The following is a 121,896-nucleotide window of genomic DNA, read 5'->3' as shown; positions in this document are numbered from 1 at the left end:
CTGATAATCTGTAGTAGTGGTTTCAGCTCCTCTTTAAATAAGACTGCTACTCCTCTTGAACCCCGGCTACCCTGTAGAGATCTCTTGTCTGGTCAACCAGCTGTTTCCCATAAATAACCCTTCACATGTGGCATACGCTGTCCCGGTATTTGGTGTGTCTCTGAGTAGAAAACTATGTCTCTGTCCCTAAAGCTGTCTTCAAAGGCACATCTAGCCTATATGATCCATTACAATTCCACGCCGCTATCTGGAGCGTCGCCCCATAGGTCTCGCACCGTCATGCTGAGAGCTTTTCCAGAACCACTACTTTCCCTCCTCTATAAAAGGCGATTTTCCGCTTTTCTCTTGCTGCCCTGTGCTCTGGCATCAACTCTTGCCTGTGTGCCACTTGTGCCAATGTAAGGTCATCTCCCAGGAAAATACCGGTTTTCTTAAGAGTTGGCCTCTTCTTTAGAAATTCTTTCCTTATTTCTATATTCGGGAAGCGGAGAATAAGTGCGCTATCCTTTACGTTTCCCTTCTCATCGATTCCTTTCTTGCCCACTCTCCATGCACTTGTGTGAGTAGGCTCTGTGATGCCCATGCGTTGTAGCAGTTCCTTCACTTCTTCATCTACATTCTCTTTGTCTTTGACTCCTGTGACCCGCACATGCAGAGCCCGATTCTTTCTTTTTTGCTCTTCCTCAATGGTCATATTAATAATGGTAGCAGTAGGTGTGGTCTCGAGCATCTGGGCCTTCCCTTTCTTCGCATCCTCAATCCATTTCTCTCCTTCATCAACCTTTTCTTGTGTCTTAAAAAGACGTCCGCCCATGAAGACGCAGTTTTTGATTTCTGTTCATCTCCTTCCTGTAGAGCTTTCATTTGATCCTTCATGTCCTCGAGCTCCTTCAGCACCGAAGGTTGGTCGTCTCCCTTCTCCTTAGTTGCAGATTTGCAAGCCGCAAGTTCTCCTTTTAGCTCCTCGATTATTGCATCTTTTTCCGCCATGTGCTTTTCCATATTTGTTCTCCATGCTTCAAAACTTGCTACTGCCTCATCGAGTTTCTTTTGCATAACTCATTCTGTTACATTTACTTCGGCCTTGATTAGGTTTCGTAATTCCGTTTTCAAGATTTGAATCTCCTTATTCTGTATCCCCCGGATCTCTCTCCTTAGTTCTCTCATCATATATCCATACATGGAGTTTCCTGTAGCTCTTAGCGCTCGCGTGCATTTCCTTCCTGATGTCATCTCTCATGTAGTTTAGCTCTGATTTGAGCATCATTTGGACCTTCTCCATCATTAGTTCATCATGTAGAGAGAGAGAGAGAGAGAGAGAGAGAGAGAGAGAGAGAGAGAGAGAGAGAGAGAGAGCTTTCTACTCTTACAATAGAGACAATGTTTACTTGCCGCAGCAACGCGCGGGTCACATACTAGTTGTTTTAGAATGCTAAAGTGAAGATTCACCTTGCATAATTTTAGTAAATTTTAAACACACACACACACACATGTTTTTTTTTGCGTTCTAGTGTTTTAGAATGCTAAAGTGAAGCTTCATCTTGCATAATTCTAATAAATTCTATACACATACACATATATTAATTAGTTCTTTTATTTCACTTTTCATTTCACAACTTCACATGGCTTTACATTTCTTGCATTTTATAGCTTGATTCGAGTCAGTGTCAACGTTCAAGAAAGTCTCTTTTATTAAGCGGCTGTTGATCGAGTTTCCTCTTCTCAAAGAAGAAAACCGGAAATACTAGTAGAAATTTTGAGATTTGCAGAATTTTTGGACGACTTTCCCACATATTTCATCGGGTTTTCTTCCGTTTACCATGGTTTGCAGCTAGCTAGTCTCAATTTCAATCGGCTCAAGACTAAGCTGAGGCAATTCTTTCCCAAACACTGATACCAATTTAATTCAACCTAACAATTTTATCACTTTCTTATTGTTTTTGAAAGCCGCCGTGACCCTTTCACTTGTTTTCAATGTTTTCATAGGAGAAGGTAGGTCTAATTAAAAGGGACCCATTGCCAAATTAAAACAAAAGAAAACTTTAACATTTTCAAAGGAAAAGGTAGATCTAATAGGCATAGGATTTGATAAAATTAAAAAAATTGGTAATTCTAATAATTTGTGAAAATGCTATATGTAATAAAAACAATAAAATAAAAAAGATACATTAAAAATTTAAACAAAAGAATATTTTAATGTTTTAATGAAAGAAGATAGATTTAACAATCACAAAAAATAATAAAACAATTTAGTGAGATGAATCTTTTTGAAGTCCTTAAATGAAAGGACCCTTTAACAATGCCTCACATCATGGGATCAAACTCCCTCTTTCTACTCTTATTAGATCGAATCTTCCTAGATCCCATTTCCACTTAGCAATTCAACTCGACTCGTCTCAAATCAGTACCACGCAATGAGCGACCTCGCCCTCACCAAGCGAGAGAGAAATCTTCAGGTTGAGTCACTCCATGTGCAAGCTATTCGTTGCACATAATGCAAGCACAAATATATTTATATAAAAAAAACAATCTTCTTCTCCTAGCTCTGTGACATAGCCTCTCCCACCAACCCTCAAGTCTTTCTCCCATCTCCAACTAGCTGGTTGCCCACCATTTTCGACCTCCCTCTGACTTTGCTTGTTATATCTTCCCTTCGACAAAGCGACGTCTCACTTATATTCTTACTAAAAGAATCAACCCAAAATCCTATGCACATATCCTTGCATGCCCAAAAATTGAATGTAGGCTTTAGAGAATAGCATTTGAAAGGCTAAGACTTTTAATGCTATAATGGACACTTGTCAAGCAAAACGATTCGAATGATCTTCACCCTTGGGGTACTATAGCCTTTAGGGTAAAGGGGCCAATAAAAAACCGGCCCCCTTTAATGGGACCCTGGACTCCCCAAGTTTAAAATTGTAAAGGTCCAATGTAGGGACACAAGCGGCCTTGTGGTGATGTGGTTAGCTCAACTCAACTTTAAATCACTGCCGTTGGATCTAGGTTCAAGCCTTGTTGGCTGCCATGTCCCATGATAACCCCCTCGTGTGGCTTTCCACTCACGTCCATTTTTGTTACATAGAAAATCTTCGACGACGTTGCGCGTCACTATAAAAGCATCGTTCGTGGGCGAGATTTTTATTGTAGGTAGGCGTTGATGAGCTCTTCCAATTGTGCTCATCCAACCTGAAAACGATGGAGTATGTTGGCTGCAATTTGCGAAGCCCCTTAGGTGGCCTTAAGTTGGGGGTTTTACCCTAGAAGGCTAAAAGAAAAAAGAACCTCTCTTCCTCGTCCTCTCTCTCTTCTTCTCTAGTGTGTGTGTGTGTTAATGAAAAGAGAAAAATGGTATAACCTTTCTATCACCCAAGTGTGGTAGATTGGTTATGCCATTTCCCTCTTGAATAAAAAGTCTTAAGTTCAACTCTCATCGGATAGATCTAGGGTAAAACCCCTAGTACCGGGACATGTAGTCCAATAGACATTCAATTGAGCTTGGGTAGTTGGTAGCTTCACTGACTCGAAGTGCTGAGGTGACCGTTTGATCAGAGATCAAGCCTTGCTGGGAAATTGTCCCGAATTACCCCTGTAGTATGTCTCGGTTCACCCATGCCATTTTTTTACACTGCAGTTCAAAAAACGTGCACGTGTTCCTCTCATGCTTCGTCAGAGTGAGCTGCACCATTCCTGTTGATTGCCGAAGTCCCAATTCTCTATCGCGCCCCTCAACACATGAAAAGTGCCATCATTGGCTTTGATGAGAGGGCCCTAACTTTCTTGTCCTTGGTTTTACCCTGTGAGGTCTCGTGGGATAGTTTCCCACGACGTTAAAAATTCTCTCCTCCTCTCTCTCTCATGCGTCATACTGGGGAAAAAATTTGCCGCGCGCTCTCTCTCTCTCTCCTTTTGTTTACACTGAACGAAAGCAAGCTTGCGCCGTCGTTAGCCCTGTGAGCATGAGCTTCCTCGAGATCATACCAAGCTCACCATGCTGGAAACGCAAGAGGATTACACATTTGAAAATGAGCAAGGGATGCTTCAGTTGCCCTGTAGCCCCCAGCTTCCACTTGCCATGCAGAAAATGAATGAACGCATGCTCTCAAAATGGGCAATTTTAACAGTGCCGTACATACAATTGAGAGACTTGGGTAAAGGTAAGCTTCGTTTCTCATTCATGTGCATTTACACATTCAACATGGGTAAAGGTACATGTTTGAGAGGCCAAGAATGCATATACAAAGAGAAGGCTTACATTTTGAGAGTTTTCAACCATTGACATACTTGTTTTTTTTCTTGGGCAGTCACGATATAGCTATGCCTTACTCTTGTGTTCAAGAAACATGGCGTAATACTTGCCGCTGTGAGTTATTAAGGTCAGTTGAAAAGATATCATGTTTTTGCAAAAGAGCAAAGCTTGAGGGCTTGCTGTAATTTAGACCATCTTTGTTTGGGATCATTCTTTCATGTATTCCCTTGTGTGTCATCCCATGTGTCATCAAGTAAGAGAATCCCAAGCATAGAGTTGCAAGTATTTTAGCAAGGATTGCTTTGAGCCTTTTGCCAGCTTTTAGACCCTTCTCTTTTGGGGGAGCACAACTGAAAACTTGATGTTTCCATTATTCAGGGGCCCAAATGAAATTGTCCATTATTATTTATTATCCTATCTAAAATGCGGATTGATGAGGATCTTTTGAATATGGAAGCCTTGCTGGTATCAAATTCCTTTGATAATTTATGCTCTCCCTTGGTGTTCTCTTTCTTTTAAGGAACAAGAGTTGTTCTTCCTCTTATGCAGTCATTTGCCATTCAAGAGAGAGATGAATCGTTCATAAGATGGAAAGGGAATCAGGAGAGTGATGGGACCATAGAGATTCTTGAATGCTGAAGGAAGCTTACCAAGGAGTGTGGGTGGAGAAATTCTCGAATGATGAACTTACCAAGGAGCTGCAACGTGTAAGTGTTTGATGAGCTTGCTGCTGCTGGTGCTGAACCCACGTCCGCCCGCCCGCCCAACCAACCCTTCCTCCCCGGCTCGCGTTGCCCCTACCCCGCCCGCGCTGCCCTCACCCTAAGGACTATAATGACGTCGTCAGAATTGCCTTAGCACAGGAAATGAAGCACAACAAAGGCAAGCTGAAGGGGGGTTCTTGAGGTTCTTTGGTTCTTGAGGTTCTTGAGTTCCTTAGCTTGCAATCTATGTTTGAGAAGGCTTTTCTCTTACCCGAGCTTGACTCTTTCCTGCGGGCGCACCCCTTGGCGACCTTGCGCTCACACCAAAGTTTCTTTTCCCCACCTCATGACGAGTGGCTGGCCGCTTAGTGCACGCTCCGCTCTCAATGAGTGAAAAGAGGAACAAGGGGAGGTTGGACAAGCCCTTCTTTCTTGGGTTACCTGTCACTCTTCAAAAACACGATTAGGATTCGACACACCCAAGTGGACTTGGGTTACGTGCGACCGCAACAAGCAAAAAATTTCGTGTGGTTCTTTTCTTGAGTGATACAGAACACTACCAAAGCTCTGATACCAATGTAAGGTGCAGTGGAAGTGAATGTTGATCTTGCTCAAGATAAGTGCTCCGAACTGAGCTCAAGGGTTTCTTTTACTTACGGAAGGGAGAGCCTTTTGTTCCTTTAGTGAGAGAGTGCAATGATCACAAACAAAGTGAATGCTACTATGAATGAAGGTGCTGAGAGAGAGAGAGAGAGAGAGAGAGAGAGAGAGAGAGAGAGAGAGAGAGAGAGAGAGAGAGAGAAGAAGAAGAAGAAGAAGAATACGACACTAGACGGTTCTCAAACCTTCCTCCAAGGGTCCCTCTCTCTATGGCGAGAGAGGTCTATGCTATTGATTACACAAATCTGGTACCATGGTCTAGATGCAATGGACTTGCCGACGATGTCCACGACAACGACGACGCTACGAGGACGGATTGAAATATAAAAATGCTAGGGTTGAACTGTTGAAATCCGCAAAAACATTGACTTTTTGTTGATCTCTGACATTGTGTCGGCGAGAATAGCGATGGCGACGACTATGCGCTTAAAATGCAAAGGCTGAAATCTACGCACAGCGGGGTGAATCTGAAAACGATGGCTGACTCGACGGTAGGGTGAGGATCTGTTGTGGGTAGGTGAGATCTACGAGGCTAATGGCTAAATCTGCGGTGTCCAAGTGCTGAAAACTGAAAACGCTGATATGTTGGACTGATCTGATGCCGCAATCTGCAAACGCTAGGCTGAATATGCAAACTGAAAACGCCAGGCTGACCTGTAGCAAAAACGCTAGGCTTGATCTGTAGCCAAAAATGCCATCTGTTGTGTTGGCTGGAAACGCTAGGTCTCTTGCTGGTCTTGTTGAGAAGGTGCACTGCAAGTTGCTGGAACTTCTTCTGCTTCTTCTGCCAGAAAGTGCTAGCGCTAGGTTTCTTATATAGTGACTTAGCAAATTTGCCCTACTCACTTTTCCAACAAAGTCACTTATTAAATAACAAGTGAAAAATGACTCGCATAGCAGCTAAAATACGCGTATTTTATTTAGAATACACGACGTCCCGTATTGAAACGTACAATACGTCTTATAACGTTTTCTATTCTAACGTTTTTTTGCTCAAAACGTATGTCTTTTCTTAGTTGATCAATTGTGTTTTAGAGCTTCATGGTGCTTGTCTATGTATGCTATGGTTAATTATTGAAGAGTCATTGAGGAGGTCCATGAACCGCTTCATTTGTCCTTATTAAAGTATCATATCTAATAAAGTTGACGTATTTTATTTTTGATTCTCAAAAATATGTCTAGCATGCTGTCACGTGACACATCCAGCCCTATGTGTCTGTGGACAAGCTACAGCATGATCAGGGTTCAGTCAGTCCAGTCAGTCTAGATTAGAAGTGATCTGGCACTTTTTGTGAGTCTATTCGTAGACCGTGCATGCCGAGTCACTTAGCATAGATGCATATCCTCTGGTTGCACACAGCATGATCATCAGTATTCCCTTCAGAATCCATCGGATTCAGTCAGGGAAATTTTCCAGGTGCATTTAGCCTATTTTTCCTATTTTTGACATTTTTCACTTATTATTTTTAAGTGACTTTCCAACAAAAGTAGGTAGGGCAATTTTGCTAAGTTTGTATATAAGCAAACCCAAGTTAGCACTAAATGGCAGAAGAGGCAATAGGAGCTCCTGCTCAACAGGCACCTCTCAGCAAAAACCCCATCAGAACCCTTGCGTTTTGGTTTTCCCTCATCGCTTACACCCTCATTTGCCTAGCATTTTCTGTCCCTAGCAGATCTCCACCGCAAGCCGACATCAAGCCTAGCGTTTTGCTTCGTGGGCATCACCCCTAGTCCCGGCGTGTCAGTCCCTTCATCGCCAGCACCCCTAGGGAGGCCAGGGTTTTCCTAACGCTACAACAGTCCCCAGCGTTTTTGGTTTTCAGCCCTTGTTGCAACAGATGCAGCAGCGTTTTCAGCTCTGAAGACGATAGCAGATCCAACCCTAGCCACATGCAGAACATCCCCATTTTCAGCCCACAAAAACGCAGCCAAAACAGTCATTTTCGGCCACCGAAAACAGTCCCAAATTTTTAGCCATAGTGTGTTTTTGGACAGCAGATAAAAGACCACAGATTTCAGCCCTAAAGTCGTCGCCGTCGTCCCCGTCGTCGTCATCGGCATAGTCCCAAGTTGCATCAATCCATTGCATCCGCATTGTACCACTTTGTGCAATCAATAAGTAGACCACTCTCGCCGACGAGAGTGGGGCCTTTGGAGGAGGGTTTTACAACGTCTCTGGTGTCGTATTTCTCTTCTCTCGCTATCCCTCAGTCTCATGCACTTCCATTCACAGTGTCCATTCACTTTGTTTGTGTCCATTGCACTCTCTCACTAAAGAACCTTGAGCACAATTCGGAGCACTCATCTTGAGCAAAGTTCAAGCATTCATTCGGCTGCACCTAACATATGCGTATTGTACACCGCATATTAAATGTCCCGTCCCGTATTGTAGCTGCTATGAAAATAAGTAAATAGGGAAAATGGGTCCTATGCACTGTAAAATGCTCATGTTGGGTACTGAATGTCATGCTGATGATCATGCTGTGTGCAACCAGAGGATATGCAACTACTCTCCAAGTGCCTGGACATGCACGGCCTGCGCGCAAGCTCACAAAGGTGCCATAACACTTTCTAAGCTGACCTTAACCCTAGACCTGAAGTAGCTTGTCCACATGCACATAGGGTTAGATGTACACGTGATAGCCCATTATGACTGACTGCTTTTTAAGACGAGATTTTTTGGAAGCTTCATGTTGCTGCTTTTGTTTCTGATGATTCCAATAAGAAGTTGGTTGTTTAGATGTCACCTAACACATCCAACCCTATGTGTCCGTGGACAAGCTACAGCATGATTAGGGTTCAGTCAGTCCAGTCAGTCTAGATTAAAAGTGATCTGGTACTTTTGTGAGTCTATTCGTAGACCGTGCATGCCCAGTCACTTAGAGTAGATGCATATCCTATGGTTGCACACAGCATGATCATAAGCATTCCCATCAGAATCCATCAGAATCCTTCAGGGGAATTTTTCAGTGCATTTAGCCTATTTTACCTATTTTTGACATTTTTCACTTATTATTTTTAAGTGACTTTTGTTGGAAAGTAGGTAGGGCAAATTGAGTAAGTTTGTACATAAGCAAACCTAGACTAGCACTAATTGGCAGAAGAGGCAGCAGGAGCTCCATCGCTCAACAGGCAACTTCTCAAGCAAGACCCCCTTGGTGGTTCGCCCTCCAAGCAAGAAGCACCATCCCCCATTGGCGTTTTCTCCAGCAAGTAGTCATCGTTATCCAGTCCTTGCCCTAGCGTTTTGTATCAGCAACCCATCGGCAAACTTCAGGCCTAGCGTTTTGATCCTTGCCATCGCTAGCAGATTCTCAAGCCTAGCGTTTTCAACAGATAAGAATAGACATTTTCAGCCCGAAAGGACCAACAGTTTCAACGCTTAGGAACCTCAGTTTTCAGCCCTAAAACCTGCAGATTTTCAGCGACAAAGATCAACAGAATCAGCCCCAAAACCAGCGTTTTTGGATTTGCAGCAGATTTCAGCCCATAGCGTTTTTTGTCACGTGACACATCCAACCCTATGTGTCCGTGGACAAGCTACAGCATGATCAGGGTTCAGTGAGTCCAGTCAGTCTAGATTAGAAGTGATCTGGCACTTTTGTGAGTCTATTCGTAGACCGTGCATGCCCAGTCACTTAGTGTAGATGCATATCCTCTGGTTGCACACAACATGATCATAAGCATTCCCATCAGGATCCATCAGAATCCTTCAGGGAGATTTTCCAGTGCATTTAGCCTATTTTCCCTATTTTTGACATTTTTCACTTATTATTTTTAAGTGACTTTTGTTGGAAAGTAGGTAGGGCAAATTGAGTAAGTTTGTATATAAGTAAACCTAGACTAGCACTAATTGGCAGAAGAGGCAGTAGGAGCACCAATGCTCAACATGCAACTTCTCAAGCAAGAACCCCTTGGTGGCGATTTTCCCTCCAAGCAAGAAGATCCACTTCCTTAGCGTTTTTGGAGAGCGCTAGTAGATCCCAGCCTCTAGCGTTTTCCAGATTTGCAAGCCTAGCGTTTTTGGAGAGCTCTAGTGTTTTCCAGATCTGCAGCCTTAGCGTTTTCAGCATGTCAGAATCGCTCTCAACCATGGCGAAAAGAAAACCTCAAGAACCTCAAGAACCTCAAGACCCTCAAGAACCCAAGAACCCAATACCCTCAAGAACCCCAGTTCCTCGTGAACTTAAGAACCAAAGATCATAGTGCATGGTCATCACCCGAAGCGGAATGGATACTTCGCATACAGGCGATGAACATGAGAGTGGCGACGAAGAATTTTCCCCACCAAGAGTTTTTTCCGACCCTCCCCCTTCGCCATCTACGCCACGAGTTGTACCAACTTCCATGGAGGCGATGGTCAAGTCGATGTTGGACATGATGGCCCAACAACAAGAAGCGAATCGCGTGCGCGAAGAAACGAAAGAATTGCAATACAACAAGAAGCGAATCGCATTGCCTTGGAACGCGAGCGCGATGAACGAGAAGAAAGAAAAGCACAAAGACAAGAGGAAGCTGAAGCAAGACGAGCGGCCTTAGAGGCCAATTGGAAGGCTCAAAGAGAAGCAAGACGAGCGGCCTTGGAGGCCGAGCGTGAGGCTCAACGAGACCTCCGCACTCAAGAATTGGTTCGACAAGTACTTGCCTCGAAGTCCGAACCAGCCAAAGATCGTGGGAGTTCCTCAAGTGGCGCAAGCCATGAGGTGGATTTCAACAATCCAGTCACAGAGAAGTTGATTTTCAGTAAGTATGATGGTAAGATGGATGCTACGGTTATTCATTCTTGGCTGCATCAATTTAATGCTTATTTTGCGACAACTAAGAAGACAGGGAATAGCAAGGTTTTGATGGCAGCTATGTACCTTGCCGGTGATGCCATGAATTGGTACCACGCATGGCAAGACACACAGTTAGCCGCGCACCTAGAGGAAGCCGACGAACTCACGCCCCTTTCCTTCAATTGCTCTGATTTCCAAGACAGGCTCAAGGCGCGGTTTATGCCGCCTCAGTACCTCGCACGATTGAAGGACGGTTGGCACGCTCTTAAGCAAAATGGTATGCCGGTTATGTCTTTTTCTAATCGTGTTTTGCAGCTAGGTACCCAATTACGCAAGTCGGATGATGAACGCAAAGAGGCATTCCTTTATGGATTGGACGAGTATATCAAGTACGATGTCAAGGTGCTCGATCCAATCGATCTCAACAAGGCGGTAGCGATTGCTCTCGCACAGGAGATGAAGCACAACAAGGGAAAGCCTAAGGAGAACAAGACTTCCACAAGTACCTCGCAGACTTGTTAGAACCCTTAGAACGGTACGAACGGTAACTCTTCTAACCAGTCTTCCAATAGTCTCTCAGAAAAGAATTTTTCCAATGAACCTAAGGGTAAGGCTAACGGAATTGCTAAACCTAAGCTCATTCCAGATGAAAAGGTAGCACAAGGAATTTTAGGAGGATACATCACGTCGGAAGAGCAAAGCACTTATTCTAAGGAAGGTTGTTGTTTTCATTGTCGTATTAAGGGTCACATAAAAAGAACATGTCCTAAGCTTGAATCGAATGAATCTAAAGAATCCACAGAACCCACTTCCTCTGTCAATGCAATTACTGATAACACGAGTGTGCCCCAAGTTTCTCTTGACCCTCCCATTGATGATTCTCTCATTAAATGTTATGGTCATATGTCGGGGCACCGTTTTGTCATATTGTTTGACCCAGGTAGTACGCATGATGTGATCGGTCTCTCTCTTGTTGAGAGAGCCTGCCTAGAAGTTAGTCAGAAATCTCCTCTCGAGGTCTCTGGCTTTCTTCTTGGTATGGACTCTCTCATCACGCAAGAGTGTCTTGATGTGTTATTTTCAATCCAACAAGCTACTTTCCGTAGATGATTTTTTGTCTCTCCTCTCTCAAGATGTGATATGATTTTGGGCATTCTATGGTTTCGTGATCTTAACCCTCTCATTGATTAGGAGGCTAACACTTTCACTTTCAATGCCAAAAGTGACTCTCACATTGTCATTCGTGGAGAGAACATTGTTCATTCTCCCTCTCTCATTGCTAATATGCAGGACAAAATTGAAAGGATTCAGGAGAAGGAGACTCTCTCAGTCTCTTCTTCTCCAAAGCATGACACACAGGATTTGCATGATTATGAGAAGCATGATGATGATTTGAATGACAATGATAAGCATGATGATTTGGATGATAATGATGAGCATGATGATTTGCATGATCAAGATGTGATTTCTCACAAGCATGATGATTTGCATGATCAAGATGTGATTTCTCACAAGCATGATGATTTGCATGAAGATGACGTGATTGTTCACAAGGATGATGTGTTAGTTGATGCTTTTTCTAGCGAAGCTAACATCGTTGCAAATTCGATCAATCACGAAGAATCGATCTTGGCTCTCGAGCCTAGGTCCAAAGCACCCCTTCAGGAAGAACCGATCTTGGCTCTCGAGCCTAGGTCCAAAGAGCCCTCATAGGAAGTAATATGTGTTCGCATGATTGATACGCACGAATTGTTCGAGTGTTTCATTCGTGATCGTTTCCTGTATTCTAGTCAGCGTTTTTATGTGATCCCGTTTCCTAGGCATGACATATTGTACGTTGAGCACGTTTCAGTCATGAATGAGCACGAATGTATGCGGATTGTTCATGAAAAGCTGAAAAGTATGGGCTCAAGGAAGTCACATTTCATGTCTCTTCGCATGACACATGCGTAGAACGAGCACATGAAAGTATGAGCACCAAGCATGGGCATTTCCGTTGTGAATTGCCAGAGTTGATTTCTCTAGGTCATAAGAGAAAGATTCGATCTCATTGTTTGCGTGTGTGTGGTGAACGGTTTGGCACTCCGTCTATTTGTTCATCTACATTGCATGCACAGTCTTTGAGGAAGACAAGATCTTTTCTACTACTTTACAGGGAATAGGTATGTTCATGGTTTTGTGTTGGAAATGGTTTCATGAATTTTCAGCTATGGAGATTCTTGAAGAAGAAAGAAGCATAACTCTAGACGAAGTTGAAGCATCGAAGGAGCCACAGGAGACTTTGTGTCGCTTTCGGCGCGGCCCAAAGAAGCAAGCGTTGCAGACCTTTATGAAGTTCAAGTACCGCACGACCCACACATCAGAGTGGGCCAGCGAAGAGTCACTTCCAGGATTCCGGATGCTATTGGCAATCTCCCTCAATGCCATACAGTTCGGTACCAATACCTCACTTTGAAAAGGAGGGGACATCCAACCCTTTGTGTCGGTGGACAAGCTATAGCATGATCAGGGTTCAGTCAGTCCAGTTAGTCTAGACTAGGAGTGATCTGTTACTTCTCTGAGTCTTTTCGTAGACCGTGCATGCCCAGTCACTTAGTGTAGATACATATCCTCTGGTTAGACACATCATGATCATAAGGATTCCCATCAGAATCCACCAGAATCCTTCAGGAGAATTTTCCAGTGCATTTAGCTTATTTTACCTATTTTTGATATTTTTCACTTATTATTTTTAAGTGACTTTTGTTGGAAAGTAGGTAGGGCAAATTGAGTAAGTTTGTACATAAGCAAATCTAAACTAGCACTAATTGGCAGAAGAGGCAGCAGGAGCTCCACCGCTCAACATGCAACTTCTCAAGCAAGACCCCCTTGGTGGTTCCCCCTCCAAGCAAGAACCATCCCCCATTGGCGTTTTCTCCGGCAAGTAGTCATCGCCATCCAGTCCTTGCCCTAGCGTTTTGCATCAGCAACCCATCGGCAAACTTGAGGCCTAGCGTTTTGATCCTTGCCATCGCTAGCAGATTCTCAAGCCTAGCGTTTTCAGCAGAGTCTCAAGCCTAGTGTTTTCAGCAGATAATAACAGACATTTTCAGCCCGAAAGGACCAGCAGTTTCAGCTCTTAGGAACCTCAGTTTTCAGCCCTAAAACGTGCAGATTTTCAGCGACAAAGATCAGCAGAATCAGCCCCAAAACCAGTGTTTTTGGATTTGCAGCAAATTTCAGCCCATAGCGTTTTTGGACAGCAAATAAAAGATTGCAAATTTCAACCCTTAGGTCGGTGTCGTCATCCCCGTCGTCATCGCCGACATATCCTAGACTTGCATCAGTCTCATGCATACAATTTGTACCAGTTTGTGCAATCATAAGCAGACCACTCTCGCCGACGAGAGTGGGGCCTTCGGAGGAGGGTTTTACGTCTCTGGTGTCGTATCTCTCTTCTCTCTCTATCTCTCAGTCTCATACACTTGCACGCACAGTGTCCATTCACTTTGTTTGTGATCATAGCACTCTCTCATTAAGAACGGAAGGCTCTACCTTCCATAAGAACAAAAAGGAACCTTGAGCACAAGTCGGAGCACTCATCTTGAGCAAAGCGCAAACATTCATTTAACATTAGAACTGTAACTTTTCCAAGAATATTTATGCGGAGACTTTTGCTGCTCGTGCGAAGGTACTTTGTCTAGTTGTCTCTGAGAAACCACGCTCTGGGTGAGAAAATTTGAGCTTCGAAGCCTTTGGTTTGAGTGGTTCTTCCTGGTTGACCAGAGAAGCTTCAAAAGAAGATGGCGGAGAAGCAACATTAGTCGTCTGAGAAGTTGTAGGAGGATTCTGAGAAGTGTTTTGCGTCTGCATCTGCTCTAAGCGAGTGTTGATGGAAGCAAGACTTGTTGTGAAAGTCTATTGTAAAGCTTCCATTTGGGCTTTGAGAAGTGTAAGCATTTGCGCCTGCTGATTATCTTCTTCTTGGATTGTCGACATGGCTCTTCCTCAGAGAGAGGGCCGAGGAGAAGCTTATGGGAAATAATCGGGGAAAGCCGATGCCGAAGACTCGTCGAGCTCTGCTAGTTAGTCGGAATCCAGGTCCGATGCCTCGAGATCCTCGAAAGGTGTGTAATCCGGGATGAGGATCTCGCTGTGAACTCGCGCCGGGGGCTGGTGTGAAATAATATTGTTGATGACGTCGACCCAGCACTTAGTAAGGGAATAAGCTAGGTGAGGTAGCAGCCCAAAATGAACTCGAAGTGCGGCAATTGAATGGGCTCGCAAGTCAGGTATATGTGTCACACCACCCAAGTCTAGAACTGTCTCGCATGGCGATGGGTGACGTAGAGCAAGTACTCCTGCGGGGCCGGCACAACCTGCAGGAATATGGGCCGGTTCTGGAACAGGTACAATGGCTGGGAAATGTATCGCGTGTAGGAGATGCACATCAGGGCAACGTTGGATGATGGGGTAGGAGCAGCTTGCAAAAACTTAGATCGCTGGCTGGGTTGCTTCTTTTACATAATGGGGATAACTCAATAAAAGGTGAGTTCACATGGGAATTTTTTTTTTTTTTTTTGGCAATGTAACCATTAAAATTGGAGTCATTCAATAGCGTGAAAACTCATACGCTGCTGGCTGGTAACGTAAGAAAACAACACCAATGAAAGGTTTTTGCTAACGAAGGGGCAGCCAGGGTGAATGTTTCCATAGACAGCGCTTGGGAAAAGGCACAACAGTCTCTCGGCACGAGGGGGTACTGCCAAGGTGAAGGGGTGTTGCTGGGCGGATTTGATAACTGTTTGCGCGAAGTGGTGCGACCCAATGCACGATGTTAAGTATGGAGCCTGATTTACCCCTTACAATTTTTTGTGTTAAAAACGCACATTTGTAAGGTCCCCATTATGAGGAGAAGCCATCGTGCGTGAAGAAAAATAACTCGCCGGAAAATAAAATCACTCGCCGGAAATCAAAATTTTAACGCCCAGTCTCATCGGAATATTCATTTTTGCCGGAATATTATGGTCGGATGGTGGCCGAAAAGTGGTCGGAAAACGATCGGTCGGTTGGCCGATAGTCAATGGCCGGTGGTCGGAAGTCAATGGCCGATGGCCGGTGGCCGAATTCAAAAGCGGATTTGTCTTCTCAAGGGCGGCTACACATGGGCGGATTGGAGGGTCCGATTTGGACTTATCTACACAAGGGCGGCTACACATGGCTGCCTCTCACGAGAGAGGGCAGCCCTTTTGGTCTATAAAGAGGCCATTTCTACACACATTATATAGTGTGAAGTTGATGCAACACGGTGGGTGTGAGGTGGTGAGAGTGAAGCAAGGCGGGAGCTTCAAAAGGGTATAATCCCTTTGTAACCTACTTCTTGTTTTGAAGTACTAAAGCCATTGAGTGGCTGCTTTCCCGTGGACGCAGCCCACATTGGGTGAACCACGTATAGCGTGTGTGCTCTCTTTCTCTCTCTCTCTCTCTCTCTCTCTCTCTACTCTATAATCTCTTGTGTGTGAAAATTATTTCTCTCCATTAAGTAATCTATTCAATTATCTACTAAGCTACGTCCTATTTCCTAACACACGAAAAGGCACAACCCGACGAAGAGGTACTCGAAGAGCTACCAACAAAAAATCTCTACACTCTTACCGGTTACACCACACACATCTGGCTCTGGTACGCCTTCATTCACTTTGCTGACTCCATAATCTCTTATCTGCTCTATATATGTATTACATATAGTGTAGGGTAAGAGTTACCTCATATTCGTTTGCGTGTGTGTACCACCTTTTGTCACGTCACACATCCAACCCTATGTGTACGTGGACAAGCTACAGCATGATCAGGGTTGAGTCAGTCAAGTCAGTCTAGGTTAGAAGTGATCTGGCACTTTTGTGAGTATTCGTAGACCTTGCATGCCCGGTCACTTAGCATAGATGCATATCAGCATGATCATAAGCATTCCCATCAGAATCCATCAGAATCAGTCATGGGGATTTTCCAATGATTTTAGCCTATTTTCCCTATTTTTGACATTTTTCACTTATTAATTTAAGTGACTTTCCAACAAAAGTAGGTAGGGCAATTTGGGTAAGAAAATATATAAGCAAACCAAAGCTAGCACTCTTTGGCAGATGAGCAAGGAGCACAACAGGCCTTTGGCAACAGGTACTCCCCTCTCTCAGCAAGAACCCCTCAAGCACCTATCGCCTTGGCGTTTCCACCAACCACCAGCCCTAGCGTTTTTCACCATTGTTAGCACCTCCATCGCCTGTCATTTTCAGCAAGTTCTTGGACCGCGTTGCTTCCCCAACACCTAGCGTTTTTCACCATCGCTACAGGATGCTAACTACCAGCGTTTTCAGCCCTAACGACAGCAGATACAACAGCATTTTCAGCATAAGATACTCAGCGTTTTCAGCCCCAAAAACAGCAGACCAATCAGCGTTTTTCAGCCCCCAAAAACAGCAGCCAAATCTGCGTTTTCAGCAGCCCCAAACAGTCCCAGATTTTCAGCAGATAGCGTTTTTGGACAGCCGTTAAAAGCTTGCAGATTTCAGCCCTTAGGTCATTGTCGCCATCCCCGTCGTCGTCACCGACATAGCCCCGAGTTGCATCGGTTTCCATGCATCATCATTGTACCACTTCATGCAATCAATAGTAGACCACTCTCGCCGACGAGAGTGGGGCCTTCGGAGGAGGGTTTTACAACGTCTCTAGTGTCGTATCTCTCTTCTCTCTATCTCTCAGTCTCATACACTTGCACGCACAATATCCACTCACTTTGTTCGTGATCACAACATTCTCCATTAAGAACGGAAGGCTCTCCCTTCCATAAGAACTAAAAGGAACCTTGAGCAAATATGGATTACTCATCTTGAGAAAATACAACATTCATTCCACTGCACCTAACACCTTTCTTCTGCTTCCATACAACTCTGGGAAGGAGGGGAGAGGGTAGCGGCGAAGGTGAGAGGCTCACAACCTTCGGACTCGGGAAAAAAATTTGCTATGATACCATTGTAAGGATTCTAGTTACTAATCTTTAATTAAGTACTTAAACTCATGTTTAAGACTTAAGAAACTTGAACTTGACTCAGAGACAAGACTCAGAAGAGTGTGTGTTTGATTTATTGAGTGCTTTATTGAAACGTGTTACAAGGGCATTCTTATATAGAAACTGAAGAGACGATGAAAAGACATGACCATAGGTCAAGAGACATGACTCTAGGCCAATAGTCATGTCCCTTTGTTGTAGAGTCGTGACCTGTCGGCGTAAAGTTTCAACCGTTCGCTGAAGAGGCATGGCTATTCGCCGAACAAGTGCGACTCTTGGGCGAAGGGACGCATCCTTTGGGGAATTGGGGGTCTCGGATGTGGTACGTCTTCGTATCCGCAAAAGAATCAAGCAGGAAGGTAATACCAAGACAGAGAATACGTCACAATCGTGACAGTGCATGTCCAGGCACTTAAGAGTAGCTGCATACCCTCTGATTGCACAACCGAGGATCATTAGCATCATGACCTAATACCCAGCATGAGCATGTCCCACCGCACGAACCTAGTTTTGCTACAGCATGTGAGCCACCTCTAATAAGTCATTTATTTTATAATTGACTTATTTTATTTGTCAGAATCATGAGGGCTAGAAGGAGCTTGCTCGACCCAACACTTTTTCGCTATATAAGCAGGGCAGGGGATGCTAGTTGAAGACAGAAGAGCCAGAGACACAAGGAGGCAAGCACCCAACAGACTGGCAGCACCTCATTTCTCTCTAGCGTTTTCTCCAGAAAGAAGACTAGCGTTTTCAACATTGAAGACCAGCGTTTTCAGTTTTCAGCCCTTAGCCTCGCAAGAATCATGAGGGTTGGAAGGAGCTTGCTCGACCCAACACTTTTTGGCTATATAAGCAGGGCAGGGGACGCTAGTTGAAGACAGAAGAGCCAGAGACACAAGGAGGCAGGCACCCAACAGACTGGCAGCACCTCAGGCCTCTCTAGCGTTTTCTCCAGAAAGAAGACCAGCGTTTTCAACATTGAAGACCAGCGTTTTCAGTTTTCAGCCCTTAGCCTCGCAAGAACCCGCATCGTTTATTGCAGATGCTCGCCGTCACGACTCTAGATCCCATTTCAATCAGCCTGGCATTCTCTATTTTCAGCAGACACCGGCAAGCGTTTTGCAGATTCAGCCCAGATCAGCCAGCATTTCTGTTTTGAGCCACACAGTTAGCGTTTTTGCATTTCTTAGCCCTTGCAGGCCTTGGCGATAGCAGACCAGCCCTAGCCTCGTAGCAGTAGTAGATCCACATCATCGGATCTTAGCATTTTAAATTTCAGCCTTGACATTGTCGTCATCTTCGACATCATCGTAGTCAAGTACCACAACATCTAGAAGCATTGTACCAGAGTTTGTGCAATCTAAAGCAAATACCTCTCTAGCAATAGAGAGGGGGGGGGGTCCTTGGAGGGGGGTTTGGGACCCCATCTGGTGTCGTCTTTTCTCTCTCTCCCTCTCTCTCTCTCTCTCTCTCTCTCTATAGCACTCTCACTCACAGTTTGCATTTCACTCTCTTGTTTTGGTCGTTGTACATTCTCTCATTAAGTCAAGGAAGGCTCTCCCTTCCTGTCAGTAAAAGGAACCTTGAGCATCACTGACCCTAGAGAAAGGACCGAAACCCTCTCTGAATAAGCAGTGGAAACGGCCCCATATCTCACAGTACATTGTGCAATGACATATGTAATGTAGCTCTGTCTCTAGCTCTAGCTCTAGCTAGCATAAGCAGCATATCCTGCTATGTGCTGGTATCCCTGTGAATCTACCAGTCTCAATCTCCAGCTGATGTGAGGATGTGCGTATGTGACCAATGGCACACCGCAAACCATGAGACATATGTGTGTCCATGTAGTTGGGTCGAATCACAAACCCATCTCCTATGAGGTGGAGAAGATGCTCTCTATAGAAAGCCATCTTCGTGCCCAGCTCGTGTGGCGGCTCTACCCATGTCCTCCTGGTCTCCAGCTGGATCAGGCCTTGACGAATGAGCCTAGTAGCCTCCACCCGAGTAAGAGACATCGAGGGTGCCTGAAGAGAGTATTGGAAAGGGGGCAGCCTGTCCATGGTGAAGCCATGCGTCTGAAACCATGATGTCACTGTGCATACTAGCATGAAGCGTCCCCCTGAAAAGCTAACTATCTGGAAGACTCAAGGGCGAGTCTAGCATATCTGTCTCTAGTAGTATCCCACAAGGTGTGCACAAAGCAGAGTGATCTGGTAAGCGCCTCAATCTCCATAAGAGGGGCAGCTAGCTCTGCTCGAATGATAGCGTGGGGTACAAAGGCCTTGGCTTTGATCAGTCGAGAGATCATAGATACCAAGGGCCTCTCCATACTTCTCCAACCATCCTGGCCTACAGAAGGTCCCCATATTTGCACCCCATACAACATAGCTGAGGCTACTAAAGTATCAAAGAGAGCGAGGAGGGGCGGGAGATGATGATGATGATGTTGTATTTACGTCCTCGGGGGGCCAAAATGACCCATGGGACCACAAAAAAATCTACAAGAGGCTCCCCTCATGTGTGTAGAGGGGGTAGTGGGCTAGTAGCTTTCTTGTGTGTCAGTGTTGTGTGATGATCCAATACTTTGGCAAAGTAGATGCCTAAAGCTACTGGGGAGGGGTGTGTCCGAGAGAGAAGCTCCTCAAAGGTGACATCCCCTTGCAATAGCAGTGGAAAATCAGCACGGATGTGCGCGTATGCTGGGCACTCGATGGTGACATGGGCCTCGCTTTCCAATTTGTTTAAATTGCATTGTGTGCATGTCCTTCTATTTTCCTTAATATTCAGCCACCCTCCCGTTTCAATCCTGAGCATGTGTGATCGCGTCCGCATCAAAGTAATGGCCCGTCTTGCCCGGTGGGACATAGGTGTCGTGATATGCATCTGGGTGTCCCCAGTCTTGTAGGTCTCCCAATATCGTGTATTGATGTGTTTGCCGTAGTATTCAAATTTGGACCTGTGTACTGCTGTACTCCATCTAGTGTGTAGGGCTTCAAATATGCTTCTGTCAAAATTCAGCCCATGCTCATGTTCAATGCCTTCCTCTATGTGCATGTCCACATGGTCTCCTACATTCCATCTAGAGAACCATTTCCGTATGTCTTCTACGAGACTGGATGTGAGAAATTTACTCTTGTAATTCTTTTGCGGTTTACATCCGGCTTGCCATGCCATGTGGGGTAGACGGCTCTCCGGCATCATCTTAACTTTCATGAGGTATCTGTGTACCCTCTGTAAGGCTTGCATTTCCAAGGGTCTCTTGCCTGTCTCCAAAAGCATCACTGAGTATGGGGTGGTAGTTTTGATCCCCATGTGTCTACATAGGAATTTTTTCAGTATCTTTTCAATGTCATTCTAAGTGCTAGCGGGGATACTCCCCCCCCATACCTCTACACCGTAAATTGTTTGGACCACGCATACATCAAATGCCAGAGACTTGATTTCCCATCGCTTTGTGACACTTTGCTTGCATATGTTCTCAAATTCATAGTATTTCGCTTGTCCTGCATCAATTCTGTTTTGCGCGCAACTTCCCCATGCATGGTTTGAGGGTACAGAGATGCCCAAGTACTTGAACCTCTCAACCGCTTGGAGTGTTTGCCCGTCATACGTGATGATGGGCTGATTCTCATTTCTACATGTGTGGACTGACATAACCTTTGTTTTGGCTACATTGATTGACAAGCCCGTTGCATTGCAAAATGCATATACTGCATCCAAAAGTTTCTGTAGAAGGAGGGCTTTGTAGGCAAAGAGAACCACATCATCGGCATATATGAGGAGAAGAAGCGTGAAAGTACCAATGCTAGGGTGATCTCCCCCCTCTCCCATAGCCTTGTTAATGAAATCATCAAGCTCATCTATGCATAGTCCAAAAAGTGTAGGTGACAAAGGGCATCCTTGTTTAACTCCCATAGTGCTCCTGAACTCTTGTGAGAAGCCTGTGTTTGTCTTGAGTTTACATCTGACCTCTTGGTAGGGGCGTCCCACTGCTGCCCTGAGATGCATAGGAACTCCCAGAGTTTCCATACGTGACCATAGCCCTTGAAGGGGTATTGTGTCAAACGCTTTCTTGAAGTTCACAAACAACAATACAGGGTTTTGCCTCTTAGCGTGGCTTCATCCATCAAGACCCGGAGTGTGATAAGGTGATCTATCGTGCTGTGACGGGCTCTAAATCCTGCTTGTCCAATGGCACGTTTCCCGTTATTTTCAGTCCATGTGCTAAGATCTTTCTCAATAATGCTTCCAAAAAGTTTTGCCATACATGAACTCACCATGATGGTGCGATAATTAGTGAGAAAATTGCGGTCACCTCCTTTAAAGAGCGCTTTCACCCAGTTTTCTTGCCAATCTTGGGGTAAGTATTGGTTGATTGCTTGATTCATCATATGGTGTATCCATTTCTTAGCCTCAATACTTGACCATTTCAGCATTTCAGAGGTAAGATGTAATGTGTCAGCTGCTTTCCCATTCGCCAGGCTTTTGAGGCCTTTAATGACTGCCTGGAAGGTGATGGGCTTTGGATGTTCGGCCTAAGCCCTTGTGTATATCGCCTCTTGAGTCCCCACCGGGGCTTACAAAGTTTTGTACATAAGCATACATTTCGTTTAGGCTGAAATCTCCCATCACATCCCCTTTCTTCTCCTTCATGTTACGCCAAGCCTTCTTTGGCTCTTTCTTGAACCTGCTCAAGTCTAGTTGTTCTTTTGAGAGTTCATACATGTGTCTCTTTTTCCTCTTGAGTGTATTGTATTCTCTAGCAGCCCATTCCCATTCATTTGAGTGTTGTGCTAAGCCTCTCATCTTACGTTTGGCCTCCTTGCATTCTGAATCAAACCAAGGATTATGAGGTAAACCCTTCCTAGTCTGTTTACCACTTTGATACTTGCCCATAATAATTTTTGCCGCTTCCTCCATTGCATGTCGGAAGATCTTCCACGTAAGGCATGTTCCGGTCAAACAGTAAGCTATCTAAGAGACTAGCATAGTCCTCTTTCTTCGTGAGTTGCATTTTGTATGACCAATTCGGTGTATTCATTCTGTTGACAATAGGCATATTGGGCATGTGTAGGCATATATGGATTGGTGTATGGTCTGAGGTTGGTAGCCTGCTACCCACTTCAAAACTATGGACCAAGTCCAATGCATCGTATCTCACCAAGGCATAATCATTTGTACTCCTCCCATGATTTGCCGTGTAGCAAGTGTATGATCCAGAGTGTACGAACTTATCCTCACCATTCATGGCTACAAGCTGCATTGAGTTCATCATGCTTATCATGGTTGACCCCTGTGCATTCCTGATGTTATCACTTGAACATCTATCCCACATAGAACCAAGTATAAGTTCCCCATTCTTATCCGTAGGGTGCAATGAATGGTCTGTCAATTGTACCTATGTGTTTCCAATCCGGGCATTCAAATCCCCAAGAAGGACAACTGCTCCCTCTTGTGCATACATTGCAATGTCTGTACATAGGTCAGCAAAGGGGTCATTTTTGGATAGCTGGTTTGTGTCATAAAAAGGCGACTCTCGATGCGGGATATAGCATCCTGCAACAAAGATCAATCCTTTTGATGAGCAAACCTTAACCCATATATAGCGCTTGTGGTCATCAATCTTGCATACCTCAACCATCTTTTGAAGCTCTTCCTTATATATTACAGCTACACCTCCTTGTCCTCGCATTTTGGTACCATTCCACCATACGGAGTGCTTGATATATCCACTAATGTCCGGCAGCCTGCATGTGTTTTGTTCCCATGTTTCCAATAGGAAGAGTATGTCAGCTTGTGGTAGAATATCCACCAGCCCTTCTCCCTTATACCATGGGAAACCTCTACAATTCCAACTTGTAACCTGTATGGTCGTGATCCCATGGGTCGCGTGCCCCTATGCATTTTTAGGCGGTGATGCCGGTTTTTTCTCCTTGAGACGTTCCTCATATGCTTTCCTTCTTGCTGCCTGTTGTGTCGGTGTTCTATCTTCACTTACATAGTACTGAGTGCCTTTCAAGTAGAAGCGTGCAGTTTCCAAAATTATGGTCCTTTTGCGAGCATCCAACATTGTGCATACAACTACCCTATGAGCATCGATCTTCTTCTGACCCACTCTATGTGCCCCATATACCCCTGCATCTTGCATATCAAGCTTTTCTGCTAACAAGGTGGTAACATCTATGTTCAATGACATGACTGTTTTCCACTCAGGTTCTGGCATGCCTCGTATCACAATGTTTTGGGATCTTTTCTCCCTTTCCTTGTATTCGGTAGAATCCTCATGCGTATACATACTCTCGTACGTATACATCTCTGGAAAATTAAAAGCTTTGGAAAAATAAAGCAGAAAGGGCTTTTCTCTCTCAAGCTCTCTTGAGCCCCTAAATAAAGCAAAAGTTGGCTCTCTCTGTAACAAACTGCTGACGTGTCAAAGCACTGAAGAAGGGGGCCAACTTGTAGATGTCGGCCGAGGGGCCTAAACTCTAAGAAGAACAAGTAACAGAAGAAGAAGTCCTACCAACTTATGGGGACCCCGTTCGATGGGGCCCCAAGTGACATAAAGGATTAAAATAAAGCAGGACCCGCACGCACGCAAAAATTGATGACGTGGCAGATTTCCGAAAATTGCGTTGGTAGGATGACACAGCAAGCTGTATGGAATTCCGCATTTTGCTATGGCTGATGACGTGGCAGGCTGTACGGATTTCCGTAAATTACGTTGGCAACTTTTTGGCTTTGCTTTTGGACCCGATGCTTTTGAGTTTGAAGGCTTTTAACTCTAATTGCTTTTTAGGCCAAGGGCCTTTAAATATGAGGTTAGGGCTCATTCTCTGCTTCCTGGAGAAGGTGTAGAGTTGGGAGTACAGGCTTGTATTGTGTTGATGCAATATAAAGAAATACCGAAAAGGGCGCCAAGGTTTGGGGCCAATACTCTCTAGGGTGGAATTCCGCCACTCCGTGTCGCGTGTCGTCTCTCTCTCTCTCAGTACTGTTTTTATTGAAGTGCTAAACGTCTGTTCAGTCTATTCTTTTCTATTGGCACGTGATGCCCGTCTTGTGATAGTGGTATCACAGCATCAAGCGTGTGCTTTTCTGAAAGCATACCGGTCCCACAAAAGAGCGGACAGAGCTTTATTTGAGGTATCTTCGGCCTCCAATCCGGACTTATTAGCCACTCCCATCCTTACTTCATCGCGCATCGGGCGCGCTCCCGTCTTCATCGCTGTGTCTTACAGGGCATAAGCCATAAAGAACCCAAGACTTGGAATTCATGGATTCAGCAGAATATTTGCAGTTTTTGCTTAACGAGCTTCACGACATTCTTTCGCGACATCCTCAACAGAATCTTCTGATGCTGCAAAGTTTTCAACAATTTTTGAGCTACATGTTATCCCCTCTGATGCCCCAAGTGGTAGCTCCTCCTCCTCACCAGAAAGTACGAGAGCTTCCAATTGGCAACCTTCTCAGCCATCTGTTCCGATCGGGAGTCTTCAGGAATATGGTGCAGCCATCTGACCCTGATCCAGTGCAACCGCCTTTGCCACCGCCATTACCCCCACCTCCACCACCACCTCCACCAGGCTACAATGTTTGGAGCCCATATAGATACCCTTATTATCCATACCCGGGACATGCGCCTAACCAACCCAAAGATTTCAAAGATGGTGGCACGATAGTCAAATTTTTCACTTTTTCCGGGGTGAAAGATCGCAAGAAAGCATTGCAGTTCCTACAGCAATTCGACAACATCTATGCTTTGGGGAACTAACTATACACAAGAATCCAAGATTTCTCGAGGAGCGGGATTTCTTCGGGATTTTTTAAAGATAATGCTATGCAATGGTGGAGTTCAATCGTGACACAACTGCATGCTCCAAGGACCTGGCAAGCTTTCAAGACAGTTTTTGCACATAGTTACATGACTTCGATGTTTGAAGTCCGGATTTTGGCAGAGTGGGGCAACTTGAAAATGCTTGCCACCGAAACCATGGACGACTATAACCAAAGGTTTCTCGAGGTGTACCTTCCGGTGTCCTTTAAGTTCATTCCCTTGGAGGACCAGTGCGAGCGCTACACCATTGGACTACCATCACCATTGCAGGAATATTGTCTCTCCAAGCAAGTCTCTACCATGCAAGAGCTTATGGACCATGCCGCGGTCGGCTACAAGCTCATGAAAGGAAAGTTGGAGTTTACCACGGAAGAACCTCCGGCCACTAACCAGAACTCCCGGCAACAACGAACAAATTCTCGGGAATCCCGTGAAAACCAACCTCAACGGCCTTGTCTGACACAATGTCAACGAGACGCCTTGTTACAAGAAGGCTGATGCTTCGAATGTTTCCAAACAAGGCATATGTTCAATACATGTCCTGAGCGAGCCTCGACGTCCTCAGTGCAACCTTCTGCTCCCACGACAGACAGATCTCCGGGGCCACCTCCGGCCAAGAAGGCTAGACTTGCTATTGGACTAGTATCCGATATTTATGGTATACACCTCGAGAGTTTTAATGAATTATGCAGAGCTTATGGAAAAGTCAACGGCTTGAAAGCCCTTATTTTCTTTGACCCCGGAGCTATGGAGAACTTCATCCATTCAGAATTCTTGAAGCAGATGCACTTTGATTATGATGCAGAGGGTGGAGAAATGGAAGCTGAGCTAGCCACGAGGCAAACTCAGAAAGTGGTACCGCTCATTGGTGCACTTCCAGTGACTATACAAGATTATCATGGAAAAGCCGATTTCCACATTATGAAGTTGGGCAATTGCGACGTTCTCTTGGGCATGCCCTGGCACGACAAGAATGATGCAACTCTCCATGTCCGGAACCGAACCATCACCGTGATGCAGAAGGGCAAGCCTGTTGTCCTCAAAGTTCGGTTGTCCGAACAAAACCCTGAATGACCTCTCTAGTTGTTTTCTAGTTAAATACTTTTGAACATTGTTTGAGAAAGTATTGTTTGAAATTTGTTTGAAATGGATGCTATCTGTTTTAAACCTGTCTTGGTGCCGATTTAAATTGTTTTGACTCTTGTTTTGAATACTGGTTTCAATGATTGGTGATTTTACTCCCGGGTGGAGAAGTATATTGAATGATTGGTGATTTTACTCCCGGGTGGAGAAGTATATTGTTTTGGTATTGTTTGCCGATTTGAATTGTTTTGACTCTTGTTTTGAATACTGGTTTCAATGATTGGTGATTTTACTCCCGGGTGGAGAAGTGAGAAATATTGTTTTGGTATTGTTTGAAAACCTCGGAACGACGCAGGTCGATGCCTGGGGAGCGTTTCGTTGTATGCTAGAAAACCTCTGAACGACGTAGGCCGATGCCTAGGGAGTGTGGTTGTACAATCCTTTGAGCTCATGGCCCGGACCTTTTTAGGTTATTTGCGGGGGGAGTGACGAGGTAGTCGTTGAGTAGCTTCTTACCGCAGACCGTTTGTCTCGGGGGAGTGCTCAGCGGCACTGTTTGTTGTGTCTTGTAACATGCATATGTAAGCATTTGTGTTGCATTGTGATGTGCCAATTACTGAATGTTTCTAATTGGATGAGATTGCCTGTGTATGTAATTTTAGTGCATTAAGACACCCGTGGAAGATTAGTATGGTATGGGTGTGATGACTAATTTTACTACGCCGGAATATCAAGAGTTCCGATCTGTACGAAAGGAGAATCTAACTCCTTGATCAAAAGAGCAAAAAGGAGAAGCTAACTCCTTGATCAAAACAACCGAAAGGAGAAGCTAACTCCTTGATCAAAAGAGCTGAAAGGAGAAGCTAACTCCTTTAAAAAAAAAAAGAGCAAACTGAATGTCCCATGGAAATTTTTGAGCTAACTTGAGTTGTTTTGCAGATATGGTGTAATCACGGACGATTACTCTCTTTCAAGGAGGGGAGATGTAACAAACTGCTGACGTGTCAAAGCATTGAAGAAGGGGGCCAACTTGCAGATGTCGGCCGAGGGACCTAAACCCTAAGAAGAACAAGTAACAGAAGAAGTCCTACCAACTTATGGGGACCCCGTCCGATGGGGCCCCAAGTGACATAAAGGATTAAAATAAAGTAGGACCCGCACACACGCAAAAAGACGATGTGGCAGATTTTCGAAAATTGCGCTGGCAAGATGACGTGGCAAGCTGTACGGAATTCCGCATTTTGCGCTGGCTGATGACGTGGCAGGCTGTACGGATTTCCGTAAATTACGTTGGCAAGTTTTTGGCTTTGCTTTTGGACCAGATGCTTTTGAGTTTGAAGGCTTTTCTTTGTAATTGCTTTTTAGGTTAAGGGCCTTTAAATATGAGGTTAGGGCTCATTCTCTGGCATGCTTCCTGGAGAAGGTGCAGAGTTTGGAATACAGGCTTGTACTGTGTTGATGCAATATAAAGAAATACCGAAAGGGGCGCCAAGGTTTGGGGCCAATACTCTCTGGGGTGGAATTTTGCCACTCCATGTCGCGTGTTGTCTGTCTCTCTCTCAATACTGTTTTTATTGAAGTGCTAAACGTCTGTTCAGTCTGTTCTTTTCTATTGGCACGTGGTGCTCGTCTTGTGACACTCTCTCTGTCACAAAGTGATGACATGGCGGACAGCAGAAACCCTAATTTCTGCCAGAAACCCTAAATTCCTGCAAACCCTAATTTTTGCCAAAAACCCTAAATTCCGGAAATCGCGGAGGCGGATTATTATTATTATTATTATTTTCTTTTTGGAAAATGATGAGCGAGGTGAATTTTGCTTTTGCTTTTTAAAAAAAAAAAAAAAGAGAAAAGACCCTCTAAGAGAGAGAGAGAACTGATGCTTTTGATTTTAAAAGCTTTTGGGGCTCTGCTTTTGGGCATCCCTTGTAACCTTTAAATTAGTGGTGAGGGCCTCACTTCTCAGAGCATCTGGACTCAGAGTCTGAGAGTGAAACCCTAACCGCTCTCTTGTACTTTGATGATTGATTAATACAAAAAGAAATACCGAAAGGGGCGCCAGTCTTTGGGGCCAATATCTCTAGGCACGGAACTCCGCCGGGCCAGTGCAAATCTATTGTGATATGTGAATTGTTTTGAAGTGGTTATTTGGTGCTGTCGCGGTTGATTCTTGACTTGGAGTGTCCAAGTTTGTTACAGTGGTATCAGAGCACGGCCGATTTCTCTTCTACGGGAAATCCGATCTCCGAATTTTTTTTCCGCGGCACCTATGGCTTCAGGCAATGATCAGTCGACTCCCTCTGCATCTGGAGATGCGGGCTGGGATCACAACGAAGATTCAGGCAGAGAGTATGGCCCGCCTTGGCCTACTTAGGCGGAGCGGCGAGAGATAGAGCGTCGCCAGTTGATCAGCGAGGCAACAATGATGATGCTCAATTTTGCCAAGGACCCGAAGATGGCAAAATATATGAACCAGACCTCTTTGGAAGAGGTACAGATGGAGTGACAGAGAACCACAACACCACTCCCAAAACCCGCTCTCAAGAAACCTTCTGCCTCCAAGAAATATACGGAGAAGAAACTGGAGAACGTGGTTGATGCACGGATTGCTCAGCTTTTCGACGTGCAAAAGAAAGGCAAAAAGCACGGCAAAAAGCAGAACAAAGGTACTGACTTCCCGGGATATTTGGGTCGTCAGTCGACATTCGACAAAGCAAAGAAACGGAAGAAGCGTGTTCGATTTGAAGGAGTACCCAGTTCTTCTTCTTCTTCTTCTGACAGTTCTTCTAGCTCCTCGGATTAGAGCGAAGAAGACAGAAAAAGAAGCAAAAAGCGAAGCAAGACACAAAGCTTCGGAACGGGCAAGAAAAAGGCAAAGAAGGCTACATCTCGCCCAGAGACTGACAGTTCTACTGAGGACTCGTCTACAGACAGCTCAGATTCCGATGACGGAAAGTTTTATGCGAACAAGAAGAATTTTTACAAAGCCAACCAGTATGACTTTCTCGAAGATAACAGCAAGAAAGTCCGAGAGTTTAAGGAAGGTGGCCACTCGATCAAGTTTGATACTTTTTCAGGATACTCAGATGCTTCGAAGGCTTTGTCTTTTATACAGCAGTTTGACATCGCTTTCGCGGGAGGACGCTATTCAGAGCACTCCAAGATTCGGAGAGTTGCCTCTTACTCTGAGGGGAATGCTCGTACTTGGTGGTCCACGCTTCTATTAAGCAAGACTGTGCCAGTTACATGGCTGAAATTCAAGAGGCTTTTTATTTCTTCTTGGTTGACTCAAGAGTTTGAGCGAGATATACGAGCTGCTTGGAACCATCTCCGGATGACCAAGAGCGATACAGTGAATTCTTATTGTGAAAGATTCTGGAGCTCTTTTCTACCCGCCTCTTCATTCAAGAAGATCTCGTTCAGAGAACAGATTGAGCGGTTTACCTTGGGTCTACCTACAGAGATCCGAGATCACTGCTTGGAACAGAAGTCAGCTTCTATTCAGGAGTTGATGAGTCATGCGAAGCGGGGCTTTGCCATTCACTCTGGCAGTCTGACCTACCCCACAGATGAGGCCATGACACAACGAGCCGAACAGACTTCTGGGAATGAAAGTAGAATGAAAAAGAGTAACCCAGAGAAAAAAAAAAAAGGATGCACGACCCAAGCTTACTCCTGAGGAGAGAGCTCGCTTCATCAGAGAGGGGAAGTGCTTTGGATGCGGGGAACATGGACATATTTCCGCAAAGTGCCCTGATAAGGCACAGAAAGAACAGAATGATAAAGACGACGACAGGTCTGAGAGTTCGAGAGCAGCTGAGGAATGTGGCAGAAAAGGCAGATAGAAAAGCAGAACTGGTACCACATGGCGTGGGACCTGCACCGAATCTAATGAATGAAAGTACAAACTTTGCCGCTTTCGGGGCAAAGCGAAGGATCAGGAAGCTCTTTTGAAGGAGCCAAGGCCAACTTCTTTACACTTGGAATTGGCGGCTCGATTTGGAACTACGCCCGACAGACTGACGCCACAGGCGGAGGTAGTTCGACTGGCACCCGGATGGGATGTTGCCATTACACCGAGCATTGGCAAACTTCGTTTGCAATGACAGGGGTGTTCAGGGCACGTGAGTGACGTTCTACTCGGGATCCCTTGGTACCACAAGAACTACGCCGTGGTTGACTACCGGGCCGAGAAAGCGACTTTGATAAATGAAGGGCTTAGAGATTGTACTTGATGAACTTCAGTTTTCTTACTCATTCTTTTGGGAGAACTGAACAATGGATAAAAGTTGAATATGTTTTGACCTGAAGAAAAGAATGCCAAGATTTTTTTCTCCACGCTCATGCCGATTGCTTTTGAGAGGGCCTGAAGATCATACCATTGATCTGATATCTAGAAGCACGCCTCTGAATCGGCCACCTTATCGTGTGAGCCGAGTACAGAATGAAAAGATTATGAACTCAGTGAAAGACCTCTTGGAAAAGGGTCTTGTCCAGCCTAGTACTTCACCGTATTGCTCTCCAGTGTTGTTGGTTTTGAAGAAAGACGGATCTTGGAGAATGTGTATCGATTATAGCACTCTCAACGAAATCACCATCAAGAACAGATTTCCGATTCCTAGGATCGATGATATACTCGACAGGTTACAGGGATCCTCGTGCTTTAGCAGGATTGACTTGAACAGTAGATATCATCAGATCAAGATAGCACCAGGAGATGTCTACAAGACAGCTTTTCGGACGACTTTTGGGTTATTTGAGTTTTTGGTGATGCCTTTTGGCTTAACCAATGCTCCTGCGACATTTAACCGGATGATGGACAGGATTTTTCGAGAGTACAGGCTATTTGTTGACACTTTCTTTGACGACATCATTGTTTTCTCCAAGAATGAGGCAGAACACAGAGATCATCTGCTTCAAGTCTTTCAGGCATTACGAGATCACACGTTAGTGATTAATGCAAAGAAAAGTGAATTTTTCCTACTAGAGATACACTTTTTGGGACACATTGTGTCAGCAGCAGGAGTGCGAATGGACCCGGCCAAGATAGAGACTATCCGTGATTGGCCCGATTTGAGGAATGTCCATGAAGTTAGAAGCTTCTTGGGACTGTGTTCGTACCACAGGCGGTTCATACGAAAGTTTGCAGAGGTTGCTTCCCCTTTGCATATCTTGACACAGAAAGGAGTACCTTTTTCGTGGGGACCCACAGAGGTGACTGCCTTTTAGACATTGAAAGAGAAATTCACTACAGGACCAGATTTGACTTTGCCGGACTTGCAGAAGTCATTTGAAGTATTTTGTGATGCTTGTGGTCGTAGTCTGGGTGCGGTCTTGATGCAAGAAGGCCATGTCATAGCTTACGAGAGCCGTTTGTTCTCTAGGCCGCAAATGACAGCAGAGATCTATGGGAAAGAGCTTTTGGCGGTTATCCATGCTCTTACTCAGTGGCGGCATTACCTACTCGGAGCGGATTTTACTGTCTTTACAGACCATCAGAGTTTGCGCTACTTCTTGTCACAGAAGCAGCTTTCGGAAAAGTAGATGCGGTGGGTGAACATCTTGTCACAGTTCCACTTCCAGATTGTCCATGTGCAGGGACAAAAGAATGTGGTGGCAGATGCTTTGTCTCGAAAACCGTTGGTTCTGGCTATTTCTGCGATACATCATAGGAGCTTCGAGGATATGGTCGATCAATGTGCCACAGATACAGATTTTGCAGATATTTTCACACAGATACGGGATGGGGAGACAGTAGCTGGATACTCCCTTCAGGAAGGCTACTTGATGAAAAAGACTATGTTGTGCGTTACACAGCCGTTGAGGAAAAAGGTTATGACTGATTGCCACTGTCCACCTTTTACGGGTCACTGCGGCATTGCTACCACCATGAAAGGGGTAGAGAGAGATTTCTTTTGGCGGAGACTGAAGAAGGATGTGGAAGAGTTTGTGCGCAGTTGCTTGGTATGCCAGAAGGTCAAGTTTGACAGGCATAAGGCACAGGGATTGTTACAGCCTTTACCCATACCCACCCGCCCTTGGGAAAATATTGAAATGGATTTCATTTTTTTATCTCCCGAGAATACAGAATGATCACGATGATTTTCCGATTACATGGCACGCCTGAGACGATTGTCTCCGATAGAGACCCCAGATTTATGAGTTTGTTTTGGAAGGCAATTTGGGAGAACATTGGCACGTGGTTGCAGTTCTCGTCATCGTTCCACTTGCAGACTGACGGGCAATTTAAGATTGCCAATTCAGTGATTTTAGATTTATTGAAGTCTTGTATCTCGGATCAGAAGACTCAATGGGAAAAGAACTTACCTTTGGTGGAATTTGCCTACAATAACACGATACACTCTTCGACGGGGAAGATGCCATGTGAGATTGTTGAAACTGCTGCGAAGGTTCCATCCTTCCTGAGCACGAAAAATTAGAAATTTGAAGCGGATGAATATTCGCGAGATTTGGATACGGCTTTTGCCATGGTTCGCGAGACTTTGCAGGAGTCTCAAGAACGACAGAAAAAAGGCAGCGGATCGCCATCGTCGCGACTGGAAACTGAAGGAGGATGATTGGGTGCTCTTACTTTTGAGAAGGCACGCCTAAGAAAGAAACAGGGAAAGGAGAGGCTTTTTCGAAAGCTTAGTATGTGATACTACGGACCTTTCCAGATTACTGACAAGATAAATGATGTCTCCTTCCGATTGAAACTGCCAGATACTTGGAGGATTCACAATGCATTGCATGTGAGTCTCTTGAACCCTGTTAAGGGTGATGTGCCTGATGATGGGGAGCCTGATGAGCAACCCAAAGTGGAAGAAAACAAGGAGATCCTTGTTCCTAAACAGATTTTGGCACATAATGATACGAAGAAGGGTAAAGTCCGAAGGCGGTTCTTGGTTAAGTTAAAGAATTTTCCTGCATTTGATGCGAAGTGGATGGAGGAGGAGGACCTAGCAGATACTCCTCGGATTGTGAAACTTTACCTCGATGTTTTGGTTTAGCATAGTCTACTCCAAACGGAACCCAGAACTCAGCTTGGCCGAAGATCTGGTGCAGTGGGATGCACAAGAGGGGAGTCACTCCACTCCTTTGTCAACAGATGCCTCGATTTTGATACTAAAGTCACTGATGTCTCTTTGAGCTTCAGGGATACTGAGAGCTGACAGTATTCTGCTTGATGACTTTATGAAATGGAATTCCTGATTATGATACTGATTTGTTCTTGACTTCTTGTGAGTGCAGGAACTGATAGCCGAAATGACTGCAGCATTTTGGTCTGATTGATCTCGAATAGACATGGTTGCAATAGGGGTTAGTCAATCGGACATCGATGAGGTCCCGATTGGACCTAGATGTGATTGCTAGCTACATTGCCGATAAATCATGGTCTAAGATCCGAATGAATGTTGAATGTCCTGTGATGTCCTGTGATGTCGTGTGATGTGACTGTCGATTCTGTACATGTGCTAGATGTGCGTTCCTAGTACGTAGGTACTAACAGTCAGTGTCTGCTAAGACGGTTTAGGCTTTTGTTGGTTTTGCAGGCGTAATCGCGGTCGATTACAATGCTTTCAAGAGGGGGGTATGTCACAAAGTGATGACGTGGCGGACAACAGAAACCCTAATTTCTGCCAGAAACCCTAAAATTCCTGCAAACCATAATTTTTGCCAAAAACCCTAAATTCCGGAAATCGCGGAGGCGGATTATTATTATTATTATTATTATTTTTTTTTTGGAAAATGATGAGCGACGCGAATTTTGCTTTTGCTTTTTTTTTTATAAAAAAAAAAGAGAAAAGACTCTCTAAGAGAGAGACAGAACTGATGCTTTTGATTTTAAAAGCTTTTGGGGCTCTGCTTTTGGGCATCCCTTGTAACCTTTAAATTAGTGGTGAGGGCCTCACTTCTCAGAGCATCTGGACGCAGAGTCTGAGAGTGAAACCCTAACCGCTCTCTTGTACTTTGATGATTGATTAATACAAAAAGAAATACCGAAAGGGGCGCCAGTCTTTGGGGCCAATATCTCTAGGCACGGAACTCCGCCGGGCCAGTGCAAATCTATTGTGATCTGTGAATTGTTTTGAAGTGGTTATTTGGTGCTGTCGCGGTTGATTCTTGACTTGGAGTGTCCAAGTTTGTTACACTCTCTCTCTTGCAATTGCGTAGAAAAGCAGTCCCTAAATCTGCTGCAAGACTGTCCACTCAAAAGCTGCCACATCAGCAGTGTGTCCGTACTGCAGGCCACGTCATCACTTCAGCGGGAATTTTGGAAATCCTGCCACGTGTCACTGCTGCTTTTTCTAGGGCCTGTCCGTACTCTGCGTTGCCATGTGTCACTGCTGCAGTTGGCAATTCAGCCAGCAGCCCTAGCCAGAGTGTGTGTACCATGGGCAGCCACGTCACCGGTTTGTGACATGCACACTCTGATAGGCAATGGGCAGTGGTGGTAGGAGTGCTAGCACCACCAACCATCAATGGTGGGCTAGGGTGGTGGTGGCGATGGGTGGTGCTAAGGGGCGGCAATAGGAGGTAGTAATGGGGAATGAAAAAAAAAAGCTTGCTCCATTGAGCTCGCTTTGTAACCGCCCCTCACCCAATGCCGGGCATGCTCAGACACTGATGCTTATGTTAGCTTTTATTTAACGTCATTTTATTTTATACCCAGACATTGTAATAGACCCACCAAGATTGTATCAGTTTGTAAGGTGTAGCGGAAGTGAATGTTGAACTTTGCTCAAGATGAGTGCTCCAAATTGTGCTCAAGGGTTCCTTTTACTTATGGAAGGGAGAGCCTTCCGTTCCTTTAGTGAGAGAGTGCAAATAATCACAAACAAAGTGGGTAAACACTGTGCATGAAGGTACTGAGACTGAGAGATAGAGAGAGAAGAATACGACACCAGAATGTTGTCAAACCCTCCGCCAAGGGCCCCACTCTCTATGGCGAGAGGGGTCTATGCTATTGATTGCACAAATCTCGTACAATGGTCTAAATGCAATGGACTTGCCGATGATGTCGACGACGACGAGACGGGCTGAAATCTGAAAACGCTAAGGGCTGAAATCTGCAAATCTTGTATCTTCTGAATTCCGACTCTATGTTGGTGACGACGACGATGATGACGATGCGACGACGATGCGCTGAAAATGCAGATGTTGAAATCTGCGAATAGCGGCCTGAATCTGCAAACTCTGGCTGACCTTACCGTGCGGCGAGGATCTGCTACGAGAAGGTGAGATCTGCGAGGTTTGGGGGCTGCGGTACGGAATTTAAATGTTGAAAACTGAAAACGCTGATGCAATCATGGGTTCTGTTGTCGGGAATCTACAAACGCTAGAGGTAGTCTGCAATTGCAAAATCGTTGGGCTGATCCGCTGTTTGATGCAAAAATGCTAGGGGAGTCTGCTGTGATCTGCTGTCGTCAGGCATCATCTGCACTGCAAAACGCTGGGCTGATCTGTAAATGCTGAAAACACTGGCTGGTCTTTGGTGGCTGAAAACGCTAGGTTGCCTGCTGGGGGGTTCTGTAACAAACTTGGACACTCCAAGTCAAGAATCAACCGCGACAGCACCAAATAACCACTTCAAAACAATTCACAGATCACAATAGATTTGCACTGGCCCGGCGGAGTTCCGTGCCTAGAGATATTGGCCCCAAAGACTGGCGCCCCTTTCGGTATTTCTTTTTGTATTAAACAATCATCAAAGTACAAGAGAGCGGTTAGGGTTTCACTCTCAGACTCTGCGTCTAGATGCTCTGAGAAGTGAGGCCCTCACCACTAATTTAAAGGTTACAAGGGATGCCCAAAAGCAGAACCCCAAAAGCTTTTAAAATCAAAAGCATCAGTTCTCTCTCTCTCTTAGAGAGTCTTTTCTCTTTTTTTTTAAAAAAAAAAAGCAAAAGCAAAATTCGCGTCGCTCATCATTTTCCAAAAAAAAAAAAAGATTTTTTTTTTTTTTTAATAATCCGCCTCCGCGATTTCCGGAATTTAGGGTTTTTGGCAAAAATTAGGGTTTGCAGGAATTTTAGGGTTTCTGACAGAAATTAGGGTTTCTGCTGTCCGCCACGTCATCACTTTGTGACATATCCCCCTCTTGAAAGCATTGTAATCGACCGCGATTACGCCTGCAAAACCAACAAAAGCCATAAATCGTCTTAGCAGACATTGACTGTTAGTACCTACGTACTAGGAATGCACATCTAGCACATGTACAAAATCGACAGTCACATCACACGACATCACAGAACATCACCAGACATCACAGGACATCACATGACATTCAACATTCATTCGGATCTTAGACCATGATTTATCGGCAATGTAGCTAGCAATCACATCTAGGTCCACTCGGGACCTCATCGATGTCCGATTGACTAACCCCTATTGCAACCATGTCTATTCGAGATCAATCAGACCAAAATGCTGCAGTCATTTCGGCATAAGTTCCTGCACTCACAAGAAGTCAAGAACAAATCAGTATCATAATTAGGAATTCCATTTCATAAAGTCATCCAGCAGAATACTGTCAGCTCTCAGTATCCCTGAAGCTCAAAGAGACATCAGTGACTTTAGTATCAAAATCGAGGCATCTGTTGACAAAGGAGTGGAGTGACTCCCCTCTTGTGCATCCCACTGCACCAGATCTTCGGCCAAGCTGAGTTCTGGGTTCCGTTTGGAGTAGACTATGCTAAACCAAAACATCGAGGTAAAGTTTCACAATCCGAGGAGTATCTGCTAGGTCCTCCTCCTCCATCCACTTCGCATCAAATGCAGGAAAGTTCTTGAACTTAACCAAGAACCGCCTTCGGACTTTACCCTTATTCTTCGTATCATTATGTGCCAAAATCTGTTCAGGAACAAGGATCTCCTCGTTTTCTTCCACTTTGGGTTGCTCATCAGGCTCCCCATCATCAGGCACATCACCCTTAACAGGTTTCAAGAGACTCACATGCAATGCATTGTGAATCCTCCAAGTATCTGGCAGTTTCAATCGGAAGGAGACATCATTTATCTTGTCAGTAATCTGGAAAGGTCCGTAGTATCACATACTAAGCTTTGGAAAAAGCCTCTCCTTTCCCTTTTTCTTTCTTAGACGTGCCTTCTCAAAAGTAAGAGCACCCAATCATCCTTCTTCACTTTCAAGTCGCGACGATGGCGATCCGCTGCCTTTTTCTGTCGTTCTTGAGACTCCTGCAAAGTCTCGCGAACCTTGGCAAAAGCTGTATCCAAATCTCGCGAATATACATCCGCTTCAAAATTTCTAATCTTTCGTGCTCAGGAAGGATGGAACCTTCGCAGCAGTTTCAACAATCTCACATGGCATCTTCCCCGTCGAAGAGTGTATCGTGTTATTGTAGGCAAATTCCACCAAAGGTAAGTTCTTTTCCCATTGAGTCTTCTGATGCGAGATACAAGACTTCAATAAATCGAAAATCACTGAATTGGCAATCTCAGATTGCCCGTCAGTCTGCAAGTGGAACGATGACGAGAACTGCAACCGCGTGCCAATGTTCTCCCAAATTGCCTTCCAAAACCAACTCATAAATCTGGGGTCTCTGTCGGAGAGAATCGTCTCAGACGTGCCATGTAATCGGAAAATCATCGTGATCATTCTGTATTCTCGGGAGATCAAAAAAATGAAATCCATTTCAATATTTTCCGAGGGGCGGGTGGGTATGGGTAAAGGCTGTAACAATCCCTTTGCCTTATGCCTGTCAAACTTGACCTCTGGCATACCAAGCAACTGCGCACAAACTCTTCCACATCCTTCTTGAGTCTCCGCCAAAAGAAATATCTCTCTACCCCTTTCATGGTGGTAGCAATGCCGCGGTGACCCGTAAAAGGTGGACAGTGGCAATCAGTCATAACCTTTTCCCTCAACGGCTGTGTAACGCACAACATAGTCTTTTTCATCAAGTAGCCTTCCCGAAGGGAGTATCCAGCTACTGTCTCCCCATCCCGTATCCGTGTGAAAATATCTGCAAAACCTGTATCTGTGGCATATTGATCGACCATATCCTCGAAGCTCCTATGATGTATCGCGGAAATAGCCAGAACCAACGGTTTCCGAGACAAAGCATTTGCCACTACATTCTTCTGTCCCTGCACATGGACAATCTGGAAGTGGAACTGTGACAAGATGTTCACCCACCGCATCTGCTTTTCCGAAAGCTGCTTCTGTGACAAGAAGTAGCGCAAACTCTGATGGTCTGTAAAGACAATGAAATCCGCTCCGAGTAGGTAATGCCGCCACTGAGTAAGAGCGTGGATAACCGCCAAAAGCTCTTTCCCATAGATCTGTGCTGTCATCTCCGGCCTAGAGAACAAACGGCTCTCGTAAGCTATGACATGGCCTTCTTGCATCAAGACCGCACCCAAACTACGACCACAAGCATAACAATATACTTCAAAGGACTTCTGCAAGTCCGGCAAAGTCAAATCTGGTCCCGTAGTCAATTTCTCTTTCAATGTCCGAAAGGCAGTCACCTCTGTGGGTCCCCACGGAAAAGGTACTCCTTTCTGTGTCAAGGTATGCAAAGGGGAAGCAACCTCTGCAAACTTTCGTATGAACCGCCTGTAGTACGAACACAGTCCCAAGAAGCTTCTAACTTCATGGACATTCCTCAAATCGGGCCAATCACGGATAGTCTCTATCTTGGCCGGGTTCATTTGCACTCCTGCTGCCAAAAAATGTATCTCTGGTAGGAAAAGTTCACTTTTCGTAGCATTAATCACTAATGTGTGATCTCGTAATGCCTGAAAGACTTGAAGCAGATGATCTCTGTGTTCTGCCTCATTCTTGGAGAAAACAATGATGTCGTCAAAGAAAGTGTCAACAAATAGCCTGTACTCTCGAAAAATCCTATCCATCATCCCGTTAAATGTCGCAGGAGCATTGGTTAAGCCAAAAGGCATCACCAAAAAATAACCCAAAAGTCGTCCGAAAAGTTGTCTTGTAGACATCTCCTGGTGCTATCCTGATCTGATGATATCCACTCTTCAAGTCAATCCTGCTAAAGCACGAGGATCCCTGTAACCTGTCGAGTATATCATCGATCCTAGGAATCGGAAATCTGTTCTTGATGGTGATTTCGTTGAGAGTGCTATAATCGATGCACATTCTCCAAGATCTGTCTTTCTTCAAAACCAACAACACTGGAGAGCAATACGGTGAAGTACTAGGCTGGACAAGACCCTTTTCCAAGAGGTCTTTCACTGAGTTCATAATCTTTTCATTCTGTACTCGGCTCACACGATAAGGTGGCCGATTCGGTGGCGTGTTTCCAGATATCAGATCAATGGTATGATCTTCAGGCCCTCTCAAAAGCAATCGGCATGAGCGTGGAGAAAAAAAATCTTGGCGTTCTTTTCTTCAGGTCAAAACATATTCAACTTTTATCCATCGTTCAGTTCTCCCAAAAGAATGAGTAAGAAAACTGAAGTTCATCAAGTACAATCTCTAAGCCCTTCATTTATCAAAGTCGCTTTCTCGGCCCGGTAGTCAACCACGGCGTAGTTCTTGTGGTACCAAGGGATCCCGAGTAGAACGTCACTCGCGTGCCCTGAACACCCCTGTCATTGCAAACAAAGTTTGCCAATGCTCGGTGTAATGGCAACATCCCATCTGGGTGCCAGTGGAACTACCTCCGCCTGTGGCGTCAGTCTGTCGGGCGTAGTTCCAAATCGAGCCGCCAATTCCAAGTGAAAATCGGGCGTAGTTCCAAATCGAGCCGCCAATTCCAAGTGAAAAGAAGTTGGCCTTGGCTCCTTCAAAAGAGCTTCCTGATCCTTCGCTTTGCCCCGAAAGCGGCAAAGTTTGTACTTTCATTCATTAGATTCGGTGCAGGTCCCACACCATGTGGTACCAGTTCTGCTTTTCTATCTGCCTTTTCTGCCACGTTCCTCAGCTGCTCTCGAACTCTCAGACCTGTCGTCGTTTTCATCATGCTGTTCTTTCTGTGCCGTATCAGGGCACTTCGCGGAAATATGTCCATGTTCCCTGCATCCAAAGCACTTCCCCTCTCTGATGAAGCGAGCTCTCTCCTCAGGAGTAAGCTTGGGTCGTGCATCCTTTTTTTTTTTCTCTGGGTTGCTCTTTTTCATTCTACTTTCATTCCCAGAAGTCTATGCGGCTCGTTGTGTCATGGCCTCATCTGTGGGGTAGGTCAAACTGCCAGAGTGAATGGCAAAGCCCCGCTTCGCATGACTCATCAACTCCTGAATAGAAGCTGACTTCTGTTCCAAGCAGTGATCTCGGATCTCTGTAGGTAGACCCAAGGTAAACTGCTCAATCTGCTCTCTGAATGAGATCTTCTTGAATGAAGAGGCGGGTAGAAAAGAGCTCCAGAATCTTTCACAATAAGAATTCACTGTATCGCTCTTGGTCATCCGGAGATGGTTCCAAGCAGCTCGTATATCTTGCTCAAACTCTTGAGTCAACCAAGAAGAAATAAAAAGCCTCTTGAATTTCAGCCATGTAACTGGCACAGTCTTGCTTAATAGAAGCGTGGACCACCAAGTACGGGCATTCCCCTTAAAGTAAGAGGCAGCTCTCCGAATCTTGGAGTGCTCTGAATAGCGTCCTCCCGCGAAAGCGATGTCAAACTGCTGTATAAAAGACAAAGCCTTCGAAGCATCTGAGTATCCTGAAAAAGTATCAAACATGATCGGGTGGCCACCTTCCTTAAACTCTCGGACTTTCTTGCTTTTATCTTCGAGAAAGTCATACTCGTTTGCTTTGTAAAAATTCTTCTTGTTCGCATAAAACTTTCCGTCATCGGAATCTGAGCTTTCTGCAGACGAGTCCTCAGTAGAACTGTCAGTCTCTGGGCGAGATGTAGCCTTCTTTGCCTTTTTCTTGCCCGTTCCGAAGCTTTGTGTCTTGCTTCGCTTTTTGCTTTTTTTCTGTCTTCTTCGCTCTAATCCGAGGAGCTAGAAGAACTGTCAGAAGAAGAAGAAGAAGAACTGGGTACTCCTTCATATCGAACACGCTTCTTCCGTTTCTTTGCTTTGTCGAATGTTGACTGACGACCCAAATATCCCGGGAAGTCAGTACCTTTGTTCTGCTTTTTGCCGTCCTTTTTGCCTTTCTTTTGCACGTCGAAAAGCTGAGCAATCCGTGCATCAACCACGTTCTCCAGTTCCTTCTCCGTATATTTCTTGGAGGCAAAAGGTTTCTTGAGAGCAGGTTTCGGGAGTGGTGTTGTGGTTCTCTACCACTCCATCTGTACCTCTTTCAAAGAGGTCTAGTTCATATATTTTACCATCTTCGGGTCCTTGGCAAAATTGAGCATCATCTTTGTTGCATCGCCAATCAATTGACGACGCTCCATCTCTGTTTGCTCCGCCTGAGTAGGCCGAGGCGGGCCATACTCTCTGTCTGAATCTTCGTTGTGATCCCAGCCCGCATCTCCAGATGCAGAGGGAGTCGACTGATCATTGCTTGAAGCCATAGGTGCCGCGGAAAAAAATTCGGGGATCGGATTTCCCGTAGAAGAGAAATCGGCCGTGCTCTGATACCACTGTAACAAACTTGGACACTCCAAGTCAAGAATCAACCGCGACAGCACCAAATAACCACTTCAAAACAATTCACAGATCACAATAGATTTGCACTGGCCCGGCGGAGTTCCGTGCCTAGAGATATTGGCCCCAAAGACTGGCGCCCCTTTCGGTATTTCTTTTTGTATTAAACAATCATCAAAGTACAAGAGAGCGGTTAGGGTTTCACTCTCAGACTCTGCGTCTAGATGCTCTGAGAAGTGAGGCCCTCACCACTAATTTAAAGGTTACAAGGGATGCCCAAAAGCAGAGCCCCAAAAGCTTTTAAAATCAAAAGCATCAGTTCTCTCTCTCTCTTAGAGAGTCTTTTCTCTTTTTTTTTAAAAAAAAAAAGCAAAAGCAAAATTCGCGTCGCTCATCATTTTCCAAAAAAAAAAAAAGATTTTTTTTTTTTTTTAATAATCCGCCTCCGCGATTTCCGGAATTTAGGGTTTTTGGCAAAAATTAGGGTTTGCAGGAATTTTAGGGTTTTTGACAGAAATTAGGGTTTCTGCTGTCCGCCGCGTCATCACTTTGTGACAGGTTCTTGCTGAGAAGGTGCACTGTCGAACACTTGGTCCCTGCTGCCTCTTCTGCGAGATACTGCTAGCGCTAGCTTTTCTTATATATTGCCTTAGTCTAATTGCCCTACCCAGTTTCCCAACAAAGTCACTTCTTAATAATAAATGAAAAATGACTAAAATAGGGAAAATAGATTCTATGCACTGAAAAATGCTCATGATGGCTACTGTCTGTAATTCTGATGATCATGCTGCGTGCAACCAGAGGATATGCAACTACTCTAAGTGCCTGGACATGCACGGCCTGCGAACAGACTCACAAAGGTGCCATAACACTTCCTAAGTTGACCTGAACCCTAGACCTGAAGTAGCTTGTCCACATGGACATAGGGTTAGATGTGCACGTAACATCCCCTCCTTTTTAAAGTGAGGTACTGGTACTGAACTGTATGGCGTCGAGGGAGATCGCCAACAATATCTGGAATCCTGTGAAGGACTCTTTGCCGGCCACTCTGATGCGTGGGTCGTGCGATACTTGAACTTCATAAAGGTCTGCAACGCTTGCTTCTTTGGGCCGTGCCGAAAGCGATACAGAGCGATCTGTGGCTGCTTCAATGGTCCAATTGCGTCTATGGACGTAGGTCCACCTTCTTTAAGAATCTTCGAGGAGGAAAATTCCTGAAACCACTTCCAACACAAAATCATGAACATACCCATTCCATGTAGAGTGATTGGAGAAATACTATTCTTCCTAAAAGACTGTGCATGCAATGTAGATGAACAAAGCGACGGAGTGCCAAGACGTTCACCAAACACACGCAAAAAATGAGGTCGAGTCTTGACTTTCTAATCTAAATCTATCAACTGTGGCAAATCACAATGTAAATACCGATGCTTGATGGAAAACTTTTCTTGTGCTCTTTCTAAGACTGTCATGCAAACTTTTGGTTGTTTTGATAGAAATCCGCATAAATCCGTGCTCATTCATGAGTGAATCATGTGCATCGTACAATATGGCATTCCTGTGGAAAGGGAACACATAAAGACGGTGATGAAAGTACAAGAAACCGTCACAAATGAAACACTTGAACAATGCGTACTGACTAATCATGTGCATACACAATACTTCCTGTGGGGGCTCCTTAGATCTTGAATCGAGAGCCAAGGTCGGTTCTTTGTGATTGATTGAATCTGCAATGAGGTTAGCTTTACTAGAAAAAGCATCAACTAAACCATCATCATTGTGAACAATCACATCTTTATCATGCAAATCATCATCATTGTGAATGATTATCTTTATCATGCAAATCATATGTGTCGTGCTTTGGAGAAGACAAGACTGAGAGAGTCTTCTTCTCCTGATTCTTTTCAATCTTCGCCTGTACATTAGAAATGAGAGATGAAGAATGAACAACTTCCTTCCCATGAATGACAATGGGAGATTTACTTTTGACATCGAAAGTAAAAGTATTGGCTGCCCAATCAATGAGAGGGTTATGCTCACGAATTTATCGAATGCCTAAAAGCATATCACATGCTGAAAGAGAAGATACTACAAATTTTTTGCGGAAGGACACTTGTTGAACCGTGAATAACACATCAAGGCACTCTCGTGTAATGAGAGAGTCCATACTGGAGCGAAGCCCGACACCTCGAAAGGAGATGTCTTGCTAACCTCGAAGCGGGCTCTTTCGACAAGAGAGTCACTAATCACATCATGCATACAGCCTGGATCAAACAATATGACAAAACATGACCATAACACTTAATGAGAGACTCATCAATGGGAGTTTCATGAGAAACTTGGGTCACACTCGTGTTCTCATTTATGGCATTAACAGAGGATGTGGATTCTGTGGGGGGTCTTTAGATTCGCTAGATTCAATCTTAGGACATGTTTTCTTTATATGACCCTTGATGTGACAATGATAACATCGACCTTAGAATAAATGACTTGTTCTTCTGACATGATGTATCCTCCTAAAATTCCTTGTGCTGCTTTTCCATATGGAGTGAGCTTAGGTTGAGCAATTGTGTTAGCTTTACCCTTATATTCATTGTGAGTGTTCTTTTTCGAGAGACTAGAGGAAGATTGGTTAGACTGAACGTGATCTTCTCTGTGACGGGGTTGTTGGAGTTTGAGTCTCTGCTACTTGATGAACTAGCAACATCTTTGACTGGCTCGAGTTTCGAGGTAAGTATCTGTAGGACCAACTCTTGCATGTGTTGATCTCTCTGCGCCTCACGCTCTAACTCCAAGGCCGCTCGTTTTTCTTCGGCTGCCAAGCGCACTTGCTCACGCTCACGCTCACGCTCACGCTCACGCTCACGCTCACGCTCACGCTCACGCTCACGCTCCAAGGCTACCCTTCTGTCTTCGGCCGCCAAGCGCGCTTGCTCGTGCTCACGCTCCAAGGCTAACCGTCTTTCTTCGGCCACCACGCGTGCTTGCTCACGCTCGCGATCAAAGGTGGCGCGTTGCGCCTCTTGTTGTAGCATCATGTCCATCATCGACTTGACCAAAGTCTCCATCGAATTTGGTGCAAACCGTGGCGTAGATGGAGAGGGGGGAGGGTCGGAAAAATCTCTTGGTGGGGAAAATTCTTCTTCGCCACTTCCATGCTCATCACCTCCACGCAAAGTATCCATTTTGCTTTGGGTGATGACCATACATGAGTTCTTGAGTTCGCGAGGAACTTGGGTTCTTGTGGTTCTTGGGTCCTTGAGTTCTTGAGGTTCTCGAGGTTCTTCTTTAGCTTGCAATCTGTGTGAGAGAAGGATCTTCTCTTACCCGAGCTATTCTCTTTCCAGCGGGCGCACCCCTTGGCGGCCTTGCGCTCACACCAAGGTTACTTTTTCCCACCTCACGTTGATTGGCCGGACGCTAAGTGCACGATCCGCTCTCAATGAGTAAAAAGAGAAACAAGGGGAGGCTGGACAAGCCCTTCTTTCTTGGGTTTCCTGTCACTCTTCAAAAACACGATACGCCCAACTGGACTTGGGTTACGTGCGACCGCAACAAGCAAAAAAAATTCTTGTGGTTCTTTCCTTGAGTGATACAGAACACTGCCAAAGCTCTGATACCAATGTAAGGTGCAGCGGAAGTGAATGTTGAACTTTGCTCAAGATGAGTGCTCTGAACTGTGCTCAAGGGTTCCTTTTACTTACGGAAGGGAGAGCCTTCTGTTCCTTTAGTGAGAGAGTGCAAATGATCACAAACAAAGTGGGTAAACACTATGCATGAAGGTACTGAGATTGAGAGATAGAGAGAGAAGAATACGACACCAGAATGTTGTCAAACCCTCCTCCAAGGGCCCCACTCTCTATGGCGAGAGAGGTCTATGCTATCGATTGCACAAATCTCGTACAATGGTCTAAATGCAATGGAATTGCCGACGATGAGAACGCTGACAAGACGGGCTGAAATCTGAAAACGCTAAGGGCTGAAATCTGCAAATCTTGTATCTGCTGAATTCCGACTCTATGTTGGTGACGACGGCGATGATGACGATGAGACGACGATGCGCTGAAAACGCAGATGCTGAAATCTGCGATTAGTAATGCTAGGTTGTGTGCCGGGGGGTCTTGCTGAGAAGGTGCACTGTCGAACACTTCGTCCCTGCTGCCTCTTCTACCAGATACTGCTAGCGCTAGCTTTTCTTATATATTGCCGGAGTCAAATTGCCCTACCCGGTTTTCCAACAAAGTCACTTATTAATAATAAGTGAAAAATGGCTAAAATAGGGAAAATAGGTTCTATGCACTGTAAAATGCTCATGATGACTACCGACTGTAATTTTGATGATCATGCTGTGTGCAACCAGAGGATATGCAACTACTTTAAGTGCCTGGACATGCATGGCCTGCGAATAGACTCACAAAGGTGCCAGAACACTTCCTAGGCTGATTTGAACCCTAGACCTGAAGTAGCTTGTCCACATGCACACAGGGTTAGATGTGCACGTGACACTGTTTGGTCTCATAGGTCATTTTGGCCTTTTAAAGACGTTTAATACAACGTTTCATTTTATTTCATTTCTCAGCTCTGGTCAAAAGCCAAATGGTGTAGTAAACCGGGCGATCCAACTTATACTCTGTGCTAGGCTCTTTGTGCTAGGCCGAGTGAGGAGAACCCCGACAATAGTCAAGCTAGCATGAATATGTACATGGAAAGTGACTGATCAATCTAGAGCAACCAAAGTAGGAGCTTCAGTGAGGCGTTTCTTCAGGAAGGATATTGGATGGAAGGAACTTCCAATCTTGAAAAACCTCCCTATCAAGATTCACCAGACTTGATGCACCCACCTACAGAATGTTAGAATTCACAAGAACACTGTTAGTTTGGAATTGTATATTGGATGGAAGGAAGTTGCAATCTTGAAAAACCTCTCTCACAATTTGTTTTGGTTACATTCAAGTCTTTCTGATGATAATAAAAGCATATACATTATCCTTCTTAACTGCTATAGTTAATTTTCAAAGGTGGATTGAGGGGACGTTAAGTCAAGTCTCATGCACAGGTGACAGCTCTATGTTGCGTGTGGGGGGTACTGTATTTGATTGAGTCCGGGAAAGCCTATGTTACTATGCACCTTACTTAAACCTCTTTGTAGGCAACAATTGTACTGATTAAGTAGCTGGTTATTGTGACATGGTTGTGGGCATCCAGTGAGGTTACCATGTAGCTTCAGCATGCCTGCTAGCCTTGTACTTGATAAAAATGTGTGGGTTTGTTTACCTCTTTGATCGCTTGATGGATATACAGATACAAAAGCGGCAACAGCAAGGCTCTGATGATTCTAATTTTAAGACATTAAACAAGGTAGCACTAATTTATTACACCGCAATGTTTTGAGAGTATTATTGTACGCTACAACCTAACATTGGTTTATAGTCATTGTTCGCTTGATTGCTGTTTCAAGCAGCTCCACTCTGGTGTGTGGGGAGGCCGGCAAAGGAGCATACGTTTTAGAACCTTTTGAAGACATTGAAACCCAAAGTCATGCACTGATGTCTTCAATCTGTCGTCATTTGAGCTCCGGGTAATTCTCACAGTTTTTAGTTAATTAAATAAAGCTAGCTCTGCAGGGTGTAGAGTCTTTAAAGTTGAAGCTGGTGACATGTTGGTGTGCAGAGTGGTGCACAGTAACCCCACCTTTCCTTTTCTCGAGAACTTGCGCAAGCTTTGTGAAGAGGGTAAAGTTTTGGAGGCTGTGAACGCTGCATCATATATGGAGCAGCAGGGAGCTCCTGTTCCTATCAGCGCTTATTATGGGATGATACAGTCATGCATTGACAAACAAGATCTGACTCTTGCTAGGGAAGTGAGAGTCTCTATTGCCAGGGCAGGTTTTCAACAAAACTCCTTCTTAGGAAGCCATCTTATTGCCATGTTTGCAGCTTGTGGGAGTCTGTCTGAAGCGAATGATATATTCAACGGTATAAGTGAGTCGACGGAGTTTGCATGGAAAGCAATCATTTCAGCTCATGTTAAACATGGGCAATACAAAGAGGCTCTCAACCTGTACAGTCAAATGCTACAGTCTAGCTGTCAGCTAGATGAATTTGCTTATACAACAGTGTTGAAAGCATGCGCTCTTGCAGGAGATATAGAAAGAGGGAGATTAATACATGGACAGGTTATAGAGGACGATTCCGAACTCATGGTCTATGTAGGGAACACTCTGATTGACATGTATTGTAAATGCAAAAGTGTTGATGATGGGCGCAGGGTCTTTGACAAGTTGCCAAAGCGGAGCATAGTGACATGGAGTGCCATGGTTGCAGGGTATGCTCAGAACGGAGAGAGTGAAGCTGCACTCGAGCTCTATAGTCATCTACATCAAAGCAGTGTTGTTCCCAATGATGTCATGTTTGCATCTATTTTAAAGGCATGCTCCAATGCATACATTCCAGGAAAACTGATTCATAGCCATTTTATTGAAGCATGCAGTGAGGCAGATGAATTCATGGGGGCCACACTCATTGATATGTATGCCAAATGTCACTGTCTTGCAGATGCCCGCCGAGTTTTTGACAGATTGTCCCGTCATAATGTGATCACTTGGAGTACAATGCTTGGGGCATATGTACAACATGAGCAAGGAGAGGATGCTCTTGAACTTTACAAAGAGCTGCTGAAGCAGAGAAAGTTCAAACCTAATGCTCACACTTTTGTTAGCATATTAAAAGCATGCTCCAGAATAAAAGCTGTCGATGAGGGGAAATTGATTCATAGCCAGATCATTGAAGGGGCTTATGATGGTTCTGAGTTTGTTATTAACACTCTTGTGGACATGTATGGTAAGTGCGGGAGCTTGCTTGATGCAGGGCGAGTATTCATGAAGGCTCCAAATACAAGTCTTGTAAGGTTTAATGCTATGTTAGAAGGTTATTCTGACTGTGGAAACAGCAAAGAAGCATTTGAACTCTTTTGTAAAATGCAGGACCTGGGTACAGTGCCAGATAGAGCTACTCTTGTTATCGTTTTGAAGGCATGTTCTACCACAGCTGATCTTGTACAGGGAAGAGCTCTTCATTCTTATATTATTAGGAATGGCTGTGAACTGGATGATATAATGGGAAGCACTCTTATACATATGTATTCAAATTGTGGCAGTATTGAGGATGCGGTCAAGGTGTTTGATGGCTGTTCAAAAGACGATATTGTGACCTGGAATGCAATGATTGCAGGCTATGTTCTACACAGGCATGGCCAAGAAGCAGTGTGTTTGTATGAGAAGATTTGTGCACGTAGCTTAGAATTAGATAAAGTCACTTGCATTAGCATTTTAAAAGCATGTTCCAGCATAGCTGCACTGAAACTGGGCAAGGTGATACATGCTTGTACCCGCAAACTTGGTTGTGAGCTGGATATAGAGGTTGGGAATGCTCTTCTTGACATGTATGCAAGGTGTGGAAGCATGGAGGACGCAAATGAGGTATTCACGAAGATGAAACACCGTGATTCAGTAAGCTGGAGTACTATGGTTGCAGGTCACGCTCAGCATAATGATTTCCAGTCGGCACTAGAATATTTCCAGGGCATGGAACAAGAAGGCTTGAAACCCAATAACGTTACATTCGTTTCCATTCTTGCGGCATGCAGTCGTAAGGGCTTGCTTGATGAAGCTTCTCAGCATTTAATTGGCATGACGGATGATCATGGCATTTCACCTACTATCGATCACTGCAATTGCGTGGTTGATTTGTTGTCTCGTGCAGGCCGTCTGAAACAAGCAGAAGAGTTGCTTGATAGCCTTCCCTTCAAATCTAATCTGACAGGTTGGACCTCATTACTAACTCATTGCCGAGTTCATAGCAAAGTGGAGCTTGGACGGCGATGTTTTGAACGTATGATAGCCATTGATAAGACTTTCTCTTCTAGTTATGTGCTAATGGGAAACATTTATGCTGATGCTGGCATGTGGGAGGAGGTAGAAGCTTTGAAGAAGCAGAGGATAGCTGCACGGGCGTGGAAAAAACCAGGAAAGTCTTTTATAGAAGTTGATGACAAGGTGCATAATTTTTCTGTTGGAGATAGAGCTCATCCTCGCATATTGGATATTTATAGAAAGCTGAGGAGATTGGCTGCGGAAATGAAAGACACGGGCTGCTTGCCACAAACACATGCAATGTTGCAGCAGCATTTATCAGACGAGGATAAGGAGGACTACTTATGTGGGCATTGTGAGAAGCTTGCAATTGCGTTTGGCCTTATAAGTACACCTCCTGGCACACCAATAAGGGTAGCAAAGAACCTTCGAGTCTGTATGGACTGCCATAGTGCTACAAAGGTTATATCGAAGCTTGAAGGTCGGGAAATTATCGTCATAGATACATATCGCGTCCATCGATTCAAGGATGGAGCTTGCTCTTGCAAAGACTACTTCTGAAATGTAGCCATGCTTTATCAAGAACTCTATGGGCAACTGGTTACTGTACACAACAACATATGCTATTCCGAAGTTTTGCCACCTAAGTGATGATCCTTTAAAGCCACATTGTCGGTATCCAGCAGGAGTATCTTAGGGCTTTATGGTCAAAAGCAAGGAAAATAGCTATTTGGACAATAAGCTGAACCCTTACAGTCGGAGGTGGTTTGAAGATTATGTATAGACCCTGGCAGAAATGTACATAAGGAGGTTGACAGGTCTTCTGCAAACTCGTGGATTGGCAAGAACCCTTTTTTGGAACCTTGATGGCAAGGACTGTAGGATAGTATGGATGTAAAGATTGAGGTCGCCATGAAGAGGGCTTACCTCTTAAAAAGTTTCACAACATCTGTTGCAGAGTGGCTCAAAGGCTACGCAGGCAATTCTGAGGAAGTGTGAGGCTGGTAGTGTTGTGGTGTCCTCAGATGTTAGGATATACTGAAACTATTGGCCAAGACTCAAGCTATGTAGTCATTCGCTGACTTGAGAAAAATTATGGTTGCTAATCTTACTGAAGATTAAAAACAGTATTCGTCAAAAAGTTGGATTATCACTCAAAAAACCATGTATGGGTGTATTGCCATTCTTTTATGCACCATAGTCATGAAGAACGATAAGCTCCTATACATGGTTAATGAAAAAAAAACGTTTATTGGTCATGTTTGAGACGACACCTGCCTGTCAATGACCACTGAGGATAGAGATGCACCTCATCACATCAGTTGAGGATAGAGACAGGCAGATGGTTATGCTAGCTATGTGAGAGGGAGCCAGAGACAGAGGAGCATTACATTTGCAGAGGTACCGTGTACTATGACATCCGAGGGAGATACCATTGAGGGTTTTGGGCGACTATGGCAAGTCATGCAGTGTGAGGATGAGAGATGTTTGGGGTTCTTCCTCTTGGAGCTCTAGAGATGTCGAACAATTACTGTACAGGAAAAGAGCCTCACCAGCAAGGCCCTTCCAAGTAAAGCACGATCACCGACTTCTTTATGGCTACATGCTCGATTATGAGTACGACTATTGGCACCACACAACATTTATCGACATCAACAAGGACACTGCATGGAGAGGTTTCATCTTCTTGGGGTATCATGGTTGATAGTCTCTCAGCGGGGCGGATACCCATGCCAGGCCCACTTGGGAGGAGACCTAGAGACCTCGCATCATAGTCGGATTAGATTGGAGCTATTACTTGAGTGCCATAGGAGAAAGATGCCAAGGCATCTTAATCATACACATACATTTTCCCATGAAAGATACCTTGAGAGAGTTTTTCATTGATGTCTTGTATTTGGGATCATAAATGTACTTTTTGATGGGCAATTTAAAGCCTTATATTTAGGCTAATTTTTCTATTCCTCTTGGATTAAAGATACATTATCATTGTATGTATACTTTTGGTCTCATAGGCCACATTGCCGCTCTTTGAGAGGTTAATAAAAAGTCTCTCTCTGATGATTTTGTGCTGATTTCAAACTCTTCAAAGGGGATTAAGCGTCAGTTGGATGCATTGCATGTGTTTGCCCAGGATAGAGACCGTGGAGTATACAGATGCATATACCTATCTCGGGGTGGTCTTCAGTGGTCAAGTATTTTGCTTGAGGAGAGCAGCAGAGACGAGATTGCCGAAAGCTTATGCAACATTAGTGAGACTGTAGAGGATGTGTTCACTAGTTCATTTCCAAGAACCTCCAACAAAGCTCTAGCTCTTTGACACTCTAGTGAATTCTGCCATGCTTTACGGAGTGGAGATATTGGGACCCTCAATGGACTATCATAGCAAAATTGGTAGTGCTGATGCTAGAGATGTATGGAGAGGCTTTTGGTTTCTATGATCGCTCGGATGATTAGGGTCAAGGCCTCAGTACGACATGAGATTGTTAGGGAGGAGCTTGTTGGCCCTCCGTTGGTAGTGGAGGCGCTCACTCGAACAATCTTTTTTATACATAGCACCCGGACTCTCCCTTGAGTTAGATACACTTGATTAGCCTCGAGTCTTCATGACAACTGGCATCACAGGGAGATAGATCATGTTGGCATGCACAGATGGCATCTTGGTTCGAGCTGCATGGTTTTAGTATGGATAGACTACCCCCATTTCAGTACTCTTTGGATGAAGGTGGCAGCAGAAGATTCAATGAAGACAAGAATTCGCTCGTGATTTGGTCGACACCTCGACTCCGATCTAGAACACCTGCAATGCCTCTGTGATGGTCAATAGAGTTTGTGAAGCCAAGCTGTTCAGTATTTGGTCTTTGTGATTGTTCTTTGTGTTGGTCTCCACCATTGACCCTTCGATACTAGTTCATTGAAACTTGCTATTTGTTGTGTGTAGAAATTGTGGACTGGTAGTCCTTGAGGTTGTTGCTTTCGAATTCAGATTTTGGTATGGCAGTTGTGAGTTCTGAGTATCTTCTTTGGTACCCATATTTGTTTTTGGCAAGAGTTTGGTTTTGGCTTCCTGTTTGTATTAGATGTCAATGGAGGGTGAATTGCAATTTCGGGTGGCTCCTCCTTGGCGCATGAACAAGGCACACATGTGGAGAAGAGAGATCACTGAGCTAGAAAGAGACAGGATATCTAAGAATGAGAGAGAGAAATGAAATGAAATGTTATAATAAACATCTTCAAAAGGCCAAAATGACCTGTGAGACCAAACCGATACAATCCTTGTGGATCTAATCCAATGTCTGGGTACAAAAATAAAATGAAGTAAAGTGAAAGACTAAACTAAAAGGTTAAAATCGTCAGACTAAAATCATCATCCTCATCATCAACCCCGCATGCTCGGCATCGAGCGTTGACCGAGATAGTATTGCATTGGTCGTTGAAGAGCTTCGTCTATGTTCGCTTCTGTAAATAGTCGTACTAGGCGTCTCCCATATTGTGCTAAAATAGTCCCGATCCTCTGATGGAGCCTTCGTTGATGTCGTGGTTGCGGAGCGAGACGTGGGCGTCTCGCTCTCCGGAGCTCAGCGGCTCTGTACACTAATATACCTCTGTTATAAGTGGGCTTTGAAGTCTCCTGTGAAGCATGCCCATTTGGCTATTGAGTCCTTGCTCGAAAGAAGTCAGTGATCTCCCTCTGTGAATGTCTCCCATTGCTTGGTCTCCTCAAGAGACTCCCCTTGTGTTTGTGCAACTCTAGCAAAAACAACCCGAGGCATGTCTGATCCTCATATCCCATGACTCTAGCCAACCATCCAAAGCCTCTCGTGAAAGCGACCTCGTATCTCATAGTATACCGGAAAATGACAAATGTGAAGTAACTCTGTCTCTGGCTCTATTTGACACAACTGGCATATCCTCGCCTATGCTGGTACTCTGCCAGTCGCAATCTCTAGCTGAGGCGATGATGTGCGCATTTGACCAATAGCACATTGTATCCCATAGGATAAATGAATGTCCATATAGGCCAGTCTGATCACATATCCATCCTCTGTTAGCTGGAGAAGATGCTCTTTATAGAAATCCATCGTGCCCAACTCTTGTATCTGTTGTATCCATGTGCTTTTGGTATCTAGTTGAATCAAATCCTGACGTATAAGTCTAGTGATCCCCGTTCGTGTGAGAGAAAGGGAGGGTGCATCCAAGGAGTACTGGAATGGAGACAGTCTATCCATGCTGGAGCCATGTGACTAAAACCATGATGTCACATACCAGCATGTTGTGTCCCTCTGTAGCGCTAGCTGTCAGGATGACTCAAGGGCTAGCCGCGCATATCTGTCTCTGGGGAGGTCCCATAAATTATGCATGAAGGAAACTGATCTAGTAAGGGCCTCAACTACGAGAGGGGGGGCAGCTAGTTCGGCTTGAATAATCACATGTGGAGTTGAGGCCTTATCCTGAATCAACCGAGAGATCATAGAGACTAGAGGCCTCTCCATACATCTCCATCCATCAGTGCTACCAGACCTTCCATGGTGGTCCACAGAGGGTCCCCAAATTTGAACCTCATAAAGCATAGCTGAAGCCACTAGAGTGTCAAGAAGCCGCAACTTTGTTTGAGGTTCTTGAAATCAAACATGCAAAACCTACCTCACATTGGCCGTACACAGCCACAAAATAGTCCTCACTCCCTAACACCTCTCCTTGGGAGAAATTGGGACCGATTGGACGAATTCCTAGAGGTGCCTGAACTCTAACACCCCCTCAGCTCATGGAAAGGAAGTTGTACGAGAAAGTTGGAGTGAGCAATTTGCAACTATAAAGAGACACCATAGTATCATCCAACCACCACCTTCGAAAGATGTCCGGGAAGTACAATGCTGTCCGTTGAAAGTAAATCCAGCTCTATCAAGAATCTCCTCAAGCCAACCGACTCGCAAGTTGAGTAGCATCATCTATAGAATGTACTGCTGTTGACTGCTCCAAGAGAATGCATCAATAATGAGGGTAAAGGCATAAACTAATGGTACTCGGATAATTTTGCAACTCTAATGTGCTCTACCCTTGAGGAAAGAGTCAGAAATATGCACCTCCGATCATATACCACATGGCAAAATCTCCAAGCTACTACGGAAAGTCCAAAGAATGGGACAAACGAGGCTACTGAGAAATCAACTGTTTGATGAGGAAGAATCAAAGAACCTCACCAACCACCATATAGAATAACGAACTACATAACTATATCTGAAAGAACTTCATCGGAACTGAGAGTGAAAACTGCTATTGATCTTCTTTGTCTGGAAAACCAACCAAGAGAATGTCACCCCACTCTCAGAGTGAATCGGGAACAAACATCCAGCAGAAAAGGAACACACATCAATACCGAGAGTGCAGCTAACACAGCAAGACCAAAAGACCCTACACCCAAGCTCGGCAAGAGAAGAACAAGGTGTTATCGAAAGCCACCAACTACACTGTCAATCATGTCTGCTGCACACAGAACCATCCGTACTGAAAGGAAGTAGTTGGCGGAAACTGACTCCCAAGTTGGCTCCATATTCCCTTATGAAGGGAGAACACCTGAAGCAAGGATAACAGTCATGAAGCTCCAACAATCTCTCCTTGTGTAACTGGATCACATGAGGTAGGTGAATCCGAAAGGAAAATAATATACCTGTGGAACCTGGAACCAAATCTGGGAGAAAGGAGAACAACATCTCCCAGCTGCAAAGAATGCCATGGCTAACTGTAGCTAGTTCCTGGTCCGAGAAGGACCACTATCCACCTCTACAAAATAACATGCCAGTCTAAGGATAATGGGAAATAGGTGTGTCTTGGATAATACAGTCTCCAAGGGTCAATCTAGAAGACAAAACATAGGAGTTGCTGCTTGAATGCACTCGGAAGAGCAACTATCACACCACAAATCCGAAAGACGGCAACCACCAAAATGGCTAAAGAAGAACATATTCCAAGATACTAACTGCACTGTGGGCTAAAGCACACCATATAAGGACTAGAAGACACCGTGCATGGTACTCCGTTGAATGGAGCACCAGAAGTCAATTGAAGATAATAACCTGGGAGCTCCCCTCTGAAAGAGAAGTATACTCAAAAGTACACTTTGAGGTAACAATTGACTCAACCCCGCATTGGAACAGAGAAAACATTGTCATATATTGAAAGCTGGAGAGCTAAATATGAGAGCTCCCTCGAAGATAAGAAGGCCCCCTCCTGCTCAATCCTAGGAAAAGAGAATGAGTACCACCATAAAGAAGTCTGAGACAACTTGGAGTAAAATTGCTTCCTCTATAACTAAACAACAAGACCTGAATCTCATGGAACCCGAGACTCAAAGAGTATCACACCATTGGTAAACTCGTACTGCTAAGAATAGGAAGACCTGAAAGTCATCACATGAGGATCTTGTTTGCCAAAGAAACCGTCGGGGTCCAAAGACCTAGCTACTCAAGCAAACTTCCTGAGATCAAACCAATTGTCCGCCACTTCTCTGCATCTGCCAAGATCAAGCCTGTAGAGGTACAATCCAATACAATATGCCAAACTATGTACAAACTTGGAAGAGCACATATACTCCCACTGTTGCAACTTGCTTCCTTAAAATCTTCACCGAAATTGACCTTTGTACTTGTGCTAAGAAGAATATACCCACAAATAAATTGTGCAATCAATATCCAATACACAACATGACTCCAATGCTCAAAGGGAGGGTAAAGGAACCGGCTGGGGGAACAAGCGTGTGAGGAATATTGGGGCTCATCTGTAACATGCTAGAAAGCTGTGCAAAAGACTGCAAGGGAAAAGAACCTTCTATACTAGCCAGCCATGGTCAGATCTGCATCCAAAGGGCTACCCCCAAGGTCGGAGCTCTTCAAAGGGATGTATGGAAGAAGCATCCCAAATGTTGCTGACTACGGGATTAGGAACTAGATGTCTCCACCAACTATCAACAATAAGTGAAAACCTTTCATCCAAAGGAACTTGACAAATCTATTGTCGATCATCAAGAAAACCATTCACAAAGGTTGCAAACTGGTCCTGACAAGCTCACAAGGATCATAAACTGTCCCACAAATGATACTGACAAGCTCAGAAAAGGGCAAAGAGGTGACCAAATCTGTAGAGCCACACTACCACTGGGGAAGGAGGGAACATGGAAACTCCATCAGAAGACTCCTTTAAATGTTGGCTTTGTTGGCTAACCGTGTGGCATCACATGCTCCACCCCTAAAGCTCATCTAGGGAAGTCAGATGATCAAACAAGAAGTTGTTCTTGAGATAGAAGTATCCTTCTTTGCCTGTCAAAGCCAAATCCAATCATGCACTAGAAGATGCACCGGAACTGCTACATACTAGATGAACAAGAGTCACCTGAAGCCGGAACAGGAACTTCCATCCTTAGATGGACAATGGAAAATCAAGAAGCATCCTCTGCTTCAACAAGGGAAGAGATCCCCCTCTGTCATTCATAATCCACAATCTGATACAAAAGTGCAATTAAATCATCAACGTGCTACCCATTGAATAGGTAGTGTGGTCGACAATTCCAAGAAAGACGTGCATTTGCAAAAGGCAAAGCAAATCCGCCAATCCATCTCCTCGAAGAAAACACAGTCACAGAAACCTCCTTTAGAAGTGACGAAGAAGATCCTACTACTGTCCAAACACCTCTCTCTGAAGAAGAAGCTGGAAATGAATAGCTCCCCTGCTGGATCCAACATCCGCATGCTTGCTCCCCTTGTAGGAAGGCACAGTAACATGACTCCATCTAGGAGGAAACCAAGGCAATCCAACACTACTACACATATTGAGACCTTTATCGGGTTCTCCTTAGTGAAGAGAGGTTGGGATAATCAAGACTAAAGACGAGGAAGTCATAGAAAGGATCGAAGGTATCCACATACCCAAATTTATCCCAAACTTGGAGAAAAACAAGAAAAAACAACAATCTTCTTCTTTCTCAGTCATGTCCAAAACGGCACCACATCCGAGCGTCTAGGGATGCCATATCACCATAGGGCTTTGATACCATGTCAAAGGTGACAACAAAAGATGCAATGAAGACAAGAACTGGCTCATGATCCAGTGGACACCTCAACTCCAATCTAGAACACCTGCAATGCCAAACACATGAACAAGACACACATGTGGAGAAGAGAGATCACTGAGGTAGAAAGAGACAGGACATCTGAGAGAGAGAGAGAGAGAGAGAGAGAGAGAGAGAGAGAGAGAGAGAGAGAGAGAGAGAGAGAGAGAGAGAGAGAGAGAGAAGTGAAATGAAATAAAATGTTCTATTTTGGGACACTTTGCGGTCATTGGATGTGACCAACACAAAGGCAAGGAAGCTGCAGTTGAAGACTGAGCTGAGTACTTCGTAGAAGAAAACCCTGTCCATCAATGACTATTCGATGAGATAAAGAACATATGTGAGTCACTTGCGTCGATTGGTGTTACAGTCGATGATGATGATAAAGCAGAATTTTGTCTCCAAGGTTTGGGTCCCGAGTAAAAACAATTTAAAAATAGGCATCCATCTTCGAGAAAACATTCCCTGGTTTACAGATTTAGTGTCCTTATTGATTGTGGAAGAGAAGAAACTTGAGGAAGACTTCTCTACACACGGTGAAAATAATTTTGAACAGGTCATTTCCAACAACAGAGGTAGAGGAAGAGGACGTGGTACAGGTCGCGGACGAGGCCGAAAAAGAGGCAACCACCAAGCACAACAACATAACAACAATCATGGTCAGAACACAGGTGGTGGCTGAGGAAACGTTCAAGGCAAGGGGAGTCCAAGAGGTCATGAAACTACGCAGCGCAATAATGTAGGTCAATACGAAAATGTAGTATGATGGGGTCAGAACACAGGTGGTGGCTGAGGAAACGTTCAAGGCAAGGGGAGTCCAAGAGGTCATGAAACTACGCAGCGCAATAATGCAGCACAATAATGTAGGTCAATACGAAAATGTAGTATGATGGGGTTGTGGAAGACAAGTCACTTTGAACGTGACTGTCCAGACAGTAGGCAACAAAACAATCATGCACCCACTAGCAGGAATGCAGATGAGCCCAAAAGGCTATTTGTGATGCAGTTAATGCTGAATCGCTATCTCTCTTTCTCACTCTATTTCCTTATTTTCCTATCTCTCTCTTTGTCTCGCTCTTCACTTCCCTACCTCTCTCTCTCTCTCTCTCTCTCTCTCTCTCTCTCTCTCTCTCTATATATATATATATATATATATATATATATATATATATATATATATATATATATATATATATAACTCTCTTTCTCTATCTCTCTATTTCCTATCTCTCTCTCTCTCTCTCTCTCTCTCTCTCTCTCTCTCTCTCTCTCTCTCTCTCTCTCTCTCTCTCTCTCTCTCTACTTCCCTATCTCTCTACTGATCGAACGAGCGACTGAGCTAGGGAGATCTAGACGTCCACGACTGCAGAGGACTACACAACATCGACAGAGGCTGCATCAGAGGATCTAGCTAGGTCACTTTGGCTCGACATGCATAACGCCCGGTTAGACTATTGACCATGGAGGAGATTGATGAGATCCGCCAGCGACAGCTGCTGGATTTCCTATGATCTACCTATCCCAGCTAGCTGGTTTAACCGTTTAGTACATACCCAGTAGTTTAGGATTCCATAATATTTTATTTTGTCATCTTCTTACTCTGACTTTGTATCAGATCCATCACATTGTAACTTTCTTGTCTCATGTCTCATAGGTCACTTTGGCCTTTCGAAGACGTTAATATAACATTTCATTTCATTTCTCTCTTTAATTATTTTTCTTTAATTTTAATTTCCTAAGCATACATTAATTCTCTCTCTCTCTCTCTCTCTCTCTCCTACACACACACACACCTCTCTCTCTCTCTCTCTCTCTCTCTCTCTCTCTCTCTCTCTCTCTCTCTCTCTCTCTCTCTCTTTCCTACACACACACACACACCGCTCTCTCTCTCTCTCTCTCTCTCTCTCTCTCTCTCTCTCTCTCTCTCTCTCTCTTTCCTACACACACACACACTGCGCCCTCTCTCTCTCTCTCTCTCTCTCTCTCTCTCTCTCTCTCTCTCTCTCTCTCTCTCTTTCCTACACACACACACACTGCGCCCTCTCTCTCTCTCTCTCTCTCTCTCTCTCTCTCTCTCTCTCTCTCTCTTTCCTACACACACACACACACGATGTAGAGAGAGAGAGAGAGAGAGAGAGGGGTTGGGGGGGGGGGGGGGGGGGGGGGGGGCATAATACTTGCGCAGCAGGTGGAGGCCAAGATTTGAGCAGAGCGCAGGCGAAAATGGCCCCTGTTGCTCACGGGTTTCGCTTTTCCCCCCAATTTTTTTTGCGTCGTTATACGCGTCGCTATAGGCGTCGATATACGCGTGGGAAGTAAAGCCTTTCCATGCATATATCGACGTACATTGAAACGCATATATCGACGCGCATAGTGACACCCGCTAATTTCGTCGATATACGCACGTTGATATCTCCATGTTGTGTTGTAGTGTTACACACATTCAAGTCACCAACAGTGGCATCAAGAAGTAGAGCGCAGCAGAAGGACGTGCGCCAGTAGCGTGTGCCCGCAGTTTTGTCTGCAAACAATGATGCAAGGCGAAGAGTGCCTATGCAATATTCAGCAAAAGCGGGGAGTAGGCTAGAGGCCGAGGGCGCCATAACTGAGTTTAGCAAGACATTTCCCGCCTTGATTAGAGCTCGAGATAGGGTAGAGAGAGAAATGAAATGAAATGTTATATTAACGACCTATTAGATTCAATCCTTGTGAAATTAATCCAATGTTTGGGTACAAATATAAAATGAAGTAAAGTGAAAGACTAAAATTATCACACTAAAATCATCATCATCGTCGTCAATGTCTGAGGATGCCCGACATCGGGCGTTGTCCGAGGAGGAAGTATTGCATTGGTCATTGAAGAGCTTCGTGAATGTCTGCCTCTATAAAGAGTCGTACTAGGTGTCTATGCAGCTCTAGCAAAAACAACCCAAGGCATCTCTAATCCTGATATCTCATAACTCTAGCCAGTGGTCCAATGCCCTCTCTGAGTAGACAGTGAAAGCGGCCTCGTATCACATAGTATATCGAACAATGACAAATGTGATGTAACTATGTATACATCTAGGAAGCCTCCCTAGAACCTTGCTCCCAATCAAAGAGCACCAAATTCAGCATACATATCTACTATGGCAATGCTCAAGAAACAAACCTTCCCTTCGAATCTCAAATCATGAATTTATTTTCTTGCTCACGATTGGCTCTAATTGGATGTAGTGATGTAAGTCAATTGCCTCACAGCAACTTCTCAGACTATGTCCAAACTTATCACGTTCAATGGGGCCCAAACTTATCATATTGAGTGCCATTGGACCCAACCTCCTTGGATATTAAAATCATTTGTATATATATATATATATATATATATATATATATATATATATATATATATATATATATATATATATATATATATATATATATATATATATATATATATATATATATATATATATATATATATATATATATATATATATATATATATATATATATATATATAAAAGCTTTTTGCTATCAACCCATCACCGCCCACCAATTGCACTATAGCCTCCCTTCCATGTTCACATATGAGGAGATGAGGACTCTATTGAAATCATAGGATTTGATCACAAGTTTCCTATCTAGAATGTCGTCTTTTAGACAAGATGCATTGTAGGATAGCCTCGGAAGGGTCTAGAAGGAAGGTGCATAGTGTCTGTCATTTATGTAAATTAAATGATTTGTAGCAAGGCAATGGGATACAAGATAATCTTAACAAGCAATCTTAGATGTGGTCTCTTCCAATGTCGGATGTTGTCTCTTGGGACACTAAGGAACTTTGGAAAAAAAATTCTATGGGGCCAAGGCCACTCAAATAAGCTGACATGTTGTTACATGGTCATGTGCTAACTATATTTTGATTGGAATGCTAGCTAAACTAGAGATGGTACATACCAATGTGTTGTGACATAGGCCAAAGGCCACATATCCACCACATGTGACACCGATACATTAACCCTTTACTTAATACCTTGGACTCAAAAAACTCTAGCAAGCCTTTGGTCCACAGTTCATGTCCAATAATATATGCTAGACAAGTCAAACATGGATGGCAATAGAATGATGAGGTCTTGAAAGTCTATTCTATTTAATCGCTAAAAGCCTTTGCTAAGAAGAAGGATCCGTACAAAGTTAGTAGGATACAATAATAAAATTAGTGGGTTACTGAACCTCGACACATATTGGGCATCCTCGGGGTCAATATGTATGCAAAGTGACAGTTGCTTACCAGAGTAAGACACGTACTTGACCATCGTTGGTGAATTTGTACCCAAAATGATATTGACTTATCAAAGCACAAAAGTTGTTGATTAGATTTTAGTCTCATTTTCCATTTTGTGTACTACATCTTGATTCGAGATGTCATCTCTTGGCAACATTTTGAACACATATGCTGTAACATTTAATGGCCTAGTAACTTTTGTGTAGCGGAAAATAGCATGAACATAGTGATCATTTCATTAGGATAGATTCCTAATGAGATTTACAAGAGTGCTTGGGTGGAGAGAGCAACAAAACGTATAACACCTAGTTCGATAGCATGAACAATACTTCAAAAGAGAGAGAAATTAAGCTATTAACAATAGTTGAGGACCGGATTTACATGGAGCCGGTCCCCCCCTCCAAAAGGCTTTGTATTACGGTTTCTCCCATAAAGAGAGACATTTTACAATACAATTCTTTGTGTTCCTTCAATACTAGCTAGTGAAATGAACACTACAAGAGGTTGTGTGCCCTTGTGAGGTACGGAAATACATTGGGTTTTTATACTCCCCGGCGTTGCTAAGACCGTCGCTAACAACATCGATATGGACATCGCTATGAGTGTCGCTATAACCGTCTCTATATGCGTCGCTATATAGCAACGCCTATAGCGACAATCATAGCAACGTTTACAGGCCACCTATAGTGATGTTTATAGCGACGCTGCAGAGCCTTACATAGCGACGTCCGAGAGAAAAAACATTTGGTGGCAAGGCATTGAATGCCCTGCCACCCATCAACCATATTGAATGTTTCAATAATTGAGTAAACCTAAATGAATCCAAGATAAGACCAGATTCACTTTTGAAAGAAAGTGCAAGCTTAGATATAGACCCAAAGTAGTCACCCACAAGACAATATAACCATTAACTCCATCATCCATAGTATTGTTTGCATAACAAAGATACAAAACAGACAAAAGTAAATTGATGAAAGTAAATCAATGACAAGTGTACACATCATAGGAAAAATCACTTGATTGTTAAACTTTGAAAATGTAATAGTTACAACACCATTGTCATTATTGAAAAAATATACGTGGTTTTCCAATAGTTACAAAAAGACATATAAACATCATCTCATGATACATATGCAATGAGAAAAGAAAACTAATGCTATCTAGCTATGGCTAGACTGACATTGTCTAGTCCGACGTCTCATCGTGTCCAAGCGGCGTATCTGTCGGATGCTGCAAAAAAAAACAATAAGACAGCTTTTTGTAAGTATAAACATATAATTTATAAAACAATACAACAAATAGAAAAGAGTAAACCCTAATACTAACCATGCCACCGCGAGAACTCAGAATGTCCATCAGGGCGTTTAATTCCTTTCTACCTACGTACTCGCGCTCGTACAGTGTGGGGTCACGTCCTCTCATCGACCATTGTCGAAACATACAAAGAATCCATTATGTTAGAATTTAAAAACCTCTAAACCCTAAACTATCAAACCTAAAGATCAATGCAAAAAAACATACAAAATCGTCCTCAAATGATGCCCACCCGCCGCTCCCCAAGTGGTGTGAGCTCCCTGCCTCTACTCGCGCTTTGGTTGCCTCCTTTTGTTGCTTCTACTTGTCGATATTCTCGCGCGCTGCTTTCTTTGCATTCTTCCAATCTTCTTTGGCCAGCCAATCTGGTATGTTCCACCCATGCTTAATTGCTTTTTGCACTTCGGAACACTTGTGCTTGCAGTATTCGCACATTCGAACCTTCATGAGGTCTTCATTGAAGCGGTCATCCCGTGTTGAGACGGGAAACTTTTCATGCAGCATGCTGATGACTCTATCTTTTAAATCACTTGGTACTTTACTCCAGGTGTTAGTATGTAGTGAGAGCAAAGACCGTGCATGCGCGAGATCACCTTCTTTCCTTCATCATCCAAGATGATGCCGCCACTGAAGTCGACAGAGCAAGGCAAGCCCTCTCGCCGGTGACGCATGAACCTGGGTGTCTTGGCAGGGGTCTCTAGCGGCATGTTGATGGGGGTACGGACGTCAGGTGTCTCCACTAGAGTCAGGGCTCCGAAGCGAGGAGTGTCGACTAGAGTGACTCCTGGAGGAGTAGCTAGTGGTGTGTAGTTTCTAGGAACGGTCGTCATCCGCGCAAAACCTGGTGTAGATGGTGATGCTGTGGCTGGTGTGGGGGAGGAAAAAGAAGGGGAGGGTAAAGAGCCTCGTCAAACACGAGGCGGTGCTGAGGCATCAATGACGGCATCCCCACAAGAACCATCATTGCCACCACTAGAGCGCCGGTGCCTAGACAAGTGTGAAGATTGTTTGGTCAACACCGAAGCTTTGGAGCGCGCTGAATGCTCTAAAAAGAGGGAGATGCTAAAGGAGTAGGAACGAGTGATAATGCTCCAGAGCGATGACGCTCCACGTACCACTGTCTCTGCTGGGATGACAAAGAAGAAAGAAACTCATCATCATCCATACCTGCATTAAACACACGAACATTTAATCTTAATATTGAATGAATGGAGAAGAAAACATGGAAAAGTAGAGAGAAAGAGAGAGAGAGAGAGAGAGAGAGAGAGAGAGAGAGAGAGAGAGAGAGAGAGAGAGAGAGAGATAGATAGAGAGAGAGGACTCCTAAAGGGGGAGGGATTCCTGTGTAGAGAGATTTTGTTGAATTTTTGTGAATTTGTAAAAGCATTGTGCTCTGGGTGCAATGGAGACTGAAGCTGCATCGTGAAGATCTGCTCATAGAAGTTGCTTGTCCCACAAATAAATCTAATTCATTGGGTGAAAGAGACGCTGAGAAGCAGTAGTAATGGTTCTTAGTGTCTCTTTCACCCGATCAGCTAGATCTGGCGGTGGGACGAGCAGCATCTATATTGAGCAGACCTTCGTGATTGCAGCTTCAATCTCCATCGCACTCAGAGCATAGTGCTCGTCGTCCCTGCTTGTGAGAACATACCTAGAGCATATGTACCTAGAGTGGATGCAAAGACCATTAAATACAATGATGCAATGATGCATATAGACAAAAATGGACAAAAAGCCATGTGAATACAATATATATTATAAAACGGAGCAAAATTGTTCAAATACAATATTTATGGCTTTAAGACGTCTCTCTCTCATCCTCACAAAGCTCATCATAACTTCCTATATCTATATAGAGCTCTCCATTTAAACAGATGTCCTCCGTTTCATTTTGTAGATCGTCTGCATGCACCCCATAGAGAGTAGCAAGTTGATGCTTGTAGGGCAGCACCTCAGTGGCTTCTGACTGAGCATCTTCTCCGATCTCCTCCATTGATGCCGCTGTGATGGCACGTGGTAGCCTTCATACATCCGTGCACTACGAGGGGCTACCTCTATGACGTACCACCAGTTTGATGCAAACTTTGTAGGATGAAATATCACATGCCAGATCCACATAACTTACATGAGAGCTTCCAAGCACATAACTTCTAAAATTGGATGTTAACTATTTACATACTTACTTGTTCACAATGCTCGCGTAGTACGAAAGTGTCTCTTAGGTCAGTCCATTTCTTAGTTGAATCCACCTCAAGAAAACCAGACTCTCCTCTACGCATAGTAGCGTTGCGACCCTCCATGATTATCTTGAACCATTGCACGTCGAACAAGTCGAAAAAAATCCTCTATAATCGATCCTCAAAATCTCTTGTAGCGTGCCGAAGTAAGTGAGTTCTGCCACCACAGGATTTGCATCAGAGGACCGTCCTTGACTAGACTGTTCAAATTTTGCCATGATTCCACAATCTTGAGTAAAACGGTTTTTGTCGATCCGTTCCACCTTAAAATGTTGACCTTTACACCATGTTGCTATGTATGACTTATACTACAACCAACAAATATTATGAGTGGCCGTTCAAACATCTAGAAATCCACTATTCGTACATTGCAAACTTACCTTGGTTGCGCAACCCCAACAATATTCCCACTGAGGCCTCCTCGGTCACTTCTTCACCGCACTGTTGTGCACTTTTCAATTGTTTCTGCAACCATCTTAAGCTCATGAATGTTGGTAGGCTCTCCAGACCCATCGGATAGTGCATCGATGGTCGTCTTTCCTGTCTCCACTTCATTCGTGCCCTTTGTCGCTCTTGCTTTGCATCCTCAGATTGTGAAATCCACTTTTGCATCACTGGATTGTGAAGCATGCAAAATCGGTTGATTTTAGCCTCTAGATCTTTTATCATCTTCTTCTCAACACCGAGATTTCACATGACAATCCCAGATATGCGATCATCATCTAGGGTTCGCCATAGTGTGTCCCAGGCTTTATCAAATGTGTCTAGCCACTATCCAATGTACACTAGGGACTCTGATACCAGCCATCCGCCATGCTACCCTCCAGACATGCCTTCTGACACACATATCCCTTGAGCGTTTTCATGAAACGTTCTAAAAATAACATCCATTTAGAATGTACTGTGCTAGCTATTTCCACCTCATCAACTATGTGAACAAGAAGATGCACCTGAATGGTTAGCATGGCATTAGGAAGAGGATGGGGTGTAGGAGGGCCTCTTTATTTTCCATGAGCTTATGGAGGTGATTAACATTTTGACGAATAGGTGTATGCCATGTATGCAAGAATGGTGGGTGTGTAAGAGATATGTAAGAGTGGTCAAAGGATACACTTTTTCCCCCAAAAAGGAGGTGGACAAATTTATGATTTTCGGCCTTACTTAACTCCCAAATACAATCTCTGATTTGAGCGGAGATCATAGATTTGCAATCTACGTGCTGAGCTCCTTCCATAGATATGCTACATGATATGGTTTTACCCGCTAGATTTTAAATTCCAATTTGGGGGAAAACTTTGAATTCAAATAAACTAACCATTTTTCTTGTTTGAATTCAAAAGTTGTTCTTTGATTAATTTCTTAATACTAAAGGTTTGACTTCCTTAAACTGCCAAATAAAGAGGCCCTCCTAGACCCCATTCTCTTCCTAATGTAGTAGGAAAGTGCTTCTCAAACATGCACATAACCTCCGCAGCGTTTAGTTTGGCGAATGGTATGGAGTCTACGTTGATCTTCTTTTGTGAGATCCATTGTACCAACTTCGCAAGTTTGTAGATTGTGTTACAGACGTCAAGAGACAAACATCCCTCAAGGCCACCGGTAAAATAAACTACAAAACACGTACACCAATGATATTAAAGTCCACACAGGAATTTGTTACACAATTTCCACTATGATATATTCCACTATGAACATACCTGACACATTTTATGCCAGTCGTGTGACTTCAAACCGGTAAGCTTTTCTTCTTCAGTAAAACACGTTCGAAGCGAGTGCATTAGGCCAGTGGGGGTCCGCACAGATTGAATGGTCTCTTTTACTTTGCGTTCTTGGGCTCCTTTGAATATCCATGGCGCTGTAGGGAGTTTTATCAATCCATCGGATGTGTCTGCGACCAATATTGCTCCATACAATCCACATTTCTAAGGTCAACCCTAGCTCCCAAAGTATCTTTCTTGCTGGTCAGATGGTCCCATAGCAAATTACCCACATTCTTGAATATGTGCATTGGATCGAGCAAGTGATTGATCATGAGTCGGGACCAATATGGTAACTCGTACCATAGAGAGAGTCTCTTCATCCTTGGGGGAAAACTGACATCACACATCTCCTTCTGCTCTAACCATGCTTGTGTAGACATCCTCGGTGGCTCGCTTCCCAAAAAAACCATCGCGTAACACATGATTCTCTAGAAGATACGCTTGATGACCTTCGTAGATTTTCTTCTTCAATGAGGGCTCCCGACGTGCATTCAGTCTTGGTCCACATGTGACACATGCTCTGTATCCACTTGTTTGAAGCCCTGCATGTATACAATGATAATAGATAAGCTTGAGAAAAACCGAGATTTACAGTGTTTGAGTTTAAGTGTAAATCACCTGAGCATTCTGTTAGTCCGGGATAGTCATTCATGGTCCACATTAGAATGCCTTTGATCAAAGCATTCCGTCGACCTGTGTGTCGGCTCATATCCACCACTTCTATGCCAATCCACAATTGTTGTAGCTCTTCCAATAGTGGACGAAGATACACATCGATATTCTTCACCTTATACAGCCCCAACACAGTCAAGCTTAGCCATAGGTGCCCCTTCTTCGTAGTCAACCACGGGGGAATGTTGTAGTTGACGATGACAACGGGCCATACATTGTAAGATGTTGATCTTTGACCAAATGGATTTACGCCATCCATAGCCAGGCCTAGGCGCAAATCTCAAGCTTCCCTAGCAAAATCCGACCATGTTTCATCTATATGTTTCCAGGCTGCACAATCTACAGGAATCCGTAGCACACCATCCAAAGATTTATTCTCCTCATTCCATGATGCTAGGGCGGCCATGGACTTACATTCAAAGAAATGCTTGATGCGAGGAAGCAGAGGAAAATGTTGCAAAACCTTTTGTGGGATTTTTGTTCCGTGGAGATCTACTCGATATCTCTTGGAATCACATTTTGGACACTTCTCCATGTCTATGTATTCCCCTCTGAAAAGAATACAGCCGTTAGGACAAACGTGGATCGAGTTGTAATCCATCCCCAAGTTTTGCAAGATCTTTCTTTCTTCCTCTCTGGAATCTGGCATCACATTATCAATTGGCAGTATGTGCTCTTTGAGCAATCTACACAATGAAAAAAATATGGTACAATTGTGTAAAAATCATCAGATCATTATACATCTAGAGTTTTTTATTAAAGTAAACACATTGATCACCTGAAAAGCGCTGTGACACTAGTGTCACTCCATCCAAACTTTGTCTATATGTTGAGAAGAACCAGGAGCGCCTTGAATCTAGACACACATTCTCCATCATACAATGGGGTATCGGCTTCACTTTTGATATCATCATAGATAAGCCTTTCTGAATCCATGATCATCTCAATCATTTCATCGATCTCGGGCTCACACATTGCTTTGTTGGGAATGTGGCCTGCATGATCATCCTCCGAGCTGTCAGAGGCTACATCTTGTGGCCGCACATATGCTCCTTGACCAAAGTGCCTGCAAACACGTCTATTGGATTGCAAGATTGCTGCCTGCTGGCTAGCGTCAGAGTCCGACGAGTTATAATTGGCAACAACTCGATCTATAATAGATGGATCGAACTCGCCAAATTCGGGAACGTGCTACAAAGAAACGTATCTTGTCCATCGCACATCATTCTTGCATTGATTACAAGGACATAAGATCCTCGTTGAGAGAAAGGTGTTTTGGTTGGATGGCCCCACGTCCTCGTCACTACTCATAATGAAGGTAAAAACCTTATAACTTGGACAACAAATTTAATCTTCTATTGGCATTCTCCGTCTCTTGTCTCTCTCTCTCTCTCTCTCTCTCTCTCTCTCTCTCTCTCTCTCTCTCTCTTTGTTCACATTGTAAACTACCTCACATTCTCTAGTCATGTCCAATCCCCGCACACCTTGGTCTAGAGGTGCACGGAGATCAGAATCACCGGGTTATAATCTTGTCTTTATTGGTTAATGCCTATATTTGTGGGTACAAGAAATCTACACACTCACGTCTACATGATAGTGCATGTAGTGGACAAAACCCCTTTGCCTCTTCTCTAGCTGTAGCATTTCACAACATCTTAATATCTTTTCACAGTAGATCTTTGTTCGAGGGATCACTTAACACATTACATGTTGGCCTCCAATCTGAGTATCATGCCGTGGAAAGATTTCCAGCTTAAGGTCGCATCCGTAGAGAGGGATCCCCGTTCGTCTAACTCTAATTTTTTTACCGTAATCTCGAAGGTAGACTCTAATATAAAAATTCAATCCAAAATCTAATCTTAAATCTAACCTAATTGAACATGTGGTGATTCGTGGCTAATTGAATATGCTTAGTGTGTGAGTTAATAGGTGTCAAATTGTGATGGGAATATGCATATTGTTGTGTAACTAGTGTTTGTTCTTTGGGCAAAGTGCACCTTCATTGACATGCACTAAAATCTAACCTAAATCTAGAAAAAGCTAGTCTATTAAACATAAATTTAGATCTAATCTAATCTTAAACTCAAAATAAACCTAAATATAATCTAATCTAACGTAAATCTAAATCTAACGTAAATAAACCTAAATCTAATCTAACGTAAATCTAATCTAATCTAACCTAAATAAACATAAATCTAATCTAAGGTAAATCTAAATCTAACCTAATCTTAAACTCGAAATATATCTAAATATAATCTAATCTAATCTAACGTAAATAAACCTAAATCTAATCTAATATAAATCTAACTCAAAATAAACTTAAATCTAATCTAATCTAACCTAAATAAACCTAAATCTAATCTAATGTAAATATAAATCTAACCTAATTTTAAACTCAACATAAACATAAATCTAAATGTAATCTAGCTTAATTTAATTTAAAATTTAACCTAATCTCTCTCTCTCTCTCTCTCTCTCTCTCTCTCTCTCTCTCTCTCTCTCTCTGTTTTCTCCCCTTACCTCTCCCTTTTGTTTTCTCCCCCTCTCTCTCTCTTTGTTTTTTTATTCTCTCTCTCTTTCTCTTTGTTTTCTCCTCTCTCTCTCTCTCTCTCTCTCTCTCTCTCTCTCTCTCTTCCTCTCTCAATGTGTGTGTATGCATTCTCTGTTTATGCATGCATGTGTGTGTGTGTGTGTGCGTTTTTTGTTTATGCATGTGCTCTCTCTCTCTCTCTCTCTCAAAAACACAATGTGTGTCTGTGTGAAAGAGAGGGAGAGAGAGAGAAATAGGGGAAGGGAACATGAGAGAGAGGAGAGGGAAGGAGCATACCTGGCTCTCCTTCCTCTCCTCGTGTGTGTGTGTGTGTGAAAAAGAAAGAGAGAGAGGGAGAGCACGGATTACCTCTTTGCTTGAGCACCGAAAACTCAGATATGAGATCTGAGTTTTCAGACGCTCTCGGCTTATTTTTCACCCCTGTCGGCGTCGCTATGAGCGTCGCTATGAGCGTCGCTATGTTACAAATGAACTAGCGATGCTCATAGTGATGCCCATAACGATGCCATGAATTTTCACTTTTGAGCGTCGCATTGTGAGTGTCGATAATGTGAAGTACCTCTTGTAGTGGAAGATGGAAACTTCAAGCACTAAGCAAAACACTTATCAAACACAACATCAATTCCCTCACGGTCCCAGACCCAATACCTCACACACCTCGAAGATGGTGAGAGCTAGCGGGGTATGAGAGTAGATTGAGAGAAAGAAGGAGTAGTCTTACAAGAAATATGTACATCTCCTCACATAATCACTCATATTAGCATAGCTTAGCTTAGTAATTAGCATGGTAGAGGAGCATGCATTGAAGCTTGGCTCTTGGTTGGATTTACATCACAAAGCATGAGTTTTTGGTGTAGGCCTCCCTCCTCACAAGCTTGGAGTAGGTGATAAGCTTTCCATTAAAGCTTGAGAAGGAGAGAGAGAGTCTTCTTGCTTCACACATCAGTTTTTGTGTGAGTGTGTGTGGATAATTCCTTGAGAAAATCAGCCCCGTCTCTCTCTTGGTCGACCCCTCTTGCTATTTTCTCATGCTGCAACCCTATTAGCCCTTTCCAGGCTTAGCCAATGAGTATTAAGAAGCATAAATGATAGCCTTATGACACTTGTTCCCCTTTCCCCTTTTGTGAGAGCTTTAGGTAATTAATAAATGCAACTAAACTCTCATTGGACCCCTTTGCCTCCTGGCCAATAGGAATCAGGCAAGCCATTGGGTTGCTGAATGCTCATTGGACCCCTTGGAAGACTATCCAATAGTCTTCTAGAGAGATTAATTCTTATTGGTTCTTTTATTAAGTGTTTTTAAATTAATTAAAGTAGATTTTCCTAATTCTCATTGGTCCACCTTTATGGCCATCCGGATTTGAGTACACCTTGTGGGCATCTGGGCTACGGAGCTGACATTTGTCCCTCTTTCCCCTTGTGTAAAGGAAGCTTGTGAATGTGTGTGTGTGTGTTTCTCTCTCATCCCCTACTTCCAAGACTCGCCCCCTCCTATGTAGGACTTGTGAAGACGTTTTGGGACACACACAAAGCATCCAATTTCCCTAGTGTTTGACCTTTGGACACAACCTTTGAATTTTGGAACCTTAGCATTTTGGAAGTCTTAATGGGCTGAACCTTAGGGTCTTTTAAGCCCATTTTTGCACATTGCTCTTTTGCAAATGCCCCCCCCCCCTTTGGATCCCTACTGTGGCCGGTCTACCAGCTTAACCAATATTCTAGTTTTTTCTCCCCTGGAACTTACCCATATTAAATGATTAGTTTAACAAGAGAAAATCATTTAGGAGAAGTAGGTATTAGTTATTATGACATTACCTCTCTCTTGAATCATAGTCGTCCTCGACTATGTGGTAGAGAAGATAAAGCCTAGTCATTAGTCCTTTTCCTAGCGGGTAGAGGATCCCTATGTTACCCTACTACATCGTTCCGGAATGGATGACTAGTCCATTTGGTGCTTGAGAGCCTAAGTTTCCACAAGCATGTCTACACATTATTCCTATCAATCTTCCATAGTAGAGTGACAAGCTCTACTTGGTGTTCGGGAGACGTCGTCTCCGCAAACTTGATCTAAGCATGCATACTAATTCATTTTTGTGCACAATAAAGAAAAAGAGAGTCTTATAAGACAATAAATTTCTTCATTTTTAACATTTGTACATTTGCTTACTCTAGGGAAGCGTTGTAACCATTGACAAGGTTTAGGTTATCCTCTAATTGTATGCCTTGCATCCATCTAGCATCTTCAAAAGGATAATTTTTAAACTTAATAAGATATCGTCGGATAGTCTCACCACCTCTTAGTACCTTGTCTTCATGTCGGAGAATGGACTCGAGCTGCAGCACCTCTTCTTGGTCCTTGATCTCCGGTGGGTCTTCAATAGTTGGTTCTTGAGGTGGCTCTCCTTTGTATGGCTTTAGTAGGCTCACATGGAAAGCATTTTGTATGAGCCAATGGCTGGGCAACTTGAGTTGATAGGCCATCTCATTGATTGGCCTACGAATCTGGAAGGGACCATAGTACCTTTTTGCTAACTTAGCATAGTACTTTTGGTGTCCTGTAGGATTCTTGCCCGTCGTGTGCCTTAATTGAGCCTTGGGAAATTTGAGTAAGACCCAATCATTTTCTTTAAAGGCTTGGGCTCTTCTATGCTTGTCAGCAGCAGCCTTTTGCCTTTGCTGTGAGATAGAGATAGCATCCTTAATCTTTTGGAAAGATTCTTGTAGGTCTCGGCTATACTCATCTGCAACGAATATTTTCCCATGTACCTTAAGTAGCAAGGGACTTTTCGATCTTCCCTCAATTACCTCAAAACGTGCTTTTCCCGTGGAAGAAGTTACAGTATTGTTGTAGGCATACTCCCCTAAGGGTAAGTACTTCTCCCATTGGGATCTTTGATCTACTTTTGTTACATACGCTTTTAGTAGATGGAGAATTGTTAGGTTAGCTATTTCACTTTGACCATCCATTTGCGGGTGATAGGCCCAAGAGAAATTTATCCTTGTTTCTAAATTCTCAAAGAGACCCTTCTAGAAATTACTGGTCATTCCAGGATTTCTATCCAACACTACGGACATTGGCAAGCCATGATACTTGAAGATTTGTGAAATGAAGAGGGTTGCCATTTGATGGGCTTTGATAGTCCTTTTGATAGGTATAAAATGAGCTTGTTTAGTAAACCTGTCTATTATCATCCATATTCCCGTATTCCCATGGATAGACTTAGGCAATCCAAAGATAAAATCCATGGATATGCTCTCCCATGGTGAATTAGGGATTGGAAAAGGTTGAAGCAATCCAGATTGCTTCCCTCTATCAAACTTCGTCTTTTGGCGTACCAGACATTTAGAAACATACTCTTGTATGTTTTCTTTCATGGTAGGCCAATAGAAATATGTTTCAATTCCCTTTAGGGTAGACAAAATCCCTCTATGTCCCGCATAAGGAGGAGCATGAGATTCACACATTACTTTGTCATGTAGTGAGTTAGTAACACATAGTCTATTGCCATAGAGATGATAACCATCTTGGAAGGTAAATGGTTCCTCTTTCTTCCCTAATGCAAGGGATGAAATCACATCTCTAAAATCGGGATCAATAGCATACTCATCTATCATAGAAGATAGATCATGTGAGTTGCTATGGAAACCACATTCACTGTCGACCGTCTTGAGAGTGCATCGGCTACTTGAATATGCTTGTTTGCAATGTGAGCAATATGAAAATGAAATTGCGAAAGGAAATTTTCCCACCTCATTTGTTTGTCGGAGAGCTTGGTCTGCGTCATGAAGTGCTTAAGACTTTGGTGATCCGTTCGTAGAATGAAAGGAGTCCCCAATAAATAGTGCTTCCATGAGTCTAAGGCATGTAGAACTGCGAGGAGTTCCTTTTCATATATGCCTAGAGCTTGCTCAATAGGGTCGATCCTTCGACTTTCATAGGCTATGGCGTGCCTTTCTGAGAGATCCGTTAGTGTACGCACAGATTCAGAGATAAGTTTTACTTTAAGCTTTTTGAAAGCATTGTTCTCCTTGGCAGACCATGTATACCCAACGTTTTTCTTTATTAGGTCATGTAATGGTCCTGCAATTTGTGAGAAATTTTCTATGAAGCGTCTATAGGGATGCACACATACCTATAAAGCTTCTTAGTTCATGAAGATTCCTTGGTTTAGGTCATCCTTTTATTGCATCTAACTTTGATGGATCCATTTGGATGCCATCTTGAGAGATAATGTGACCTGAATACTGAATCTCTTGGAAGAAAAATTCACTTTTCTTTTGATTAACATAAAGTTTATTCTCTCTTAGAACTTGAAATATTACCTGGAGCTGCTACTTGTGTTCGTCTAATGAATTAGAGTAGATGATGATATCATCAAAGAACACTCTAGTAAAGGTTTGATGAGGTGTGAATAGCTTCTCCATCAAGCGGTTGAATGTGGCTGGTGCATTGGTCAAGCCAAAAGGCATGACTATATATTTGTAAAGACCAAACGTAGTGCGAAATGTGGTCTTTACAATGTCTTGATCAACTATCCTTATTTGATGATAGCCACTTTTTAGGTCAATCCTACTGAAGTAGGTGGAACCTTGTAGCTTATCAAATAGTTCTTCTACCCGTGGAACGGGAAAGCTATTCTTGATAGTGATCCTATTTAGTGCTCTATAGTCGACACACATATGATATATGCCGTCTTTCTTTTGCATTAATATCACAGTTGAGAAAAATGGAGATGGGCTAGGCCTAACCATGCCCTTCTCAACTAACTCATGCACTTGCCGCATAATCTCCTCTTGTTGAGCTTGAGAAACTCTATAAGAGGTTTATTAGGCGGTGAAGTTCCTGTAAGAAGTTCAAATACATGGTCATCATTGCCTCATTTAGGAGGTAGCTCACAAGGGATGTCGTCAATAAAGACATCTTGAAACCCCTTGAGAAAATTGGATAACTCTAATTCCTTGTGAGTGTGTATATTTTCTTTTGCTAAAACATTAAGTTCGTTTTAAGAATCTTTAACAAAAATCATGTACACGGAAATAGAGCTCTTTATTCTCTTATTCAAAGCTTGCGTATGTACAATGGGTATGGTGTTACCCATTTCTTTGGCATCTATGTACATATCTTTTTCCCTGAACCTAAAGTAGATTTTCCTTTCAAGGAATTTAACATTGGTAGTCATGCGATCAAACCATGGTGCCCCTAGGATTACATCCTCGTGCTTAAGAGGATAGATACATAAGTCCTCTTTGTCCACATAGCTTTGGACATGGAGCCTCAATTTCCTGATTAAGGGAGTCTGAAGCCTCTTGCCCCTTGAAAGCACCGTCCACGGAGTAGGACATCTCCCATCTCATAAGCTTGTATGCCTAGCTTGGTGGCCAACTCTGTGGATATGAGATTGTGAGTAGAACCAGGGTCAAAGAGAATAGAAGCATCATGTTCTCTTACCTTCCCCAAACATGGCATAGAGGAGATCCTTTGTGGTGAGTTTCCTCCTTTTGGAAATCAACCAAGGTAGCTCTAGGAGGCTCATCGTGGGTGTTCTTTTGGGGACAAGTATGGTACGCATGCCCTTGCTCGCCGCACTTGAAACAACGGACATCCTTGCGATAATTTTCAAGCTCTTCAGGAGAGAGTTTTTTTTTACCTTTGTAAACTCCCTTCTCCTTAGCTTTGTTGGAATTGCTGTAACATTTAATGGCCTAAAAACTTGTGTGTAGTAGAAATTAGCATGAACATAGTGGGCATTTCATTAGAATAGATTCCTTATGAGAATTACAAGAGTGCTTGGGTGGAGAGAGAGCAACAAAAAGCATAACACCTAGTTAGATAGCATGAACAATACTTTCAAACGAGAGATAAATTAAGCTATTACAACAGTTGAGGACCGGATTTGCATGGAGCCGGTCCCCCCTCCAAAAGGCTTTGTATTATGGTTTCTCCCTTCAAGAGAGACATTGTACAATACAATTCTTTGTGTTCCTTCAAGACTAGCTAGTGCAATGAAGATGAAAGCTTCATGCACTAAGAAAAACACTTAGCAAACACAACATCAATTATCCCCGGTCTCAGACCCAAGACCTCACACACCTTCAAAGATGGTGAGAGCTAGCAGGGTATGAGAGTAGATTGAGAGGAAGAAGGAGTATCTTACGAGCAATATGTACATCTCCTCACATAATCACTCATATTAGCATAGCTTAGCTTAGTAATTAGCATAATAGAGGAGATGAGCATGCATTGAAGCTTGGCTCTTGGTTGGATTTGCATCACAAAGCCAAGAGTTGTTGGTGTAGGCCTCCCTTCTCACAAGCTTGGAGTAGGTGGTAAGCTTTCCATTAAAGCTTGAGAAGGAGAGAGAGTCTTCTTTACTTCACACATGAGATTGTGTGAGTGTGTGTGTGATAATGCCTTGCAAAAATCAGCCCCCTCTCTCTCTTGGGCAACCCCTCTTGCTATTTGCTCTTGCTATTCTCTCATTGGACCTCCCTAGGGCTAGCCAATGACAATTAAGCAGCATAAGTGATAGCCTGCTGACATGTGTCCCCCTTTCCCCTTTTGTGAGAGCTTTAGGTAATTTAATAATTCAACTAAACTCTCATTGGACCCCTTTGCATTTTGCCCAATAGGAATCAGGCAAGCCATTGGGCTACTGAATGCTCATTGGACCCCTTGAGACTTAATTCTCATTGGTTCTTTTATTAAGTGTTTTTAAATTAATTAAACTAGATTTACTCTAGCATAATTCTCATTGGTCCACCTCCAAGGCCATCCAATAGGAATTGGGTACACCTTGTGGGCATCTGGCCTAGGGAGCTGACATGTGTCCTTCATTCCCTTTGTGTAAAGGGAGCTTGTGTGTGTGTGTGTGGATTTCTCTCTCATCCCCTACATGCAAGGCTCTCCCCCTCCTAAGTAGGGATTGGTAAAGACTTTTTTGACACACACAAAGCATCCAAATCCCCCATGGTTGACCTTTGGACACAACCTTTGAATTTTGGAACCTTATCATTTTGGAAGTCTTAGTGGGCTGAACCTTAGGGTCTTTTTAGCCCATTGTTGCACATGGCTCTTTTGCAGATGGCCCCCCCTTTGGATCCCTATTTTCCCTCCTTTGGATCCCTACTGTGGCTGGTCTGCTAGCTTAACCAATATTCTAGCTTTTTCTCCCCTGGCACTTCCCCATATTAAATGATCAGTTTAACATGAGAACATCAGTTAGGAGAATTAGATATTGATTATAATGACATTACCTCTCTCATGAAATCATAGTCGTCTTCGACTATGGTGTAGAGAAGATAAAGCATATTCATGAGTCCTTTTCCTAGCAGGTAGAGGATCCCTATGTTACCCTACGACATCATTCCACAATGGATGACTAGTCCATTTGGTGCTTGAGAGCCTGAGGCTGCCGCAAGTATGTGTGCACATTAGTCCTATCAATCTACCATAGTAGAGTGACAAGCTCTACTTGGTGTTTGGGAGACGTCGTCTCTGCAAACTTGATCTAAGCATGCATACTACTTCATTTTTGTGCACAATAAAGAAAAAGAGAGTCTTATAAGACAAAAACTTTGTTTATCTTTAACATTTTGTACATTTTCTTACTCTTGGGAAGCATTGTAAGCATTGACAAGGTTTAGGTTATCCTTTAATTGTATGCCTTGCATCCATCTAGCATCTTCAAAAGCATAAATCTTAAACTTAATAAGATATCTTCGGCTAGTCTTACCGCCTCTTAGTACCATGTCTTCATGTCGGAGAATGGACTCGGGCTGCAGCACCTCCTCTTGGTCCTCGATCTCCGGTGGGTCTTCAATAGTTGGTTCTTGAGGTGGATCTCCTTTGTAAGGCTTTAATAGGCTCACATGGAAAGCATTGTGTATGAGCCAATGATTGGGCAACTTGAGTTGATAGGCCATCTCATTGATTGGCCTAAGAATCTGGAAGGGACCATAGTACCTTTCTACTAGTTTAGCATAGTACTTTTGGTGTCCCGTAGGATTCTTGCCCGTTGTGTGCCTTAATCGAGCCTTGGGAAACTTTAATAAGACCCAATCATTTTCTTTAAAGGCTTGAGCTCTTCTGTGCTTGTCAGCAGCACTCTTTTGCCTTTGCTGTGAGATAGAGATAGCATTCTTAATCTTTTAAAAAGATTCTTGTAGGTCCCGGCTATACTCATCTGCATCAAAGATCTTCCCATGTACCTTAAGTAGCAAGGGACTTTTTGATCTTCCCTCAATTACCTCCAAAAGGTGCTTTTCCCGTGGAAGTATGTACAGTGTTATTGTAAGCATACTCCACTAAGGGTAAGTACTTCTCCCATTGGGATCTTTGATCTACTTCCGTTACATAGGCTTTTAGTAGATCGAGAATTGTTAGGTTAGCTATTTCACTTTGGCCATCCATTTGTGGATGATAGGCCGAAGAGAAGTTTAACTGGTCATTCTAGGATCTCTATCCAACACTATGGACATTGGCAAGCCATGGTACTTGAAAATTTGTGAAATAAAGAGGGTTGCCATTTGATGTGCTTTGATAGTCTTTTTGACATGTATAAAATGAGCTTGTTTACTGAACCTATCTACTATCGTCCATATTCCCGTATTCCCATGGATAGACTTGGGCAATCCAAAGATAAAATCCATGGATATGCTCTCCCATGGTGAATTAGGGATAGGCAAGGGTTGAAGCAATCCAAGTTGCTTCCCTCTATCAAATTTTGTCTCTTGTCATACCACACATTTAGAAACATACTCTTGTATGTTCATTTTCATGGTAGGCCAATAGAAATATGTTTCAATTCCCTTTAAGGTATATTGAATCCCTCTATACCCCGCATAAGGTGGAGCATGAGATTCATACATTACTTTCTCACGTAGTGAGATAGTAACACATAGTCTATTGCCATAGAGAAGATAACCATCTTGTGAAGTAAATGGTTCTTCTTTCTTCCGTAATGCAAGGGCTGAAATCACATCTCTGAAGTCGGAATCAATAGCGTACTCAACTATCATTGAAGATAGATCATTGTGAGTTGCTATGGAAACCGCATTCACTCTCGGCCATCTTGAGAGTGCATCAACTACTTGATTATTCTTGCCAGCACTGTGAGCAATATGAAAATGAAATTGTGAAAGGAAATTTGCCCACCTCATTTGTTTGTCGGAGAGATTGGTCTGCGTCATGAAGTACTTAAGACTTTGGTGATCCGTTCACAGAATGAAAGGAGTCCCCAATAAATAGTGCTTCCATGATTCTAAGGCATGTAGAACTGCAAGGAGTTCCTTTTCATATATGCCTAGAGCTTGCACAACAGGGTCGATCCTTCGACTTTCATAGCTTATGGCGTGCCCTTCTTGAAGCAAAACAGCTCCAAGGCAATCACCACAAGCATCACATTGAACCTCAAATGGTTTTGAGAGGTCCAGTAGTGTAAGCACAGGTTGAGAGATAAGCTTTTTGAAAGCATTGTTCTCCTTAGCAGACCATGTATACCTAACGCTTTTCTTTGTTAGGTCATGTAATGGTCCCGCAATTTGTGAGAACTTTTCTATGAAGCGTCTATAGTATGCACAGATACCTATAAAGCTTCTTAGTTCATGAAGATTCTTTGGTTTAGGCCATCCTTTTATTACCTCTAACATTGATGGATCCATTTGGATGCCATCTTGAGAGATAATGTGACCTAAATACTGAATCTTTTGCAAGAAAAATTCACTTTTCTTTCGATTAACATAAAGTTTATTCTCTCTTAAAACTTGAAATATTACCTGGAGGTGTTGCTTGTGTTCGTCTAATGAATTAGAGTAGATAATAATATCATCAAAGAACACTCCAATGAAGGTTCGATGAGGCCTGAAGAGCTTCTCCATCAAGCGGTTGAATGTGGCTGGTGCATTGGTCAAGCCAAAAGGCATGACAATGTATTCGTAAAGACCAAATTTGGTGCGAAATGCGGTCTTTACTATGTCTTGATCAACTATCCTTATTTGATGATAGCCACTTTTTAGGTCAATCCTATTGAAGTGGGTCGATCCTTGTAGTGATAGCCATTTTTCGGCTCTTTGTAATTGTCACAGTGAGTTACCTCACCCTACCAAAATATCCCAAACACTGTGGCTATCCCTACCATTTCACTGTACATAGGCGTGCGTGAGTCACGGGACTTTTCCCATATCTTCTTAAAAAACCCTCAATTAACTAGTCATTGGGCTAGTTGAGCCAAAAAAAATAAAAAAAATAAAAAATATAAGTATATTATGGCCCATGCGTATGTAAATATTTCTTTGTATATAGGGTCTAAATAAAAGATTTTTTCATAATTATTTTGGTATTTATTTAAATATTTCTACCTAGGTGTGTGTTATTTATGCTCTGTACATTGCCTCACCATTACCACAAATTTTCCTTACCATTTTTCATACTCTTTATTCCATATAGAAATATTTTCATGTAAGCTTCTCTTATATTTGGTGTAACTCCACCCCAACAAAAATCCAAAAAAACTAGTTTTATTTATGTGTATATTTTTTCATTATTGTGATTTTTCCCTTCCTACATCTATTTTGTTTTTTTTCTAAAAAATTAGAACACCAAAAATATTTATCTTTTTATGGTAGCCTCATAATGAGAGAGATTTCTTTTGACCCCTTTATATTTTTTTCCACTTATATTATTTATATTTGACATGTACATATTTTTTAGACCCCTCAATATTTGATTTTCTTAGTTGTACTATTCACTTATATCATAATCTCAACAATATCTTCAATTATAGACCTACCAAATAAGGTCAAGGGTAGGTGGCATGAATACATGCACTATGGAGGGCTCACTCTTGGAGGTATTCAAAAGAATCATCCAAAGAAGGACCCCACAAGGACCTTGTGCAGTGGAAAAAAATGGTCGGTTTTGCTGAATTTTTAAAGTTCACTTGCTCTCCGAATTTGAAAAGGTGATACAAACAAAAGTTGTAGCTCGTGGGCTGAACTTTTGCCTCAAATTTTTTCATATTTTTTTGAGCTACGAACTGTGAGCTATGATTTTATTAGTGGACCCCAGTTTTCCCATGCTATGCAGCCACACTCTCTCTTCCACTTTATCATTTTCCTCTTTCACACACACTTCTCCACTCATCATCCCCACCTCTCTCACCACTCCTCTCTGCACCCTACTCACCTTCTCCTCAACCTTGAAGAATAAGAGAAACCATGGTGAACTCATACCTCCCACACACAATTCCATTCCCAAATTGACCACCTAGTCTCATTTTTCCTCCTCCAATTTACCCATATCTATCAAAAAAACCACAAAATTCAGCCTCTTCTCTTAAAAGACAGCATCATGGTGGTTGATTACTCAGCTTCAATTACCTTGTCTCTCAAGGAAGGTCAAGAGTGGAGAAAAAATGTACCGTCAAAGCTAGTGGACCGTCAACAAGCGTCAAAATTGGCCCTACTCAAGACACTTGGAGCATCAACCTTGTAAGAAATCCACCTTTTCTTACCTCTTAAGAGTTTTTCTTCCTTATTTGTATCCTACATGGATACTCCCATTGTAAATATCCAATTCCATTTGTAAATTAATACTAACTCTACTAACACTAACCCACTATGAAAAGTCCTATCACCTCCATTTCTCTCCTCTCTCTTTCCCCACCAACTTCTTGATAATTCCAAGCAAAAGAAATTAGATAAATGGCTGAAAATCTAACCCAACCATGGTTAGAGGGGTAACCCTAGCCTTCAAAATTGCTATAAAAGGAGGGTGTGGCTAGCACAAAAGGGGAATCCATAAGCAAGAGCACTATGCTATAGCTTGAGAAGCCAAGCTCAACCTCTCTAGAAGGAGCTCTTGAGTGGAAGCTCATTGTCTTATGCATGTGCATGTGTTGTAATAGGGGATTAGCAAGGGAACTCTATGCCATTTGTAAGAGAGAGAGTGTTCATTCAATTGAGAGTAGGAAATCTATCATTTCTCCTACTAGTGTAAGCCCAACATTTGCTGAATCAAGGAGGGTGGATTTGGACTAAGCTTGGATACTTTGTCTCCCTTCCAACGTGAAGTAATGGACAACAATGATGCGTAAGTGTCTTGGTGTTTTTTGTTAAGTTCTTGATAGCTTGTCTCTGGTGTTGTCATCAATCTAGCCATAAATCCCACATACTGTAAGAGGGCGACAGGGTGGAGAGGACTCCCCTGGCCTTAAGACAGTGATTGGGGTGGTTTTTTCTTGTGATGCGTTGTGGTGAAATTTACGCAAGCTATGTTGAACAAATACTAATCTCACTTTGATTTGTCATGACAGATTTGTAAGAAGGTATTAATGCAACAAGCACCCTCTCCCCCTTTTTCTCTCTTTCTTACATATATATATTTATGTTTGCTTGATCATTAACGATACACTTCAAAGCAGCCCGAGCACCATCTCTCTCTCTGTCTCTCTCTCTCTCTCTCTCTCTCTCGTGTTTTAGTGTGTGAGAGTATTCCATTGGTGTTAGGGTTAGTGTAAATTTCTTGTTTGTTTCTGGGTTGCTCTAACGATTCTCCTCTTTTGCGTCCTAGTTCGCTCTTAAACTAGGTGGTGCCCCTTGTGTAGTTGGGATTTGGCTGGGGGTTTGTTGTTTTGGTTTGTGTTGTGTTGTGCCCCAGCCCCATTGAGCAGCACGGGAGCCTTGAAGGGTGTCTAGAGGTTGCTCTTCTTGTTGCCCGCCCCGGACCGCTTCAAATTGGTGCCCCCACTGAGGACGGCTTGTGTATTTTTGTGTAGAATCAACCTTTAGCATAGTCAAGTAGTTTGCATGAATCACGAAAATTTGTATGATCCCTTCATTCCCATTGCAAGGCAAAAGGTACACATAATTGTTAGTACTAAGTTGCAATTTCAACGTGTCATTCGTAGAATTTTAGGTCCTCTTAGGTTGGCCGAGATAAACGCTTCAGTAAATCCTTTTATTTTGCCTCTCATTAGGTACGACCTTAGTTTGGACGTCTATATTTTTGTTTTGTTTTAAGCATTAGGTCATGCATAGACCATGGATAATGGCCCAGGAATAGAGGTTTTCCCCTTCCATTTCACTCCACACATTAGAATAAACATTGCAATTAGTAGGAAAATCCATTTTCAACAACGTACGGTGTTCATGTTTGGTGCCCAAAGAGTAGGAGAAATTCTTGCATCACCAAACCCTGTCATTCTACCTCTCATCAACTACCACACTTCTTTTGATGTACATGTGTTCATTTTTAAAATGAAGCGCAGCCTGGCAAAATAGTGTGTATGTTTGTTTTTTCTTTGTCCAAGTTGTTACAAGAAACAAAAAACGATCATTTGTTCTAACTGAGAATGTGTGTGCAGTGAAAGTTCAATCCTTAGAGATCTAGCTCTATTACCAATTGAGTTGGAGGAGCAAGTAGTAAGGCGTCTCCCTCATAACAAGAGGGTGGTGAAGTTAAGACGAAAGGTCCTACGCGTGGATTCCATTTTCCTCTTGTTGTTGGGCACTAAGGAAGACCGCGCATTCATCCAACTAGTGTGTGCCCTAAGATTGGTAAATAGAGTGAAATTTGGCGTTTGGCGAGTGCATTTCACCATTGAGGAAGACTCTTCAGGAAACTTGCGGCCAGAGTTCATGCTTCATAGACTCACATTTGGTGAATTTTTCCCTCATTTGCGTCTTATTAATAGTCTTCCTTTCGCTTTCAACAAAGGAGATAGGGAGCTATTCATAGCCATTCTTAATAAAGAGAGCATAGAGAAGATTGAAAATTTGTATAAATTCTCATCCTTCTCTACTTTCTATGACACTTTGTTAATAGAGACATTGTAAATCTCTTTATGCTTTTGAATGATTTAACCATAATCCTAAGGAGTTTTTGTCCAAGAATTTTGTAGCACAAGTGGAGTCTTTAAATCTTGCAAACTTGATTGGACTTGATGAGGATGTTCTTTATGAAATTGTGAGAAGGTTGCCTCACTCCCACTGTGTGGAACTCGAAGGAAAGGAGCTCCTAGTCAATTGCTACTTTCTCACGACCTTCGACGAGCATGAAGATCTAGTTTTTATACAAACCGCTTGTGCGTTGGGAATTGTAGAACAAGTGCAATTTATCACTTGGGACGTGGTTGCTCTTTTGGATCCAGAAAATGAAGTTCTAGAGATTTCTGTTTATCGCCTTAGCTTTGAAGAATTTCAACCCTTCTTAGAGCTCATCAATAGTCTACCTTTTTGTTTTGATCAAACAAATCGAGACCTCATTGAAGCTTGGATAGCTGAAGAAGAAAACCTAGAGTGGTATTTTCTTACTTCTTCATTTGCAGGCGAGTGGTTCTAAATCTCTATTGTATCCCTTATTGTAACTCGTGTTGTAATCTTTCATAATAATGGAGAGCCAACGCCAAATGTCTGGATATCCTCTTTTCTTTGGAGAGCCTGGAGAGGATGTAGAATTATTTTTAGCAAATTTCAAGATGTCTTGCCGTATCAAGAGGATAGTAACCGATCAAGAACGTGTAGAAATGTTTGAGGTGGTCCTTAGGAAAGATGCTAGTACTTGGTTTGACTCTTTGCCTGAGGAAGTTAAGGGGAATTATACATAAGTTTTGAATCGTTTTAAGAGATACTTCTTTGATCCCCAAAACACTCAAAAACTATGGCAAGACATTGTTTCTCATAAGCAAAAAGACTTAGATGACTACTACTTGTACAAGCAAGAGTTTCTACGTCTTTGAGCTCTATGGATACGAAATGTTGCTAACCCTGGTGATGGTGCAGAATTTTTAAAGAAGGAGAGATTCATAGTCGGACTCTTTCCTGACCTTAAGGTAAAAGTTGAGGCGGGTGCACCTACTACTTTTGATGCAGCTGAAACTAGGGCTGTTGAGAAGTATAGGAAACTCAAGTGCTTAAGGGGAGAGGTTCCAATAGAAGGTCTTAGACCCAAAGGTAAGTCACAAGCATCAAAATCGAGGGAGATTCCTGAGGTAACGGCGGAAGTAATTGAGAAGTTAAACGAATCTTTAAGTAGCTTGTCAATTCACCTTGCACAAGCTGTAGGTCCAAAGGGACAAGCAAAGAAGTCTGAAGAGCGAGATCCACGACCTAGGAGAGTCTTGCAATGTTGGAATTGTGGAGAGTCTGGACATGGGATGTATAATTGTCCTTGGCCCCGTGGGGAGCCAGGGAGACCTAACTTGAATTACCCAGTGAGGAATGCAGGTGAAGGAACTGGTCAAAAACCAAGGTTTCTACAAAGACCAAATGGACCAAGACCACCTCCACAAGGGGTAGAAGGAGTTCCACCTTTGCCAGATCCAAATGTGCATGTGGTAGAGGTGACAAACTCAAATGAGGTTGACATGGAAGCAAATGGCATTAAGCGTGGCCGAGGAAAAGGTAAAGAGAAAGAGGGTGTCCCATCACAGAGTGACCATGGACAAGGCAAGAAGGCAAAGGAGACCAAGGAAGCTAAGAGGACTCGACGTCGTATCAATCTCCAAGACTTCCCTCTTGGACATGGTATGGCTCCATACAACCTGTTGGAAGACATGCGAGGTAAGGGTCCTGATATCTCATGGCCTCAGTTTCTTGCATTATGCCCACAAGTTAGGAGGGATTTAACAAAGGCAGTTAGCACTAGGAGAAAGGTAAAAGAGAGTTTTCCTGTTGTAAAAATTGCACATGCTGAAATGAACGAGGATATTACACTTGTGCTAGATTGTTACATAAAAGGAAGATTGGTTAGGAAAGGTTTAGTGGATGGGGGTGCACAAATTTGCATCATGACAGAAGGGCTCATGCAAAGACTAGGCATGCACATCCATGAGACACCTGAAATCAAAGTGAAAATGGCAAACAATAGCAAAGCTAGGTGCGTAGGCATTTGTAAAAATGTTTTTGTGGAGGCCTTTGGCATTAAGAAGGCAGTGGATTTCTATGTCATGTCTACCAAGGGAAATGGTTACCCATTTATCCTAGGAAGACCATGGCTAATGAAAATGCGAGCTTTGCAGGATTGGGAGAGTGGAAAGCTAATTTGCAGGAATGACAATCACAAGAAGGTTGTCTTTGACATGAAGGAGCAACGCCAAGAGGAGCTCCATGAAGAATCATCTCAAAGTGAGATGGAAGAAGGTTGGACCGATAGCAATTCAGAAGAAGAAAGTAGCAGCAGCATTACTGAAGAGGAGTCTTCCATCGAAGTCATGGGGGTAAGGTTTAAGCCAAGCAACCAAGAGACCTCTTGTCAAGGCTTGGAGGAGGTAGGTCCTCAAGAGAACGAAGGTGTTCAAGATGAAGGGATGCTGGAAGGTATGCTATCAACAACACTTACAAAGGATGAAAGAGAGGAGTTCAAATGTGTGCTAAGGAAGTTTCCTAGGCTTTTTGCTAAAGACTACACCGATGTGCGTGGAGTAGATGTTGTTCAACACAAGATTGAGTTGAAGCCAGAGGCCACACCTAAGGCTCAAAAGCTACGAAGGCTAGGAGTCATTAAGGAGCAGGCTCTACTCAAGGAGGTAAGAAAGCTTCTAGTAGCAGGTTTCATTTATCCAGTGGAGAATTCAGAGTGGGTCTCTCCCGTTGTTGTCACTCCTAAGAAAAACGGCAAGTGGAGGGTGTGTGTGGATTATCGTCCACTTAATGAGGCAACAAAAAGAGATCACTTTCCCCTCCCATTTCAGGATGAGATACTAAATGAAGTAGCTGGTCATGAGAAGTACACTGTGTGTGATGGCTACTCGGGTTACTTTCAAATAGGTATCGCATTGGAGGATCAATTGAAAACAACCTTTATCACTCCTTGGGGTTGTTATGCTTTTAGAGTCATGCCATTTGGCCTGACAAATGCTCCTGCAACTTTCCAACGCTTCATGAACATGGTGTTTCAAGCATTCTTTGGAAAGTCCATTAGGGTTTTTATTGATGATTTTTTCATTTATAGCTCAAAATCATTGCATCTACAAAGGGTAGAAGAAGGTTTAAAGAAGCTCTATGACATGGGAGGTCAACTCAACCCCGACAAGTGTCACATAGCTGAGGATGAAGTGATCTTGCTTGGTCACAAGGTTTCCTATAAAGGCATTGAGGTGGATCCTTCAAAGGCAAAGGCTCTTATTGAGCTCCCCTCACCCAAGAATCTCAAAGAGGTCATATCATTCATTCAAAAAGTGAAGTATATGTCACGCTTTATTCACTTAGCTTCGGAGTTGCTTCATCCTTTGCAAAAGTTGACACAACAAGTAGAATTTGCATGGTTTGATGAGCTTGAAGAGTACTTTTGTAACATTAAAGTCATTTTGTCAGAGCTACCAATACTCATGCCTCCATGTTGGGAGTACACATTCTTTGTTAGCTCTAGTGTTGGGAAGGAAACAATTGGTGCAGTTTTATTACAACAAGATCCCCACAGTACCAGGATACGACCCATCTACTTTTCTAGTAGGGTCATGAATGCTTTGGAGAGAGGCTACACGGAGGCAGAACTCATGATGCTTTCTCTCATGTTTGCGATAAGGAATTTTAGATCCTACTTGCTCCCAAAACCTTTTGTAATTCTCACCGCAGAGAATTTGTTCCCTTGGGTGTCATCTCAAATGAATCTTAGTACTAGGATCTCAAAGTCGATTATGGAGTTGCAAGATTTTCAATACTCTTTCAAGGTAGAAGATAGTGTGCGTGCACAATTGGCAGGGATTCTCACTTATAGGGTGCATGAAAAGGAGATTAAGGTGCCTGAAGTAAAGACCCTACCATTACCACCACCAAAAAGTATTCCTAATGCTTTTACCTTGTTCTTTGATGGAGCTTTTCGTCGAGCCACAGGAAAAGCAGGGGGAGGGCTAGTGTTGCTCAACCCAAGTGGAGAGGTGGTCATGAAAGAGAAGTTCAATCTACCAAGTTCAGCTAGCAACAATGAAGCAGAATATGACACACTACTTCATGGTTTAAAAATATACATTGGCCAAGGGATACAACGCCTCATGGTAAAGGGAGATGCACTTCTCTTTGTTAAACCGATTTTAGGCATTTGGGCATGCAAGAATGAAAGCTTACGGACAAAAGTTCATGCCATTCGTAGATTGTTTAATCAATTTGAAGAAGTGCAACTATATCATATTCCTAGGAAACAGAATGAAGATGCCGATTTACTTGCACAGCAAGTAGTTACATGTGTTGAGAAAGAAGTGCAGGTCATCATGGTGGCAGCAACTGTCAAGCAACCGAGATACCAGGGATTGGAGTCATTGACTCCCATTATTAGCTACATTTTGGAGGGCGAGTTTCCACAAGACTTCACGAAGGCTCAGAAGAGGAGACTCATGAAGAAGGCAAGCGCATATCTCTTCCTAGAAGGCTCCCTCTATCAAAGAGGGAGGGATCAAGTATGCAGAAGAGTACCAACTATTGAGGAAATTCCAGCCATTCTAAAAGGTTTGCATGAAGAAGCATGTGGTGGTCATTTTGCCCAAGAATTAACTGTGAAGAAGATTTTGCTTGTGGGGTATGTTTGGCCAAGTCTGCATGTGGATGTCCAACATTGGTGTAAAAGTTGTCACAATTGTCAGGTAAATGGGAATAGAAGATTGGTTTATGGTCCAAGGCAAATCGTGCTTGCAAATGGACCCTTTGAAAAGTGGGGCATTGATGCTATGGGTCCTCTGCCTAGGACAAAAAATGGTAAACTCTACATTCTGGTGGCTGTAGACTATATGACTAGGTGGGTGGAAGCACAAAGTGTGGCAAAGGTAAATGAGAGGACAGTGAGCAAATTCGTCTACACTCACATTTGTTGTAGATTTGGCACACCTTTGGAGATTGTTTCTGATAATTGTCCAGGGTTTAGAAAGGGATTGCTCACAGAAGTCTGTGAAGAACTTCACATTCTACATCGTCACAGTACACCCTACTATCCCCAATCAAATGGTTTGGTAGAAAAAGCTAATGGTGTCATTGCAGGCATCATTAGAAAGATGGTGAAAAACAAGACAAAGTTGTGGGATGACTTCTTGGATGGTGCCTTGTGGGCGTATCGAACCACATATAGGGAAGCCACGGAGTTCACACCATTTCACTTGGTCTATGGTCAAGAGGCTTTACAGCCAATTGAGCTAAACATTCCAACAATGCGACTTCATGGCAAATCAGCACAAGATGATCAAGAAGCATGGATGGATCGACTTCTTACCTTAGCTGAGCTTGAGTGGAAAAGAGAAGCAGAATACGAGTGCTATAAGAGGAAAGCCACACAGACAAAGGAGAAGCTTGACAAGAAACTGAAGGACAAAGGCATCAATGAAGGAGATCTTGTGCTAAGGTATGACAATCGACTCGATAATCGTTTTGATGCCAAATTTGAAACAAGATGGCAAGGGCCATACATAGTCAAGAAGGCTTTCAATTCAAGTTACTATCAGCTTATGGACTTGAATGGTAAAGAGCACTCCAGGAAAGTAAACGGGTATCGCTTGAAGCCCTATTTGAGTCGCCTTCTACCAAAGGATCTACCAAAGATCTGTCAAAAGGCCACTGTCTCATGTAAGTATTGTTACATGAAGCATGAGTGTAACTCTAGCCAAAATTCTGAGGGGCCAAACAATAAAAATCTCGTCAAGGACTCTGAAGCACTCTCTTTGGAAAAGATGCTGTATGATGGTACATGAATATACCATCATCCAGGGGGAGGGCTAATGATAGCCGTTTTTCGGCTCTTTGTAATTGCCACAGTGAGTTACCTCACCCTACCAAAATCACCCAAACATTGTGGCTATCCCTACCATTTCACTGTACATAGGCGTGCGTGAGTCACGGGACTTTTCCCATATCTTCTTAAAAAACCCTCAATTAACTAATCATTGGGCTAGTTGAGCCAAAAAAAATAAAAAAAAATAAAAAATATAAGTATATTATGGCCCATGCGTATGTAAATATTTCTTTGTATATAGGGCCTAAATAGAAGATTTTTTCATAATTATTTTGGTATTTATTTAAATATTTCTACCTAGGTGTGTGTTATTTATGCTCTGTACATTGCCTCACCATTACCACAAATTTTCCTTACCATTTTTCATACTCTTTATTCCATATAGAAATATTTTCATGTAAGCTTCTCTTATATTTGGTGTAGCTCCACCCCAACAAAAATCCAAAAAAACTAGTTTTATTTATGTGTATATTTTTTCACTATTGTGATTTTTCCCTTCCTACATCTATTTTGTTTTTTTTTCTAAAAAATTAGAACACCAAAAATATTTATCTTTTTATGGTAGCCTCATAATGAGAGAGATTTCTTTTGACCCCTTTATATTTTTTTCCACTTATATTATTTATATTTGACATGTACATATTTTTTAGACCCCTCAATATTTGATTTTCTTAGTTGTACTATTCACTTATATCATAATCTCAACAATATCTTCAATTATAGACCTACCAAATAAGGTCAAGGGTAGGTGGCATGAATACATGCACTATGGAGGGCTCACTCTTGGAGGTATTCAAAAGAATCATCCAAAGAAGGACCCCACAAGGACTTTGTGCAGTGGAAAAAAACGGTCGGTTTTGCTGAATTTTTAAAGTTCACTTGCTCTCCGAATTTGAAAAGGTGATACAAACAAAAGTTGTAGCTCGTGGGCTGAACTTTTGCCTCAAATTTTTTCATATTTTTTTGAGCTACGAGCTGTGAGCTATGATTTTATTAGTGGACCCCAGTTTTCCCATGCTATGCAGCCACACTCTCTCTTCCACTTTATCATTTTCCTCTTTCACACACACTTCTCCACTCATCATCCCCACCTCTCTCACCACTCCTCTCTGCACCCTACTCACCTTCTCCTCAACCTTGAAGAATAAGAGAAACCATGGTGAACTCATACCTCCCACACACAATTCCATTCCAAAATTGACCACCTAGTCTCATTTTTCCTCCTCCAATTTACCCATATCTATCAAAAAAACCACAAAATTCAGCCTCTTCTCTTAAAAGACAGCATCATGGTGGTTGATTACTCAGCTTCAATTACCTTGTCTCTCAAGGAAGGTCAAGAGTGGAGAAAAAATGTACCGTCAAAGCTAGTGGACCGTCAACAAGCGTCAAAATTGGCCCTACTCAAGACACTTGGAGCATCAACCTTGTAAGAAATCCACCTTTTCTTACCTCTTAAGAGTTTTTCTTCCTTATTTGTATCCTACATGGATACTCCCATTGTAAATATCCAATTCCATTTGTAAATTAATACTAACTCTACTAACACTAACCCACTATGAAAAGTCCTATCACCTCCATTTCTCTCCTCTCTCTTTCCCCACCAACTTCTTGATAATTCCAAGCAAAAGAAATTAGATAAATGGCTGAAAATCTAACCCAACCATGGTTAGAGGAGTAACCCTAGCCTTCAAAATTGCTATAAAAGGAGGGTGTGGCTAGCACAAAAGGGGAAGCCATAAGCAAGAGCACTATGCTATAGCTTGAGAAGCCAAGCTCAACCTCTCTAGAAGGAGCTCTTGAGTGGAAGCTCATTGTCTTATGCATGTGCATGTGTTGTAATAGGGGATTAGCAAGGGAACTCTATGCCATTTGTAAGAGAGAGAGTGTTCATTCAATTGAGAGTAGGAAATCTATCATTTCTCCTACTAGTGTAAGCCCAACATTTGCTGAATCAAGGAGGGTGGATTTGGACTAAGCTTGGATACTTTGTCTCCCTTCCAACGTGAAGTAATGGACAACAATGATGCGTAAGTGTCTTGGTGTTTTTTGTTAAGTTCTTGATAGCTTGTCTCTGGTGTTGTCATCAATCTAGCCATAAATCCCACATACTGTAAGAGGGCGACAGGGTGGAGAGGACTCCCCTGGCCTTAAGACAGTGATTGGGGTGGTTTTTTCTTGTGATGCGTTGTGGTGAAATTTACGCAAGCTATGTTGAACAAATACTAATCTCACTTTGATTTGTCATGACAGATTTGTAAGAAGGTATTAATGCAACAAGCACCCTCTCCCCCTTTTTCTCTCTTTCTTACATATATATATTTATGTTTGCTTGATCATTAACGATACACTTCAAAGCAGCCCGAGCACCATCTCTCTCTCTCTCTCTCGTGTTTTAGTGTGTGAGAGTATTCCATTGGTGTTAGGGTTAGTGTAAATTTCTTGCTTGTTTCTGGGTTGCTCTAACGATTCTCCTCTTTTGCGTCCTAGTTCGCTCTTAAACTAGGTGGTGCCCCTTGTGTAGTTGGGATTTGGCTGGGGGTTTGTTGTTTTGGTTTGTGTTGTGTTGTGCCCCAGCCCCATTGAGCATCACGGGAGCCTTGAAGGGTGTCTAGAGGTTGCTCTTCTTGTTGCCCGCCCCGGACCACTTCAGTAGCTTATCAAATAGGTCTTCTACCCATGGAACAGGAAACCTATTCTTGATAGTGATCCTATTTAGTGCTCTATAGTTGACACACATACGATATGTGCCGTCTTTCTTTTGCACTAATAGCACAGGTGAGCAAAATGGATATGAGCTAGGCCTAACCATGCCCTTCTAAACTAACTCATGCACTTGACACATAATCTCCTCTTGTTGAGCTTGAGAAACTCTATAAGGAGGTTTGTTAGGCGGTGAACTTCCTGGAAGAAGTTCAAATGCATGGTCATCATTACCTCGTTTAGGAGGTAGCTCACAAGGGATGTTGTCAATAAAAACATCTTGGAACCCCTTTAGAAAATTGGATAACTCTAATTCCTTTTGGTTTCTTTTATTTTCTTTTGCTAAAGCATTAGGTTCATTTTGAGAATCTTTAACAAAAATCATGTACACGGAAATAGATCTCTCTATTGACTTGTTGAAAGCTGGTGTATGCACAATGGGGATAGTGTTACCCATTTCCTTAGCATCTATATACATGTCTTTTTCCCTGAACTTAAAGGAGATTCTCCCTTCAAGGAATTTAACATTGGCAGCCAGGCGATCAAACCATGGTGCCCCTAGGATTACATCCTCATGCTTGAGAGGAGAGATAAAGAAGTCCTCTTTGTCCACATAGCTTTGGACATGAAGCCTCAATTTCCCGATTAAGGGAGTGATTGAAGCTTCTTGCCCCTTGAAAGCACTGTCTGCGGGTAGGACATCTCCCATCTCGTAAGCTTGTATGCCTAGCTTGGTGGCCAACTCTATAGATATAAAATTGTGAGTAGAACCTGGGTCAAACAGAATAAAAGCATCATGTTCTCTTACCTTTCCCCAAGCATGGCATAGAGGAGATCCTTTGTGGTGAGTTTGGTGAGTCTCCTCCTCTTGGATTTCAACCAAGGTAGCTCTAGGAGGATCTTGGCGGTTGTTCTTTTGGGGACAAGCGTGGTACGCATGCCCTTGTTCGCCGCACTTGAAACACCGGTTACCCTTACGATAACGATCAATCTCTTCAGGAGAGAGTTTGTTTTTACCTTTGTAAACTCCCTTCTCTTTAGCTTTGTTGGAGTTTCCCTTAGGAGACTTTTGGACATTGTCCTTCCCCTTAGGCTCGTTGGAACCCTTGTTTTCCGTGGGCTTATTATTTCTTTTAGCCCCTGTTTGGAAATTGATTCGAGAGGCCACCATAGTACGGTGTATTACCGCCGATATGGTACGTGGCCTTTGGGAGTTGACATACTCCGCCCTTTCTTTGGTTAAGCCCGCACAAAATTGTTGCTTTTGCTCTCCAAAATCCAACTTTTTGAAGACAGTGGCTTTGAGTTGTAGGTCCCAAAACTTGTCTACATATTTGTGGATGGATTCATAGGGAGAGAGCTTTAAGCTTCGCCATTCGGTGAGTACTTTGTCTTTGGCATCGGTGGCCAAAAACTGCTTCATAATGGAAGCTCTTAAAGCTTTCCATGTTCGCGGAGCTTCACCGTTGGCTCGTAGGCTAGACCACCATTGCCTGGCGGACTTTTGAAAGTGCATAGCTACATGATGTAGCTTAGAGGACTCCGTGAAGCCCTCATCTCCAAACGCCGCATCAAATTGGTGGATAAAGACCAAGACTTTGTGCGTAGCACAAAATGTGCCATCATAGGTAAGGAAAAAGATGCTCTTCCCTTCCTCTTTGACTTCTTGAGCTTGGACGACCTCTTCCACGCGGCATAGGATTTCCTATGGCCTCTTCTTTTTGATGGTTCAAAGGTTGCACCATCACTTTCTTCAAAAGGTGAAGAATTTGAGGAAGGTGGAGAAGAGGGTGACCTCTTTCTCTCCTTTTTCTTGTCTTGATCTTCGTAGTCTTCACCATCACTTTTATAAGAGGAAGAGGATGAAGAAGATGGAGAAGAGGGTGTCCTCTTTCTCCCCTTTTTCTTCTCTTGCTTTTTATCATCCCTCTTTGAATTATGGTGTGGAGAAGGGTGCGATGGTCTTCTCCGCTTTGGTGGTGATGGAGAGCGTTTAGCCCGCCGTCTTCGTGGAGCCATCTCCGCCGAGGTGGCGGGAGACTCGCTTCTTTCTCATTCCTTTGGTGGAGGCTCTTGAGTTCTCCTTTGAGAAGGAGATGCATCATCAAGGAGTAAATTCTTGAGCCCTTCGTATGGATTCTCTTCTTCTTCCCGAATCCGAGAGAGACCTCTTTTGGGAGTCTCACAAGGAGGTTTCCTAGGTGTTCTCTTGTCATGGTGATGAGCTTGGAGAATCCCATGAGCACGGAGCTGCTGTTGCACTTCACTTTGGAGAGATGGATTGCCCATGGCTTGTTGAAGCCTAGAAACAAGATAGTTAACAAGCATCGGAGCATCATTAGTAGATTGCTCATTAGAAAAATCGAAGTTATCAACATTAATTTCACTCTCTTTACTATTGTCAGCCATTCTAACAACTTTTCGGTGTAAACTTTTTAGGTGTACTTTGACACTTCAAGCCCTAGTTGCTACTCCTCTTTACCCCGTTAGAAAAAGCACTCAAGCTACTGTACCCGTGGCTCGAATACCATTAATTGCAAGGAATAGAAGAGAGGGTCGCTTAACACCAAAACAGCACCGGCTCCTGTCAAGCTTCTAATAGCTCAATAGTGGTTAAGCCGTAGGCAACCCCCGTAGGACCCCACTATTAAGACCATAGCTCTCGATGGTGATGTCCCATTAACTGAACGAAGGTAGGCGCACTACAAGGCTTAAAAATCCCTATTCTACTTACTCACAGGCAATTAATAATACCAACCATTTATAGCTAGCTTGAGGACCTCCCTTCTTGAGCAAGAAAAGAGAAACCTTGTCCTCTGATACCAATCTAACATTTAATGGCCCAAAAACTTGTGTGTAGTGGAAATTAGCATGAACATAGTGGGCATTTCATTAGAATAGATTCCTTGTGAGAATTACAAGAGTGCTTGGGTGGAGAGAGAGCAACAAAAAGCATAACACCTAGTTAGATAGCATGAACAATACTTTCAAAAGAGAGAGAAATTAAGCTATTGACAATAGTTGAGGACCGGATTTGCATGGAGCCGGTCCCCCCTCCAAAAGGCTTTGTATTATGGTTTCTCCCATCAAGAGAGACATTGTACAATACAATTCTTTGTGTTCTTTCAAGACTAGCTAGTGCAATGAAGATGAAAGCTTCATGCACTAAGAAAAACACTTAGCAAACACAACATCAATTATCCCCGGTCTCAGACCCAAGACCTCACACACCTTCAAAGATGGTGAGAGCTAGCAGGGTATGAGAGTAGATTGAGAGGAAGAAGGAGTATCTTACGAGAAAGATGTACATCTCCTCACATAATCACTCATATTAGCATAGCTTAGCTTAGTAATCAGCATGGTAGAGGAGATGAGCATGCATTGAAGCTTGGCTCTTGGTTGGATTTGCATCACAAAGCCAAGAGTTGTTGGTGTAGGCCTCCCTTCTCACAAGCTTGGAGTAGGTGGTAAGCTTTCCATTAAAGCTTGAGAAGGAGAAAGAGTCTTCTTTACTTCACACATGAGATTGTGTGAGTGTGTGTGTGATAATGCCTTGCAAAAATCAGGCCCCTCTCTCTCTCTCTTGGGCGACCCCTCTTGCTATATGCTCTTGCTATTCTCTCATTGGACCTCCCTAGGGCTAGCCAATGACAATTAAGCAGCATAAGTGATAGCCTTCTGACATGTGTCCCCCTTTCCCCTTTTGTGAGAGCTTTAGGTAATTTAATAATTTAACTAAACTCTCATTGGACCCCTTTGCCTTTTGCCCAATAGGAATCAGGCCAGCCATTGGGCTGCTGAATGCTCATTGGACCCCTTGGGAGACTGTCCAATAGTCTTCTAGAGGACTTAATTCTCATTGTTTCTTTTATTAAGTGTTTTTAAATTAATTAAACTAGATTTACTCTAGCCTAATTCTCATTGGTCCACCTCCGAGGCCATCCAATAGGAATTGGGTACACCTTGTGGGCATTTGGCCTAGGGAGCTGACATGTGTCCCTCATTCCCTTTGTGTAAAGGGAGCTTGTGTGTGTGTGTGTGTGTGTGTGTGGCTTTCTCTAGATTTACTCTAGCTTAATTGTCATTGGTCCACCTCCAAGGCCATCCAATAGGAATTGGGTACACCTTGTGGGCATCTAGCCTAGGGAGCTGACATGTGTCCCTCATTCCCTTTGTGTAAAGGGAGCTTGTGTGTGTGTGTGTGTGTGTGTGTGTGTGTGTCTGTGTGGCTAGAGTAAACTAGATTTACTCTAGCCTAATTCTCATTGGTCCACCTCCAAGGCCATCCAATAGGAATTGGGTACACCTTGTGGGCATCTGGCCTAGGGATCTGACATGTGTCCCTCATTCCCTTTGTGTAAAGGGAGCTTGTGTGTGTGTGTGTGTGTTTTTTTTTCTCTCTCATCCCCTACATGCAAGGCTCACCCCCTCCTAAGTAGAGATTAGTAAAGACTTTTTTGACACACACAAAGCATCCAATTCCCCCATGGTTGATCTTTGGACACAACCTTTGAATTTTGGAACCTTAGCATTTTGGAGGTCTTAATGGGCTGAACCTTAGGGTATTTTTAGCCCATTGTTGCACATGGATCTTTTACAGATGGCCCCCCCTTTGGATCCGTATTTTCCCTCCTTTGGATCCCTACTGTGGCCGGTCTGCTAGCTTAACCAATATTCTAGCTTTTTCTCCCCTAGCACTTCCCCATATTAAATGATCAGTTTAACATGAGAAAATCATTTAGGAGAATTAGATATTGATTATTATGACAATTGCCTTTAGGATACTTTTGGACATTGTCCTTCCCCTGAGGCTCATTGGAACCCTTGTTTTTTGTGGGCTTAGAATTTCTCTTAGCCCCTGTTTGGAAATTGATTCAAGAAGCCACATAGTATGGTGTATTACTATGGTGTATAACCGCCGATATGGTGCGTGGACTTTGGGAGTTGACATACTCCGCCATTTTTCCAATTAAGCCCGCACAAAATTGTTGCTTTTGCTCTGCAAAGTCCAACTTTTTGAAGACAATGTCTTTGAGTTGTAAGTCCCAAAACTTGTCTACATATTTGTGAATGGATTCATAGGGAGAGAGCTTTAAGCTTCGCCATTTGGTGAGTACTTTGTCTTTGGCATCACTGACCAAAAACTGCTTCATAATGGAAGCTCTTAAAGCTTTCCATGTTTGGGGAGCTTCACTGTTGGCCCGTAGGCTAGACCACCATTGCCTGGCGGACTTGTGAAAGTGCATAGCTTAGAGGACTCCATGAAGCCCTCATCTCCAAACGCCGCATCGAACTGTTGGATAAAGGCCAAGAATTTGTCTGTGCGTAGCACCAAAGGTGCCATCATAGGTAACAAAAGAGATGCTCTTCCCCTCCCTCTTTGAACTTCTTGAGCTTGGATGACCTCTTCCACGCAGCATATGATTTCCTATGGCCTCTTCTTTTTTATAGTTCAAAAGTTGCACCATCGCTTTCTTCAGAGAATGAAGAATTTGAGGAAGATGGAGAAGAGGGTTACCTCTTTCTTGCCTCTTTCTTGCCTTGATCTTCTTTGTCTGCACCACCACTTTCATAAGAGGAAGAGGATGAAGAAGATGGAGAAGAGGGTGTCCACTTTTTTACCTTTTTGTTCTCTTGCTTTTTGTCATCCCTCTTAGAATTATGGTGTGGAGGAGTGTGCAATGGTCTTCTCCGTTTTGGAGGTGATGGAGAGCATTTAGCTTGTCGTCTTCGTGGAGCCATCTCTGCCGAGGTGGCAAGAGACTCACTTATTTCTCGTTCCTTCGGTGGAGGCTCTTGAATTCTCCTTTGGGAAGGAGATGCATCATCAAGAAGCAAATTTTTGAGCCCTTTGTATGGATCCTCTTCTTCTTTTCGAATCGGAGAGAGGCCTCTTTTGGAAGTCTCACAAGGAGGCTTCCTAGGTACTCTCTCGTCATTGTGGGGAGCTTGGAGAATCCCATGCACACGAAGCTGCCGTTGCACTTCACTTTGTAGGGATGGATTGCCCATAGCTTGTTGAAGCCTAGAAACAAGGTAGTTAACAAGCATCGGGGCATCATTAGTAGCCTACGCATTAGAAATTAAAGTTATCAACATTAATTTCACTCTCTTTACTATTGTCAGCCATTCTAAAAACTTTTAGGTGTAAACTTTCTAGGTGTACTTTGTGTTGGAGCCCCATTGGTCCAACTATTGTAATGAGCCCATCTTGTAAAGCATATCAAATTCCCATTTTATGTCAAAGACGTCTTATCATTTTGATCCATTCGTCTGGGTTATGTAAAGTTTAATCAGTTAGTCAGGACTCAGATTTGTTCCCACTTTGTAATAATGAGTAAGAGAACCCCATGTACATTTTTGAGTTAAGGTGACTAAATTATAAAAGTCACCTTAGAACCATTTTTGAATAACATTTGAATATTAATCCTGTGTCGTACGAGTCTGAGAGGGAGGGAGAGAGAGAGAGTGAGTGTGTCTTATCCTCTTCGCTACGCGCTTCTCCCTCACTGGATTCACGACGCGACCACACCATCACGGTAGTCTCTCCGAGAGCTACGCGCCCATGCTACGCATTCACCGTTTCGAGTTGATCACGATCGATCCTTCCTCGAGCTTGTTTTGCTTGTAAGTAGCACAAACGGTGTCTGTTTTCAATAATCAAGTTCTTTATGGAATGAGAAAGAGATTAGCTACACATAGATACTCATAAACTTAAGTTTCGCCCACTTTTGGATTATGACCTGTTAGTCTATCGTGACTCTATTCGAGATAACTAGGGTTCAAATCTGGTGAGATTAAACTTATAGGTAAGTATATCCTAGTGAGAGGATGGTGCCTAGTAAGTTTGATGCGATTACGAGTTCATTGGACGTGTAAACTGTGTTGTGAGCGTTTAGGGATAGAGTGGGTTGCATTCTACCAGGGTTAGTGATTGATGCATCATAAAAGTGCGTATGTGTAGATTGGTCTCAGCCTGACAAGATAACGAGATTGCCTACGGGTTAGTCGTGTCATTGGATGATAAGTATGTTGTCTGTGTCGTGCTCGTGAGTATGAACAGGGGAGTAGTTTTTCCCTAAAACATTGGCGCTGCTGCCGGGGACACAACACCTTAAGTAGGGAGATCTACGTTACTCGTGTGATGGTTAGCTTACTTTAGTTTTGACTAGAGAGAGCTTAAACTTTTAGAACAAGATCCAGGATAGAGTATCCTGAGGTCTAGTGGATAGCCAGGAAGCCTGTGTCTTGCCGAGGGTCTGCGACTAGTTAGATTTAGTTAAGTAGGATAATGTGGAGTTACGGTTTTTGGTTTTGAGTGCTTGTTATACTTGTGAAGAAATAGAGTAGAAAAATGTTGTAAAACTGCAAAAAACAAACAAAAAGAAGAAACAATAAGGCAGTTGCTTGCCTTGAAAGCAAAACCCACCCCATATACCCTTGAAAAAGGTGAAAAGAGTCGACATTGAAATTTATGATCCAACACTCGAGAAAACATAAAAACTATGACCAAAACCAACAAAAAAAGAAACAGGTGATTGTCATAAGGAAACACTAAGTGAACCTAAAGGGCCAAGAAGAGATATAACCATTAGCCAAGGGTAAACTGACTGTGTCATGGGGTATGACTGATGTTCACATGTTTAAGATGAAGTGTCATCAAATTTACATCACTTCAAGTGCAATGGAGTTGTGAATTGTAAGAGAAAAGTGAAATTTGTGAAGTGCTTGAATTTGAGGTCAAAATAAGTCCAAACTTCATAAAACTTGGGGGATAGACTTATATGGGCACAGGGAACAAGACTATGCAAAAACAGACAAAAAATTATGTCCCCATTGCTCTCTGCCTGGTCTATCACGATAGACTGATGAAGGTGGTGATTGACTAGCGACAAGCAAAAAAACCTTTACACCACAGGTTTAACACATCAATACAAGGGTACTCACAAAAATTGAGTGAATTTGAACACCATTTTGACCACAAAACTTCAAAACTGGTGTTTAGAGTTTGAATTCAGAGACAAGGGCAAGAATTCTTTGACCAAATGTCCAAACAGTGCCAAAATTGTTCAATGCACTAACAAGGGGAGGCTGAACCAACTGTGGTGAAAACTTGAGAAAAATGCTAAAATTGGAGAAAGTGCCTAGTCTATCGGGATAGACCAAGGAAATTGTTGCTGGGGAAATTTTCTTTCAAATTTTCCCTAGGGAGAGTTTTATCAGGGCCTAAATAGCAAACACACCAAAATTCAAGGCATTTAGAACACTGAAGGTCAATCTGAGGGGCAGATAGAGAATCAAGCTCTGACTGAAATACTAAAATGGGACCAAAACCCAACCCAAGTGTCCAAACTTCATAAAACTTGAGGGATAGGCTATAGAGGGTAACTAGAACTCAAGGGTAAGGTCACAATTTTGAATTGACTTGTGCTGAGAAAATTGTTAGTCTATCGCGATAGACTAAGAAAGTAGTGAATTAGAAACTTTTTGCAATTTGTGACTATACTGCTAGGACATACTCTCTATATAGATCCCAGCCATCATTTCATATTTGAAATTGGGCCACCAGAAGACTGACTAAGGGGTTGCTAAATATACTTGAAAGATTTTTGGTAATTCAGGGAAAATCCTTGTGAACAGACTAACCATCCTTGTGTAGATCCCAGAAGGAGATCAGCACAAAGCCATACAGGAAGAAGGAGTGCAGGTAAGCTTTAAGTTTGCAACCAAACTTTCATTCTTATGTATTTAAGGTAAGGAGCCTTTGTTAAGTCGGGAGCTAAAAGTGTCAAAAGTCAAATTAGCACCACGTCCACCGAAGAGAGTGTAACTCAGACGAGACTAGACCCATTAGCACCAATCATTGAAGAGGGTAGTGATACTGACACTTCGTCGAAAAAGTCCTTCTTCATGATGGGGAGTCAACAGCCAGGAGGTTTCAACGGTGAAGGACCAATGCAAGGGGGGAGCACCTCCCTACATCCTTTAAACGAAACCCAGTTCTCTATAATCTTGTTGGAAGGAACTAACTCGAGGGGAGCCTTAGTTTATTCTGACTATCGAGGATGCAAGTGTATTTGTATTGAAGAAAGACCGGCTCAGAGACTAGAGATAATTCGATTCTATGATGATGGTGACAGATTTCGAGACGAAAAGGGGAACCACTATCTGATAGTGAGTAACCCTGAGGATTACAATAGATATGGGGATAACGTGGCAAAATGGAAAATGGTTTCAGAAACCCAAGAACCGCCTCCTAACATCAATCGACCTGGAGCGCTTTTTATGTATGATAAGAAAACAACCAGGGTCCCAACCTATAATGAGAATGTAGGGATTTACAAGCATGAAAGCGAGGGGATAGTCTCTTACTTTCGATGCAAGGAACCCTACCCAAATGAATTAAGCAAAGACAAGGTTCTTTACTTATTTTCTTATGAAACTGCTATGGGGAAGGATATTGTTTTTGTTGAGAGATACGGGCGAGAATACAAACGTATTCTCCCAGAAGAGGTTGAAAGGGCAACAGTTCCGGGAGCATCGACCTATGGCCCCGACGAAGTACCAAGAGCCACCTACACCCCTAGCAAGTCGACTAATCCCTTTTTCGAAGAGTATGACGCTACCTCACATTCTACCCGACCACTGACGTCCAACTACCAGGACCAACCAGCTACCCAGCCATCATTGCAGGCATGGCTTCGACAGAGTGCTACATTAGAACAAGACCGAACTTGAGAGGGTCATCAAACCACACGAGGATTAAGGGATCTACAAGAACCACCACTCTATGCACAATATCAAGGAGAGAGTAAGCCAAAGACTCAGTGTTACCATATACATGTGGTAGTGATGTGTGTGAACACACTAGGACCGCAGGGGCATTTTTTCCCTCTTTAGGAGGTCTTTTCCCCCGTGCATTGTATATACGCCCATCACTCTAGGGCTATCTATCTTTCCATTGCACACTAAGTAACACACTCTCTATTGTGTGCCTTGAGCTTCCTTTGTCTTCTCCAAGCTGTGTGTGTTTCTCTGCAACCCTAATTCCAACAATTGGTATCAGAGCAGGTCACGTCCTCCCGGGCTTAGTGGCCAACTACTCCAGCACACGCCTGCTCACCTTCTCCGATTTCAGTGAGCTTTGGCGAGCATTCGCAGGTCGACAAAAATTTTGGGAGCACTCGAAGAGCTTGGTCTGCTCAGAATTTTGATTTGGGCTCATTTTGGCATCCGGTTCCACTACAGGCAGTACTGCACATGCTATTTCATCATTTTGTGCAGAATTTCTGTCAGTGCCGTTTTCTGCATAATAGGTGCCTTACAGTCTTCTACGGTTTGTGCTATATAGCACAGGTTGTTCCCGCTCCGTTTCTCCTATTTTTGGGCAGTTTTCACATCAGGTGCAACATTTACCATGGCTGACAACAACAACACAGATGTGTTCAAGATGTTTGCTGCTGAGGACACGTTGGATGGGGACAACTACCCTATGTGGGCTTATATGATGCAACATGTTCTTGTGTCAAAGGGTTTCTGGAACATTGTGCAGGGCATTGATGTACGTCCTGGTTCTGAGGATGTAGGCGATGTTGAGGATGTTGCAGCTCTTGCTGCAAGGATTGTAGCTGTTAGAGTTGTTTTGCCTACGACAAAATAAGCTCGTTGGGATGTTAAGGATGCGTAGGCTCATGCATTGATTGCGTTGTCTGTGAAGCACACCATTGTTCCTCACATCAGTTCTGCAAAATCTGCAAAACAGGCTTGGGATATTCTAGCAGGTCTTTATGCAAGCCGCAATGAGGCTAAAATTGCTTTGCTACGTAAAGAGCTGGAGTCGAAGATTATGCATGAGGAAGATGATATGGGCACTTTCCTTGCTAGTGTCAAGGATATCAATGAGTAGCTTATTTCTACAGGTGAAGTCATTTCAGACAGTTCCCTTGTGCAGACGGTTCTTGATGCCTTACCAGATTCCTACCAGACATTTGCTAGTACTTGGAGACTGATGACCCAAGGAAATTATGAAATTGTCAAGTTTGATGCATTATGCACATTGCTGTTGCAAGAGTCACTTTCTAGAAAAAATAGGAGTAGGCAGTGTGCAGTTGAACAGACCTTTATTGCTTCTCAAAGAAAGGGTGGTAACAGTAATGCAACCACTTCTTATGGTTCTGCTGCGAGTGGAAAAAATTATGTTCCTAATGCTTCTGCTGGCAGTACTTCGTCTGGCAATTCTGGTGATAAGGGCAAAAAGAAGATGCGTTGCCATTATTGTAAAGCCAATAATCACTTGATCAAGTCGTGTCCTAAGTTGAAGGCCAAAGAGGCTAAGAAGAAAGAGGATGGTTCCACTGCAAATGCTGGTTCCACTACAAATGCAGCCATTGTTGAGTCTTTTGTGAAAGGAGCCTGTGTTGCTGATGTTGATGCAGAATGGGCTTTTAGCGCAGAGTGCACTTACAATCCTACTGTCCATGATGCATGCTTGTCAGTTGCTGCAGATTCACATGTGTGGTATTTCAACAGTGGTGCTACAAAGCACATTACCTCACATCGTGAATTGTTTACCTCTCTCGAGTCTATCCCTCATGGGAATTCAGTCACTTGTGCCAACAACGCCTCTTATCCAGTTCAGGGAGTTGGAAAGATTGTGCTCACTGTTGCTAATGGCAGTTCCTTCACACTTGTTGATGCACTTTATGTACCTGGGATCAAGAAGAATCTCTTATCTGTATCCGCACTTGCTAGACTTGGACTTGTAGTCAAATTTGTGGATGACAGATGTACAGTTCATGATCTCAGTTTTGGTGATGAAATTGTTGCATCTGGGCTTCTGTGTCGTGGTCTGTATAACCTCACTTTGTATGACAAGTGTGGACAAAATTTTGCAAATGCTATTGCAGATTCAAGGGCTATTTCAGATGCAAAACTTTGGCATGCACGTTTTGGTCATCTGAATTTTGCCAGTTTGCTGCGTTTGCAGAAATCTGATATGGTTGCTTCTTTGTCGCCTCTTGAAGCACCTGTCAAACATGTTTGTGAAGGCTGTATTTTGGGTAAGATGCAACGTTCTAAGTTTCCAAAGGATGGTTCAGTTCGGGCCACATGCAGGTTGCAGCTTGTGCATAGTGATGTTTGTGGGCCCATGCAAATTCCATCCTTGGGCAATTACCTGTACTTTGTGACTTTCATTGATGATTAATCCAGGCATGCATGGGTATTTCCGCTTAAAGAGAAGTCCGAAGTCTTTATGTGCTTCAAACAATTTCTGGCTATGGCTGAAAATGTCTCGAAATGTACTATGGGCACCCTCCGTTCAGATCGAGGGGGGGAGTATATGTCTCATGAATTTAATGCATTTCTGTCTAGTCGTGGGATAAAACACCAATGTACAGTGCCTTATACACCTCAACAAAATGGTGTTGCTGAGAGGAAAAACAGGTCACTGACGGAAATGGCACGATGTATGGTCAAAATTCAAGCTTTACCGCATTCTTTTTGGCTTGAGGCCATCATGTGTGCCACTTATGTACTTAACAGGTGTCCTACGAAAGCTTTGCAGTCTATTACTCCATATGAAGCATGGCATGATAGAAAACCTTCTATTGAGCACATGCGTGTTTTTGGTTGTTTGGCATATGCTTTGGTGCCACAAGTGCAACGCAAAAAATTAGATCATAAGGCTGTCAAATGTATTTTTGTTGGTTATAGTGCTGAAAGCAAAGATTCAAGTTGTATCATCCGCAAACAAAACGTATTCTGGTTTCTCGGGATGTAGTGTTTGTGGAAGATTCTGTTTAGCCCTTGCTGTCATGTACTAGAGATAGTCATGTAAGCTCACAGGACATTTATGACACTTTGTTGCCTCTTTTTAGTGGTGGAAATACGAATGTAAGTTCTAATGAGGCAAATGTACAGCCTATGGGGGTTTCTGAAAATGTTTTAGATTAGCCTATTACTGATGCAGATGTACATGATGTACTTGATGAGGAAAGGGCTGAAAATGAGCAGACTAGAGGTATGCCAAAATGGCTGGTGCACACTTTGCGTGACAGTAAATTGGATGTACCTTTGTCTAGTCGTACTCGTTCAGGCTCTCGCCATGCATCTTATGCATCAGATTGTAATGCTTTGGCTGTGTCTAGTTTACATGATGTTGAGGAGCCTCTGTCTTTTGATGAAGCACAGAATTCAAAAAATTGGATGGCTGCCATGCAATCAGAATATGATGCACTTATAGAAAATGACACATGGACTTTATGTGATTTGCCTCCTGGCAAAAAGGCCATTGGTACAAAGTGGGTTTACAAGTTGAAACGCAAACTGGATGGTGAGATCGATCGCCATAAGGCTCGACTTGTTGCAAAGGGTTATGCACAGCAAAAAGGCATCGATTATGAAGAGACTTTTTCTCCCACTTGTTGTATGACTACTGTGCGTTTTCTATGTGCATTGGCAGCTCATTTTGATTGGGCTGTACATCAATGAGACATTGTTACTGCTTTCTTGAATGGTGACATATTTGAGGAAGTTTATGTAACGAAGCCTCGCGGTTTTGTCATAAAAGGACAAGAGGACAAACTGTGCAAATGTAACAAGGCTTTGTATGGGTTGAAGCAATCTCCTCGTGCTTGGTATGAGAAAGCTGACACTCATTTGGTCAAACAAGGCTTTCGTAACAATCCAACAGAAAGCACATTGTATGTAAAGCGTGAGGGTGATGTATTTCTCATTGTGGTTCTTTATGTTGATGATTTGCTGATCACTGGACCAAATGAGAGACATATTGCTGAATTTAAGGCTGATTTGAATGCTACTTTCAAGATGAAAGATTTGGGGCTGTCGCATCATTACTTGGGTATACAGTTTAAGCAGTGTGATGGTGGTATTGCCTTGTGTCATAAAAGTTACATAGAGACATTGGTATGTAAGTTTGGACTTGAGGATTGCAAACCTATTGCCACTCGCATGGAAACAGGTTTGAAGTTGAGTCTACATGATGCTGGTGATCCTGCTGATGTCACTCTTTACCCAACTGCTGTTAGCTGCCTCATTTATGTATGCAACATGAGGCCGGATATTCAGTTTGCAGTCTCACAAGTCAGCAGATTTATGCATAGCCCAGGGTCTAAGCATTGGCAGGCTGTCAAGAGGAGTTTCCGCTTCCTTAGTGGCACTTTACATCTTGGCTTGTTTTATCCCAAGGGGGGATCATTGCCGCCAGACTTACATTCGGACTCAGATTGGGCTGGTTGTTTTGACACACGAGTGTCCACAAGTGGTTTTTGTTTCATGCTTGGTAGTTCGTGTATATCATGGTTGAGCAAGAAGCAACCTACTGTGGCCACTTCGAGTTGTGAGGCTGAGTACAGGGCAGTCTTCACAGCTACGGTTGAGTGTGTATGGCTCAGACGCCTTATGGCTGATTTGGGTGTTGGACAGGACACTGCCAACACTATCTACACTGACAGTCAGAGTGAATTGGCATTTGCGAGGAACCCAATTTTTCATGCTCGCACAAAGCACATTGAGGTGCATTACCACTATGTCAGGGAGAGGCTCTCAGCAGGAGAGATCAGCTTGGCTTATGTGCCAACACAGGACAACCTTGCAGATCTTTTCACAAAGGCATTGTCTCGTGAGAAGCTTGAAGCTTTCCGCAAAGCTTTGGGCTTACTCCCCTTTGTGGATTGATCCTGTCCTCAGGGCATGGCACTTCCCTTTACTCATGTGCCAGCTCTCGTTCACCGCATCACTCCAGGGGGGATTTGTTACCATATACATGTGGTAGTGATGTGTGTGAACACACTAGGACTGCCGGGGCATTTTTTCCCTCTTAAGGAGGTTTTTTCCCCCGTGCATTGTATATATGCCCATCACTCTAGGGCTATCTATCTTTCCATTGCACACTAAGTAACACACTCTCTATTGTGTGCCTTGAGCTTCCTTTGTCTTCTCCAAGCTGTGTGTGTTTCTCTGCAACCCTAATTCCAACACTCAGGGGTCAACTGAGCTTGGAAGAACACCCCGAGAACGAGTTCGGAGAGATGAACCATCTCTCACGAGAACTGTTAGAAATTATGGATTAGGAGCACTATTGGGAGAGGAACCTGGACACTAGAGAAGACTAGAGGAGGTATATCGGCTAGGACGGAGAGATCCCATGATGAGATTTGTAGACCATCGTAGAATTAGACCTTCTCAAGTGCAAAAATGGGTAAACAAGAAATATACGGGAAGCAGGGATCCGAGAGATCATGTAGCAGTCTTTGTGCGTGTAATTAGAGCTGAAGAGGTGTTAGACTTTCCTGCCCAATTTGCAGGATTCGATTTAACCTTAGAGGATGATGCTGCTACATGGTTTGACTCAGTGGAGCGAAGAGACTTTGAGTCTATGGAGGAAGTGTTTGACGAGTTTATCGAGGAATTCTCACAAAGGGGGATAGCTCATAATACAGTCTCGCAAATCCATAAATTCAAACAGAAAGATGGAGAGTCTGTGCGAAAGGCGGCCTTCCGATTAAAAAGATATGTTAAGTTCTGCCCTGTGGAAGAACTGCCAACTCAATCCAGACTTATGCTTATATTTATCCAAGGACTAAGGAATGCAGATCTTCAAAAGGACTTACATATGAAAAGGAGCACTACATTGAATGATTTAACCAAGGAAGCTCTATACCTTGTGGAAAATTGTGCGGTCTACAAAGAGGGTGAGTTCAAGGATCTTGACAATGATTCTTTCTCGCAACAAAGAGGAAGCAAGTCTGCTAAGACAACACTGAAAGGAGAAGTAGAAGTAAGCCAAGAGCAGCTTGTAGAGGAGGTGCTTAAAAAGATTAACTTGTATTCCAAACCACAAGCTAAACAACCAAAATGGTGTGCGATTGAACAAAAATGGACAAACCATGGGACGGAGGAGTGTTATTATAACAAGGGATATGTGAGAGAACGACCATATGCTCCGCAAGCTCAGGCGACATCTCCTCAAATCCCATCGATGCCTAGATATCAGACTGGCAATCTACTAGGACCTGGAGGTGCAGAAAGACCACAACCAGTGTTGGGACAACAACCACCCCTACCAGGATTATGACCAGTCGGCATAAGATACACACCCACAGTAACTGAGTCGGATGAGAAGGCTTTGGTACCTATGCATGCATACTACGACGAGCCCAATGGATATGCGGCGAACTCTGTCTATTATCAACCGGACGAACCCTCTACACCAGAACCATGGAGCATGATAGGAAATACAGGACCACCAACTGCTGCACAGGCAGCGGGGGAAGGACGATATAGCCTGGATGAAAGAACACTGTTGTTCATAGACAACGGAGGCATGAGTGGGCAAAGAATTGCACACCAACAAAGAGAAGCTCCAGGAGCACCTCAACAGCCTAAAGGACCATGCTACAAGTGTGGTGGAGACCATTGGTTGAGGGACTGCCCTCATGACGAAATCATTAGGGTCAACGCATATTGCACGGAGTGTGGAATTACTCACTTGATCCTTGATTGCCCTAAAAACCCGAGCAAAGGAGCAAAAACTACCTTGAATGTGCTGGGAGAGCTACCTTCCAATGGAGGGTCAGAAAACAAAACTCCGATTCCTGTTAAGGTCTTGACGAGAGCCCAAGCAAGGAAAAATGACAATCATCCCAAGAGTAACGATGAAAATCAAGAAGAAATCAAGACTGACAAGTCTAGCGTCAGTCGTAATAATCCTTGGAAAGAACGAAGAGCGAAAATGAAAGCTAGACGTGAGCGAAAACAAAAAGATGTAGAAGCTGAGCTAACGATAGCTCGAGAGCAACTTAAACAGCAAAGAGAGTCCGACTCTCTAAAATCAACGGAAGGACTAAGAAGTGCAAGCTCAGGAGGGTCGGTATTGGTAGATAAGATCAATGAACCCTTAGATACAATCTTGCAAGCATATGAAGCAAGATTGAAGAACAGACAGACTCTAGAGCAAAGATGGATGACATATCCATATCCAGAGATAGAAAAGCAGAGACTAGAGATGTGCAAACAGCTGATTGAAACTGCACAAGCTTTACTGGAGCCTCCACCTATGGAAGCAGGAGATAGAGTAATCAAACCACCAAACAATGAAACACCTCACAAAACTGAACAAAGGATACCTGACAACATAGAAAACATTAAATCCTTGCCGGATGTAGAGGATGCAAAAGATGTACCTAATAGCACTGATGAATCACTGAAAGATTTTCCACCATATTCCCCTATTGTGGAAGAAAATTGGCCTGAAGAGCTATGGGAAACAGTGCAAAAAGCTCGAGAAAAATATGAGACAAAAACAGTCGAGTCAGTGCCTTCGAGTCAGTGCCTTTCTCGGAGCTGAACTTGAATAAGCCTCCATGGGATTTAGACGTTAAATCATTTCAAGGGGATAATGGTTCAGTTGCATTCGAAGATAGCAGACCACAATCACTCAGAACTTTGCCATCATATATGGGGGACTATGAGGCAAGGTTAGAAATTCGAAGAGTACCTTCTCAAAGAATAGGCGGGTCAAATCAATTGGACACTACAATCCTGACAGACTTGTTGACCACTCCGGTCAAGTGTACAATCACATTGGCAGAATTGTTAAAAATTAGGCCAAGCATGTGGACGGAAGTGGGCAAATGTCTTGAAAAATTTGGCATAAGGATGCCTCTTAAGTTCTTCGAAACCGAGCTTAATGACACAAAACCGAAGAAAGTCAACACTAGACCAGTGCCACTCAACAAGATAGGAGAGTATTGTGAAGGTGAAGACGGCAACACAACCCTACCAGTTGAGTATAACGGCATAGAGACTAAGTCAATACTTGATAGTGGAGCTGGCATTGCCATTGCGACCAAAATGCTATGGGAAAAACCAGGAATACGAACAACTAGAATGAAATTGCAACTGGCGGATGGGCAGATAGAAAGGCCTATAGGATTTCTTGAGGCAATTGTGGTATCTTCCTGTGGCATAGAGTACGAACATACCTTTGCCATAGTAGATTTCGGCAAGAAGAACAACTATGAAATTATCCTTGGTAGGCCGTTCATGAGGCAACTCAAAATGGTGCAGGACTGGGGGTATGATTATTTGTATCTAAGACATGCTGAAACTACTACACGCGTAAACATGAAAAATCGTAGCTACCATGATGTCACGAGAACCCCTGATTTGACTCGGCCACCATTAGTGGATCAGAAGTCCTAGCGTGGCTTTGTAAGAAAAAGGAGATATGGATGTGCGGGGCATCTCAATGTAGTGAATTTGACAACAATGAAAGGACACTGGAGAGGGTCTTGGAAGACGATGCCTATATACGAGAACCTTTTCCTGAAGAGAAGCTCGAACCCCTAGAATGGTCTCAAATTTTGGCTACATTGGATGTATACGTCAATAAAGTCACTCCCACCAAATTTTGTGATGAGAATGGCTACGATATCATACCATACTACATGTTGAGCAAAATTGTGGAGGAGGAGGAGAACGATGGAGATACTGAGAATATGAGGATCCATAAAACAAAAACGAAACTTGAGATTAAGATAGGGGGCTATGTGGACATCCCCACTAGAGAAATCAAGCAGGAAGGAGAAGAATTTTATGATTCTTCTGATCAAAGTGAAAACAAGGATAACACGGATGACGAGAAGTCAGAAAATACGGAGGGAGACGACAATCAAGATCAAGACAATGACGTCTTCTACAATTTCCCAAACCAAAGTGAGAGACGCCAAAAAAGATACAAGAGTAAACGACACCATATCAATCCACCAACCAGGTTGAGACCTATGCCGGAGTTTAAGGGTAAGACACATTTCCTTATGAACATTCATGCTGTTGATTGTGCTCAGGATAAAGTGTCAGGAAGATTTCTTAAGGTTGTTGACTCAGGATTTAAATCCAGACTGTTGAAACCTAAGAAAACCAGCAAACCAAAAAAAAGAGTTGCAACAGAAAAACTGAATGTCTGTGGTAGCCCAATTATGACGAAAATTGAAAGAAAAATGAGATACAATGAGTTGAAACAAAAAATTAAAAATGTATGGACAACTGAAATGGAAAGTAGTGATGGAACGAACGAAAGTGATTGGAGTAAAAAGGTAGATGTACCTCCTCACTATTGTAAGTACACCATTCAAGAAAGAAGATTGGTGGTTCAGCAACCAATGAGGGAGCCTAAATCAAACGAGTCCTACGATGGGCCAGAGAACGCCAAGAAAATAGACTTAGCAGAGCCAGGAGAAAATACGCGACCTGCTTAGATTGCCACAGATCTAAGTCGAGAAGAAGAGGACTTACTGATCAAAACACTTAAGGAATTTCGAGATGTATTTGCATGGTCGTACAAAGATTTGAAGGGAGTGGATCCTAACATTTGTGAACATTCAATCCCTCTGAAGTCTGATGCAAAGCCAAGCAAACAACGTCCATACACGTATAATGAGACATTCGCCAAAAGGATAAAAGAGGAGATAGACAAACTTATGGAGGGTGAATTTATTTATGAGATAGAGCACACAGACTGGGTTTCCCCGATAGTGGTGGTACCCAAGAAAAACGGGAAATTATGAGTGTGTGTAAATCTCAAGAAGGTAAACGCAGCCACGATAAGGGACAACTACCCTCTTCCTATCACTGAACACGTCCTGGAACGAGTGGCAGGCAAGCAAGCCTATAGCTTTATGGACGGATTCTCTTGTTATAACCAATTGGGGGTCAAACTAAAAGATCAATACAAAACAGCATTTGCAACAGAATGGGGCATATATGCATTTAGGGTAATGCCATTTGGCTTGACCAATGCTCCAGCCACATTTCAGAGATTAATGACACACGCTTTTAAAGAATACTTGCGAAAATTCTTGGATATTTACATGGACGACTTGTGTGTCTATTCTCTATTGAGAGAAGACCATATAGATCATCTGAGAAAGGTATTCGAAAAATGCAGAACGTATAGGATTTGCCTCAACCCAGAAAAATGTGTATTCATGGTACGACAAGGTAAAATATTAGGCCACATAGTCTCGGCTAATGGAATTACCACTGATGAAGACAAGGTGAAGGTGATCATAGAATTGCCAAGACTAAACATTGTACGAAAGGTACAATCATTTATGGGACATTGTGGATACTACCGACGTTTTATCTACATGTACGCTGTAATAGCAAAACCCTTGTATAGTCTAATCACGCTCTTCATTTGGACAAATGAATGTGATGAGTCATTCCAGAAACTGAAAGATGCACTGGTATCTGCACCAATTCTAAAAGCACCAGATTGGTCAAAGATCTTCCATGTACATGTAGATGCTTCGGCATTTGCAATAGGTTGTATATTAGCACAGCCAGATGAGGGTAAGACGGACTTTCCAATCAGTTATGCTAGTAGACAACTCAACAGTGCAGAAAAGAATTATACTACCACTGAAAGAGAAGGATCGGGTATGATATATGCGGTAAAGAAATTTCGGCATTACTTACTCGCGAACAAATTCACATTCTTTGTGGATCATCAGGCACTCTTGTACTTAGTAAACAAACCTTGTAACACGGGACAAATTGTAAGATGGTTCATTGTGTTACTGGAGTTTGATTTTACGGTAGTAGTTAAGAAAGGAAAAATGCATCAAAGAGCAGACCACCTTTCTTGACTACTACATGGCGAAAAAGTTACCGGGGTAGATGATGATCTCCCAGACGCATACCTGTTTAATATAGAGATGATCCCGAAATGGTCAGAGAAAATTATTCCGTTGCTGACATATGGAATGAATCTTGACGACAAACACACGGTGGAAGACGTTAGACAAGCACGAAATTACACAATGCTTGCGGGAAGAATGTACCATCATGGAAACGATATGATTCTAAGGTTTTGTATAGGCCTAAAGGAGTACGAAGCGTATCTAGAGGAGGCCCACACACAAACAGGGGGATTCCATAGAGGAAATCAAATGATGTATGAACAATTAAGAAGAATTGGAGTGTATTTTCCAGGAATGGCAGGCGATGTAGCAAATTACATCAAGAAATGCGACTTTTGCACATCCAATACCACTGTGGATTATGCCACATTATACCAAGTGACAGTAGCACCCGCATGGAGTCATGCTATTGTGGAATATTTGACTAATAAGGAGCTGCCAGGAGATTGGTCTAAAACCAGACAAATTAAAGGCTCTACAAATCGAAGCGAATAGGTATACCCTCATTAGTGACCAATTGTATAAAAGAGGAACTGATAACCAGGTGAGGTTAGTTCCTCATGAAAATGACTACCTTCCATTATTGGAACAAGCTCATGCAGGCATAACAGGAGGTCATTTTTTAGCAGAGAGAACCGTAAAAATCATTATGGTTGCAGGTATATGGTGGCCGACCATGATTCAAGATGCAACAGAATTCGTGAAAAGGTGTGATGAATGTCAACGCACTAAGGTACCAGTTAAAAGAGACGAAATGCCCTTAAGACCATTGATGAGTGCTCGAGCATTCACTAAATGGGGATTGGACTTTGTTGGTCCTATCACTCCACCAGCGTATCGTTCACAAGCACAATATATCATAGTGGCCACGGACTACATGACCAAATGGGTGGAAGCAAAAGCCACAACAAAAACTACGCTAGAACCACGGCACAATTCTTATATGAATATGTGTTTACACGTTATGGCCTTCCAATCGAGCTGGTGAGTGATAGAGGGACACACTTTGTAAATGAAGTTATCCAACATCTCTTAAATGAGCTTATGGTAATTCATCGCAAATCTGCACCCTATCATCCACAAGCCAATGGCCAAGCAGAAGCGACCAACAAAATATTGTGCACGGTTCTTACGAAACTGGTTAGTGAAACAAGAATAGATTGGGATCAAATGCTCTATTTGCCATTGTGGGCTTATCGAGTTGCATATAAAACAACACTCAATGCTACACCATTTAATATGGTATATGGGTTAAATGCAATATTGCCTATTGACTTTTTGATCCCCACACTAAGGGTAGCCAAACAATTGGACTGGACGGGACATGAACTTTCAGAACGGTTAGAGGACCTTGAAAAACTAGATGAGTTACGACTCAATGCTGTAGCGGCCATATATGCAAAAAAAAGACAACAGAAAGAGTTTTTTGACAAACATGTCAAGAACAAGGACTTTAAAACGGGAGACTATGTCTTGGTATACACCCTTAAACAGCATGCCAAAAAGCTAAAGAAAAGGGGAATGGGGCCTTATTTGATCCAAGAAATATCGTCCAGTGGAGCAGTAAAACTGTCGACACTAGATGGAAAAGAAATGCCGAACTGGATTAGTGGGTGTCGTTTAAAAAAATATCATCTACCTTTAACACCGGAAATGTTGTTTCAACTGTATTATGGAAAAACCTATAGATAGGAACAACAAAGAATTCAGGACCAGGCACAACAAAAAGCAAAGGAACGGATTGCTAAACGAAAGCAGTTTCTCAGGACAATAAACATGGTCACCCCAATGATGAATGACGAATATCCTCTTTCAACATCCCAAACGATCGAAGCGGATATACAAAGCGACGTATTAGAAAAGACCATGACAGACCTTAGGGCTCAGGACGATAGCATCCTGGACGACTTGGAAGATACATGGTGTAGTCCTTACATAAAAGCTTATGCAAGCACAAAACAAGTTGAAATCTATGCATTGCTTGACACTGGAGAAAAAATGAGTGTCATCAGCTTTGAGCTCTTTCAGAAACTTGGACCAATGAAGACGATCCCAGGGACACACAGGTTGAAAGTAGCATTGGGTGATGAGGTGACCACGTTGTGGTCTATTATAATACCAATCACAGTGCAGGCACACCCGTACACTACAAAATTCCATGTACTACCACCAAGTAGATCAGCAATGCCGTGTATCTTAGCAGTGTCATGGATGAAAGCTAACAGGGTATTCATTAATTTGGATACTAATGAGGCACTGTTCAGAAAGGAAAACTTTTCAGAACCCTTCTTATCATATAACCAATTCATGTCAAGGAGGAAACAAAAGTCAATACAACCGCAAAGATCTGCCCAACAACAAACAAAGTTTACAAGTCCAACAACGTCTTATCAAAAATCAGCAACCATGCACGAAATCAGGCAAGTTTGGGTACGGCGTACAGAGATGACCGAGGCACAATTACATCAAAAGCGGAAATACAAAGTTTGGATAAGGCACGATAGCCTAATTCCTATAAAAAAGGAGTCAGAAGAATAGACAAAACACCAAAAGCCAGCAAAACTTCAAAGAAACATAGTCAATCTGTCAAATACGCAACGGACTATATTGGTATGGCGGCCAAAATTGCCAATTCAAAACGAGCCAACAACACAAGAAGGGCGGCCAAAGATGACAAACGAGCAGTTATCTACAATTGTCAAGGTCATGTAACATCATGCAAACAGCACGAGGAAACAAACAGAATCAACAACAAAAACTACAAGGATATCTAAGACCCAAGTCATCAAGGCAGAAAGAAAGAATGTTCCACCAGATACGACAAAAGAAGAGACGCCTGATCAGAGCAAGGTAAAGAAGACACAGAAAAAATAGGGACTGCAAAGGTGACAGGGCAAAATGACCACCCTCATGAAGGGACCTCCAACAAGAGAAATGTACAAAACTGGTAAAACTAGAGCAACCGAAGTCCAAATCAGGAAATTTGCGAGCCTAAACCGCATCTCGCAAAAAGTTATAACCACAGGTAAAAGATTGGAAAATTTGGTGTCGGAGTTTCGATTACATATAGAGAGGCTAGGCTAGAAATCCCTCATTTGAGTCATTTTCCATAGTGAGAGAGCGAGAGCTCCCAACAGTAGTTGAGACTTCCAGGAGCTCATCCATCGCGCATGGTCACCAGATCGACATCAGATATGAGAGGTATGCTCGTCAACACTGACTCTAAGTGTTGTTTACTTCAGTTAGTCGCAAAACCTTGCCGGCATCACAATCACAACTTGTGCACACATACGGTAGACCGGTTGTTAGGGAGACCTAGAGGCCACCAAATGCAACAAACATTGAAAGGCACAATGCCTATAGCTTAGGGATCGAGCCTATGACCTCGGAAAGCGTGAAGGATGTTGGAATTAGGGTTGCAGAGAAACACACATAGCTTGGAGAAGACAAAGGAAGCTCAAGGCACACAATAGAGAGTGTGTTACTTAGTGTGCAATGGAAAGATAGATAGCCCTAGAGTGATGGGCGTATATACAATGAACGGGGGGAAAAACCTCCTAAAGAGGGAAAAAATGCCCCGGCAGTCCTAGTGTGTTCACACACATCACTACCACATGTATATGGTAACAAATCCCCCCTGGAGTGATGCGGTGAACGAGAGCTGGCACATGAGTAAAGGGAAGTGCCATGCCCTCAGGACAGGATCAGTCCACAAAGGGGAGTAAGCCCAAAGCTTTGCGGAAAGCTTCAAGCTTCTCACGAGACAATGCCTTTGTGAAAAGATCTGCAAGGCTGTCCTGTGTTGGCACATAAGCCAAGCTGATCTCTCCTACTGAGAGCCTCTCCCTGACATAGTGGTAATGCACCTCAATGTGCTTTGTGCGAGCATGAAAAACTGGGTTCCTCGCAACTGCCAATGCGCTCTTACTGTCAGTGTAGATAGTGTTGGCAGTGTCTTGTCCAACACCCAAATCAGCCATAAGGCGTGTGAGCCATACACACTCAACCGTAGCTGTAAAGACTGCCTTGTACTCAGCCTCACAACTCGAAGTGGCCACAGTAGGTTGCTTCTTGCTCAACCATGATATACTTGAACTGCCAAGCATGAAACAAAAACCACTTGTGGACACTCGTGTGTCAAAACAACCAACCCAATCTGAGTCCGAAAAAGCATGTAAGTCTGGCGGCAATGATCCCCCCTTGGGATAAAACAAGCCAAGATGTAAAGTGCCACTAAGGTAGCGGAAAATCCTCTTGACAGCCTACCAATGCTTAGACCCTGGGCTATGCATAAATCTAAAGAGTGACATCATCAGGATCACCAGCATCATGTAGACTCAACTTCAAACCTGTTTCCATGGGAGTGGCAATAGGGTTGCAATCCTCAAGTCCAAACTTACATAGCAATGTCTCTATGTAACTTTTTTGACACAAGGCAATACCACCATCACACTGCTTAAACTGTATACCCAAGTAGTGATACAACAGCCCCAAATCTTTCATCTTGAAAGTAGCATTCAAATCAGCCTTAAATTCAGCAATATGTCTCTCATTTGGTCCAGTGATCAGCAAATCATCAACATAAAGAACCACGATGAGAAATACATCACCCTCATGCTTTACATACAATGTGCTTTCTGTTGGACTGTTACGAAAGCCTTGTTTGACCAAATGAGTGTCAGCTTTCTCATACCAAGCACGAGGAGATTGCTTCAACCCATACAAAGCCTTGTTACATTTGCACACTTTGTCCTCTTGTCCTTTTATGACAAAACCGCGAGGCTCCGTTACATAAACTTCCTCAAATATGTCACCATTCAAGAAAGCAGTAACAATGTCTGATTGATGTACATCCCAACCAAAATGAACTGCCAATGCACATAGAAAATGCACAGTAGTCATACGACAAGTGGGAGCAAAAGTCTCTTCATAATCGATGCCTTTTTGCTGTGCATAACCCTTTGCAACAAGTCGAGCCTTATGGCGATCGATCTCACCATCCGGTTTGCGTTTCAACTTGTAAACCCACTTTGTACCAATGGCCTTTTTGCCAGGAGGAAAATCACATAAAGTCCATAAGCATTTTCTATAAGTGCATCATATTCTGATTGCATGGCAGCCATCCAATTTTTTGAATACTGTGCTTCATCAAAAGACAGAGGCTCCTCAACATCATGTAAACTAGACACAGCCAAAGCATAAGAATCTGATGCATAAGATGCATGGCGAGAGCCTGAACGAGTACGACTAGACAAAGGTGCATCCAATTTACTGTCACGCAAAGTGTGCACCAGCCATTTTGGCATACCTCTAGCCTGCTCATTTTCAGCCCTTTCCTCATCAAGTACATCATGTACATGTGCATCAGTAATAGGCTAATCTAAAACATTTTTAGAAACCCCCATAGGCTATACATTTGCCTCATTGGAACTTACATTCGTATTTCCACCACTAAAAAGAGGCACCAAAGTGTCATAAATGTCCTGTGAGCTTACATTACTATCTCTAGTACATGACAGCAAGGGCTGAACAGAATCTTCCACAAACACTACATCCCGAGAAACCAGAATACATTTTGTTTGCGGATGATACAACCTATAACCTTTTCTTTCAGCACTATAACCAACAAAAATACATTTGACAGCCTTATCATCCAATTTTCTGCGCTGCACTTGTGGCACCAAAGCATATGCCAAACAGCCAAAAACACGCATGTGCTCAATAGAAGGTTTTCTATCATGCCATGCTTCATATGGAGTAATAGACTGCAAAGCTTTCGTAGGACACCTGTTAAGTACATAAGTGGCACACATGATGGCCTCAAGCCAAAAAGAATGCGGTAAAGCTTGACTTTTGACCATACATGGTGCCATTTCCGTCAGTGACCTGCTTTTCCTCTCAACAACACCATTTTGCTGAGGTGTATAAGGCATTGTACATTGGTGTTTTATCCCACGACTAGCCAGAAATGCATTAAATTCATGAGACATATACTCCCCCCCTCGATCTGAACGGAGGGTGCCATAGTACATTTCGAGACATTTTCAGCCATATCCAAAAATTGTTTGAAGCACATAAAGACTTCGGACTTCGCTTTAAGCGGAAATACCCATGCATGCCTGGAGTAATCATCAATGAAAGTCAGGAACTACAAGTAATTGCCCAAGGACGGAGTTTGCAAGGGCCCACAAACATCACTATGCACAAGCTGCAACCTACATGTGGCCCGAACTGAACCATCCTTTGGAAACTTAGAACGCTGCATCTTACCCAAAATACAGCCTTCACAAACATGTTTGACAGGTGCTTCAAGAGGCGGCGAAGAAGCAACCATATCAGATTTCTGCAAATGCAGCAAACTGGCAAAATTCAGATGACCAAAACGTGCATGCCAAAGTTTTGCATCTGAAATAGCCCTTGATGCACAATGAGCTTATACAGCCCACGGCACAAAAGCCCAGATGCAACAATTTCATCACCAAAACTGAGATCATGAACTGTACATCTGTCATCCACAAATTTGACTACAAGTCCAAGTTTAGCAAGTGCGGATACAGATAAGAGATTCTTCTTGATCCCAGGTACATAAAGTGCATCAACAAGTGTGAAGGAACTGCCATTAGCAGCAGTGAGCACAATCTTTCCAACTCCCTAAACTGGATAAGAGGCATTGTTGGCACAAGTGACTTAATTCCCATGAGGGACAGACTCGAGAGAGGTAAAAAATTCACGATGTGAGGTAATGTGCTTTGTAGCACCACTGTCGAAATACCACACATGTGAATTTGCAGCAACTGACAAGCATGCATCATGGATAGCAGGATTGTAAGTGCACTCTACGCTAAAACCCCATTCTTCATTAACATCAGCAACACAGTCTCCTTTCACAGAAGACTCAACAATGGCTGCATTTGTAGTGGAACCATCATTTGCAATGGAACCACCCTCTTTCTTCTTAGCCTCTTTGGCCTTCAACTTAGGACACGACTTGATCAATTGATCATTGGCTTTACAATAATGGCAACGCATCTTCTTTTTTCCCTTATCACCAAAATTGCCAGACGAAGTACTGCCAGCAGAAGCATTAGGAACATAATTTTTGCCACTCGCAGCAGAACCATAAGAAGTGGCTTCATTACTGTTACCACCCTTTGTTTGAGAAGCAATAAAGGCCTGTTCAATTGCACGCTGCCTAGTCCTATTTTTTCTAGAAAGTGACTCTTGCAACAGCAATGTGCATAATGCATCAAACTTGACAACTTCAGGATTTCCTTGGGTCATCAGTCTCCAAGTACTAGCAAATGTCTCGTAGGAATCTGGTAAGGCATCAAGAACCGTCTGCACAAGGGAACTGTCTGAAATGACTTCACCTGCAGAAATAAGCTGCTCATTGATATCCTTGACACTAGCAAGGAAAGTGTCCATATCATCTTCCTCATGCATAATCTTCGACTCCAGCTCTTTACGCAGCAAAGCAATTTTAGCCTCATTGCGGCCTCATAAAGACCTGCTAGAATATCCCAAGCCTGTTTTGCAGATTTTGCAGAACAAATGTGAGGAACAATGGTGCGCTTCACAGACAACGCAATCAATGCATGAGCCTGCGCATCCTTAACATCCCAACGAGCTTGTTCTGCCATAGGCAAAACAACTCTAACAGCTGCAATCCTTGCAGCAAGACCTGCAACATCCTCAACTACATCTTCAGAACCAGGACGTACATCAATGCCCTGCACAATGTTCCAGACACCCTATCACACAAGAACATGTTGCATCATATAAGCCCACATAGGGTAGTTTTCCCCATCCAACCTATCCTCAGCAGCAAACATCTTGAACACATCTGTGTTGTTGTTGTCAGCCATGGTAAATGCTGCACTTGATGTGAAAACTGCCCGAAAATAGGAGAAACGGAACGGGAACAGCCTGTGCTATATAGCACAAACCGTAGAAGATTGTAAGGAACCTGTTATGCAGAAAACGGCATTGACAGAAATTCTGAACAAAATGACGAAATAGCCTGTGCAATACTGCCTGCAGTGGAAACGAATGCCGAAATGAGCCCAAATCAAAATTCTGAGCAGACCAAGCTCTTCGAGTGCTCCCAAA

General features: G+C 43.1%; 1 protein-coding gene across 3 annotated transcripts; it reads left to right on the top strand.

Moving 5' to 3' along the window:
* The first annotated feature begins 3,844 nt into the window (after nucleotides 1-3,844).
* On the top strand, nucleotides 3,845-52,691 carry LOC147453492 (pentatricopeptide repeat-containing protein At3g03580-like). Of its 3 annotated transcripts, none has more exons than XM_086515667.1 (5): nucleotides 3,845-4,154; nucleotides 4,302-4,360; nucleotides 47,183-47,239; nucleotides 47,343-47,459; nucleotides 47,552-52,691. In XM_086515667.1, exons 4-5 carry the CDS (start codon nucleotides 47,428-47,430, stop codon nucleotides 50,310-50,312), a joined length of 2,793 nt encoding a protein of 930 aa, XP_086371793.1. In that variant the 5' UTR covers nucleotides 3,845-4,154; nucleotides 4,302-4,360; nucleotides 47,183-47,239; nucleotides 47,343-47,427; the 3' UTR covers nucleotides 50,313-52,691. The 3 variants fall into 3 exon arrangements, with proteins under 3 accessions (XP_086371793.1, XP_086371792.1, XP_086371794.1); XM_086515666.1 differs by having other exon boundaries at nucleotides 4,302-4,373; XM_086515668.1 differs by lacking the exon at nucleotides 4,302-4,360.
* The last annotated feature ends 69,205 nt before the right edge of the window (nucleotides 52,692-121,896 follow it).

Source organism: Adiantum capillus-veneris, chromosome 7 (genome assembly GCF_014529385.1).
Source record: "Adiantum capillus-veneris isolate H3 chromosome 7, ASM1452938v2, whole genome shotgun sequence".
In the NCBI taxonomy this organism is placed as follows: Eukaryota; Viridiplantae; Streptophyta; class Polypodiopsida; order Polypodiales; family Pteridaceae; genus Adiantum; species Adiantum capillus-veneris.
Note: the sequence above shows the minus strand (reverse complement) of the source record. Positions and strands in the feature narration are given on the sequence as shown.

Bases quoted from the DNA above. Each gene is read 5' to 3' on its own strand.
- LOC147453492 (XM_086515668.1), top strand. From the start codon at position 47,428: ATGTCTTCAATCTGTCGTCATTTGAGCTCCGG. The intron at 47,460-47,551 runs GTAATTCTCACA...GTTGGTGTGCAG, and splicing joins TGTCGTCATTTGAGCTCCGG to AGTGGTGCACAGTAACCCCA.